Here is a 144179-nt window from a genome sequence, read left to right on the forward strand (position 1 = left end):
GGTATATATATATTTAATATTAATATTTCTGAGCCGTTTGATGCAAAGACTTATAATTAATTGCCTGGAGATATACCTAAAAAAAAAAGGCACGAGAGATGCGAGGGGTCATGTTTAGGAATCACGAGCCTAAATGAGCAGGGTGCAGCAGCCTCCACAAAGCGGCAGGTCAAAGAAATGATCGCAGATCGTGTGCAGATATGCGCCAATCCGTCCAGATAGCAAGGCGTTAATGTGTTTCTGCGCTGAGGGTTGCATGGGGGAGGGGACCCCTGCGCTTCACTGTAAGTCACTGTGGATGGCGTGGACTTCTCTCTCATAAATTGCAAAGCATCACTCGGTTCACAGCAACAGCCTCGGACGCATCATCATCACCGCCGCCGCCGCCACCGCCACCATCATCATCATCTCTGGGAAATACACGGGATCACTTCGCGGGATCAAGGTGAGACTGTGTTTGGCGTGATTCATATTAGGCTGTTAGTGGTGGTTGCCGTTTTTCATCATCTTAAAGCGGGAAATTATGCATTAGGCTAAGACATCCTAAGGAATAGACGATGGGCGTGTTCTCCAACCGTTTGCTTCATACAGCAATTAAGATCGATTTGTAAATCAAGCGGGCCTATAATCCAGTCCAAGTCGTGACCGGCTCCTGGCGGTGTTTTCTAAGAATTAGCACACATCTCAGGATACAGGCTGGGACGCATCAGGCTGTTGTTTGTGATAGCTGATGTTTTTATATTATATTTAAGGTGGTCTATTAGCGACAAGGCCTTTTTTTTTCCTCATCATCACTGAAGTAGCATATTACATCTGACCAATTAACGAAATATAGGGTTAACCTATTCGCCAGGTCAGAATTAAAGCCATCATAAATGGGATTGGCGGTTTATTAATTTGCTCATTTTTTTGGTCAAAATCTTTAGCCACATTTTTGCTGCCCGCTCATAACCAATTGCTGCGCGTGGCCCTTACAGAAAAAAGCTGTAACAAATCGTATAAGGATACTATACAAATATCACAACCTAACCCTATAGGAATATTATCGTGACATCATACAAATATCATTAAGGTTACTATAAACACACCAATGAGTAACACAGACACAATATAAGAATAGTATAGGAATATTCTTGTGATTTTTGGCTCGGAGGACGCTGTCGTTGGTCCGGTATTATCTTCAGGTGTCTCCAGATTGTCAGATTCATCATGACACTTCACGCCTGATAGAAACCTTCCCCAGCTTCAATGAGCTTGTCTGCATCTGATGGCTATCTGCCGTGCTTGACCTTGCAAAGAACTCGCAGAACATGATGCAATCTTGAATGAAAATAGCCATGGAAGACAAAAAAGGGGGTTGCTCAAACGAGAGAGTAGTAAATATCCCTCATCCTCAGGCCTTCCTCCTCTTTACAGGGCCTAAGAGGGTTGTGTGGTGCAGGCTGAGGCTATAGAGACGTTTCCAAATTGACAGCAATAACAAAATGAGAAGTAAAAGCTTTTGTTTGAGTCCACTACTCCTTTCCTTTACTTTCGTTTTTTCTGTGAAGAAAACAAAAGATTGATAGTAAGGATTGTGCTTGTAGCCTACCTGTTGCATAATGGACACAGTAGTCTATTGTCTTAATGAAAAAATAACTATAATGTTCCTATCATATTCCTAAAGGCACTTATGGTGTGTTTGTAGTATGCAATAGAGAGTTTAAAGTGACCTTATTGTACTTTATGGTGATCTGCATGATATGATGATATCTGCATTGTATTCCCCTAAATTTTATTATAGGACTACTATAGAGTCTGATGATTTTGCCTCAAATGAAACCTGGAGTCTTGCTTTTTACTCCCCATCATCTTTGTTTTAAGCAAAACATTTTTCCACAACATGGAGTTTTGTTGTTTACTCTTGGCTCAATATGCCTATCCGTTTTTACACAAGCCCAAAATTTTCTTCAGTGCATGATTTTGTCTTGTAAGGGTCAAATAGCACAGTGGGAAATGGTCTGTAGTGCCTCATCCCAAGACATTATTAGGTTAGCTTCCTGCAGCTTAGCCTGGCTGACACTGGTCCTGTGAGACACGGGGCCTGGTGGGGCTCCTTTGATCTTTGTCAGTAAATATGCTGATCATGCTGATAATGAAGGGTCTGCGGCCTCATACTGCAAGATGCTTGTTTGGATGAACACATTTCAAATTGAGCAAATCAACCTCTTGATTGCTCTGAGCAGGATACAGATGCTGGCATATATCACAGATAACTGTGAATATAAAACAATTTATACAGAATAACTTGACAAAACCTACATCACAAGTACTTCACAGTTTATTTGCCTTTTCTTTAGGGCCTACATGGTTTACTCATTCTACTCATTTGCTGCTAGTTTTCCCTGTATACATTTAACACTTGCTTTTACAAGCAGACTAATATGATAATAGCATGTATTGTGTTCAACTGAGCTCTGTTGGCCAGCCAGTCATTATCTGCTAAACCTTGTTTTTGAAACAGGGGTCAAAATGAACATAGAAATGATGTTTCTCCTTTTATGGCTGTAGTTTCAATGTGTACATTGTGCCACAAATTCAATGTGGCATGTTATTTTATCTACCATCGACCCCGGGCACACAGTAATGCTCTCTAATGCAAGCGTATGGATCAGAGTATCACCACTGAACAAAAAGAAGCCAGGACTTTATATCCATTTACTTAAAAAAAAAACCCAATCTATTTCAAAGGGAAATGTGACACTGCAGTAGACAGGTAAAATGGACTTCAACTTTCTGGCTCCTTTTTCTCAATTTCATGCACAATTTGTTATAGCAAAAGCAGAGAGCTCATCTAATACCAAATTAAGTCAGCAGTTGCTCAGTTGTTCAATTAAGGAACATTTTCAAGCTATATTTGATTCATCCATAAACCTACAGTATATTTTGTAATTTTCTTAAGTATCATTGAAGTATCATCTCCAACCTGACATTAGTGATTTAAGATATAATAGTCTATTTAGGAATTTACATTTTTCTACAGGATTTTTGTAAGCATTAGTCAACTGGAATAGTCAAGAGGTCTTAATGTGGTTTATGAGATGTGCTAGACCTGTCACATTTAAAAATGACCCACCTTTAAGTCAGTAGGAGCTTACATGATGACACCACAGTGATGTTCTTTTATTCCTAACTAGCCTGTCTTTTGGAGCGTATCACTATCACATTGCCTGTGTGTGAATCATGGCCATGTAGCTTTCCACAGTGAAGTGAGGCATTTAGGGCAGTTCCGCCCCCTCAAAAAAACACATGCACTGTTGAAGGCTTGTGGTCTCGCCCGTTAATTATTGCTCGAGTCCATCTGTGACTGTGCAGAGAATGCATGCTGTGCAGATATGCAAATGCAACAGGTGTAGTCTTGAATTATATAATTACAGTCTAGTGAGGATTTTTGGCTAAAAACCCCCCAATATATCTGTCCAAAGAAAAAGACATTGGGCACTACAAGGCTGTAACACATCCTCTGAAATGTGCATTGTGATTCCTTTTGAAACTGCCACCAAATGCCTCCCTTCATCACAGAGAGCCTCTTCGTGCATCCTTTCCACACAAAGCCTATTTGAATGATTGCGAAAGAGACCATACGATGGGCTAATTTCAATTTCCATTTTCTTCCTAGGCACAAGAGGAGCTCTTTATCGATCGAGTTCAAATCTGTGAGGTATCTGAAGCCTGACACCAACAGCGGGTCATTCAGGAGGCCTCTCTGCTAAGTCTTTGACCACTTTTGCATCTCCTGAGCCTCTTTTAAAATGGAGGACGGCTACCAAAACCGGACTGCCTTCATAAAAGGTGCCAAAGACATTGCCAAAGAGGTGAAGCGACAGGCCTCCAAGAAGGTCGGCCGCGGGATGGATCGCGTGAACGACGAGTACAGCAGGCGCTCCTACAGCCGCTTTGAGGAGGACGATGATGATGACTACCCCATGCAGGGCAGCCAGGATGGAGGCTACTACCGCGGGGACAGCCAGGCCGCCAACGACGACGAGGGCGGCCACAGCGACTCCACTGAGGGCCACGACGAGGACGACGAGATCTACGAGGGAGAGTATCAAGGAATCCCCAGGGCCGAATCGGGCAAAGGAAGCCTGGCTGGAGGTCCCGGCTCGGTCCGGGCCGGAGGGCAGCAGTTCACAGATATAGGAGTGTCGGAGGCCGAGAGACGCAAGGACCAGGAGGAGCTGGCTCAGCAGTACGAGACCATTTTACAAGAGTGCGGTCACGGAAAGTTCCAGTGGAGCCTCTACTTTGTGCTGGGCCTGGCTCTCATGGCGGACGGTGTGGAGATCTTCGTGGTCGGGTTCGTCCTCCCCAGCGCCGAGAAGGACATGTGTCTGTCCGAACCCAACAAAAGCATGCTAGGTAAATCACTCCGGAAAACTCTTTTATGTGTCGTTGTATCTCCTCCATCTGCTGTACAGGTTCTATTTTTGGTGTGTCACGTTGGATTTTTGTGTTGCTGAGGAGAGGAGAGGAGAGGAGAGGCTTAACACTCTCCATATTTAAATTGTCACCTACCTGTGAAGAGAGAGCTATTCACAACAGGGTGAGCTAGAGCTTATGGTTCTCATAATCTCACAATAGGAATACAGCAGAAATGGAGAAAGAGTGGAGGAGAGGCTCACATCTGAAACAGTGTCCATAAGATCCTGCAGTGGATAAAACAATTGACCAAATCATTTGTCTGGGGGAAACTGGGCGTTTTTTTTCTCCATTTAAAATGGTAACAATTAGATTTGTGATGTTACAGTTCAATGCTATTTCTGTCCTTGTCTCTGCAGGTCTGATTGTATATTTAGGGATGATGGTCGGGGCGTTCCTGTGGGGCGGCCTGGCTGACCGGATAGGCCGTCGGCAGTCTCTTCTCATCTCTCTCTCCATCAACAGTGTCTTCTCCTTCTTCTCCTCCTTTGTCCAGGGCTACAGCACTTTTCTCTTTTGCCGTCTCCTCTCTGGTGTCGGGTAAGCTAAAGGATAATTCTGGTTATTTTCAACCTTGGGCCTTATTTTCCTAGTTTTTGCCATCATGCCAATCGATTCTGATCCAAATCCTTTCAGTTTGCAGGGAGTGGCTGCTCTCCAATCCAATCCAATGTACAATAAATAAATGAATGAAACCCAATCACTGATTAGTCTTTAGAGCAGTTATTAGTTTATTTTAGCTTATTTGTTGTTTGCAGGTTTCAGTGTCCATTCTACTACTCTTCTATGAGCAGCCTATAACTACACAGCTTCTAATAATTATTGGTGGAAGGCTATGATATGAAATATAATTTGAGTAACTAGAAATAAATTAGCCAAACATTTCAGCCTGTATAAAAATATATATCACGCTGCTGACAATGAAGTCCAAAGACGACAGACTTACCTTCCTTATCTGATGTCATCTTCCATCTGATCTGATTGTAAATCCAGCTGCAACTTTTTGAGTATAATAGTTGGAGGACAAATTTTAGACATATTTTGCTGCTGTCCATTCAGTTGTCATTCTCTCCCATGACTGCTCCCCAGCATGTAGCTGAGATCCTGACCTCTGCTTTTCTGGCACCAGAGTCATTACATCATTAGCAGCAGTGCTCTGTTACTGTAGGCTACCTTCTGCTGTGGTTTAGCAAAGTGGCAAATGTTCATGTTCCCACAGAGCCTCTGTGCCTTAGAGTCTAACCATGGTGACACAAGAGCAGAGGAAAAACAGAGAATAGTGTTAATCCTTTATTGACCAAGATCGAGTTTTGTCAAAGTCAATAAAACAACAAGTGCAGTAAATTAAAGGTTAGTGATTTTGGATTTGAGCTAATCTGTCTTTGTGTGTCATAATCTGCCTCGTAGCTGTGGTATCAGACAATTTTATCTGGTCATGATGGAAGGTCTGATGCACAGTTCCTTGTGATTGGTGACAATTGCTCTTGCTTTATACAGTTTAAGTTAAAGTATTTTTCCCTCATGGCTCATGGTATAACATCATATCTATACCTTTATTCCAAGTAAACATGTGGCTTAGCAGGTGCATTAGCAGTTTACTAACCCATACACATACGACCAGGAAGTGTTTTCTGGGTATTTAGTCTGAAACAGCTAATACGTACCTCTTGCTAAGTATAGAATGCAGCTGTAATGGTTGTAAAGATTCTGGATGCATTTCAGGATCTTTGCTATAAAATATGGGCAGTGCAGCTCTGGACTCAGTCTGTCTGATCTTTGCAGGATTGGCGGCTCAATTCCAATTGTGTTTTCCTACTATTCTGAATTCCTGGCCCAAGAGAAGCGTGGAGAGCACCTTAGCTGGCTCTGCATGTTCTGGATGATTGGGGGAATATACGCATCTGCTATGGCCTGGGCCATTATCCCTCATTACGGTAAGTACAATAACCTAATACCTGAACTTATGAATTTATCAGTTCTACCAGCCACACTGCACTTTCTTGGCTCCCTACCCTACCTAGTTGATCTTCTTCACTGTAAGGTAGATGGAAAATAAGATATTTGCAGCAAACAAAGTGGGAGCACACAATTTGGAGCTTCAGTTTTGACCTACTGGTTACAGAGACTGTTCTTTAACCGGAGAACTCAGGTTCAAGCCCCTTTGTCAGCAAGCATCTGCCCTACTGAAGTGTCTTGGATAAAGACAGTGAATCTCTTCCAGCTCCAGGGCCGCTGCACTGTGGCTGACCTCTGACCTCCCTGGAGGGGGAGAAAATGTCTCTCCGCTTATAAAGAGAGATAGTTTGACTTGCTATTGATGATCCAATTTGACTTGATTCCAATTTGTATGGCAAAGAAGAGTTCATGCAAGAAATTGAAAGTTCTGAGTTGAAATGAAACGGTATCAAAGTGTAAGGTGTAAGCTCATTTCTTCTCGCATATGTTTCTGTCTTTTCCTTCCCAGGATGGAGCTTCCAGATGGGTTCGGCGTACCAGTTCCACAGCTGGCGCGTGTTTGTGTTGGTGTGCGCGTTTCCTTCTGTTGCAGCCATCGCTGCCCTCAGCGCCATGCCAGAGAGCCCTCGCTTCTACTTAGAGGTCAGCAGATGTTATTTCCCTTGTGCTTGCTGGGAGTAGAGTCTCTGGTTGACAGTATTTACTGAAACCAACCAAGAATGCCTTTCATTCTCCCATCATAAATATATGCAAATGTTGCCACTGTGCCTTTGGTTTTACCCATGTATAACAACATAACCCCAGCATAATACACACACCAAAATATGAAATGTCTTCGTAAAGATATGTTCTTCTACAAGTGTTTAAATCAGTAAGAATAAACATATGCATAGAGATGTAGAAAGGTTATGCACCGTGTATGTGATACTATATGTAACCTGTGCTCTCATTTCCACACAGAATGGTAAGCATGACGAAGGCTGGATGATTCTAAAGCAAGTTCACGACACGAACATGAGAGCGAAGGGATACCCAGAGAGAGTGTTTTCTGTGAGTATCTATGAGACAAACAACTAACAGACATGTTTTTTGATCAGGTCAGCGGACATTCAAATAGGCCTGCACGATCACTGCTCTTATATTCATTTAGCAATGGTGGAGCACCACAGCAAGAAATCCAAATACAGTTTTAGCACTGTAACCTGCACTGAAATCAAAACTGGGAACAAAACAGAGACAGACATTGAACCAAAACTACAACAACGCTGCTTCAAAATATTGGGGAAACACTGACAGGACATGATTTTGCTATGTTAAGGTTTCCTGTAATTCTTTATCAGACAATGTTGAAAGGTTATAGCATGTTTCTTGTATCACATATTGAACGGGGAATACAGTTATATGACTTTTCCAATATATTAGATTTTATTCTAGTGGGTCATCTACAAGCAATGGGCTGCTGTATAATCCATTTAAAACGTGTTGAATTGGATTTTGACTTAGTATTTAACTTAATAGAGCATGCGCATAGAAATGGTGCCCATTTGGCTTGACATCATTACCCTTCTTACAGTGCAAAGAGTCCAAACAACAACACTTGCCTCCACAGTTCTTATCTATGTTTCTATGTCTATGTCAGGATAAAAAGAATAAAATCAGTAGAAAAAGTGTCACATGGTTTAAGGTACAACATGTAGGATTTCCTACAAAATATATTTCTGTCAAAACTGTGGTGGAATTAAACAGTGATGATGCACTCTGATGGGGAAAAAAGTACCATTGCTATTTTAAATGGTAATGCCCAAAATTTGCCGAATACTCTACATCTCACTGTGTCATCTACCTGAAATTCCTCTCCGGTGGACTGACAGGTAACAGCCGAGGGGAAATAATGAAATCTACTGTGAGAAGCAGCTCAGAGGGATTAGAATTTGGCGGCCATCATCCAAATTCATTTGAGTTTAAAGTCATACTGGCAATAGGCTCTACCTCTAAAGGAAATCTATCTTTTTTTTTCATCCAAGGTCACCACAATCAAGACCGTGAAGCAGATGGATGAGTTGGTGGACACCGGCACAGACACACCAGTCTGGCAGCGCTATAAACTGAAGATTATGAGCCTCTCCCAACAGGTGAGAGAAGTGAAGAGAAATAAAAATGATTAGTGGCAGAAAATATCGACATATTGTTGCTGTCAGGGGAAAACCTAGTAACTCCAATTTTGGTGATTTACATGTTTTCATTTCAATTGAAAGATGCTCCTCTGTGGGTTGAAAAAAGTCTACAACCCTTGGGTTTATAAATTTATGAATTTTTTTCAAAACCAACTAGATATACTCAAATATACATGGTTGTCAAGCTAAGAACAAAGCTGATTTTCTACCCTAATTCTCCCTTGTTATTCGCATTATCTTGGACAGTTCACAGTGAACATGAATGGCTATGTGGACCCCTGTGTGTTTTGGTCGACAACTAATGAGATTTTGAGGTGGCGCTAGCAGTCCTGAACCAAAAATGTCACCAAGTCGCTGGACACTGACATATTTGACGAGTTCTAGCTGTTTGAAACAAAATGGTCCTGAGATCAAAGGATGACCCAGGCCTCATAGTACCCAAAAGAGGTATAAACAGGCACATAGGCGTATGGTGTAGCCTACCTGTGGGCATATATCTGCTTTGTGGTTGGTGCTGAGGAAGCTTCTTTAAAACTGCAGTATTATTGTGGCATTTTACAGCTGGCTCTCAGTGGCATCAGTGACAGGGTTTAACGCAACAGCGCACTCTTAGATTTCCCCTTCAGTAGCTTCAAAGATAGAAAAATCTTTTTTTTCCATTCGATATGACAATGACAAGAACATATTCTGTATCTGCTCCTTCCAGCGCTTCACTGAAGCTATATCACGCTTATATTGAGTGAAATATTCAAACCCAAGGTGCCTTTTTTTTATGGCTGTGCCATTACATCAAATGGAAGGCATTTAGATGTCTTGTGCATCATTTTATACACATTTCCCTGTAATTCAGCATGACATATTTGGTATCTTTGGAAACCTTGGGATCTTGTGTAAATTTAAAATAAAGTTCTGTGGGTTTGAACACAGCTTAGCCACATAATATGCATTTGTAATGATGGAAAAGGTTAAAATGTCAACTTTTAGCCTTATTATTTATGCTGTCTCTTCTGTGGCCAGCTGATAATTTTATGACTATGAATTAAATTACCTCTGTAAATTAAACTAATTGTTACAAGTTTTGCTCAGGCCATACCCACATATCAGCTCTCTCTTTGTCCCTCTCCCTTTGTCTTTGTCTCCCACTAAATTAGGATGTGAGGTCACTCTATACCGCATTAAAGCTGCATCCCATCTGGTGAAAACCATCTCTCTCATTTCCTGGAAAAAAAAATGTTTTTTCGCTGGTAGATTATAATCTGTAATTGTTATCCTCTGCGCCAGTAAAAGTGTCTGAATCCACAGATCGCCCTTCTCTTGTTTCACAAATTTTTCTTTCAGTTTTGAGCCTGATTTTAATTTGTTTTCAGCCTACGTTCTGCCACCGCACGCCTACACTCTCCACACCAACCTCTTCTGAATCTACTGCTGTACCGCCTTGTTATTGCTTATTGAACTATCTCTCCTCCAATTTTTGTATTGAAGTGCTGTGTTTGTGGGACTAAAATTGCAGTTTTAAACTTTTGAAATGTCCAACATCATGGGAATAACATATATGCTCACATGCGTTGTGTGTTATTAATGTGCCATTTGGTCATCTATTTTACGTCACAACATTGCAGAGTTGTGTTTCTATATTGGCACTAAAGTTAACTGAGAAATTACATAACGAGGAGTTTTACATCTTTGTCTCCCAGGCTTTCTGACACGGCCATCTTGTTTTCTTGTTGACATGTTACAGATGCGGAGTAACTTCCTCGCCTGCTTCAGCCCAGAATATAAGCGAACCACTTTCATGCTGATGGCCGTTTGGTTCACCATGTCTTTCAGGTAAACTAAAGACACACAGGATCCAGTGTTTTGTCGCTATACTGTGATTCACAATCAGAGTTATCTTAACTTATCTGCTCTTTCCCGACTCACTCAACTTTGCAGCTACTACGGCCTGACGGTTTGGTTCCCAGATATGATCAAGTACATCCAGAAGCAGGAATATGAATCACGCACAAAGGTGTTCTCTAAGGAGCGAGTGGAGCACGTCACCTTTAACTTCACCCTGGAAAACCAAGTGCATCGCCAAGGACACTACTTCAATGACAAGTAAGGGTTTAGGGGGCTGTAGAGCTTTTGTTCTCCAACATTTAAAGGTGTAAACTACAAATGGAATAGTTTTGATATTGTACAGTTACATTTGAGTGCTACTGTCATTTTGATTCTTTTTCTTTTTTAGTTGTGATGTTTTTGGAAGTCCCTGTTTTTTTTTTTTTTGTTGTTTTGCATCTCTTCATGTTTTTTTTGTCATTGTATTTTATCACTGTTTTTGTATCACGTCCCTTTTATGTTTCATTATTGTGCAAATGAACGAAACTAAAACCAAACGTGATATATTCACAAGGTTCCTCAACCTCAAGATGAAGTCCATGGTGTTTGAAGACTCTGTGTTTGAGGAGTGCTACTTCGAGGACATCACCTCCACCAACACCTTCTTCAGAAACTGCACCTTCATCGCAAGCTTGTTTTATAACACAGGTAAATACCAACGGAAACTCAAAAGATATGTCATATGTACTAAGTAAGGGATAATGTACAGTGAGTCATCGGCTTGAAGGGGAATATTTTGAAATAACTACAGATGTTGTGCCAGAATTTGTATCCCCTGTTTCCCCTTGTGGTGTGTGTTCACCTTGATTTCATGCCAGGGAAGAAAAGAATAAAATCATTTAATTTCTTGCAGATTGTTTTCCTAGCTTTCCTGGCTTTTCAAACCATAAAACATTTTAAAAACATTTTACAGAATTACAGAGAATAAAAGTATACCACCAAAAATAAGCAACCTAACTGCCTCATAATGAGTGGAGATCACGCTTGTTTGTGATCTTATTATCCCAAAACACAAGCGTCCGTTCATTCTACAAGGAGACTGTCAGACATTAGTTTACTAATTATTTATTAAGTGCATTTCCCCCACACTAATTTCCTTGTGCAGAGACAAAGCAGCACCGCACACTACCAGATGAAAGACATTTTTTAGGGGATACAAATTGTGGCACAACACTGAACTTCTTGACTGCAGAGCCATACGATTAGATGTGAAACAGCCGTCTGTTATTCAGAAATAACAGACCTCAGACTGCGTTCATTGGCCAATCAGATTTGCGTATTCGACAAAGCTGTGTAATAAATGTGACTATGGCTTCTTTCGGACACAACATGACACGAGTCTTTGAGACAAAGTTGTTTGTATCTTAAGATGCAATCATTTAAAACTCCATTTGTGGTGTTTTTTTTTGGCAGATCTTGGTAGCTTGTGGGTCTTTGGTGTGAACAGGGTTTTGCTCTGGCAGTAACTAGTCTGTGATCACTGTGCAGATCTCTCCATGTGTTTCTATACTCTATATGGTTGTAATTTGTCTTTCACGTGTATGATAAACCTGACATTTCACATTCTCCACGGGTCCATGTCTGAGAGACTAGAAGAGCGGTAATAGTTTCATATCTATCAATCCAATGTGGGATTGTATGAGGTAGTTTGATATTTAAAAACATCCACAGTAACAGCTTTTAGAGAGTGGTATGTTCTGATTTCCCTGAAGTCAGCAAAACATTCTTTTGTCTATATGTCATCTGGGCATTGAAAGTTGTGGTTGTTGAGCACTATAATCACCAACTCCCTGTAATTAAATTCTTATTGTTTTTCGGTATGAGACCAATTGCAGCGGTGGCATCAGAAAATGTAATAACAAAGCTGATGTTGTGAGAATACAATAGCGGGGCTTGTGCTCCCATCCTTGAGGAGAGCTTGTTTTGAGGAACGTCTTCTGACCTTTTCTGCTGCTTGCCCATTAGGAAACAAGTGAGTAGTTTCATGGGGACAGAAGTGAATGTGACTCTGTTTTCATGTTCAGTGTCTGTCTAAAAGGAATTTTGATTAAGAGCAGCCGCTGACGATTGGTTGCGCAGTTTCTATGCAATGCAAGTTAAGTTCAGGCTCCCTCTGCAAACAGGCCGTTTGATTCGCTCATGCCATCTTTAATATACTGGATACGTAGTAATTGGCGCTAATCAATTCCCCATGGCGTTATTCAGTTACTATAATTCCCAGATTCTTTTGATTCAGTGTAATAGAGCAATAACAACCCTTTCTGTTTCTCTTTCTTTCTCTCCCTCCTCCTCGCCTCTCATTAGACTTGTTCAAATACAGGTTTGTTAATTCCAAGCTGGTGAACAGCACCTTCCTCCACAACAAAGAAGGCTGCATGCTCGACTTCAGCGATGACAACAATGCCTACATGATATACTTTGTCAGCTTCCTGGGCACGTTGGCGGTGTTGCCAGGCAACATTGTGTCAGCTCTGCTTATGGACAAAATTGGCCGTTTAAGGATGCTGGGTAGGTAACAGATTGTGAACTCAAGCAATGCAGGTAATTCACCTACGAAGATAATTACTGAAACTACAATTCAGTTTTCTTACATTCTTTTCTCTCACTCCTCTGGTTTCCAAACAGCGGGATCCAGTGTCATATCTTGCATCAGCTGTTTCTTCCTGATGTTTGGCAACAGTGAGTCAGGAATGATCGCCCTCTTGTGTCTGTTTGGCGGCATCAGCATCGCCTCATGGAACGCCCTGGATGTGTTAACGGTGGAGCTCTACCCCTCCGATAAAAGGTAAGAGAGGAACAGCTGGTTTCGCTGTTGGCGTGACAGGGAAGATCTTATTTTGTGTTTTCTCTCCATGTTCAGACAGCAGTGACAAGAGCACATCTGGGTCTCATACAGCAGGTGCTCTCAGATGTTTTCATGTCATGGTCCCTCAAACAGACACACATGAGGCCACAGACCCTCGTTTGATTTTGTCCCATGGGGCAACCCATATCTGAAGATTTTAATTGATTTAATTTGGAATTGTGAAACTGTCTAAACTCTAAATGTGGGGAGATATTAGTGGTGAAAACAAAACCTGTTATTTCAATAGTCGTTCTTCTGCATTCTACAATTGGGATAATTTCTAGTAAATTCAATTATAGTGAAATCAAACTATTCCTCATTTTGCTGGGGACCCTCTGGAACCTCCTCAATGACCCTTGGAGGTCCCTGGACCACACTTTGAGCACCACTGTCACAGAGGGAACCTAAAGAATTTCACTGGCACCTTTGATGAAGTAATACAAAAGATTATAATGTAATTTTAAAAGGCATTTTTTTGCCTCTTTATTCTAAAAAAATGTCACAATTACCAGTTGGCATTATTGTTTGCTAAGCTAATTAAAGTGCAACCAAGCTTGGGTTGGTAAACAGTTTGGCAGTGCAGACAAAGATGCCAATAAAGCAACATCCATCTTTTTCATTTATTACATATTGAAAATAAACTTACAAATTAGCATTTAAAATAAATTTAATCACCTCACTTTTCTGTGTGTAGAATATTACTAGAATTAGAATTTTTTGCTTATTAACTTTTACCTTTCACATCCTATTTGGGCTCATTTTACCAAGGATATCAATAATACTGAAGGACACCTTGTACCAAGAAGTGTGTACAAAAAATCAAACACATCTAATACAGAACAGTATAAAGTAGATAAGTAAGGATCGGTATTATATTACATAGCTTTCACTTAACTGTAAAAAATCTACAATTATTGTAGCTGAGATGTTGTGTGTCTGTGTTTTTCTGTTCAGGACCACAGCGTTCGGCTTCCTCAACGCCCTCTGTAAGCTGGCTGCAGTCCTGGGCATCAGCATTTTCCAGTCGTTTGTGGGCATCACCAAGGCCGTACCGATCTTATTTGCCGCTGGCGCGCTCGCTGCAGGTAGTTTCCTTGCAACGAAGTTGCCTGAAACCCGGGGCCAAGTGCTGCAGTAAAACAAAATGACCACCAGCGGGCAGCAGAGTGGAGCCGGAGCGGGAAAACGACATCGAGAGCACGAACACCCCCGACAGACAGCTCCAGCCTGCCCGTCCAACACCAAGAGAACAGACTGACACCCCCATTGTAAGCCCAGAATCCTATGAAATATGGATTTCATCGTCCTAACACTACACAGACCCATGGTGTTTAATAGAAGAGCATACAGGTGTAGAATATGACAACACCACTACAGATCTGATCTTTTAAATCCAGCGCTGCGGTTGGATCCAGAATGACGACACTTTATTTCAACTGCACTCTCACATATTATGCATTGTTAAATGTCAAACATCTTACAAAAGGAGTCATTTACACTTGTTGATACTATACAGATTGTGATAGCAAATTATATTGTGGTGTGCAGTTAGGATAAAATGTTAATTTCTGTCTCTGGATATAGAGGAAACACTGGTGTGAGAGATTTCTTAGTGTTCTCATATGATTTACACTGTCGAATGCCATTGACAAGATAGAGTGGTCAAATGAAGAGATGAGATTTAAAAAAAAAAAAAAGCCATTTATGGGGAAATGTGTCAAAAGATTTAGCCGTGGATATGGTCCCCGTATTTAAATATAATTGCTTTCCTTTTGCGTCTGTCCTTGGCTTACAAAAACTTAATTCAATTTTCCTGTGAAATGCTAATGGTACGATCTGATTTGTCACATTTCTGAGCAAACCGATGCTCTTAGATGAATTAGACGAAAGTATATCGTAGCATATTCTTTGACCTCACAATAAAATTCAGGGTGAAAATATATATATTCTGTAAAAAAACTGCCCCGGACCAGTTCATTGGCTACTTCCAAAGGAAAACAAAACAATATTCCTACTGCCTATTGAAGCCAGACTGACCTTAGAGCTGCTGAGAGCTGCTACTGTCGACCAAATATTAACCATGAAAACATTCCAGTGCACTCAACTCACTTAACTGAGGCTGGATTTATTCAGAAACAGAAAATGTACAAAAATTCAGATTCCTTGTTCCTGTATAAATCCAGACCAACCCTCCACTTAGCCTCAAAACTCAGACAGGTGAAGTATCAAGATGCATTTCACAGGATTCTCTGTTGTAAATGGGTATATTTTGATCCAGTTCTTGAGTGTTCAGTGTTCTTAACGTCAAGCTATTGTTTTTTTCCCCCTTCCCTGTTGTTAAACCATACAGCTATGGCAGTGTCATGACGTTTATGTCTGTGTTAATAACACAGGAACTTTTGTGGGATGGATTTTGGTCAAGTGCTAAATGTGATAGCATACATTATGACACAATGTTTGCCTAAATGTGTGTGTGTGTGTGTGTGTGTGTGTGTGTGTGTGTGTGCATGTGTGTTAGATGAGGGAAGAGAAAGCAGCTGGTTTATTCTTTTAATCTCGACCATTTCATAACAATCATTAGATCCATTGTTAACTTTTGTATTTCTGTCCATTAGGGGTGTTGTTGAACAAACAGCAGAATGTACGGAACAGCAGTAAAACATCTTTAGATCTTTAGGCCCGTTTCAAACAATTTCTACTAATTTCTGCTACTTGCGCCTTTCAAACAGATTCACTCATGTCTCAAATATAGCTTGTGAGAACTTACAGTCGCTCTGGTGTAATGAAACGTTTAGAGTTTAGCACCATTGCACCATATTATAAACAGGATCATTCTCTATTACTCAAACATAGAGTCCCATTCCATCCCGTGTGCTTAGTTGTGTGAGCCTTAATATGAAGTCACATGATGACGTCATTTGATTGTTTCGCCGTGTTTTTTATTTCGATTGTTGCACCACTTTTCCTGTTTGTGTGGGCTTGAAACATATGCAGTATACTGTAGACTGTTTTTGTTGTGTTGTGCCCCTTAAAGTCATGACATGACGGCGTTGTAGTCTTAAGCACAAATCGAAAGGGACCAAAACAAGCAATTGACCCTAAAAGTCAACGAAGTCCTACTGATCAGGCACCGCTGCGCACAAGAGACAACAGAGAAGACGTAACACTTTTTGTCTCATTTTTCTTCATTTTAAGGGCTCCGACTCGGTCATTCCTTAACTGCCTCCGTTTGTGCCAGAAAGGATGAAAAAGTTATTACCTACTGAGCTCCTAAGACTCCAGTGCAATACCTTCCAAGAATCAAATTGCCAGTCGTGACTTTAATATCAATCGGATAGAAGCACACCAAAAGGAAAAGTGCAGAGTCACTGTATTAGTAACCATTACTTATACATATCATGACGTCAGTATCATTTCTCCAAAGGTGTACATCACATGTGTGGTGACAATCAGTTAGTGAGTGCGTGGGTGGTGCTGCCCAGGTGTTTAAATGTTGTGTGTGAGTGTGGTGTGTGACTGGAAGATGTCCTCTTGATTGTGTGTGTGTGTGTGTGTGTGTGTGTGTGTGTGCGCATGTGGAGGGTGTGTCCTCAAAAATAGACTGATCAAGCTAATTCAGAAGCGCGCTCTTCAGTTAGATGACAACTACAGGAGTTTGTCTGACCTCTGCAACCGTGTGTGTGTATGTGTGTGTGTGTGTGTGTGTGTGTGTGGTGTGGGAGAAAGAGAGAGACTTTTAATGTGTCAGATCTAGATTGCATTCGGAGGATCAAATCTCTCTTTTGCTGTTTTTGTCTTGTTTGCATGTGTGTGTGTGTGTGTGTGTATTTTCATATCTAACGAAGTTAATTTGGTCTGTTTTGTCCATGTTTGAGGGATTGTTTGGGTGTTTCGTTCATGTGTGGACGTGTGTAGACCGACTACAAACGGTACGTTGTGCTAAATATGTCTGCCACATATTTTTCTACTTTTTTCTGTTGCGGTGTTTTCATCCCTGTGATGAATACAGCTCAGTTGGGGACCACGGAAAACATTAACACTACGAAGAGAAGAAAAAAAAAACAACTAATGCAGTATATGCAGAATAGACTTCAATGTGTTCTTTATAATATCAGACTTGGGTGCTCTTTTGCTGATACAACTCAATCGATTAAGAAAAACGTCAACAGACCTCTTACAGTTGATAGTTGGAAGCGATAACATACAGCCTGTTCCGCTGTTTTGGTAAAATGGAAAAAAAGGATCTCACATCTTAAATTCACAAAGACAACTTCACCCCTAATTCCTCTATATTCAACCGATCGTTACGCATGTTTGTATCGTATTGTCTGATCTCTTGGACGTCCCGTATGCCAGGTGTTTTTGTCTAAAGCAAGAACTAGTGTTTTCATTGTTGTTGTATGATGACACATAGATTTGTTGCTTGCAGTGGTTGTTCTTGATCAAAGTGGGGTTAAATTGGTGCAACTTCAGTATGTGTTTTGAAAGTTAGTGGTGACTGTGCTCCTCGTCTACCTTGGACCCAGGTGACTTTTTTTAAATTTTTTTTATATATGCCTGATTTTCTGAGGAGGATGCTTGTAATTGTTCACCTCATCTCGTCACAGCAGTAGAAGGCGTGGCCAGAAAAAGGGGCGTTACACTTTGGCGAAAGGAGCCAAAAAACGTGCATCAATGTACTGATGTAGAAACAGTAGAATTTGACACAAACCTGTTTGTCCACGTGAGTCCGTTTTAATAGGGGAAGTGTGAGCAATAAAGTGGACCCTTGCCCCTCTGTGGAAACCCAAAATCAGTCTTTAAAATTTGGAAAGGACCGCGGCTTGTCGACTCATCAAAAGAGCGCCCTCTGTCAATTGAAGCTCCTGTCCAAAATGTAAAAGTTTACTATTTAATGTTCCTATGTGTAGGATTTTCATTCTATATATAACTATCAAATGGGTTTGAATTTTAGTTCTATCTGGAATCACGACGACAGTTGATCTGGCAGTGATATGGGATATGGTCAAAATAAAGTGAACACCGGCCTGAAGGCGTCTCTCAGTGATGGGATAACGGGGCGGAGAACTTTTTATGGCCTGGTTTTTGTCCAATCAACTCTTAGAGGGCAAGATCACTACTAATATATCTGTCCTGAGCGGTCATCTGGGTCCTCCATCTTTACAAGGAGTGGTAAAAGATTTTAGATTCTTGAAATTGGGATCATATCTGGTTATTAAGATGTGTAACTAAGAGAGGAGAAATGCATCATGGGATGAAGATGATCTCTCAGGTTCCTCATATTAACAGTGAATACAAGTTGCCCACTCTCTCAGGGATGACTGGATCGATCCGAGCCACAAAAACAAACCCCTCACCAGTAAAGAACCTGCAAGAATCCTTCACTGTGGTGGGACCGAAGGAATTTATGTTTGCGTTTCCTTTAGTTTGACTCTAACCTGTACATTAAATGAGAAAATTCTACTCTAAATGTGACTTTCAATTCGAAATCAATGTACCGTGTGTAGAAACTGTAGATGTTTGTACGTGCAAGTATGGAATTTGTGGAACAAAAGATCAAGGAAAACAATTTCAAAAAAAGTTCAATATGACACAACTCTATTGTATGTTGTCTTTGTGTTTTGTAAATGAAGACTAAAGATGTTGGTAAATTCAATATTTATTACTTCTGGATATTGAGAATATTTTAGTGATGCTGAAAAGGTGCTGTATTTATTTTATGTGAGAATTGTTGATTATGCTGGGTTTTGCACTTTTGTGCCATTTATCTATCCAGTTCTATAAAGAAAATGATAAATCATAATGGAAATAAAACCCGAAGAAAGAAAACCTGTCATGGTTTGCATTATGAAGCATTGTGGTCAATTCACTTTCAATTCAGGGTGTGGGATTTTCTTTAAAATTCTATTAATGCAGTTTTGGCATGAAAAGGTTCTTTTCAACATATTAGATAACTGTCAAGGCTCTATCATCACTACTTTTTACCTCTACACACTGAATCTCTACCAGCTCATGCTGTGCTTGGACCTCTGTGCTGGCAGGGATTCTGTGCCTTGCTCAAGGACACTAAGCAGGGTGGATGCTTTGCCCACACGGACTTGAACCCACATCTCCCAGTTGAAGGACAGACTCTACACCGTTATACAGCTGCACAAGGTTTCACTCCCTACCTTTCTTGTGAAACAAATGCAACAAGTCCTGTCCGCATAGGTTAGGTTAAGGGTAACTAGGGAAGAAGAGTAGTCAAAGCAATTTGTTCCACTCACTTTCCTTAGTATTCTAATTATCTAGTGGACCAGCATGCCCGCAGCTTAGTTTGGGAGCCCAGATTGTTCCGAGGTTGCAGGTTTATTTCTGGTACCAACAGTGCTTAAAACCGCTTTAGTGTCCTTGATCAGAGCAACTGACCTTTGTTTAACAAGCTTGAGAACTGCAACAAGGATGTAGTGAGAACCAGCTAAAGGTTAGCCCAATATAATGACAGACCATGGCTTGCATGTGTTCTTAATCATACGCACTGTATATAAATTAGTGGTTTTGAGTCAGCTTTTTTGGCCTCAATACCGTTTCTTTAAGTTACCAGTAATTGCCTTAAACAAGAGCAGCTTGAGTCATTACTGGTAAACCATATCTTAGATTACTCAGTAAGGGCACTAGTGCAGCTTCCCCCCCCCCCCCCCCCCCATCATCATGTTTCACCTACTTAAGCTGATACATGAGGGCCTCAACCATTTGTATTTAAATAGTTTGACCTTTACAGGCAAACACCAGCCACTGAAGATGTTGCCATACTACAGTATAGACATGCTGCCTATCAAGACACTTCTGGCACAAAAACCTGAATATAAGATTTGTCAACCTCAAGGTTTTCAAAGACCGCCACACAAGTTGCACAGATCAAGTGGTTTATTTCAATTTTAAAACCTGGAATAATGCATCAACTACTGTAAACAGCATCAAGCACATCCAGAACAGAGCTTCCTGAGGAGATCACATGATGGGGAAACAAGGGTAGAGAGCGATGCCACACTGGTTTCGGCGATTCCGAGCCATCTTGATGTAGCCTCCATCTCCATAGTTTGTGCCCCAACTACAGTAAAAGTCAAAGCATAGTTTAAAACTTGTTCTTGCATAAAAAAAACCCCAAAACAATCAATGACATTAATCTTCAAATCATGAATATCAATGAAGATGTGGAAAATGCCACACATGCCAATTTCAAAGCCATTTGGGGTTCAAGAAATCCAATTAAACATCCATTTTCCAAACTGGTTCATATTCCTCTGCCATTTTCACACTAAACCACAACACTTCCCAGACCAACCTGTTCTTGATCAGCCAGTAGTCGCGTCCATTTTCGGTGCCGTACCCAACAGCCAGCACTCCATGGTTGATATTGTGGGTACATGTGTGGTCTCTGTACACACCTGTTGCAGACAGTTACAGTTCTCCTTTCAGCCCATACACCAAGCCATGTATTGAAAGCAAAACTTGGCTCGAGTCTAAGCCACATGTATACATAGATTTTAGGGTAAAATAATCCACTTTCTCACACATCACCTCAAGTACAGGTTTGTTCCGCTTACATTTCAAGCTCAAACAAAACCTCTATCAAACTGCTTGGTTTGAGAAACAAAAATTGGCTTTGTGTTTGCGCTGCCTTCATGTTCAATGAAAGATTGGGCGTAGGGCAGACCCAGACCCATAACTACTCACCATGGCGGTAGAAGACAAACTTGGGCCGGGAAGCATCAATTGCAACAGAGATGGGACCGATGACAGCTAGGCCCACCTTCAACGCAGCTTCATCCCCCTCCGGTAAGAAGGCATAGGCAGAGCAGTTTGCAGCCCGATAATTAGGGTTATACCTGCACTGACCAGGCTAAAAAGACAGAAAATAATGTTAGACCATGCGTTTTGCAAGAAGAATATTTCTACAAAAGGTTCAACCACCCAGTGGACCTGAAACTGGCTGAAGGTGCATTTTTTTTACATTTTAAAGCATCCATCCTACAGACAACTTAATTTTAGTGCAGTGAGTGATGTGGTCTGCTAGTGACCATGCCTGGCCTACACTGCATCCATGATCCAAGTCACAGAAACTCACCCTGGCCATGTAGGGGTAGGCTGCATCAGATTCAATGCCTTGGTTTTTAATGACGTACTGGAAGGCATTTGACATAAAGCCACCGTTACAGCCATGGTTGCCGTATTTCGTGGAGCAGTCCACCAGGTTTTGGGGACTAAGAGACGTTAAGGTGCCTGTAGTCTTCTTCAGCTGCCCTTCCAAAGCCCCAACTGCACTGAAGGCCCAGCAAGAGCCACAAGAACCCTACAAAGAAAACTTGTTCAGGCACAAGGAAGACATGGAGTTTTGATCTTCAAATTACAGCCACAGACAAAATAACTAATCCTCCAGATGTTAAACCTATATTTTGGGTTAATGTGCACTGCCTTTCGTACTCAACTCAGCCCTCACCTGCATTTTGACCTCTGTTACCAGGCCCTTCTCTCTCCAGTCCAGAGATGGTGGCAGAGCGGTCTGATTCACCCCGACGGAGGGGGAAGGACCCCTCTCCAGGTCAGATGGCACATGGGTGCCTGTGAGCGTACCATTGATCTCCTCAGTAGTCTGCAAGTGAGAAGAAAGCAATTCTGCTAGTTTTTCCAACAGTCACTAGCAATAACTGTTGAGCCCACTGCATCACTGGAAAAAGCCATGGAGCCACCATTGCAATAACAACCCACATGGTGAAATGAATATTGTTGTCTGCTGGCCTGCCCTCATGAGACGTACACACAGTGGGTCAAGGAAGAGGAGAGATGACGTAGGCCCCTATACTCACCAAGTCTCCCAAGTGGTTCATTGCCAGTTCATAGGTGTGCATGCCCAGGGAGGTTTCCAGGTTGTGGACATTGATCATTTCCAAGTTCTCTTCCCATATCCGTCTGCGACCGAACTCCTCGATCTGGAAGGACAGCATTAACTTCATGTGATGCAACGGTTGATCTTGACGACCTTAAATGTGTCACACAAAACGCAAACACTACTCACACTAAATGTAGGTTACAGAGCAGAGGTGAATGAGTCTAGTTGTAACTATCCTGCAGAACTTGTTGAGAAGCGGCTGACAAAGGGTCAAGAATCAGCAGCATTGCCTGCACTTCATGGTGACCAGTTTTGCATGGCATGCCCAGCAATAAGTGCCACTTAAAATGAAAGGGAATATTTAGTATACCCCATCAGGATTTCACTACATAATGTACTACATACACACATGGGGAACTGGGCTTTGTGGAAAACACATGGCATTGCCACAAAATTCAGGTAGCATGATAACAGTAATGTTAAGGTTTAAGCCTAAAGGTCGACATGGATTCCAGGCTGCTGAAATAGAACAAAAGCAGGCATTCAGTTAAAAAAAAAAAAATCCTAGATTTTGACAGTTCAAATCATATCCTGATTTCAGTAGCCTGGAGTCACTCATTTAGACTATAGGCTACAACTTTCATTAATTTAGACATCTGACTTCGCATGCAGTGTTTAACCGTGCAAAAAAGTCCATTGTAAAATGAGACTTGGTTGACAAGGTTAAGGAAATTAGCACTACCTGTTGAGAATACACTTTATTATGCATCTTCTTCCAAAGCTCCCAGTGTCGATCCAGTCCTGGGTTGACCAGTGCCACTGCAAACCCACACAGGAGGGTGAAAAGCAGGCTCCCCAACATGTTTCTGGAGCTGAAAAAGAGGATTTGCCATTTGATAAACTCTGTTAAGATAAAGTTTCATAATTCTCCCAAACCATCTGACCAGCATAGACCAATTCAGCCTTTGTTTCAACATCTTTTTCTGCAGCAACCTTCCATCAGGTGACACATTTCACACATACTTCAAAATATGTTTAGATATAGGCTATACAGTATTACAAACTGACCCTATGCAGATGACAGATTGGAAATATATTTTCGATGTCTAATATATTTTGGATATACAAATGTAGGCGCATCAACATGCATGCAGTGTTAAAAGCACATAGGAAGAACAGGCATTTCCAGTTTAGGCTGCAACTCTGTCGTTCTTTTAAAGGGAAGTGGACAATTAATGATGTTATTGCCGAGGTGATTTCAAGACTAGAGACCAATGACGTCAATGTTGCAGCACCAATCTCAGACAAACTTATTTTCTTAAGCGTTTAGCCAAAAGCCTAACATAAAAGAGCCATAACTGAAATATTTGAGTCCTCTCTTTGGTAGCATAAAGACGCCAACATACCTGAACAGAAGAGCACGACGACGAGAGGAGCGGCTTCTCTCGGGTTTTATTAACGACGCTCATTAGGCTACGCACCTGCGAATAATTAAAAGCGGCCAATTTGGCCACCTGCTGCAGGTGCTGCTACAATACTACTACTACTACTGGTGCTGGTGCCACTTCTACTTCTACTACTTCTGGTAATAGTAATAATAATATAGTCCCATGTATAGATGTAGGCCCACAGCTCCACTACAACAGACCATTCTTAATGAATGGCCATTATTCCTTTAAAAAAAACAGTAGGAAAAGCAGGATATCTTTTTTACTGTAATCGAAATATAAACTAAGTGCTCATTCACTAACTACTCACTTATTCATTGACCACCAGGAGAAAAAGGCATGCAGTTTTAGCAGAAGTTTATTAACCACACAATCTCACCTATCTAATATTATTTAAATAACAGTTGTCACTTCAATAGGTTTTTGAATATCTTTGTTCCATTGCCCTCTTCAATTCAGTTCAATTCAATTCAATTCATTAAAATCACAGAGTAAGATCACCATTAATATAATAATGGTAACACTTACAGTAACTGATAAAATATATACATTTCAGTGTATAACTTATTTAAAATATTGCTAAAAGAACAAAGCAAACAAACAAAACATTGTAACAAAACTTGAGTAGTCCACTGCACTCAAGGAGAAGCCAAGCCAACTATGATATATATTATTTAAATAACAGTTCATAAATTATAGTTGGCTTGGCTTCTCCTTGAGTTCGGTGGACTACTCAAGTTTTGTTACATTGTGTTTCCTGGAGTGTTCGGCCTACAGTGTTGTGCGCAGAGCAATTTGGATTGAGACAAACAAAACATTGTCTTCAAAATGGCACTGAATGGAAAATGACAGATCTTATTAAAGAAACAGAAGAAAATTCAGACAGCATTAGTCTAGGCAGCATTAGTTCAAAAATGTGATACATCACTGAGAAAGAATGCCAAAACAGATGTTGTTCAGTAATGTTTTGAAATTTCTACCACTTTGTCATAAAATAAGACCTCAAGGATGACAAACTTTTCTTTCAGCACTTCATCTGAAAATTCAATGCTAAACATGCAAACAACAAACGTCTGGTAGTTGATATACGATGAAATAACCTAAATTCTATTGACAGATAATTCAAGGCCACATTTTCACAGTGTAGGGTAGACTGCAAAGTTGGCAATGCCACAGAGATTCCTCTTGTTCCTGGCAAGTCGGATGAATCCTCCTTCTCCCCATGCAGTTCCCCAGCTAGAAGCACAAAAACACTCGCATTTAAAACCTGCAGACATAAAAGCATTCATATGCCTTCATTATCTCTTCCACATTGCCCAAATTGACCAGGTATAAAAATGACAGCCTTCCAGCTCCATCCCATATAGTAACATGCGGGCCATCTGGGTTCAGTGCTGTAAAGTAACTTCTAACAACTTAAGGGGGAAATTTAAGGGAAAGGGTGCAAGGGGTAAAGAACCTTTTAGTATAAGGAGATTAATCCACCTGTTTTTCACAAGCCAGAAATCTTCTCCTCTGTCTGTCCCATAGCCCACAACCAGCACAGCATGATTTGTTAGCCTGGGATTGCAGCCTGGTGCATTGTATAAACCTGAAAGATGAACACAGTTAGTAATATTCTACAATGGTTGCGTAAAACAGTATAATACAACGATACAGCAGTGCCACCAAATGCTTCCAACACGTTTGGTATACAGGTTTTTGTAGTATAGTGAGGTTTTGAGCCTTTTTCAGCGTCAGTCATATTTACCCTTGATGCCTGAATCTGATACTTTAGTTAGAAATCACATTCCAATTCCCTTGTGGGGTTTTAGCCACATGGGCCCTTCTTGTGAGATGGGGGAAGTGTAGCATCACAACGTATAGAGGCTCTATCAACTATCCACAGTTACCAGGGACTTTCTACTGTAAAACTGGGTAAAAGTCCCTTCTGATCTGATTTTGTATTGATTTTGTTCTTCACTCCCAACAGCCTCCAGTCTACCTGAACATGTACTCTAAACACTTGCAAAACTCATAAAAATCACGTCACCTTTCCTTTTTATGAAAAGTTGCTTCATTATGCCTTAAAGATACAATGAAGAATTTCTTTAATGGTGTTCATTTTGCATATATTCGCATATATTCATTTGAGGCAGAAAAGTAGAAATCTCTTACTCATCACACTCAAATGAGTAACTCATCACAACTCAAACTACATCTCTGTTTTGCTCGACCTTTAACACCTTGAAAATATGTAAATATTACAGATGTAAACCTCAGAACACTTGTTAACCTTTCAGTTTAGCTTTCAGAAACTTTCAGTCCTTTTACAAAAAGCACAACAATAGGGCGCTCCATGATGGAGTGGGCCTTTAATACAGACTCAGATGCTGTATAATAGAGCAGTATTTCAGAAAAAGGAAGTGATACTATTACGTTTAGCATGGTATTTCCATAACATTTGTGGGTTTTTTTTAGTGGAGCAGATGTATTACGGTATTTGGGTATTAGGTTTTTTTCAGATACACCATAAGAGTAATGAATCAGCTAATGAACAAAGGGACAATGTCTTTAAAATATTTCAATGATTGAAAAACAACCCCCAAAAAACAAATGTGCCAAAAATGCTGATGTTTTCCAAGAAACTTTGGGAGAGACTGTACTGTTATATATATTAAGCTGCTTTCATTCTCTACAAACACAGATTTCAGTTTTCTCAGGTGTTATTCAAAGCAGTAACTGAGCCCAGAGCTTCCCTTTCATCCCCGTGCTGAGGTTTCCCTGCAGCCTCACCTCCTCTGTAGTGATGGAACGATGGCAGCATGGCGTTCACAGCAACAGCGACCGGTCCCACTGCCGCCACCACGGCCTGCAGCGTCTTCTCGTCTCCCCGGGGAAGGACCTGGAAACCGGAGCAGTATCCGGCCTTTCCCGTGACGGAATAGCGACACTTCCCATTCTTGAGGCGGTGACAAATAGAAACAAAACTGACTCACAGAATACATCACATATCACATTTCCACAATAAAAGGTGGCACGTATCATGCATATCATATTAGAAAAAAATGTTTTTGTCTTAAATCCAGGTTTTTGTCTATTATATATTTTTGTTTGTTATATATCTGTACTATAATATATACCATAATATTAAATATAATATACATATACATATAAATCATGTATCTACATTACAAAACAGATTTTTGAAAGGTAGATTGGAATGTTGGTGCTACACACCAGATACACATTTGTCAAAATACAATTCCCACTTCAAAATATAATAAAAATTCATGTTTCACTGTCACATATGCTTCATAGGATTAGTTGAAATGACATATTGCTTGATGTTTCTGTCTGTGCTTTGACAGTGTGACAATGAAGATGTCTCCAATTCTATTTTGGTTTTCGGCAGCAAGACTACACTTTTCTTATGTTTAGATTAAGGATTGGGCCTGTAATATTTTGAGATCAGCGTCAACAAAATGTTTTTATTTGCATAAATACTGAGGATAACCTTGTGTTCGTAGGGGTAAAATTTCTCAGAGTCGATGCCTCCGTTGCGGATTATGTATTTGAAGGATTTAGAGATGTATCCCCCTCTGCAGCCGAGGTTTCCGTCGGTGGTGCTGCAGTCCACCAGGTTCTGGGGGCTCAAGGAGACCAGGACCCCCGTCCGCTTCTTCATCTGGCCCTCAAGGGCTCCTGCAGAACTGAACGCCCAGCAGGACCCACACAAACCCTTTTTGTTTGTGTGTGTGTGTGTGCAAAAAAGAGACAGAGAAAAAGGAAAAAAATCAGAATCATCATGTCAAATGCCACAGTGTTTCCATTAGCGTACTCACTTTTCTTCTTATCTCACAGCATGGCTCACCTGGTTTCGGACCGGACCGACCATGCCCTTCTTCCTCCAGTCCACACTCAGAGGGATCGGCAAGCCGCTCGCTTGCTTGAAGGTCCAGTTTCTAAAGTTACTAGGGTCTTCCACCTTTAAGCCGTTCAGCTTCTCATTGACTTCCTCTGCTGTCTTAATAGAAAAAAAAGAGGATTCATAAATGTATGAAATGTGTGTGAAGGACAAAAGTATTACAGTGTCAAAGGTTGTGGATGAAACACTGAAAAGCCTCAGGCCTGTTTCATGTTAAAATATATTGAATGTGTCTCTACAGCAGGGTAAGGACACAATGAGACACGTTCGATTTTCCTTAAATTTTGAGAACAAATCACATTTACTTACATGAAACTGTCCTGAAGCTTTTTTGTGTGCCATGGAAGCACCATCTCAACTTCAACAATCTCTTTCAAAAGTTCTAGTCAGGTTTTTCTTCAGTCCACAACACTGAAACGGCTCTACTATTATACTCTATTGTTTTTAGATTAACTCACACCTCTATAAAGTCTATGTTCCTTGACAAATGTGAGTTGAAGTTGCCAGAAAGACAGAATGAGCGACAGGTTTCCTTACACCTTTTATGGCACAGCATGAAATTAATTGGGTGACACCTCAAGAATGCAGTTCCATTATAATATTCTATACCACTTTACATGTACATATGACTTCATGTAAGATAAACTATGTATGGGAAAGCTAATAATAATAGAGCTAGATTGTCCAGATTGCCCCGGCCTATTCTGGATTAAATAAATCGGATTGTATAAAGGAAGATAACAGCTATTCCAGGTCAGGGTTTAAATTAAGCCTCCATGGGGTCAGGTTTAACTTCAGATTAACAACAACACAACTCACACCAACAGAGGCCAAAGAGTGTAAATGTACATTAGTCCAGGATGTCAAGAGTGGGTCTGCGGGTTCAGCTGGTGCACAGGCCCTGGAGGGGGTATGGGAGGGGGGGTGAGTGGGTGTAGGATGGGGTGGAGAGGGACTGGTGTTCAGGATAATAATGTTAACCATACAATCTGTTTCCACTAGAGGTCTCTCAGTCCCATAACTGTCCTGATGGGTGGTGTGGTGTTGCACTGCCGGACAGTTTGGTACTACAGTTTGTTGAGTATTTGTAATCTTGGATGTTTTATATCAATAGTGATTTTTTCTTAATGTTGTGCCTGCTAGAAGAGTCATTTATGGTCAACATCCATGAGGTTACATGAGTGAGTGATGAGCCGTGGGTTAGTGTGCTGCTTGATCTAATGTCCAGAAGCCATTCAAGAATCTGGAGAGCGTATACAAAAGGTCTTAGGCGGTAATAATGATTTTGATACATTTCTATTTCATCTGTGGTATTCTATTTAATCAGTGGCTTAGCTGATGTTGAATCTGTGTATTAAACATCAAACAATTATCCAAACAATTTAGTGTTTACATGTAATTATCAAGAAGAGTTTAACAGAGCAGAATATAGGGGGGTTCTCCTCTTTGTTGCAGTGGGATAGAGTGAGCCTTACCAAATATCACCACCAAGTGGTGACAAAAAACAAAAGGATGATTATGAAAAAGCAATCTGCCAGATGACACCATTGGCTCTGTGTAGAAATGTTGACAGTGTGACTAAATGAGTAACAAGTTGCCAATGACGATGAGGTTATAAGATTTATTTTACTAACAGATTGTGATTAATTAGGGATTAATTTGTGTGGCAGCAGGGTCATTCTAGTCATCACAAAAACTGTTAATTAGGTTTCTTAATTTATTCCTGGCTGGCTTTGCCCTGGTTTAAGGTTAATTTTTGTAAGTTCACTATTGATTTGTATCTTCATGAGTGTCTGTATCATTACGTCTATGCCCACTGCAACCCACAGCCAAACCAGAGCAGGAGTTGTCTGTTATTACAGTTATTAAAATCACAATAGTTTTTGTATCATATTTGTCACGCTGGCTAATATTTTCTTAGATTTGTCAGTTTTATCTCAATCCAGATACAGTGACAGTACACAAAGTATACACATGTCTACATCTACATTCATGTTTTGAGGAAACTTTGCACACCTTGGTCAGATTAGTTTTATTATAAATCTTGAACATCATAATCCAGAAGTTAATCAATCAGTATGAGAGCAAGTTAAATGTTGCTGTTTAGTTTCTCCAGATTAAGAGCTCTAGCCCCCCCCTGGCCAGATTCACTCTAAGTCTTAATCTAACACATGTCTATGAGCCCTAAATTTCTCATTCCTGCTTTCTAGGTATAAAAATAACAATACAAACTGTTGATTGATTGATTGATTGATTGATTGATTGATTGACTTTATTGGGTATAACAGTGGAGTAGAAGCCTACCATGTCAGCCAAGTGGTTGAGTCCCATAGTGAAGCTGTGCTGTCCTGCTGAAGCCTCCTGATTGTGTCTCAGCACCAGCTTCAGGTTCTTCTCCCAAACCGTCCTCCTGTAGACCTCAGTCTGAAACAAACACATTGACTGCCTGGTTGGATGGTGCACCAGTGTGTGTGTATGTGTGTGTGTGTGTGTGTGTGTGTGTGTGTGTGTGTGAGAGAGAGAGACAGAGACAAAGGTTTTCAAAATCTTACCTGATTATCATAAACCTTCTGATACTTGATTTTCCACTCTTCCCATTGTTCATCTAAAGCAGAGGAAGACTGACCAGTGGACCTCTGGACCAGAGAGGCCAAAAGCAACGCGACACACAAGATGTGCATTCTGCAAAGGCAAAAACAAGACCGCTCACATTAATGAGCACATATCTAATTCTCATGTTATTCTGACAATTTAGAAAAATCACTCACAATTTGAACTGTCAAACTGTTAAACAGAGGTTGTGGTAAATTGTCTGAATACATCTCAACTATCTCAGTGCCTGTTGTATGTATATGACTAAAGAATCAAAAGTAATATTTCAAATGAGCTTTGTTCAAAAAATACCTTGATTAACTTGACTTTTAAGGCTCAAATCAAACAATTCCAACATAAACATTTTACAGATTCATAAAAAGCCAACTTTTAGAATTCATGTGTTTGTAGCATCAGTCCCTGTATCAGAGCTAACTAGTTCAACAGTAAAATATATCAGATGCCGATATTACTGGTTACTATTGGTTACTGGTTACTATTACTGGTGAACTTCTACCGCTGCACCATCGAGAGCATCCTCACCAACTGCATCACAGTTTGGTATGGCAACTGCTCTGTCTCAGACCGGAAAGCACTGCAGAGGGTGGTAAAAACTGCCCAACGCATCACCAGTACTCCACTCCCTGCCATCGAGACTTTTCACCTCAAGCGGTGCCTGCGGAGGGCCGCAGCATCGTCAGGGACACCTCACACCCCGGCCACAGACTGTTTGCTCTCCTCCCCTCTGGGAGGCGCTACAGGAATCTCCGTTCCAGGACCAGCAGGCTCAGGAACAGCTTCTTCCCCTCAGCTGTCACCTTACTGAACTCTGCACCATGGTGACAGCCCCCATCCCCAGATACCTCCCCATCCCCCCCACCCCACCGGTACCCCCCCCACACACAACAACACCCAGACACCTTCCTCCAGTGACTATACATACTTAATATACACATGTTCATTCTGTATATACTATACACCATACTGTTTATACTATATATATACTGTATATATCTTGCATTTCATATCCACTGTTCATACTGCTCATACTGTTCATACTGTTATTTATCTGTTATTTATCTGTTATTTATACTGTTATTTATCTTAGCACACTCATACTATACTGTTCATACTGTTATTTATCTGTTATTTATCTGTTATTTATCTGTTATTTATACTGTTATTTATCTTAGCACACTCATACTACCCCTTACAATTTATTCTATTTATATACTTAGCATATTCATACCACTCTGTTCATTCTGTTCATTCTGTTAATACTGTTCATACTGTATATACACTATACTGAATATACTATATATATTATTATATACATCTTGCATATTCATATATCTTGCATACTCATATCCACTGTTCATACTGTTGATACTGTTAATACTGTTCATACTGTATATATCTTAGCACATTCATACTACCCTTATAGCTTATTTTATTTATATGTATATATATATATATATATATATATATATATATATATATATATATATATATATATATGTACATTACATTGCACTGCACTTTTACTGCTTCTTTTGCACTTCTGGTTAGATGCTGAACTGCATTTCGTTGTCTCAGTACTTGTATTCTGCGCAATGACAATAAAGTTGAATCTAATCTAATCTAATCTATTAAGTTTTCTGTGCTGGGAAATATTGTTATACATTTAGGTTAAAGACTAATGTGTATTAAATGTATTCGTGCTAACAATGTACTCTTGAGCAATACAAAGTCTGAAAACACAATATGGTACTGATATTTTGAATGTTAAACACAGGTAACAGTTGCTACAGTCTGTCAAAAATGTGTACCTTTCTCAATTTAAGAACTGTTAGACTCTGATATCACAATAATCAATACAATTAAAATTATACTAGGCTGCCATGTCCTTCTGTTATGTTGTAGTAAACTTATAGTGTAGTAAACGCCGCAAAAAGAGGAAGTTCAACATCTTGTTTTACTGTAATCTCTGAGTCTCTATCTCAGTAAATCATGTCTGTTCCCTGCCAGTAATCAATATGACGAAACTGTATTTTCACAGAATACTATCCATCCAAACCATCCAAACACATTGCTAAAAATAAGAGAAAAGGGTCGACATTTACCTTGCTACAATCAGCTGGGTTCTGTGTGTCCTGGAAAGAAAGTGCACTTCTCAGACTTGACATGCTAGAAAACCTTCATGCTTAAAAGAGGAAGTGTAGTTTCCGGATGAACTGGTTTTTTTGGACTCTGTTTTTTTTCTCTCTCTGTGTATCTGCTGTCTGGCTTGTCATGTGAATCTAATTTCAAACTTACTGTGCAGTGACCAAATATCATTATACCCTTCCTGCTGGTGGTTTGCCCAGTACCTTCCCTGTAACTTTCCAAATACACTATTTTGGAATCTCTGGCATGGCTTTTTTTTTTTTTTAACAGAAAGCCACAAAAACTTTGTTACAATATTCTGTACAGGGTTAAAGGAAAAAGGATAACACAACAAGAACCAATCTAAAGAGACAAAAAAGTACAGATACTGTAAAACACATCAGTCACACTGAGAGGCCATAAAGTGAAAGTGTAACTGATTTTTAAACAACATTGAATGAGAATAAAACAATTGATAAGTATGTATGCAGTCACTCTGCCTTTGTAAATCAAAATCAAAAGAATCCTACTCAAACACTGGCATGTACTACAACTCACGTTCTTCTCAAATGCAACGCCACACCTCAGATTATCTAATACATGCCCAACCCAGCACCCCGGACAGGCTGCCCGCACCCGTAGGACACCAGCCTTGTGTACACTGTTATTGTTCTATTTGCCCCTTTTCCCACAAACCTTCCAACACCCCCAAAACCCCAGCACTGGCCAGACTATCAAATTACACTCTCTTACCTCCCAGGGAGTTACATATATGCCATCCATTGCCTCTGCTCCAAACTATATGTGGGTAAGACATCTCGCACCCTTCAGACACGCAGTATTGAAGTATAAGAGCAGTATAAACAGGAAGGACATCACTTCCCCACTTGCCTCCCATTTCATGGAACGTGGACACTTGGTTACAGAACTGAAATTGTGGGCCATACGGATTGAGAAGCCCTCCGCAAGGGGAGGAGACTGTAACTGTGACCATAACCCAGTGGATTTTTAATCTGGGAACTCTCTCTCTCCTGAGGGACTACTATTTGTGTACTGTGGCTATTGGTAATGTGTTTTGGGGCGGTTTCAGGTGATGTCACATGATCTCCCCTTTCCCTATTTCTAGGTTTGTCCTCCACTTCCATTCTATTCTTCCTGAGGAAGAGCTTTGAGCTTGAAACGCGTTGCATATAGCTGCATGTCCTACAGTATATAAGCCTTATGGTGTTCGTCTCATGCTCACTTGTGTGTTTTTGTTCATTTGTGCACTTATGTGTAGCATTAATAAACTTTCACTTCTTGCATTCAAGGAACTTCAAATCTGTTTATTTTTTATCTATCTTTGGGCTCCCATGGAAGACCTTTTCCCACTGTTTTTTATATGGATTTTAAAAAATAATTTTTAGGGCAAAACTTGCCTGATCAACCTCATGGCGCCCCCAAGAGACTGTTAAATTATAGTCATGCATAGTGTTTTCATACTGGGCAGCTGTGTGTCTTCTATCACTCCCAAATTGCTATAGCTCCCCCACAGTACCCAATACAGTCATTATCAGTGTGCTGGTTTTCCTATCTTTTAATATCATAAGCAGACATCAATTGCTCGGTGCATGATGTTGACAGAGTGAACAGGTCACATGAGATAGACTGAGATAGATAGATGCTCCACGCTTATGTTCAGATCATAAACCTAACCTTTGTCCAGTGACCACAGTGGTCAGTAAAGTCAGAGTTTCATCAGCCAACTTAATATCTTAGCAGCCAGCGTTTTTAGAACAGAAAAGCAGAGGGACAGGATAAGCTGGCTGCTTGGCAAAGTGGGTTGCGGAATTGGCTGACTTACCAACCGCAGTGCAAATGTACCACTAATGATGCTAATTTCTGTCAGCATCAGTCTGATTTCTTAATGAGAGTGGCAGTTTAGCTTGAACTCTCAGCAGGAATGCTTGAAAAGGCAACTTCACCGTTTTGGCTCTTAAGAAACTAGAAATCCAAGGCTCTTCACATTCAGAGAATCGTTAATGTCGTCAGCACCGACCACAGCAGCAGACAGTTTGCCCTTGTTTGGAAAATACAGTGGTGGGTGATGACTGTACTGCAGAGCCTGCTGCATTCACCTTGAGTTACAGTTATATGACTACTTCTTCACCCAGTAAAGCCTTGAATCTTTATTTGACTTCATACATAAATGGGGAATGTTAAGCTTGTCTGTTTATAGGCCTAGACTGAATTAATTAATTAATTAATTAACCCATTCATTGGATTCATTGTAGATGGACTAGTGGATGCGGTGTGATCTGACAATTGTTTTGGAGGGTATAAAAGCTCACTGTTGTGTCCTGGATCTGTGTGTGGGGTTCTGGGTGCTGGATCGGCTTTCTCATGGTTAATTTGTGTTGCTCTTGTGTGTTGATGCTTTCTCAGAATTTCCTTTTTGTGTGCGAGCTACTGGTGTGAACCTGTCAGCATAAAGAAATGTTTCCAGTAAGCCTATATAGAGTGTGAAATGTACTCTCTGATGCCTTGTACTTGCATCTGTTCTTGTGTGTGCATGTGTTCCCATAAATCCCAGAGCAAATTATAATTATGACGCATTAAATAATTGAGTGCTTCCTAAGCACAGGCAAGGAAAATCTCTGGCACCACTAATGTAGAAAAAAACGTGTTAAATAGACTATATTTTGAGTTATGATGGCAAGGATGACATGGGATCCATATGTAAAAAAGGTGTATTGTTGTATTAAGAATCTTTTAAGAAAATACTAAAAATGACCCTCAAATGGTTTTATACCATGTACATAAACTGTTATAATTTGTACCTCTTCATCTAAAGAAGTATCAAAATACTTGATGTATGATGCATGATGTATATTCCCAAAATATGCAATGTCATTAAAATATTTCTGTATCTCACGTTACATAACATGCTGAGTAGTGCCGCATACCTTATGGACACTGAAAGCAATACTGAAGAATTACCCAAAACAGCAGCCGCCACCACAGGGGAGAGCAGGGAACAAACAATATGAAAAAAAAACAAAAAAACACAGAAGGTATTATAGAATGTGCAACTTTGATTTGGCTGGGACACGTTCTTGGTTTGCGTCACTGATCTTTTCTCTTCCTGAACCCGGGGTTGGACAGAGAATTGCTGATGAACGCAGGTTCCGAGGAACCAGATGGCAAATTCCTGACTCAGCGTTGGCCTCTCTTCAGCGGTGATACCACGCATCTCTCGACACACCGTGTAATCCTGCAGCCGAGGGCAGACGGAGGCTTCTGCTTAGACACCTGACTGCTTTTCATTCTCTCACTTTCGTTGAGTCCGGATTGAGTGTTTGCTTTTTAATCAATATTTGATATATACTTAACATGGCAGTGTAAGGCAGAGTGCGGTTGGGCGGCAAGAGAAAAATAAAATGTTCCTTCAGGGATCAATAAAGTATCACATTATCATTATTATTTCCACAAAGTTAATTGTCCAAAACAGGGTTTATTTCTATGGGTCAGACATTTTGTAAAGGATTTGAACTCATTCAGGCTGAAACATCAGCTCCACTCTGATGCATTTACTTGAGGAACAAATTACCAATCATTAGACATATCTATCATTGGAAACCTTCTACAAATGTCAGCTATTGCATATGTATTTCACTTTCAACTAGGAACAATCAGCACACTGGTATTATAATTAACAGCACTTACATTTTTCAAGCACATCCATAGTCAATTATTCAGGTTCAGTGCAGTTACAGACACATCCTGTCTTTTTTTTTTTCTGTCTCATGGGACCCAGTGTGCTTTTATGTTGGTGGATGTTTTTCTGTCATGTCATTTGTTTTGTTTTGTTTTGTGTAAAATCAATAAAATGTCATTAAAAAAGTGACTCGGGAGGAGATTATAGGTTATTCAATGACCAACGGGAAAAGAAACCAAATGTGCAATGTGTTGTTTGTGTCATACGGTCAGCGAATTCTGAATACTTGAGAGTAGGTGTTACACTTCTTACTGTTGTGACTTCACACTGAAGTATCAACTTAAATCTTGCTTTTGCACATATACATTTCTCCATTAGCCTAGATAGCATTTGATAGCAAATAGACATTTGGATCATCATCAAAAAAACAAAACAAAAAAAAAAGCCAAAAGTTCTTGACTTAATGTAAATAAGAAAGTACTGAATGATGCAATAAAGTCCAAACTGGCTGTTATTACATCAGTCCATGGTCCCCAGCTTCAATTTGTTCAACAATGTTAAACAATGAGTCTTTTCATCTCAATAATACTAATACTAATACTAATACTAATACTAACATTAATACTAATACTAATACTAATATTAATACTAATACTAATACTAATATAATACAATGTTAGAGTTGCAGGGCACATGGTGAGTCTCTGATTGTAATTCTGATGGGAAAATCTGACAGGTTGTACAAGACATTTTAACCTAAAACTCCCCTCTATTTGCTGCAAACCAGTAATTTACAAAACAATTGCAAAGGTCTACAGTTATGTGTCTGTCTGTCTGTCTGTCTGTATCAAATTTCCACTAGAGTCCGACAGACCACTGACTGATCACAGAGCTGTGAAGATATCCCTTTATTTATAAGCGTGAGTCCCTAAATTCATTCCCATCTGGTGTTACACCTAAATCTCTGTACTTGGCTGACCTGTGCTTGCCTCCTGTCATCCAATGCAGAGTGCTGGACCGGTTCCATGGGCTCGTATATAATCCCCCAGCATGCCCCGACCAGAGCCAGGTTGTTGTTGCCATGAGGACAGCAAAGTAATAGCAACACGCTTCCTCCATACAATTGACAATTTCAACAAGGGAGGATGAAGCATTCCCGTTGTAGTCCGTCTGCACGTTTTTCTCACATTGCACGCTTCATTTGGACATATTTTTGAGCATCAGGAGGTTTTTAAAAGGGGGAATTACTGGAATTTGAATAAAAAAGACAAACCAAACAACGCATCCTGCTTTTACAGAGTTTCTCCATTCTCTCTAGTTCTATCAACAATGATCCAGAGACACTTTCAGAAGGAAGAAGTCAGGTATTAATGCACTGGTGTGTTTTGTTTTTTTTCATCATAAAACTGTGTAAATGGAGCTATCAGAATGGCAAGACTTCCACACCGAAGAGACGGTGAGTTATTCGATTTTTATTATTTATTTTGAGAGCAAATACATTATATGCCTCTTTTTTTTATCACCACCTTCAGTATTTTAACTTTCGAAGCTGTCAACACATAGTGAAGGACTGTGATTTCACCGTTGTACACCATTCTCACTTTTTTATTTTTTTTAGCATGTGCACTCTCATAGGAGATCAGCAGCAGTCAGCCTCCATCATTCACGTCCCTGGGGATCTGCTGTCACCACCAGCACTCAGACTATTTTCCCCAGCTCTCCATATCAGTAACTGTGAAGAGACAAAATTGCTTCTTGAAAATATATGATCCTAGATACAGTAAGAAATCATATTACCTAGCTCTATACTTTGGCATGTTCGTTTGATAAAAGTTTGATTATTAGACTAAGTTTTCAAAATAAAAGTGGTGGTGGTGACCATGAGTTCCAGAAACAGCCCATGTAAGCGTTTAACCATTTTTTAACTTATATGGAGATACATGCACTAAAAAGTGTAAAAGTTGTACCAAAATTAAATAGCACTTTAAGTCTGCTTAAGAATAAGAATGTAATAAAAAATTTTTTTGGCTAAATGTGAATATATTTGGCTTTCCTAGCTTTAGTGAGCATGACTAATTATACATTTCGCATTAATATCACAGCTTGTTGCTCTTTCTAGCAGTTTAAATCTCTCTGGACTTTTGATGGTATTCTCTGTGCAGATAATGTCACAAATGTAAGAGAAACCAACCCTACTGTTGTCTCACTCTCCCTCCCCCTGTTCATATTCCCTCTGCCAAATTATAGTGTTGCATCTTTCAGCAAGGCAAAGGGTGTGGAGAACAGCCAAAACTGAGGGTGGCTTCACACTTCAAAGTGCCATTCTTTTTTTTTTTTTACCACTCCACTGGCAATTTATGCAGTGTGTTCGGCCACTCACACATTTTTTTGATGAGTTGTTTCCTTAGTCCTTTTCACACATAGTTGGTTTGTTACCTCAAATTCTTGTTCCCATGTACAAAATGTAATGTCTCTTTACGTGTTTATGACACAGATGAAATTAGATTATGATTACATGTTACAGCAATGTTGACCAGTCACAGCCAAAATTCATACATTGATATAATACCTGTACCTGGACAGCATCACTAAATTTTTATGAAGCATTGTCCACTGTATACAGAAATATATTTTTTTTGGCTTTTGCTGCCCCCTATTGGTGGATTCAGCAACAGTTTTATAAACATGAGTGCTGGCCTCTGATGAGCATGTTTACCAAGCTTGATGATAATTGGACAAATGGTCATATAGTTAGAGTCAGTATTGGCTAGTTGGGCAGTTGTCATCCTTTAATTAACATTGTACAGAGTTGCAATATATATGCAGCATCTCATGGAAAATTGAACAAATTATGAAAAAAAATGATACATCGGGAGAAAAGCAATATGATTTCAGCCCTCCTGGGTCTGAGCACCTTATTAAACCATCAGCAATTAAAACACAAAATGCTCTACATAAAGTGGAACTGTATTGCCCCGAGGCAAATCCACCTCGGCCATGAGATATATTTAGCCTTAAGGGCCTCCAGAGTTTTCTGCCAGTATGTTGTAGCCTCATGTTTGTATATTGTTATGAGGTTGAACAGATTCTTGCATTACTACACCTACAAGTCTCACAAGATGCTGAAGACAGAGCCAACATGCCTAATAATGCTGCTTGTAAATGATCAGCATCTTCATCAGTATAGCTTTGAGCAGTTAAATCCATCACATGTGATGCCAAACGTGTTGCCACTCATGTGCCCTTGCTGTTCTACCCTGTCTCCCCCTTTCCCTGCTTTCCAACTGTGTGAATAAATATACAAAAAAAAAAAAGAAGATGGTGAATGGCCTCCCCACTCTCTTTTACAGCTGGATTTACTGTGAGTGTTCAATGAGACAAAATTATCCCCTAGTGACAAAACAACATCTGGTTGACTGTTTATTTAGCCTTTTCTCCAACAGTCCCCTTCAAATTACTGCTTAAGCTTTTGCCGGCCAAAATTAGCACTGGTTGTGTTGTAATGGTGATTGTCCATGGACTGAAAATGAAGGCATCTCCCCGCTCTGCAGATATTTACAGCCCTTCAGTCCTGATTAAGTTCAAGACGGCAGGTTGATTGATTTGCAATTAAGTACAAGATCTTTCTAGGTACAGAAATTGCAAAGACTGCCACAGTAGCCACACAGTATGCCATATTTAGCAACTGCTGAAATTGAATATAAAAATTAGATGGTGGATGTTTCCTTTAAAGGGGAAATAAGTAAGGTTTCACTGCCCCATAGCACAAAATGACCATAAAATATCTGCAAGGGCTTGGTAGAGTTCTTGATCAATACCAATGATTCAACCATTACTTTGGCAGAGATTTCTGACGCTTCTCAACTGCTCAACAGAGCTACAAAGGCTAAAAAGAGTTTGTTCAAGCCAAAAAAGCAAATGGCAATGCAAGGGGGCTGTGCCAGAGATTTGTGTAGGAGGAGATAAGCTCTGCTGATGTAACCACAATTCCTACTGGTCCTATAGAGGTCATAGATTACTTAATACTGGTTTAAAAGTGCAGTTTAGAGGATTATAGTGCCCCCATTAGAGCCAACCCACTTCTGATCTATACAGCCTTAAAAACAACAGGATCAGCAGTTCCACAAACCAGCTACAGATTGAATGTCCTAAATTAAATATAAAACTGTGAAACTGACACTAACCAACTTGCCAGGGAACTTGCTAACTAAGCTAAACTCTCTAGCTTTTCCCTATTTTGTGCCTATGCTTGCACACTACAAATGCAAATAATTGGTGTGTGAAAATTTGTTGTGTACAGAAGGATATGGGTGCTTCGGTGTTGCTGGCAGTGCTAAGTGCCAGTGTGTTGTGTCATGTTGCATCACTTTCGTATACATCATCACAGCAAAGAATATCAACTTTATTATTATTTAAAAAGTTGATATGTATTTGATATGTCTATATTATATGATTTTATCATTATCGCTATACAGTGAATAGCATAATTCTAAACTGAAAATCATTGGTATTTATAGTTTAACAATGGTGATTCAGCATCACCATCTGACAACATTTGACCACATTTTCCTTTGTTTTTGTGTTTCTGTTTCTTCAGCATTAATGGACCCAAGGAGACTGAACTCTTCATCAACAGATTTCTGGTTATGAAAAGTTACTTGCTGCTGTCCAAGTGGTGAGTAAAGTCAACAACACTTTCTTTGTAAGGGGTTTATGTACAGCAGCACATTCATAACAGGCTCATGCCATGTTTGACGACATAAATATTCAACATTTATCATAGCTTTATTATACATGAATGTGATATTCATGTAATATGATTGTGTATTGTATGTCAAAATTCAGAGCCAATGCTATTTTGAATTTAAATGCATAGATAAATGCAATAGGCTTCATTTTAACGCTGCCTGCCTTCTTGTCCCTGCTTCTGTGTTGCAGTAAGAAATGTTACGCAGGGTTTTTCCCAAGTTTTGTGACATCAGTAGATCACCAATTTTTTTCACCGCCCTCTTCTCTCTCACACGCAGGCGAGCCACCAGATGTTTGAGGGGTCTGCTGCCAAGCGATGGCTGTGCTGGGCAGCGCTCTGCCTGTGGGCGGCGGGGCTGGCATGTGCAGCAGAAACACCCCGGCCCTGTCCGCCACTCTGCCAGTGTGACGCTGTGCTGCTGCAGGTGAACTGCTCCCATCGCCAGCTGACCGCAGTGCCCAATGGTCTCCCACAAGACTCTCGACTACTGAACTTAACTCACAATAAGATCAAGACTCTAGTGCATCAGCAGTTCAAGACTTTAACGCAACTATGGGACTTGGATTTAAGCGATAACATTCTGGTAATGATCGAAGTGGAAGCCTTCCTTGGCTTGCAGAGCCTGCTGACTCTGCGTCTTGCGCGCAATCACCTGAAGATTATTCCTGTGGGAGCGTTCGTTGGCTTGACAAAACTGCAGCTACTGGACATAAGTGGCAATGAGATCCTGGTTTTGCTAGATTTTACTTTCCGTGACTTGGCAGCCCTGCAGCGTATCAAGGCAGGAGAAAATGACCTAGTTTTCATCTCTCGTCATGCTTTCGCAGGCCTAACTAGTCTACAAGAGCTGCACCTCGACCGATGCAATCTCACCGCTGTGCCAACAGAGGCACTCACGCAACTTAGTGGGCTGACGAGTCTTCGTTTTCGGCAGCTTGGCCTCACCACATTGCCAAACAACTCTTTCCGTCATCTAGGGCGCCTCAAGGAACTTGTCATTTCCCATTGCCCCTGGCTGGAGACCCTGGCAGCAAACAGCCTCTTCGGACTAAATCTTACATCTCTAACTATCAGCAACTGCAACCTTAGTGCTGTACCCTATATCCCATTGCATCACCTTGTATATCTTGTATACCTTGATCTTTCCTTTAATCCAATCACCTACATCCATGGGAACTTGCTCGGGGACTTGCTACGGCTCCAAGAGCTTCATCTGGTTGGAGGAGGATTGCTGCGCATTGAACTTGGAGCATTCCGTGGTTTGGGACATTTCAAAGTGCTGAATGTGTCTGGAAACCTCCTAACCACACTTGAGGTGGGAGCTTTCCATTCAGCGGACAACCTAGAACTTCTGAGACTTGATAACAATCCACTAGCATGCGACTGCCGTCTGCTGTGGGTGCTGCGCAGGCGCCTGTATCTGGACTTTGGTGGACATCTGCCGATTTGCACTACCTCGGTCCAGTTGCAGGGCTTGAATTTTCTAGACTTTTCTGAGGCTGAGCTCCCAGGCCTGTTCACATGTCGGCAGTCTCGAATTTTGAACCGCAAACCTCAAGAAGTGCGAGTAGATCAGGGACACACAGTTTTGTTTTATTGCAACGCAGATGGTGACCCTCTGCCCTCCATCATCTGGCTAAACCCACAGCTAACACCTTTATCAATCATTGGTAGGATTCGGGTTCTGGCCAATGGCTCACTGGAGGTTCGCTACGCACAGCCTCAAGACAGCGGCACTTATCTCTGTGTGGCATCCAATGCTGCAGGGAATGACAGCCTGCCTGTTAGCCTCCATGTCCGAGGCTTTCCATTGTCTTCTCGAAACCGCTTTCGTCTTGAAAGTTGGTTCGACTTTCCCTCTGGTTCTCCAGCTGTGAATGGAACTCAACAATTCTCATTTGATGTCAAAACGCTCCTGATAGCAGTGACCATTGGGTTTCTTTCATTCTTCAGCTCTGTAACCATATGCTTCATCTTCATGTTCTTTTGGAGTAAGGGCAAAGGGCAAATAAAGCACACAGCCACAATCGCATATGTGCCACGAAGCGCCATGACAAATAGTACTGGAGGCAAGAGTATGGAAACAGGCAGGTTCACAATGAAGCTGATATAAGTCGATATGCTGTAAAGCTTTTTCAAAGCATTTTCACTTAAAACATTTGGTATTTGCTGCCAATGTATGCATCATGTGGTACAACAAAAAAAATTCACTCGCAAAAAGGTAAAAGTACTACACCATAGAATGAGTACATTCAATTAGTTAAAAATGTGATTTCTTTAGACAAAGCAGGCAAGCTTGTGTCCAGACATTAACTGTTCATAAATTCATATGGAGGTAAGTGTGTTCAGAAAATTAATTAATTAAATTAGTTCAATTAATTAATTAATTAATTACTTAATTAAATAATTAATTAATTGCCCTAGTATCAGTCTTGTAGGGCCTAAAGAAGAGGGGAAAAAATGGAGCTCCACTATAGTAGAGGCTGAATATAACACATCCAAACTGAGCAGCAAGGGCACCACACATGAAAGATGTAAAAGATTAAAAATATTAAATTAATTCTGCACAACTTTTGGAATGTCCTTGTTAATGTTTGTACTTAAATCTCATTAGAATGTACAGGGAATTTAGTTTGTATGCTGTCTTGTAAATAAGAGTGCTGAACTGACCTTCAGCTAACCACAGAATAACTGGAATGTTCACCTAAAAATACAAATATAATATGAAACGTTTATAACTCTGGAAACATGCTCAGCACTTGCATCAATATGGCATGTTTATGTAATTATGACTTCTTCATTTGATTATTTTTACTACTACTGTTCTGATTTCTGATTCTGATCTATTCTGACCTTATTTACTGCTTTATTCATTGTCTTTAATGTATATATATATATATATTTTACTTTCCTGACTGTGAAACACTTCATAAGTTTGCTTTTTAAAAGTGCTATATAAATAAAGTTAGTGTGTTTCCCAAAATGGGATACTTTGTTGTTTTGTGGTGTGCTTACTTAATAGTTCCCAGATAAAAATGCACATGATAAACATCAGATGCAATAAGCATTTTCTTTGCTTGTGTGATTGTTTTCATTGTGCAAATATTTAAGAAGGAAAGGCACATGAAGGCACATTAAAGAAAGATGAGGCACATGATATTGAAACTTTTACCATATACAGTAGCCTAAGTAATTTTAAGGCCAAGTGTGGACAAACAGCTGTTTGACAAACAGCAAGTTTTACCTGTCCATAAAGCAGTTTTTCATCAGATTTGTCGCAAGTCGCTTTTGAGAAATAAAGTCCCAGAGGGTCTAAAGAGTTGCTAAATCTGGCAGTTTAATCTGTAGGAGTAGAGTAGTCAATTCCAGCGACTCACACAATTAGAATCAAAGTTGGAATCGACTCCAGAAATTTGAGTGCCACGCACCACACTTACTATGCCTCTCTCCCCATGGAGAGAAAGGGTTACAACTTAATTTAGCATTACCATTCTCATAGTACTAACTGTTTTAATGTATTATTGATCAAATCCATGTCTATTTGTTTTCTGTATTTAAGTTGTGTATTTTCTGAACATGTAATGAGGTCTTTTCATGAAAGTATATTTTTTCTAAATGTGTTTGAGACTTAACTTAAAGTTCATTTTAGGTGTGACAGGAGAGAGAAGTGTGTTTATTTTGTGACCATGTTACAGCTTTAACTGCAGACTAAGAGGAACTCTTGATTACACATTTTCAACAGCACTATTAGATCACATCAAATAACATGCTCGGAAACAGTTAGCCACTTGGCTGGTTAGTTAAATTTAAAGAAAGAAAAATTTAATTTGTGCCAAATCGTACCCGGGGTCCTAGAATAAACACATAGAGAACAACACATAGAATTAAACAATTTAGGCTACATTCTCCTCCCATTTCATTTTTCTACAGCCATTATACTATGCCATCAAAATTAATTTAAGAATGATATATTGAGGTAAGTAAATATTGGGTGCTTTGATCATCACTAGTAAGGGCTTTCATTTATTTATTATTTTTAGTAGGGCTTTAATCATCTCTTGAGTGTGCAGTATGCAGTGCTGATGAGTATCTTGAACAGCTCTGGCCTGTAACCCGGAAGTATATCCTCACTGCTCCGGATGTGTTGTTAACAACAAGAAGACAGCCCCAGCTAACCTCAGCGGTTAGACGTCTATTTTACTACAGTGAATAAAAGGAGTCGTGTTTATTTAATTGAAAACCGAATTGGATAAGCGTAGATCGAATACCGGTAACAACAGATAGATGAGTAAGGACAGTGAGTAACAGAGTGGCGAGCGAGACCCGAACAAACCACATAGGTATTCAACGAGTAGCATAACGCTAGCCCCGGCTACCCTAACGTTAGCATTGTTTAGCTAGCTAACGTTACAATCTCAACCATGAGTCTTGCAGTTGGTCGAGAGCCCCGCAAGACTGCGGGAAACCGCATGTCAAAATTACTCGATGCTGAAGAAGAGGATGAGTTCTACAAGACTACTTATGGCGGCTTTAATGATGTGAGTGAATCAGATCAAATAACGGTAGTTCCCGACTAGCCACTTACCTGGCTGGTCGAAATCATAGGCTAACTGCAACAATACTACTGTCAAACTGACGGTAGTTAGGTTGTGTTCATGATGCCACTAAATGGGCAAACTAGAAAAGTGTATTATGTAATCTGTTAGTAGGGAGGTCAAACGTTGTTTGACATCTTGTTTGTAATTGACATCTCGGCTCATTTTAACATATTATAGGAATTAGGAATTTGGTGATATTAGAGTAGGTAAGCTATTCAATCTTTTCATATGTGCATTTACACCTCAAAATCACACCTTTTATTTTATAAGCCAGGCAATATTATGCTAATTTGACTGTTTACGTGCCTTTTTGCCTGCAGTGAACGCCGTAATGAGATCATTATAACAAAAAGTCTATTCAGGTGCCTTGATCCTCTAGCGGCTTCGTTGTACAGTCCCAGCAAAGTTTGCCAGATGTGTGTGCTGCATGCTTCCACACCATCGCAATGAAAGCTGACTTTAACATTGAGAATGGGGGCCTTGAGAACCAGGGGGGGAATGATGATGATGATGATGATGATGATGATGAGAAAAATCCACCTGCTCCACTTCATCATGCACTGACTTGATGGGAGGAGATTCGGTGAAAATATCATTCAACGTTATTTCAGTTAAAAAGATCTGACATTCATGCTCTCATGTTGCCTTTTTCTCTCTCTTGTGCTTAAGCGGCACAAAATAAATTCATAAATTATATAAAGTTAAAACAAGTTGGGTTGTAGCTGTTGCCCAGAAGTTAATGCCTTAGCTTTCAACTCTGCTGATTATGCTTTAGAGCGAAAACATAGCCTATCACAATTCAAACAATCCCAAAACATTGTTGTTGAACTATCAAATTGGTTTGATCTCCCATTAGAAATTGAATTACACTGCATAAAGTCCACAGGAATTAAGCCTTATATCCATAGATTCAATTATTCATGCTTGGTCTATGTACAATAGGATATCAATACTTGCAGCACCTTGTACAGCTCCCCGTTTAGGTGTAGGCTTTAGTTCAGCAAACAGGGAAGTAAATAAAGCATACACAAGAGCCACAAATCATTTGTTCATTTGTGAAAACAAAGAGCACTTTATTGGGTGTTTGCCTTGGGTTCAGTGGTGGTTTTCTTTTTGCTGAGGACAGACGAAGGAGTGGACCTGCACAGCGTATGGCCGGGTTGTTCCTTCAAGGCCTGCAGCCATTCTGGTCATCAAACCCATCATGCCAGTGTGATTCATCTGAAACTGTGACTGTCACTCTGAAATATTGTGGCTCAGTCCAGCTATAACACTAACCAACTGAAGGCTGGTTGAGAGTGCCAGCCTGTCCTGTCTCATACCTGGAGAAAAAAAAAGGCGTAGGCCGTATTTGTGTCAGAACATTAGGTGCTATTTGACGTTACAGCGTCTTAATTTAAGGCTTACATTTGAGGATGCTGATTTGGCTCCTCAACTTGACTGTATGTCTCCGCTGTTCTTCAAACAGCTGCTGGTCAGAGTCAGCCTGTGTAGGCTGATTTGGCATCGGCGGATCTGGCAGGTCTGACGTCAGTCAGTTGACTGGAAGGAACTAAATTAAGTGGCACCATCAAATCCTCAGATGCTGTGGTCATTTCTGGTGGCACTTTGAAAGAATAGTGTGACCATAGCTTTGAGTAAACGTATGGCTTATTATGCCCAGACCTACAGTTTGTAGGCTAGGCTTTCTTGATTGTAGGCCATCAAATAAGTGGAAAATACAGTTGAAGAAAGATTGGCTGTACCATGCATTTTTTTCCTTTTTTTTGTCCCCCACATGACTGCAGAGTCATGATTGACCTCCCTAATATTAGCTCTGATGCATGCTGTACTCCTTACTAAATCTGGTATTTTAATTGCACCTACGCTTATCTAGTCTCTTCGGCCTCAAGATGTTGCTGCAAGTCATTTGCATTAACTTGTATCTTGAGTCTGAACGCAACCTACACAAAACCTAGGAGGAAATCTGGTTTGCTGACCTTCAGGTTGTATTCAGTAAGGAGATTGTAGGAGTAACAGATAAACTGTTGGATTGTATGTGCATGATCCACCAGTGAGAATTGTAGTCTGAATCATTTCTTTTGCTTCCCCCAGGAATCAGGAGATGACGAGTATCATGGAGAACATTCGGACACAGAGGATGAGGTGGACAGCGATTTCGACATAGATGAGGGTGACGAGCCAGACAGTGACCAGGAGGAGGACGCACCTCGGAGGAAAAGTCGAGTTGTCACTAAAGCTTATAAGGTAGCAACAGACATTTCAGTAGTATTTGAATTTAGTCTCTACCTTAATAAATGAATTATCTATGAGCTGAATTTCATTGTCTGTCAATCATGGATTCATACTGGGCCTTTTTTAACACTCAAGTATTGTTGGTGACAGACGCATGGTCTTAAAAACTATGCCATTTAAGGACACTCATGTAGTGACTTTACGTTACGGACATTCGTTTGTCCCCCAGTCCCCCATGCTCAACGGCATCTGCTGTTGAGGTAGCAGAGAGCGTTACTGATTCATTTAGCTGCCCTCTGTCCTAGCTGGTCTTGTGATCACAGCCAGTGACGTTTTGGTCACAAGTGGGCGTCTCTAACCTTGAGCCTCCGCTGCTTTCACAAAATGATTATTTCTCCTGCTCAGGGTTGATAGTTATTTCCCTGGTTTGTCGTAGAGGTATGAAAAAGATGGCTTTTTGTCTTTGTTTAATCCAAGGAACCTATTAAGGTAGCGAAGCCCAAACCCAAGAGACCCTCCGAGGAATCGAAGAAGACTGAGAAAGCCAAAGTAGAGCTCAAAAGGAGGATTCCACAAGAATTCCAGGACTTTGGCGAGAGTAAGACTGATGGAATATTTTCAAACATGCCTCCATGTTTTCAACCCCGATACCTCTCTTGAATTATCCGGCAATGCTTTACTTCAATTGTTGGTTATAACACATAAATAATCATACACGCATCATAAGAACATTATAATTACAGCAACTATATAATGATGTAATTACAGGTTACAGGTAATATATTTACCACTGATATATTTGTTTATAACACATCATAACCACATTCCAGTTATAACAAAATGGCATCAGAAAAGGTCATAATACACTGTAATACATTATGAATATGGTATAACCAGGTTATGACGCTGTTAGAAGTATGTGCCACTATGTCTTATAGGTATGAACTCACCATATTATCTAAAGTAAAGTGACACCAAATGATCTATTATAAGAAAGCCATGACCTTTTCATAAACTCATATTGCTTAAAGTGAGATAAACTACATAATTATAAGTGAGGCTTTTCACATTTTAATATGCATGTACTTTTTTAATGAGTTGTAAAATAATTGTTGCATGACATAATATATTGTAATAGACAAGATTTTGTATCAGGTTTCAGTAGCTCCATTAGTCGCTGTGTTCATCTGAGAAATGAAATGAAATGAACTCAATTTACAAATGCAAAAAAGGTCCATTGGGGAATTAACTGTGTGCAAATAATGTCTAAATATATGACAGCTAGGCTAGAAAAAGAGAGATATGTAAAAAAAGATAATGGTGGTCTTGGTGTAGGTCAATTCAGTAACGGTATAAGTGAACCAGCTGCTGTAGCCTCTACTCTAAACCACTCTGCTTTGTAGCTTGAGAAGAGAGTTGAATAATTTCTGAAGACACTGTCAGTAAGTTCAAATGAACTTGATGATGATGAAATGATAAGAAAAGCTTGCATTTTAGATCTGCAGTGATCTGAAATTTGCATAAAGTTTGTGTAAGTGTTGGCACTTATTCCTGCTGTGTTGGTCCAGCAGGATGTTTTTATTGGCACCACCAAGTTTTTTATATCATTTTGAGAAGGAAAACATCACCATTGCAGTGTTAATGGAGGGTGGGTTTTGGGATGTGTGTTTGCCTCAGATTTTTCCTCATTGTTCAGGCTCATTTAAAAGGTATGCCTTAATCCTTCTGTAGCCCGGAAGTCTGTGCGACAGTCCACCAGCGAACACACTCGGAAGACCAATCTGCGCTTACAAGAACGGCAGGACGCCCCCCGGCGACGGCGAGGCGCTCACCGTGACCGGCCCCTGACCCAAGAAGAACTGCTGGCCGAGGCCAAGATAACAGCCGAGATCAACATTCGATCTTTAGGTGAGAGAACGCCTTGAATTACTGAAGGTACCCAAGCTACCATTTCTCCCAGAGATGGTGTTGTGGTTAAGACCATTAATGGACGACACCGTCTTTTCGGGAGTTTGGCCCATTGGTCACCTTACCCAATATGTGACAAGAGGATATGAACCAATATCATCTCTGTGTCTCTGGTAGATGGTTGTGCTAACGCTTTAGCATACAGTATATTAAGTAATCGTGGGCGACAAACGTGATTGCACATCTGACCTTATCATTTTTACATTTTTTTACAATTTACAAGTGCTTGTTTAATAAAAGCAATAGAACTAGGGTTTTTTTATTATAAAGACAGCAAACATCACAAAGAAATGTTATTGCACAAATGGAAAATAAATGACAGTAGAAATGCCAATTATATTACATATTTAACAGTGAGACGGTGAGGATCCTCAGAATTAGCTTGAGGAATCTTCCCTCTCAACAGGTATCAGGCTTGAGGTAGTGGGGTGCAATGTAAAGTCCTACTGGAGTCCTAGACAATTGGACACGCATAGTGTAGTTACAATGTAAATATTATGTTGTAAGTTTCAGTCAGTTTTTTGTAGGAACAGATAGCGGTCACTGTATCCGAAATAAATAAATGTAGCCTATATTCTTGGCAGGCAATGGGAAGTAACAGGCAATGGGAAGTAATACCCAAAATGCTAACAAACAGTAAATATGAATATTACTTCACCAATATATTGTGTTTAGGAAAAGATTATGCTTTATAACAACATACTTGAAATATGAATTCCTCTATTTATTTTGTTTGTTTCTGAAGAGAACTATGAGCGGCTGGAGGCGGACAAGAAGAAACAAGTCCACAAGAAACGACGTTTTGAAGGACCGACCATCCGTTACCACTCGGTGCTCATGCCCCTCGTCTCTCATTCCATTCTAAAAGAAGAAAATGTGGATGTTGAAGGGTAAGTGTGATCTCTATCTAGTCTCTCATCCTTCATAAACAACTGGGCAGATAGAGGGCAGATCTCTCCAAACCTTTTATACACCTTTTGTGTCTGTGTGAAGTAGTCCACTCTTTCAAGGCTGTAAAGAATATTCCACTTCAAATGCATTGACCTAAAGTATTTGCTCGTGTTCTCACCGGGGGAATTGTGGGATTAGGTGACTATGTTTGGTGTTTTTGTTTAGTTTCACAATTAATTGTTAATTAATTAAACTTATTTGTCCATGATTAATAATCATGTAATTCAGCGATATTTCTCAACAACAGTTAAAACAGTGCTGCATATACGCCCTCTTGCCGACCTAACCCAAAATACAGTTCAGAATTTCATAAAATATTTTTAAAACTTGTTTTTACCAGCACACAAGTTATTCAAATTAATAAAATTGTTTTATATGTAAACTGCCTGTCATGTTTAATTGAACGAACTCTGTTATATAATTTTAGCATAAAATTACGAACTACCAATGCAACCACCAGAGGGGTGACATGATGATCAGAGAAACTCTAGCTAATTGTATTTAGCTGTGAAAAACCTTCACAGCTCTTTACCCTGTTGAAATGGTGCTAATCGACTAAGAAATGACAGTTTTCTTTCAATAATACTGTACCATGCAGTGAAGATTTTTAAGTGGTTGTGCTATTCATAATGCATCTATTTACCATGTAATTGCAGCATCCTAATAATATGGTATCTTAATAATCGGCACTCTAACGATACAGTATCCACATAATACAGTATTTCACTGATCAACATACAATTTATTTATGTAAAATGGTGTAATTTTTTGTCATGATTCACCCTTTTTCCACAGGTTGGACCAGGATGTTCCTCAGACTGCACCGCCAAATCCCACCACGCCTTCCCAGCAGCCCGCCGGAGGCCTGTGCTCCCGTACCTACATAACATTCAGTGACGAGGAGGCTTTCGACGCGGCCTTTCCCCACAACGCACAGGCGAGCTCCCAGCCGCCCGTCCAGGAGGTGTGTCCCGTCACCCACAAGGCCGCGCTGTACCGAGACCCGGTCACTGACATCCCCTACGCCAACACGCGGGCCTTCCGCATCATCCGAGAAGCCTACCGCAAATACGTGGCAGCTCACGGATTTCCAAACTCTGCGGGAGGGGTGACAGGACTTGATGCATCGGCGCCAAAGGGTGCCCGCCAGAAAATGCTTGTCAAGCAGAGTGCAGTTGGAACATAGTGTAAGCTCACAAGGAATTTAGGAAATAGGCTTGGGTTTGTTTTTGTTTGTTTTTAATTTCTCAGTTCAGGCAGAGTGACTTGACTGAGTGAACATGAGGGAAAAGCACAACAAAATGCCTGGTAGCAGTTGTTTTCCACCATATGCCAGCTGTCAAACAAGGAAACATAACAGTTGAATAAGCGTGTTGATAAGCTTCAGGTAAGTCTACAGTGTATATAAAGGAGGCCATCAACTTGTAAATGTTCTGAATGGACCAACTCTACTTTAAACTCTACTTTTCTTTTATCTTGATCTATTCAAAATATCCCTGGCACCAGGAATGTCAAGCGTTGTCACTGCTGACAGGCTTTAAATTACAGAAATTTTGAAATTGCAGTGCAAGTGTCAGTTGTAGAAATCATATAAAGGTATTTTGAGAATATTTTCAATGCTACAGACCTTGACTGTTAATAACACACAATACATCTAAGCTCCAGCTGCTAAGTTTTGCTTTGTGAGGGAAGAAGTACAAAAACTCATTGAAGAACTCATAACCAATATTAACACACTGTGCTAATAGGAAGAGTAACTCAGTGGCCGCATTCCCTTAAACTTTCAAAAGAAGAAACAAAAAAAGTCTTATGATGGCACTGTGTACGTAAGCTGATCTTGTATATGTATACCTTGAATAGCAGATCCAAGTCAAGTAGATACCAGAGATTGTGCTTTGGAATCAAAATAGGTCTTCATCAGCTTTGATGTTTTTTATTGAATGGATGATTTTTTTTATTTTTTATTTTTTTTTATACTGTTAAAATATTAGATTTCTACGGATGTATGTCTCTGAACAAAAATAAAATATTTGAAACTTGGAATTAATCAGATATTTTTTTATTAGCCAAAAACTGATATGTGTATCATTTTATATAACCATTTACATGAACTCTGGTTTATAACAGATTCATAAGGCCAAACAGTTTCACAACAGCTACATGCCATGAAGACTGATTAAATTCTCAGGACAGTGTTGATCAGAACCCTTTTTAATCTGAATCAGAATTATGCATAATTTCTAATCCCCTTTTTTGCAATTCATGATCAGCCTGATGTCACGAGATCAAGATTGCAAAATCCAGAATTGCAGTCTTTAAATAGACCTACTATATCTCTCACGGTCTGTTGGACAAATGCATGTTGGTATGACATTTTGTTGTGCCGGTATTGTTCATTTAATAAAATGTAAACAAATTTTATATATTTCTACATCTATATAGGCTGTATTATCCCATCCTCAACAGGCATCAAAAGTATCCTAATCCCTGCCTTTGAGTTGTGAAAAACTGAGAAACATTTAAATTTGATTAAAGCTAGGATTGGATTACTGAATCCAAATCCCAATCTAAATGTTCAGAATTTTATATCTATTTTGAAAAACGCAATTTTCAGATTTTGTCTAATCTGACGACCGAAATCCTCCTAGCACTTACTGTTTTTAACAGAACACCTTGTATGTAGTTTATTTACACCACTCCTTTCTTTTACCAACCTTTAAATGTCCTCATTCTCTCTGGATTTCTCCTAACAGTTCAGCAAATTTTCTGTTTAGCCTAATGAATAATGGTTATTTTTAAATGTTAGTTTAAACTGGCTAATGCTAACGCAATCATATTATGTTAGCTAACTTGTCCTTAGCCTTTCAAATATGTTAGATCTGGTATTCAGGCTATTATAAAAGAAAGTGGACAAAAAAAAGCAACAAATACCAACACTGCTTTGTTGATCCTCCTAAAGAGTTGCAGTGAACACCACTAAGTACTCATCTGAGGGTTGAACCTGTGACCTCCCGCACCTGAAACCAGAATCATTTCCCAAAACACCGAGTCCTGTGATTTCCTGCTGCCTCAGCCAGCCACCTGCGCACTAATGACTACAACAAATGCAGAGGTTTGATCACTTAAGTTTCAGTCTCCCTTCTGGTTAAAGGTAAAAGTCACACTCCTCAAATAAGTGCCTTTCACTTTCACCATTGATAGAAAAAAGCCAGGGCTTCGCTTCTGGCTGGCGTATTCCTTACAGCATGGGAATTCTGATGACTTTGATGAAGGTGAATGTGTCATGGCTGATTGGTCAAGCCAACCTCGAATTCCTTTGGGGTCTCGGGTACAAATCCCGCTGACTGCCACCAAGGCAATGTAGCCCTCACCAGATGGTGCATGCAGAAATTCTACCTTTGTAGGAATGCCCCCCTCCCCCCAAATCCCAATTTGTCTTTGCTGCCAAAAAGGATCATGTTGCGCTCAGGCAGATTTCCTCTTGCTGTTCCAGTAAAGTCCTGATGCCGGCGAGCAGAGCATCTTGCTGAGCATTCAACCACGTCTTCATTCTGTGCCAATGCCATAAGTAACCAGGCTGCTGATGCTAATCTTCCTTTGCAGTTTTCTAACCTGTCAGCTGGTCTCTCTCTTGAAGAGAGCAATGGCGGTGTAGTGGCGAGAAAACCTGCCTGCCAAGTGCTTAACTCGGGCTCGGTTCCCGGCCGATGCATGATCTCACGTAGAAGCCGTGGCCCCGATTCCTAACCTCAGCTGCTGCACTCGCCTTTGAAGTTCTGCAAACCCAGCCTGTTCTGTGCACTGGTGAAAAAAATAGCCCGATAGAAGATGGCGGAGTTAAAGCAGACAGGAACGCAGATGTCAGTGCAAGGTTGAACTGACAAAGGTTCAGAAAATTACCTTCAAGTCTTCCTACAGTCATAGGGATAAATGGGAACTTCGCAACGTTTGGAGGCAATTCACACTTGGCTTTGTGGACAGCAATGTGCCGTACCACTGCCATTCATACCAGATGCTGGACAGAAGTGTATTTCCTTGAATCAGTCACTTCTTTATGGGCCGTCACCTTATGTCATATTTACACGTACCCTCACTGTGCCTGTTATTTGCCAGCACATTTCTTCTTCCCCTGTTTAATTTCTTGACTTTCCAGCTGTCTATTTTTTTCTCTTGCTGAATGTGTTAGGTACAGTGTCACCAGCTTATTTGTTGTTAACCATTGCAGGTGGGCACCTTTGTGAACCCAACCCTTGTAGAGGGGTGGTTAGGTCCTACGCACACCACCACTAAAGCTTTTGACAGGCTAAATAGGCTAATCTACAGCTGCTAAATTTAAAATTGTGAACTATGGTGGTTCTCATATAAGAGAAAATAAAAAAGAACATAACCACCCAACGTTCATCAAGTCTCCTACTCAGAAACATCTTTCAAATTGCTTGAGCTGCACTTTGGATGTTTCATGGTTAACTGATGCTGGAGTCAAAGGGCCTTTTCAAATGCTGTAGCCTTTCAGCTCCTTGGCAAAGGTGTAGATAAACCTGGTGCTAAGTGCTAATCCACTAACAGGAATAAGTGAATAATCCACTAGGCGATTGAAAGCCCATCTAGGGACAAACATTGCAAATTAGCTTATGCTATAAATGTTATACAACATCTACTATCTATTTTTTTAAATGTTCTATGTCTATGAATCTGTGCCTATTCAAATAAACATTGAATGAATGAATGAATGAATTACACTAATAGATGCAAATATATACAGTAGCTAATTTTGAGTTACCATAATGACTGTAATCATTATCTCCCAATTTTATCTTTTAAAATGAGGACCGGGCCTGCAAAGTGGTGGGACCAAAACTCCCATATGCACCAGGCTGCATGACTGAATGCCTAGAGAAAGGATCAAGGTTCCTTTGCTGTTTGCTGGCAGTCAGATTGTCTCTATCATGATGTGAACAATGCTGGTGAAGTGAAGAGCAGAGGCGGACGGGCCATCTGGAGTATCGGAAGTTTTCCCGGTGGGCCGTCCGACAACCGACCTCGTTTTGCGCTCTATCTGTCATACGCTGAGTTGACAGTGACAGACTGATTGTGTTCTGTATTAATCACGCCAGTCTGCCAAACAAATCAATATGGAAAAGCAGAAGACAAAAAAACAAAACAAAACATAAACATGGGCTGAAAAATCCGGTGAGGTTGATGCAACCAAATGCCACAAATTTATTTAATTGGTAGGACTAGAATGAAAATCATGGCAACAAGTATTAGTTATGCTAACATCAGCAGCCTAATTTTACCACCTAGTATTATAGCTATTGTGCTGCCTTCAAGTGCTGCCAGAAATATCATAATTATGATTTGAGCGCACATGAACAACCCAACAATACAGTAGTGCCGCAGCATCTCTGTGCTGCTTGATTTATTAATTAAAACAGCCACCAAAAAACAACTTTTCTTACAGAATCCATTTTGTTATTTCCAACCAAAAGAGTCAAAACAAGTCCTATTTATACCTTCTGAACTGTGAAGTAGGAGCTTACAAGGAGCACATGAAGGCAGCATTACACCAGCTCTGTTTTATGCTATAGGCTCTTGATATGATGGGATAATATTTCACCCAATTTATCAGAAAATACCAAAAAAAGCCACATTCATTTTGAAGATTCTATTTAAAAAATTGCTTATATCTCTAGTAATACTTATTTCTCCACGAGGGGCAGGGTGTGGAGTGTCTGTGGGTCGGTGATGTGCCAGTCTGGGTCCAAATTCCTGGGCCATTTTTTACCCAAGTCCCCCCCTGGTGAAGAGCGTATGCGCCTGCCCAGCATTTGACCCCTCTTTGTTCCTGGCCACTGCATGATTATTATCAAGAATTGCATTTCATTGACATTAACAGTGTTAGGTAAGAGCAGTGCTTTTTTGCATGATCAACTGCAGCCACTTATTAACAGTTAACCAACCAGTTTTGAGAAAACAAAATGAGATTCCAGAGGAGGATGAGAGGCACATGAAAAGATGGGTAAAAGACACAATTTCACAAAACATTTCTCATGGTTAAATCCAAGGTATCATGTTGCACACTTGCACAACATACTAAATGTGCACATTGTTCCACTGTAATGTCACATTTCCAAATGTATTCATGCATCATGCGACTTATCTTTGGAGTTTACAGAGTTCTGACCCTTTTTTATTTTTTTGGAAAGAAAAGGTTGGGCAAACCCACATGCATTAGTCTTTGAATTCCTTTGGTGTCGCTCACTATGTTTACATGCGCACCAATACCAGGAGCTAGCAAAGGGATTTTATTCATTTATTATCATGCCTTTCATCCCTAACAACCCTACTTCTTGTTCTTGGAAAGCAACTGCTACCCACACAATATGGCAACTGCTTCAGTGAAAAATATATAACATTCATACCCTTTACAGAGATAATGATGAATTCTGAGTCAGGCTAAGCCAATGTCTCTAGTAGACAGATGAATGTAACATATGCAGTCAAATTCTCCGTCAGTAGGTTTCCATCATCAATCTAATCTGCAGCAACTGAAATGTAACGCTTCTAAAAGACTTTCCATATCATCTGCAACAACAAATACCAGTAGCTTTGTCTCCCACATACAGCACAGTGCATATGGTACCTACTGAACATTTTTCAGAATAGGAAGAGAGGGGACTGCATTATCACTCGTTCTAGTGTGGTAGTTGCCATGGCGACGAGTGTAGGTGGTGTACTCTGTGCTGTACTCTGTGCTGTACTCCTTCCCTTGTCCTCTCCCCTCTTCTGTTGCCCACCCTCTCTGTTCTGTTATCTGCAACACGCGTGTAACTTTCATCCCTCCACATTCACTTGAAGCTGTCTGTTCGGTGTTCAGTCTCTCCTCCTGCATTTGCATCAATGCATTTGAACAAAACTCCTATAATTTAACAAAAAAAAAATGCAGCAAACTGACAAAAAGTTGAATTTGAGCCACTGTTGGAATTTGGTGGAGAGCATTTTCTGATGCTGCTGAGAGTGTGTTGATGCATTCAGAAGGTTTGCATTTCTTTGTTATGTATTTTTGAATTTGTAGCCAGGCTGAGTATTTGGCATTTTATTGGTATTCCAAGACAGACAGCTGTTCTTGGTCTGTTTCGACCTCTGAAGTCCTCCTGGACCTTTCCCCCCCCGCATAAATTTGTTTCTTGCTGACCATCAAAGTTTGCTGGATTCCTGCTTTCAAGATTTCTTGTATATGCTTTGTCAATCTCTTCTTTTAACAATCCATCTATTCTTTTATCAGTTTCCATGGAGATGTGCATGTGTGTGTGTGTGTGTGTGAGCGTGTGTGCATGTTTATGTGAGTGAGTGAAGTAGGGAGCATGTGGGTGTTTCATTTCCGGGGTTATATTTTTGTTTCCTGTGTGTGGGTTAATGTCTATTGGGGATTTTTTTTAATGTGAAAACTGCTGTCCAGTGTCCGGAGTGAAGCTTTCATATGCAATAATATTATTGATGTTTGCTGAAAACCAGTCAGGAGTATACAGCTCTTCCCTACCTAATTTTATCAAACCGTGACTGTTTTCTGCTTCTCCTCCCCATCTCTTTACATTGCTTACATGTGCAGTGTGGCTGCATTGCATCTGGACTCCCAGTATCCTATGATCACAGTGAAAGCTCGACAGACTCCAAATTAGATAAAATATGATTTGAGTGTTTCTGAACCTGACATTTAATGCATCCCCGTGTGGTATTATAATGACACTCAAGAGCAAAGCACAGCCATGTCAAGGAGCCTGACTGTGTAAAAAAAAAGAAATGTTAATCCATTCTCTGTTTTTCTGTGGCGGGGCTATCACTTCGTCAGTGTGTTTTTCAAGGACTGGGTCTTTAAGGATTCAGTAAGAGGATTATTCCCTGCGAGGGAAAGGTTATCATTACTCATATCTCAGTCTTCTGTTTTACCGTTTTAAATTCACAAGTTAGCACCGGCGTCATGCTTCTGATACAGAGGCACATAAAATAAATTCCTAATCAAGTTGCACCTTCTTCACCAGGGATTTATATAACACATTCTATAGGCTATGTGCTTATGAAATCTATGACACATGCAAGAATAAACAATTAGCACACATTTATGTAACTGTGTGATTATAGCTATCAAGATAAAAATCCTCTGGACCAAAACCAGAACAATTGCTGTCGCCTCCACACTTTATACACTCCTGTGCACAGTTGTGTTTGAATGAAGGGCATGATTACAGTTCCATATAGATAAACAGGTTACAGGCTAATAAAATCCAAATGAGTCACCCACATAATTGCTTTGTCCTGTGTGTGAGCTAGTTTTCTTCTAAACACATGAAAACACAAACCGTCGAACACCTTACAGTGTTCCTGTGGCTGATTTGAATGAACTCTATGTAAATCAGAGCAATTTCACTCAGCAGACTTGTGGCCTGACTTGTTACCCAAGACATCTGTAATGTCAATAACCAGTTCACACAGAATAGACTGTCACAGCAATCTGTCTCTGTCCATCCATCTGTCCATTTGTTTATGTCTTTAAAAATAAAATCAGTTTTCTCCAATGCACCTTTCAGCTGCCTGGTGCACTGTTTGCAATGTTATGTTGTTGTTTACTTATGGATAATAGACGCTTCAAAGAAAAATAAAGCATCATTTCCACTACTGTTGGCTAAAAAGGTCTTTGGAAACCTTGTTGAAGTATGCAGCATCTCTACTTTAACAAGATCATGATCATGATTATCCCTTTATGAGACTGTGCTGTATAGCCTACTGAGTGCTGTGAAGTCCACTCTACTGATGCATTAAGCTAAGTAACTTGACATGAACTTTATTATTCTCTCCAACCTAATTTACATCATAATTGTGCGGCGCAGTGGGCGGCCGGCCGTCATCATTTTGTTTTATTTTGGGGTGTTACAAACTCCACAGCTCTGGTACAGCGGAGGGCGGACTCGCCTGGGTTTGGAGGCGGTGGTTTCTGTTTCTGTCTATCTTACGCGCTATCTCCGCCCTCCAGGGAGAGACTTATCCGCTTACCGAGCACCTTGCTTTGCAATGCCGCTATTAACCAATTACGACTATCAAAATTAGGTGTGACGGACCGCACGAGCGCAAAGGACAACATCAATTTGGAGCTGGATTCACCTCTCGTTATGAATTTGGATTATGGGAATTTCGCTCAGCCACGCAGGATGAACTACAGACGCTTTCCAAGATTTGTTACCCTAGCTAGAAACAAGGAGCACGTAAAATGTGCATGAATCAGAATATAATATTGTTTAGATGCTGCTACACATCTTCGGGATCTGAAGGAAACTGGCTATAAAAACCACTGGGATGTTTTATTTTGATGGCTGTTTGGTTTCAGAGCGCGCAATGTACAGTAGGCTTCTTTACTGTTCAGAGTTGGCACAGCCGATAGGCTTCACCTTTTAAATTAGCCTTGTTTAAATATCAATAATCGACATGATTAATGTGCAACGTGCAGCCATTATAACCATACATGATCAGGTGTTGTGTTTTTATCCACTGTAGAATATATTAAATGTAAATGTAATCCACAAACGATCAACTAATTGGCTCTGTGGATAAATTAAACCACGAATTGGCAGCAGTTCAGATTATCCCAAGATAATAAGCGACGCAAGGCTATTTGAAGTCACAGAACAAACAATTAAGATGACAAAAACCGTCCTCATCAGAGATTCTCTATGTTACCGAGGAAACTGCATTGGGATCACATCTCAGTTCCTGGATTACAATAGAGTTGGAGGAAAGGGAGCCGAGGAAGAAGAGAGGGAGGAGAAGCACAGGAGAGCTGCAGAGCTGCACGACAGAGCCGCTGCTGTTAGGCAAGTTTTGGCATTAGTGATGGACTGAACTGAAGTTGAAGGGATCCCAATGACAGTCATCTCGATATTTTCATTAAAAGCCTGTTCGCTCGACAAAGGCATGCATGGACACATTGCAGTGTAGGTCAGGAATGAGAGGAGGCGCCCACTTTGAACACATCACAAATTGGCCTAATGAATAGGATACAGCTACCTTGGAACCCAAGTCTCAGGTCTGTGCAAGCTGAATATACCTGCATCCCAGAAAGCAAGTAAACCGGGAACCTCAACCCCTGCCCAAGTGCCCTGGAGACCCCCCATATTCCTGCAACCACGGATGTAACAAAGTTGTCAGGCTTTCTGGAGCCATCACCAGGAAGCACTGTGTCTCTGGGTAAGTGTTGCATTCAAGTGTATAGTGTAGGCAGAGAGGAGGAGTCAGGTGCCTAAATATGACAGACTGCAAAACTTGCATCATTTAATCTTTCCGGCCCATCCCACAGTGTAATACTCACCCAGCATTTGTGGCAGGTTGGCCTAGAGTAGAGAGGCTGACGAACAGAAATAGAAAGGCTGACTAGTTGCCCAGCTCACAACCTGAATGTTGTTGGTTCAGTCTCCGGAGCAGACAGGATGTTACTACATCTTCACACCAGGTGAATCGAATTTGTCTTTTTTTTGCATAATCCATCCTAGCTGCTACACACTTTGGGGTTCAGGGTCTAGGAGCTGCTTTTTAGGGGTGTTGCACTCTGAAGATATGCATGTGGTGGGTTCAGCAAAAGTGGGACATCAGCAGAAGTAGGACATTTGAGAACTAAGAATTTTTTATTTTATTTTAAAGAGGGTGTGTTTTTCACTTTCTCTGCAATTTTATGTCATTACGTCTATGAAAAATGTCTTTAATTGTTTTTCCTGGTTGAAATTGTGTAGAAATATTTTTTACTAATTACTATTGCAGAGCTTCTCCAACCAGAAATTTATGGGGTGTTTTGGGGAGTTGGCACCCAAGTAAAATGAGCCGCTGTTAGAATTGGCCGGGTGCACTGGGGGTCCACCCACCGTTCCTAGCTTTGGCACCAAGGCTGCTTGATAAGACAATTTAATGAGACCTTACATGTGTAAACTGCAGTCAGACCCCGAATAGGAAAACATTTTTGTAGATGTACCACTTCGCAACAAAGCAAACACTAAGCTACCACTCTCTCACTCACACACACACACACTAGCTGTTATGTTTAGCTATGTTCGTGAATCAGTTGTGTAATGCTAAGGCTGATTTGCCTAGCTACCACTGCCAGCATTAGCTAGCATGCCAAACCCTGCCACATGCCAAGTGAGCTCAGCAAGCTAATGCCAGTATTACACAACTGAACTGATATACGAACATAGCTAAAATTGTACCAGCTAATAATATATATATTTTTATTGCCATCTCCTTACAGTTTGGATATTCACGGTTGGCTCCAGAATTGTTGGTATTGCTGCCTGTTGGAGCAATAGTCTTCCTGCAAATCCAGCTTCGGTCATGAAGCATTGGCATGAAGTGAGCAGAGCGACTGACTGGAACATTATTTTCATAAATTAATTCAATCCATTTACTCTGAAGTCCTGGAGAGGCCTACTACTCCCTCCAGGGGAAGTCAATGCAAGGACTTGGTGATTGGCAGGCGGTTACCAAGCGGTTGGCATGGCCGGGCTTACCTGTCATTTTGCACTGATTTCACTACCTGTAGCTAGCTAATTAGCTGTCGCTTGGTGTTGCAAGTTGGACACCTGCACTGGGATATGCAAATTGGTGATTTAGAGCTGATTGGTTGATTTCACTCAAGCCCAATGTTTACGTAGACACTGGAGCAAAATCTAAATGGCTGGTAAAAAGGAGTGATTTTCCCAGCTAGGAGCTATAGCAAAATGAAAATGTGGCTTTTATGTTAGATGTGTAGACTCAAAACTTCAAAACAATGTGTAGACTTCAAAACAAGAATTTATGATATCATCTTTGTTTTTTATTGAAAACTTTCTTTTTAGCATCGCTCCTCTTTTGTTGAACATAGTTGGAAAAGTGCGACATTGCTTTTCAGGTAAAGTGGGACACTTTTCTAAGCTCTCCTAATGCAATAAAGCTACAACATTACATTATTACTTTTTTCACATTTGATGTGTGTGTGATTAGACAAAAACATTGTAGTTGTAGTCTTAAGTTGTTTTTGAGGGTCTGAGAATTTTTCTCCCAAAGACACTATAAGTTATTATCCCACTTTAGCAGATAAGTTGTCACACTAAACCTGAAATAACTGAATATGTAAAAAAGGGTGTCATCATTGCATGATTGTGTATATCATGAACACTATAATCAATTTACTCTAAAAAGCCATATAAATATGTTGAGAGGGCTTGCACCATTTTACAAAAACAGAATTGGTTTGAGTGAATATCTATAGTATTTTAATAGCGCACTGGTGCATTTACCAAAAAGCGGCCAACTTTAGGCTCCATGTATAGGGGGCTGTGTGTGTATTTGGGAGAAATACATGAAAGGACAAATTCCATATTACCTCGTGTAAATTGGCTGATAAAGTGATTTTCGTGTTTTTGCTGTGGCAGTCTTTTTCCGTCTGAGCTGGCAAGAGCAGATGTTGATGTTTGGACATTTTTGCAATGTAGGGAGGGTTTGAGATGAGGCCGCCGTCTTCATGCACCTGTTCCAATGTTGCACAGTACTGTAGTCTTTAATGTACAGTTATTTCTTTTTAGCTCATAGTGCAGGTCTTTCTTGTTTATTGTCTGATTTGTTGAACTGTGTTTCCTTGGTCCTCTACATCAGTGGTTCTCAACGTGGGTTCCGGGGACCACCAGGGGTCCTTGAAGGGGTTCCCCATCAAATTGATGAATTGTTGAACTTCATTATTTCATTTACAAGAGGCTAACACAATTAGAGAATGTAGAAGAATGACTATTTTGATCATAGATTCACTGTTATCTCTCTACCTACAATACAGATAATCATGAAATTATGGACAAAATCATATCTAACAATAAAAATATTCTCAGATTTGGGTTTGAGAGACAAAATCTCATCAAATGGGGGTCTGTGGCCCTAATGTGGACTAAATTAGTGTCCTTGATATGAAAAAGGTTGAGAATCACTGCTCTACATGAACCAGCCTACACGACCCTTCAAATCATATATGAAGCTTATATTTTAAACATGATTGAAACAGCAGTAGTACGTTCTTACAGAAAATGGCAATTACCCATCCCTACAACTAGCAATTATAAAGCAGTTAAGATAGAAGAGCTTCAGTTAATGAAATGTCTAGCTAAGGCTGCATACCTGACAGGACAAGCCAAGTCAGACTCGCTCTGACTCACTGCCTCTCTCACATGCCGTCCTCCTGAAAGGCCTATGCAAGATATTACCCATCTCATACCTCTCTCTTCGGGGAATGTGTTAATATGTCAGAGTTTGCTAAAAAAGACAAAGGCATGAGTCACGGGCTCGGTATGAATCTGTTCGGATTCAATCGTGAACTGTTGAGAGTCTGGACTCCTTGCCACTCAATCCCACATACGGTAGCCTGACAGCCGGCGAAGAGCTGACTCTCCTCCAACACCGAGTCGCTGTTCTGCTGCTCGCCACCCATCCTCAATACAACACTCAGAGGGGTGCTTCTCGCTCGCTGCCAAGGACAAGACGATTTCGGCAAAGTATTTGAATGTTCCCTTCCAAAAAAAACGTAGAGATCCAAGTCAGCGAGCCCCTATACTGCAGTCTTCACCAATTGTTTTCTTTTGCCTCGGGCCATCAATTTCTAACCCGTTCTCATTTTTTTGTTGGGGAAACTAACTCTCCAACTGAGAAAACACCTGATATTTTTGCTCTCCTGGTAATTCTATCCCCATCTTCGGCCTCTGTCTCTCGCCCAACACAGTCTAACAGCCGACTACCACAGAATACTCTTCTTCCTTTTCTCATTTCGGCTCTGGCTGAATGTTTCCTGTTGCACTACTGTCCAACAGACCTCTTCTCCTAATCCTCTTCTCCTTTACTTAATCTTTTCCTACCATTTCCACCAGCACATGCACTTTATTACACAGCCTCTCTGCTTACTTTTCCACCACTCTCAGCTGTGCTCTCAATGACTGAGCCCAGTCCTGTCAAGGTTGACTGAAACACACTCTCTAGCCTCAGCTGTCCCATTTCCCTCTTTTGCCTCTGCCGTGGCTTTTCAGTCCTTTCCGGTACCGCGAAGCTTTACAAAACTTAAGTGTATTAAATGAGGATTTTTTAGCGCTCAATCCCCCCTCCGGAGCGTCAGTCGCACGCTCTGAGCCCCTGCTTTGTCACAATCCCAGAGTTTTTATTTTGACGTTCTCTACGTTTGATAGCGTCAATTGTTTTGCTTTCTGTCTTTGATACACTCTAAGTCTTCCTCCTATCCATGCTCTCTTTATTTCCCCAGATGAAAGCACCCATCCCTACTCCCTCCAGGGGGAAGGAAGAGAAATGATTTCCTATTAGTTAGTTCAGAGTGTAGCCAGAATGTTTTGTCGCGGTTGTATGCTTAGACCTATGCAGTAATGTTTTGAACTGCTTAGAAGCAAACCAAAAAGGAAAATCACCTTATTTTGAACTATAGTAAAATGTTGTGTACATAACTTCTTGCGGTTTGATTTAAAGTTCATGCTCAGTGGAATGAGCTTCAAATTGCTGCTTGGTCCCTGTAATTCCTTGCGCTTGAACTACTTAATTTCGTTCTCTGCGGGTCTGCACATTCATAAGCGCAGCGTTAATGCCTGTAAATACATTAGTAAAAAATGAAGGTAGATTGATGGAGAGCAGTGCACAAGCTTCGACCATGTTCCTATGGTAACTAGGCCACATTCCCTTTGGCTAGCTCACGCAGGCAGGCAGAGGGACCGGCAGGAGAGCAGCAGAGAGTGAAGAGCGGTGGAGAAAAACATGTGACAGAAAGAAACTTTTAAATGTTTAATTGGGGTTACTGTTCTTATGCCTGCTGGAGTAACGGTTACGTTGCAGAATGTTAAGAGATCCCTTTCGTTCTGGGTTGTGTTTCTGTTCCTTTTTCTGTTTTGGTTTTCATCTTCTTCCTTGCTGTGGCTCCCTCACTCCCACACTACCTGCCTCCACTCCATCCTCAACCCCTCCACCCACCTCCTCTTCCAAAACTACATGTGCTACTTCTTACATTTTACAATGAATTGATTATAATGCTGTTCCTGAACAAACTGATCCTGAATGTAGCCAGCACTGTCAGTTGTCCTCAATTGCTATTTTTTTTTAATGTAAACTTAAATATACAGCACTGTGCAAAAGTCTAAGACACATGTAAAAAATCCATAAAGCGAAGATGCTTTCAAAAATAATGAAATTGAAAGTTTCTAAATATCGAAAAAATTACTATAAAGAGCAGTCTACTGACACACTTATGCAGTAAACAATTTAACATCTAAGACAAAATGTATATAAAAAATCTAAGGTGCCTAAGACTTTTGCACAGTACTGTATTCTGTATAAGTATTTGTATTATAAGTGTCCCCTTTATTTGAACAGTTTGCCATTAAAGTGCTTTGAATGCTATTTTTTATAGTGTAGATTTTTTTTTTTTATTTTCAGGACCCATATCTATAGGAGCTAGTTGAATATGAGAACTCCTCCAAAACCTAAGCTTGCCTCTTAGGTCATGGGGGAGTTTAACTGTAAAACTCTCAGTAATAGCCTGAATGTTTATTTGCCTTGCATTGGAAAGCACCTGGCATTCATTAGCTGTTTATTTCCCAAAACAGCTGATCTCTGTCTGATCTCTAGCAATCTATACCTGTGTGCTTGGTAGCTCTAAATTTGTTCTGCAGTTTTTAAATCAATGATCACACTTAAATTGTGTGTCAAACGTCCCGGGGCCATGCTGCTGGCTCGCCAACCATGCACAAGGTTTTACTCCCTGTCAGTCATGTAGGCTGCTCACTATGGAGGAATGGCCTATATTCCCCAGACACCTTTTCATTGTTTATGGAGGTTTTTAAATTCAGGTTCAGGTGGCTGTACCTATGACAACCAGATAAACCATCTTTGACCCGGCATGTTTTGGAGATCGGCATTTATTCGCTGAAATGTGACACATTCCCCATTAGAGACTGTTGTTGGCTGAAAGTTTTACAGTGCGGTCGTGTGACTTGACCAGGGAGTCCTGGATCAGTGCTGTTCCGAGGCGATTTAATGATGAATATGGAGCAATAAAAGGATAAAAAATGTAATTAACTACGCTATTCTTCATCTGCTCCATGGACTACTGTAGAGTGAACTCTAGCTGTTCAGGTCTCTGCCCCAGCATGCCTCGCTCTGACTCACTATGCTCCATTTTTGTCCTCCAGACCACCAGACATAATGAGATCTCTTCTCTGTCCACCTAAGATCTGCTATTGGACACATTGCTACGGCAAGAAAAACTGGACTGCATCATCACCAGTATAGACAGAGTCACAATAAAACGAGTCTCATTCTATCTTATCAGGATCACAACCCCCCTCTCCAAATGTAGTGTCCTAATTAGCAAACCACACTGTATCAATCATGTGCTTTGTATCCCTAAAGGGGGCTCAAAAATGCGACTAAATGACTTAAAAAAAAATTAATATATGACATGTTAATATGACAGCTGTCAAATAAAAAGGTTGGTGAACCCACTGTTTCATCCAGTAGCAGAAACAATACAGATTCTCTCCACTGTAAGCTCATGCTGGCATGCTATGAGTGAAAATGCAAATGATATCAATTGTGTTGCATACTCTTCCCTGTATAGATTTAGTTTTATTTAGGGATGCAAAATGGTGTAAGTGAAAGCATCCGTAGTGGCATGTAGCTAAACTAACTCACAGCTGTTCTGTATTGACTGTGCAGTTAAACTATGCTGTTCATACAGTCATACAGGAAAAAAAATCCAATAATACTATTTTGCCTTAGTCTAGTGTAATGGATTTCCCCCATCGTTTTTATTTTAGATGATTTGAAATGAGCCGCAATGAAAATCTATTCACTGTACTAGGTTATGTAAACCAACTTACTACACTGAATCCTATATTTTCCCAGCAGTATTCTCTGTGAGGATTTGGGCCAGGCTATTTTTTAAAAATAATTCTACTGAGTTGTATTCAATAACGCTACATGGAGTTAGTGTAGCTCCAGATTACATCACTTGGGAGGACAAATTCAAGCTCTAACTCTAAATAACCAAATTTCCAACCAAATGAAATAGTGTGGTGTTAACAGTTTTGTAATATGTGTGAGATTTTTGTGCACAACAAATCTGATGCCTTGTTTTTTGATGGAGGACATCTTTAAGCCAATTTGCCAACCAGCAGACGCTACTTGGAGGAAGGTTTTCTTCTGGGATTGTATTAGAGCTTTGGCACTGATTGTCCCACTTTGTGTCCCGAGTTAAATGGATGCTACTACTCATGACGATTAGGTTGGTTTTCATCAAGCACGTTTTGACCATGTAATTGCTTCTGTGGCATTTAATAGACATATAAACATACTGTGTTTTATTAAAGCTGGTGATGTGATGATCACTCAATTTCCATTTTCACTCAATTCTGTATAATATACCTATTTTAAGAAACATCCATCCTGTGAAAAGGTTAAGATTTTATACATTTTCTCCAAAAAAATAAAAAATATTAAGTTTCCAAATGTGTATTAATAGAGAGATATATGCTAAAGGTTGAGTATATTTCTCCAACACCCACTCACAGTCTTCCTCTTTCTCTTTCTCTCCCTCTGTATCACAGTTAGCTAGAGGCTGTTGCCACCCACACACTCCATCCTGACAGCAATTTACATTCAGAATAGCCCATGTGTGCACATATCCATGTGTTCTTCCATGTCACGCTCGCTATACTGTACGCGCCACATGTTACAGGTGACTGTTTCGGTGGCAGCGGTGTTACAGATGTTTCAGACAGCCCCTCTTTTGAAATGACGAAAAATATGCCTTTCAGGGTCATTCAGTTGCTTCGCTGTAGCGTCGAGATGAGACAAAAGAAACTGAAATATTTCCCTCAGTCGGGGAAGATTCCCCCTGCGGCCAGCCGGCAGACCTGATCAGTTAAACGCACATGAAAACTGCCATGTGTGTTTCGAGAAAAAGCGTGTTGTGCACTACGCTGTCAGACCTCTTAGTGTTTTTCATCATCTTTATTGTGCAGTTGTGTGCCAATATCTTCTACAGTTCAAGTAGAAGCCCTTGGAGTTGTTTCCATGGATACCAAACAATTAGCCGGGATTCAGAATAGAACCTGGAGTGTAGCCTATTTACAGGCTTTGGGAGCGAGGAAATCATAGGATGACAGAGTGTCTTGATTTTCTGTGTTGGAAGGGGAACAGCCAGCTCCTGTGGGTAATGGGTAATTTAAAGAATTTCCCCAACAAATCAATCAAAAACAACAACATAAAAAAAAAAGAAAAAGAGCAGAGTGACATAAAAAAAAAAAGAGAGGCTGGAATATAAGCACTGAGACCAACCTATGGGTGGATCAAGGAAATTTTATGTCACACAGAACAAGATATGTATGATGAGTGATTCTGATACAACCCGCCTAAAGGAGGTGAAAACATACAGCAGGTGGACAAAGTAGCCTAAACACCTTAGCAATATATGAATATACTGTACAACCCAGGCTAGAAAAAAGTACTAAATAATGGGGAAGCGCCACACTTTGCCTTCAGAACAACTTCAGTCCTCCTTTAATGCTGCAACAGAAGTCCTGAACTGTGTGTGTGGAGGGATAATGGGCCGTTCTTCAAGAAGGAAAGCCTCCAGGTTTCCAGGAGGTGGAAATCTATTTCAAGGTTCACTGATGTTTAGATCTTAGGCTAATGTTGATAAAAAGCCTTCTTGAATTTCTTTAGCAGTGTGAATGGGAGGCATTATCTTCTTGGAATATGGGAACGTCATGAGGGAACAGCGTTTGCACCTTATGGTGCTCCTGGTTCTGTACAATGGCTTCATATTCCTTGGCCATTATACGACGCAGTTTGCTTGTATTTTGGCATGTGTGTCATGATTTTCGAGACCATTCCCCTTGCCACATGAAATAATTTAATGGTTTTTGTCCAAAGCACCTGCAGTCTGGACAAGTTATTACATTATAATGTAATAACTTGTCAAAATGTAATAAAATGTCCCTCTAAATGGGTTAAAACTTAACTGGCTATTATTAATTTATAAGGGGTGTAACATATTTTAACTGATGACGTAATAATAATCAGAATAATCATCTAATGACTTGTAAGAAGTTGTATGTTTGAGTATTATTATTACATAATCAGTTAAAACTATGTTACACCCCCTTTGAAATAATAATCACCGGTTAATGTAATAATGTGAAGTAATTTATTACATTTTTGACCCATTTAAAGGGCCATTTTTATTCTTTTTACACAAGTTATTAGATTATCCAGCAGTTATTATATTATTAGTTGTTACAGGCCTCTTTGGGACTGTTAGCTGCCTCATGTTGTTTTGAAATCTCACAAGTGATTCTAAGACCACTTTCAATGCTGACACATGCTGTTAATTATCATTCAGCTTAATTCAACTTGCCTGTGCAACTGTGGTTCAATTAGTTCAAAATGAAAGTCTTGTTTCATGTAGTGTTTCTATTGTCTTGTTCACCCCCTGTACTGTCTGAGTCCCATGCACGTTGGCACTCGGATTCAATCAGGTTTACAGCTTTCAATGGGATAAGTAAAGGTGAGAAATTACTGATGGCTCGGAAAGAATCCTTTTTTCAAGATTCAGTATACAGTGAAGAATGACTGGGAAGAAAGAGAGAGGGGATGACATGCGACACAGGTCATGAGTGAGACTACATTGTACATAGTATGCCAGAGAGACTACAGGTCCGAATGGTTCCAAGGATCCCTGCAATACTGGATTGTTGTGAGAGGGCTATTCCAACTTTTTGTCGGCCCATTGGTCACATTACCCAATGTGACGGGACCAAAATCATCTGTGTGTCTCTGGTAGATTACTCTGTCCGGTGTGCATGCTAACATTTCTACCTACTACCTAATTCTACCTATTTATATATTTTAGGTGGTTTTGTATAGAATTTTCATAAATTTGTATAGAATTTGCTTAAATATGATAACAAAACAGAGGGAATTTGAACATCAGAAACATAACATTGAATGATGCATTAACAACTTAAAGCAAGGCCCCAGTGTCCTTAACACACACATTTTACTGGCTGGTGATCCATTGAACCCATGCATTTGTTGGCTAATTCTAATGGTGTAAAATTCATCCTTTTCATATGTATTTCCTATGTATTAATCCCTTTTGTTCCTTTTCTTTTTTGCTCTCCTTTCTCATAGAGCACGCTCGCAGGGCAAGTTTTGCCTCTGCAAGACAGTCAAGCATGGAAACCCCTCCCAACGCCACACCACAACCCTTCAGACAGCCAGTGAGTACAGTAAATCTTCAGTGTTAATCTTCACTGTTAATTAAACGGCACAATCCTGGTTGAGGCATTTAAAAACAATAAATGAGTAAATGTGCTAGCCCCCCTCTCAACAACTGATTTCACAAATGCACCTCTGCACTTATCTGTACTTCCCATAGTAAAGAAATCATATCAGTGATGCTTCACAACTGAGGAAAAACAATTTGACTTTGTTAACAGTGAAGAAAATCTCTTGTTTGTAAATTTTGAAATCTATAGAAGAAAATCTACAATGTAAAACCATGCTTAGAGTTTCTTAAGCCTTTTAGTAAATGATGGATATTCTTGTTGCATTATATATTCCTCTGATGGCTGAGCAACATAAATGCATCTACTTTGTTCTTATGGTCTTTTTTTTATTCCTTTTCCCTTGTTGAATTTCAAGAGCTTTCTCAATCGAAGGTTGAAGGGTTCCATCAAGAGGGCCAAAAGTCAGCCGAAGCTGGACCGGACCAGCAGCTTCCGACAAATGATTTTACCTCGTTTTCGTAGTGCGGACCAAGAGAGGTGAGTAACCTGTAGTAATCGTCTATGCATCGCCTATGTGAAAAACAGTCAGAACAAACATCTGAAATTTACTTGAAACTTATAAAAAAAAAAAGCCTATTTTTACTCGGATAGTGAGACGCTTTAAACTTGGGACACACACACACACACACACGCACACACACACACACACACATCTGTTCTTGCTTGGATGGCTGACATGCATTGAGTGCTATTATAGTGAGTTAACTGTGACTAGCTTATTGCTACCATGAGTAGAAGGACTGTTACTTTGCTGATATTTTACTTAAGTAGAAGTAAAAGTACTGGTGTAAAAATCTACTTCAGTAAAAGTAAAAAGTAGAGTGTTCAGAGTTACAGAGTTCAAACTCAGTTCTCTTGAAAATTCTTGAAAATTTGAAAATTAAATAAAGCGTACAAAGTAAAGCCATATTACTCTTCTCTTCTTTTCTGACTGACCGTTCCCCCTGAATGGCTCCACAGTTGTAATGTGATTTAAAATGTAGTGAAGTACAATACACACACTTAAGTAAAAGTAAAATTGCTGACTTAGGAGTAAATGTACTTAGTTACTTCCACCCTTGTGTCTCACCTATAGCTAGAACACTGCTAGCCTCTCTATCTGGCTTCAAGGTGCCTCTGGGCTCTGCTATTGAGTGCCACTCCTGCTTGTTTTTATGTGGCAGAAATAGATCGTTCCTGGGAATTTGAGCTGCCTTTGTAGGTAAATCTTAAGCTGCCGGTGCGGCTCTGAGGAGCTACCTGACACTCTTCACTGGGGCTGTGGCTTCTCAACCACTTTGACAAAGGCGGTGCTTTGCTGGGCGGAGGGGATTGCCTTTGGTGATGCCTTTGCAGAAGGTGTCTGCTGCCTGCCGGCTCTTCCAGGGCTTTCAGGCAGCAGCTGAACATGCTGAGTTGAGAGAGAGAGAGAGAGAGAGAGAGAGAGAGAGAGAGAGAGAGACTTGTTACAACTGCACAACTTCTTCAACGATCAAAATATAATTGAACAGATGTGGTTCTTAAAAGAGTTTTATAGATATTGGTATTTGCAATTTAGTAAAAAATAAAGTAAAAATGGATTTGCAATGTGAAGACAAATATTTAGTAGCACATTAGAGATAAACTTAAGTTAGTCAAGTTCTTTAGACACAACAGGAACTAACATTAAAATCCATCATATCATGATGGAATCCATCATATTATGTTGGAATTCATCTTAAGACTTTCAAAGTTCTGTTGGACAGTCTAGTAGCTCTGCTAGAATCTTAGACTATGGTTATACTTATCATTTAAATAGGATTTTTATCATCTGATCGTGCCAGGATGCAATAACTTGCAGGTTTAGATGCTCCCACGAGAGATTTTGCTCGCACTGTATCCTGATGAACGAGATCACATCCCAAAGGAGTCTGGTTCATGTTGTGATCAAAATTCTTTCTAGTCTGAGCACAATCCAGTCACAACGCACATATGAGGAATGTACAGAGGTAGAGAGGGAGAGGCGGAGTGGGAAAACGTAACGCTGACATTACATTTTCCTGCTGCCACAGGAGATGCATAATGGACATTTCCAGGCCAGGTGTTGGATGCCCAGAGATCTGCAACGTCTCATTTAGCAAAACACAGGATGAAGTGTAAAAATCCTCTGTGTCATCAGTACAGAAGCTGAATTTAGATGTTAAACACAATGATGCACTAACCCAAGGGTGACTGTAGAGGCGGCAGGTTAGACGGAGGGTGGGGTGAAGGGTTGCCAGGTCTGCGGTTTTCCCGCAGAATTGGGCTACTTTTGAAGTGTTGCCGTGGGTTGAATTTTTTGTCCGCTGGTTGGGTAGACCTGTTTTGCATGCAAATTACATGAATAATATCTATAAATAAAAATCCATATTTTAAATGAAATAATTTATTTATACCCAAATCCTACCAAACTGACTCCAGATCAGCACGTACACACACGCCAACATGCCACCCACGTACACACACACACACACACACACACACACACACACACACACACACACACACACACACACACAGTCTATGACACACACAGCACACACATGTTGCTGGCACACTAAACATTTATGGTGTTACTTTGTAGATATTACAATACATTTGGCAATGATAGCAATGATGTTGGACTTTAAAAGCAGTGTATATGGTTTGGCAGAGGCATATTTTGAGTTCTGGTTTTTGGGCTGGTTTTATTGGCCGTTGGGCTGGTTTTGGGCTGGTTTTGATTGGCCATTGTGCTGGTTTTGTCACACAGACCTGGCAACCCTGGTTGGGTGAGATATGAACCTTGTTTAGAGTATGGGGTACAGATCCAGATTAGGATAAGGGAGCTGTGGGATAGGGATAAGGACCAAGCCGCTATACCAACATAACCAAAATACCAGCAAACTGCTACTAACAAACAGGGAAACACAAAACCAACTAGCAAACAGAAATAGCTCATCTTTCAGCATACTAGCAAACCACTGAATCAGCAATCATAGTACTAACAAAATATATCTGCAAGCATACTACTAACAAAATATATCTGCAAGCATACTACTAACAAACCACATTTCAGCAAACATACCACTAGCAAACAATATAGCAGCTACCATACTGCTAACAAGCAATATATGAGCAAACATGCTACAAGCAAATGCTAACAAACCAATATCATGTCATAGATCTGCAGGACCATCAGACTTACCGACAAACCAAACAATACACCAGCAAAGCAAACCCCAGTACACCAGGAAACATTCCCTACCCTCCAGGATACTTACTTTAGTGACTTTATACTCCGGTCAGTATGTTTTCTCCTCACTGGCTCCCACCACTGCCTCAGACTTCGCCTTCACAGCCTGCTTTGAGTTCTGCCCACACATGCCTAACTCACCTAGTGGTGTTAAAGTTGACTGTGCTATAAACACACGCTCTCCCTCCGCTGCCAACTCAGGATACATAAGCATTTTCCCTTTCATGTGCCTCATGTTCTGCTTCCTCCTATGGCACCGCGAACTCCACAAACCAGACGATCCGCCGCACCTCTGACCGCGATCATTAAGTCTGGCTTTAAATGAGCGCTCGCCGTTTCCTGCAGGATCATCAGCTGTTTCTTTGAATCTACTTTTGCCATTTGTCAGTCTCTGCCCACTCTTAGCTTCCCCGGCGATACACCTGCCCAAAAAATGCCTCACCACTCATTTGCTATCCCTCACGGACACAACCAAGTTTAATAGAGCTGAAATGCACTCGCCTCACCTTTTCAGTGGTCTGGTTCCAGAAGTAAATTTCCCATTCGTTTTCTCCATAGACCCTTCAGAAAATCCCACTATAACGAATTTTAAGCTTTGAACCAAACCAACCAGCAAAAGAATGGGAAATTTACCTGATGTTTCAGCTCTATATCTCCCCTCCTACTAGCTAACAAATTAATTTCTAACATTTGCTCTCAATTGCTGCTGCTAGATACTTCAGCACTTGATTAAGTCGCCAGGTGTATCGTCCTGGGGACACACTCATTTTACATCCTGACGAAATATTTCTAAGAGTAGCTATGCCTGCACCTAAGGGTCCTTACTTACCCCATTGACTGAGATGTTGGGGAGATGGTAGCACATCATAAGTTGCACCTATAATGAGTGTAATTCAGTTTGCCTCCATACTCCACAACTCCCTCCAGGGACCCTGCTTTGACGGCCTTTACACACCTTGCTGCTTCCTCCTGCCGATTCATTTGTTCCACAACCATCTGTCTTTTCCCTGAGTTGCTCTGCTCTATAAAGGTTGTCCTATGATCAGCCCTAATCCTTCCCGCCCTTTTTGCACCTGCACTACAATATCCCTATGAGTGTTGACTGTGCCTGCTGAACTGCTCTCTAACTTCTCTACCTTTTGATATATGCGTCTTATATACAGTCAAGAGGCACATGTGATGAGGCAGCAGACCAAATTACAAACACCACAACTTAAAACCTGGTAGTCTTGACTTCTCTATAAAACTCATAACGATTGGCTCGGATCTCAAAAATCACATTGAAATGACAGGTGTAACTGTAATCTCACAAAGCAGTCCGGAAGGATTTTTGAGTCTCTAGATAGAAGTTGTAATGGCTCCTTTTGCATTTCATGAGAATCGTTCTGGATTGTTTAACTAAAAGGCAGATAAAACCATAGCTGAATACTGAATGTAATAAATAAACAAACGTCTTCTTCTCTCTCACCAGGACACGCCTGATGCAGAGCTTCAAGGAATCCCACTCCCATGAGTCCCTACTTTCTCCAAGCAGTGCTGCAGAGGCTTTGGACCTAGTTTTGGATGAAGATGCCATAATCAAACCTGTCCACTCCAGCATTTTAGGGCAGGAATACTGCTTTGAGGTGTGTCCTTATATCTGTATTCTAACATTTTCATTTTCCCCTTATGTTGCTTCCTTACCCCCAAATTTGTCCTTTTTATCTTCTTATCTCACTGTACATTTCTATAACCATGAATATTAGTAAATGCATGGGCAGCAAATCCAACAGATTAGGGAAAGCTGAGCTACGCCCCAAAATGTATTAATTTAATTTGTTCAAAATGTTCTTAATATGCACAGATGAATTGATATATGTATCCCAGAGCAACCACATTATGTCATGCTCAACATAGTAATGCCATTTCTCTTCTTTTACTTTTTTTTTACGGTGGAACTAAATTCAGTAATCTCACCAGCAAATATTAAGTCAAGGTCATGTCAGTGATGACAGTTTGAACCAAATTTCACTTTTAACAGATTGGGACTTTTATTACATTGTTTTGTTCAGTGGTCTTCATGTTATATCTTGTTATAAATTTACCCGTGATGAAAGAACACAAAGCATATCGAAGCACATAGAGATTCAGGGAAATTTAGATGAATCTGAAATTGCCCCTGAAGTGACCTAATGGTTTAAGGAATATTTCACTTATATTCTATGTACAGGGATTGAATATATGAACTTACAAATACACGTTTGAGTTTATATTTTTCCTCTGCAGGTCACCACCAGTTCAGGGACAAAATGTTTCGCCTGCCGTTCAGCTTCAGAGAGGGACAAATGGATTGAAAATTTGCAGCGAGCGGTCAAACCTAACAAGGTAAAAAAACATTTTTTTTTGCACTTCAAGCTTCAGTAATTGAAAGTTATGCACAATGACTAATGTTGTTTATCTGAACTACAAAGACCTGATGACCTGTTATTGTATCTCAAAATCCTAACCCAAGTAAATAAGGACTATGTAAAAAAATGAAAGAATTCCTACTTTCTTTTCCAGGATAACAGCAGAAGGGTGGACAATGTGCTTAAGTTGTGGATCATTGAAGCCCGGGACCTTCCGGCAAAGAAGCGTTACTATTGTGAGCTGTGTCTGGACGACATGCTGTACGCACGCACCACCAGCAAGCCCCGCACAGACACAGTGTTCTGGGGCGAGCATTTTGAATTCAACAACCTGCCTACCATTCGTAGCCTTCGTTTGCACCTCTACAAGGAAACTGACAAAAAAAGACGCAAGGTAAATGAAGCGTTTAAGTGTCATTCAGATGAATTTAGTGTTCATTCATCTAAAAAAAAAACCCCACTTTAGTTCCACTGGGATAAAGGACAAGCAAAAAACAGTTAATTTGTTATTGTGTGGTTGATTGAGATTTGTTGCAACAGTCCTTAGGTGAAAAAATGAAATCATTTGTAAACACAATCATTTGGGATTTTTTTGTATGAGATCTAGAAAAAGTCTATTCAACCAACCAAATTCCCAGTAAAAAAATATTGTCCAAGACCCATAAATACAACTATACAAAACAAAGGGCTGTTTACACATTAGATTTTTACCTTTATATGAACTGTAAACCTTCAGATCTGAATATTTCTTTCACTGTGATACAATAAAAATACTTAATGTAGATCTCAGACCGAAAATCCATTGTAATTGCTTTTTAAATAAAATTTGGAGCACAACAAAAATGAGCAAAAAGTCCAGGGCTGCACAAACTGTGTGCATGCAATACCAATCACTTAAACATTGTTCCACTGTACTAATTTCCCTATTGAACATGAAGGAGAGATTAGGAAGGAAAAATAACCATTTGCAGTTATTTTCCTACTGCAGGTGCATATTGATTGTAGTCTAGTATGTTAACTCCAGTGCTTGTTTACTTATACTCAATTGGCCAACTAGCCAATCATGTACTCTGTTCTGCCTCAGAGTAATTTAGTGCCAAGCATAGTCACAACTGAATCCTCACAGCGACGTTTAATTAAAATCAACGGATTGTACCTGAAGCAGTCATGTTGCAAATAAGTGGAATCTGTCTTAATTACAAACTTCACAGAACTTTAAATGGCTTTGCAGTGAAGATGTCAATAACTGTACAAGCCATTGCTTTGGATTAAAATGTATTAAACAAATACATTCAACACACCAAAAATCAGTGAACAAAAATAAAAAATACTCAATTTTACAAAGGGAGAATATAGCTTATTACTTACATTGTGTTGAACTCCTCTTTGTGCACGGCACCACACTGCACTGCACCCTAAAAGATTATTAATGAATCTGTTATGTTGTGATTTCTAATGTAGGAAAAGAGCACATACCTCGGCCTGGTCAGCATCCCCATCTCGAGCATCACGGGCAGGCAGTTCGTGGAGCAGTGGTACCCGGTCATACAGTCCAGTGTTCTGGCCAAAAGCGGCGGCGTCGGAAGCGGCAAAGTCATCAACGCCTCGCTCCGCGTCAAGTCCCGCTACCAGACCATGAGCATCCTCCCGATGGAGCTGTACAAGGAGTTTGCGGAGTACATTACCAACAACTACCGAACACTGTGTGCAGTTCTGGAGCCGCTGCTGAGCGTCAAAAGCAAAGAGGAGGTGGCTTTTGCCCTGGTGCACATCCTTCAGAGCACAGGGAAAACCAAGGTAGGAGGTTCATGTGTCTCAGTTCTTTATAATACCTGCTGATCAGTAGGTTTTTGTTGAGAATGGCAGTCAAATCTTGAGAATGGTTTTTATGTAAATTTTCATCAACATCTATATACTGAAAATGACAGGAGGTTATACTGTTATTAGAGATGGGACAATATGCTTATCTCACGATATGATTTGATACACGATACGGGGTTCATGATTCGATACAATCACAATACGATGTAATAAGTAAAAGTTCAGTGACGATAAAGTCTGACTGTGTAGAATTCTGTTTATTTTTGAGTCACAAATCTTTCTAGCGATGGCATTGGCTCGCTACAATGTACAATTTAAACAACAACAATTTAAAAATGTCATTAAAAAGTGCAAATAATTTCGATGAGAGCTTGTGATGGGCAAGCCGTCTCATTTATGATTACTATAGCCGAATAAAATGCATTATATATTATATAATATATAATATTGTGATAAATGTTTTTACCACAATACATATTGTCACATTTTTGTAATGCGATATATTGAATTTCGATATATTTTCCCATTCGTAACTGTTATTTATATTTAACTGAAGTATCAGAAAAAATAACCAGAAAGTGGTGGAGTAAAAAACTTCCCATAGTCCTGCACAACATGATGGGATAATTCTCATAGGAGACAACAACAATGTGACACAAGACAAGAAGTTTGTACAATCTGAATGGACTTCACATAGCGTTTTGATATTTATCCCATGCATCATGTCACAGTGGACAGAGAGGTTTGTTACGCTCTGAACAGTTTCTGGACTGAAAGTATAATTTCTTCCCAGGAGTTCCTGTCCGACATGGCGATGTGCGAGGTGGATCGATTCATGGACCGCGAGCATTTGATCTTTCGGGAGAACACCCTCGCTACCAAGGCTGTGGAAGAGTACCTCAAACTGATAGGTCACAGATACCTCAAGGATGCTATAGGTAAAGCTGGTGCATGTGAACCCAGCTGCTCCTGTTCCCTGAAGGAGGGGAGTATCTGAAACTGAAGGCACATCCCCTACTGCTATGAGTTGTGTCCAACTAGGCAAAAGCATCCTAGTATAAATGAATGTGTTGTTGTTTTATGTTGAGATTATTTGACCTTGAAACATGGCTTTCTCCTTCCTTCACTCTCATTCATTGTGGTGGTTAAATGTTTTTTAATACTTGGTAGTTATCAGACAACCAGACAATGGATTCCAGTTTCATGTGGATTTTAGAGTAATCTTGGGCTAAAGAACAATCTGAATGGCATGAGAACCAATAAGAAATATGCTTTAATAAAAATCTAACTGTGTCACTATTAATTGTGATACAAATTCTTTTTGAGAGCAGCTGAGAAAATTAATGATGCAATGAAAACTAATTTTCTGAACAAATGGAGGACGTGTAAGGACGTGTAAGTTCAGGCAGGACATGTGAGTCATGCTCAGTTTAGAATGATTTCAGTTGATTTCAGCAGTTTCCTGACGCACACCAGTCCCAATCTAACACACTCATATAGCGATCCATTTAAGTCGACTCTCTCATGCTGCTGAACGCTCATGCTGTTGCTGCTGCTTGGTGCTGGAGAAAGCTCTCCCGCCCCTCAGGCCCAGCTGTTCTCTACTGTGCTCTACTGTTGGTTCAGTTCATATGAGCCGCTGCCTGCTAATCTTGAGCAGCAGGGAGCACGTTAAAGAGAAGTGTCAATGGTAAATAGAAATGCGTTGCCATCATATTTCAATAAATATTCAGGGCAAGACTGTTTACTGAGTGAATTTCAAATAACAGATTAGAATTTTTACTGTTTTCTGAGCATAAAATATGGCTAAATGTGGCTGTTGCTTGTATTTCTATTTCTTTAGTTGTTTATCTTATTGTTTATTCAGCTTTTAGCTCATCCACACATTTCATCTCACTGCCATAATCATCTTTTATTCTAGCCATGGAGCTTCATTTCTTTTTGAGTGGATGAAAATTCACAGTTGGGTTTTGCATCTAAGTAAATTTGAAAGGGCTGAAACACCGGTGCAGTTGTTTATTGGATTCCACTTCTAGAAGCAGTTTTTAAAGCTGAACTGTTGTGAAACATAACGACAGTGCGACGTCCATCTTGGCAGGTGACTTCATTCGAGCCTTATACGAGTCTGAGGAGAACTGTGAGGTGGACCCCATGCGCGTCCCGCCGTCGGTCCTCGCTGACCATCAAGCCAACCTGCGCATGTGTTGTGAGCTGGCACTCTGCAAGATCATCAACTCTCTGTGGTCAGTGTGGCCTCATTAGGACTGTCCACAAAACTGTATATCTGTGTTACAGTAAAAGAATGTCTATTTAAAGGATTAGGCTGGTGTTTTTTAATGCATTTCTTACTGTCAACAAATCCTATGAAAATAACAAAATCAGCAATGATTTTGTTTTGCCAACAAGTCTCGTCCATGTAGCCGATGCCCAATAAAGCCATGTCATTGTAGCCATTGTATTAAAAAAATGGTTAAAAACACATCAAAGAGCCATGCTGTTGCTGTGGGCAACATATTTCATCATCACGATGCACCGGGCCAACCTAGTTTTTCCTCAAACAACTTAATAAGCCGGCTGTAAACACGTTTGCAATCTCAGGAAAGTAGTTCCGTATCACTGAAAATAGTCCCCAGCGTAATGAAGAATTTGTTCCCATTTGAATTTGATTTGGTAATAACTACAACAGCCTGACTTTTCGTGGTAACAGTTAGTGATTTTTAAAATTGAAACTATGTCTTTGTGAGCTGTATTTAAAGGTTTTTAGCTTACAATTGGAGCCAATGACTTCCGGGTTGACGGCTAAAAAGGGAACGTGGGAAGTCAGAAAGTAACGGGAGTAGAGCAAACTCGTTGATTTTGTTATTTTCATAGGATTTGTTGACGGTAAGAAATGCATTAAAAAACACCAGCCTTATCCTTTAACATGTGACTTCAGAAAATTGACTTTTTGTTTTTATTTTGTTAATATTGATCTTTAAAGATTCTTCACATAAAGCAAAATTTTGGGCCATGACAAAAACTATGCAAGCTTTCCTCTTCAAAAATGATTTTGAATACCAAATTTGTGCCCAATGCTTCAAATTTCTTTGATACATGCAATAAAATCATCAACAGCATGTCAGACTGTTTGAAAAAGCCTGCATATGCATATTTCATATTTAGAATAAAATGTGTAAAATGTGCCCAGTATTTCAATGTTCCATATATTTTAGTCTCCTAAACTTGCTGAAATTCCTTCTCCGGATAAACCAGCGGCTTTTATTTTACGCCTCACCTTGACAACGGGTAATGAAATCCAATTCTTGCTTCAGCATATTTCCCCGGGAGCTGAAGGAAGTCTTCGCCTCGTGGAGAGCCAGGTGTGCCGAGCGCGGAAGGGAAGATCTGGCCGACAGCCTCATCAGCTCCTCCCTCTTCCTTCGCTTCATGTGCCCCGCCATCATGTCCCCGTCCCTGTTCAACCTGACGCAGGAGTACCCCGCCGAACGCACCTCCCGCACACTGACGCTTATTGCCAAGGTGATGCAGAACCTGGCCAGCTTCAGCAAGTGAGTCACCAGCTTCCTCCGTCCCGCTACGCCAGCTAGAACATTAAATCTATTTGATGCAGTTCATTTTTAGATTGGCATAACTTGACACTCTTGGTAGGTGGGATGCATGTCACAGACTGTCATCGTGGAAATAGGGGCTGGTGATTTTGACTGCTATGGTATAAACCTTAATTTATTGGACAAATATTGCAACGAAACTGTTACTCATCTAGAAAAAGCTCCAAAAATCTTTCAACGGTGATGCACACTCTTCTCTGTTTGGAAGAGTTTGTTGGTGTTTAAGAGTTGCAAACAAGTAGAAGATTTTACATTTTAGGAATGTTTGATAATATACTCAAAATGAGCATATATTTAATACAGTTTAGTACAGTCTCTATCTGACCAAGTACCTTTGGCACCCTGAAACGTTAAAATGTGCCAGAAGCAGTCATATTCATTTGATATGAATTAAGATTGACTGCATGAACTTGAAGCTCGAAGTCATTACATCATCATTACACACAAAATTAATAAGGTGCAGACACAAAATAAAAAGTGAATCGCTGTCCACTTACTTTTGGAGTTCACAGTATGTAACAGTTTTCATTTGACCTCAAAGATTTCAAAACTCTTAATCCTATAAATGTAAACTGTAAACATTAGACACTTCCCCTTATATATATATATACAGTATATGTCCCCTTCTTATTCTCTATCTTAACTTGTCATTACCTTACCTGTCATTATTGTCTGTCTTCTAAACTGTGCAGATTTGGACCCAAGGAGGAATGCATGTATTTCATGAACGAGTTCTTGGAGATGGAGTGGGGCTCCATGCAGCAGTTCCTCTACGAGATTTCCAACATGGAGACTGGAGGAAACGTCGGGGGGTTTGAGGGCTACATTGACCTTGGCAGAGAATTGTCCATGCTCCACAGCTTACTATGGGAAGTCATGGGCCAGCTCAGCAAGGTAGGTGAAAGAAGAAAAATGTGTTACTGAAATATCAAATTTAACCAAACATTAAATGCAATATCTTTGTTTCTCTCTCTCTCTCTCTCTGAAGAATATAGAGAGGTTGCCTCTAGAAAAGGCTCTGGTTGTCCTCTAAAATGCATAATTATGAAAGAACATGAAGTCCTGCTGTTTGCTATCACACTCAGGATGATCATTAATCATTTGAACTACACTGAAGCAGAGGTGGAACAAGCACTTAAATCAGTGACATTTTACTCAAGTCAAAGTAAGAGTACTTGACAAGAAAACTACATGAAAATTGATGATATTTTGTGCCTTTCCCCAAATTGTCTCCCATAAGTTAACACAATGGTCGTTATGATCAACCGCAGGTTTAAGGATTGCTATTGTTTAATAGAAATGACAGACTGATGGGTAATGGTTAGTAATATGTTAGTAATAATAATGTAGCTTTTTGTGCCTGATAAGTGACTTTCTATAGCACTACATTGAGCTATTGACTCCCTGCCTGGTATTTTTAACTGATATATGTATATATGATACAATATTTGTTGTGGTGATTTGTTACGTGTTTGAATGTACTTTTATGTCATGTGGTTTTATTTATTTTGTGTTTATTGCTTTATTATGCATTTTATTGTGTGTTTTTGCTGTAAACCCGGTCTGCAAACCATGTTTCCCTTACAGGACAATAAAGTTGAATGAATGAATGAATGTTGTAAGCACATGTGCATAGGAAGCTTGGATTCCTCGACTCATCTTTTTGTATCACAGGATGCAATTCTTAAACTCGGACCCCTCCCCCGGCTGCTGAATGACATCAGCGTCGCCCTGAGGAACCCTCAGCTCCACATGCCAGCAAATCACCAGCCGGACAGACCCAAGGACAGACTCTTCTCCCGGCCCTCTTTCAACCGTCTGATGTCCTCAGACTTCCAAAGCCTTATGATGCGAGACTTAAACAGGTGACTTCTTGTGATCGGATGTGTGCTTTGTTACGTATTTTTGTTGGTGATCTCTTTATGGTATTAAGTTTCCTCGACACGTGACATTTGATTGGCATGTCCCCAAATTCAATGATTACATTGTACAGATGGGTGGAATCACAAATGGAGCACAAAAAGGCCAAAAATATACTATAATAAACAACAATGTGAATAAATAAATATTCAATAGTTCAAAACACGATACTGGTACATTTCTCAGAGTGCATAATGATACTGATGATACCGTTCTTTAGGCCTTTGAAGTATTTTATCAATGAATAATTGCCGGCACCATCTGTTTGTCCCCAGACTCACTTGCCCAAACCTCTTTCCACAATGTGTTTCAATTCATTTCCGTGCTCTGATATTGCCAAGAGACACTTTCTCTCATTACAGCCTAATTGTTTGAGTAAGCATTCTTTAAGTAAGGGTAGTGAGAGCAGCTATATCACAGGTCCCCACTGCAGCTATTTTGTATTCGCCATTATGAGTCCCTCCCACCAAGCATTTGTCTTTTGGGAACACAAATGGCGGGAGTGAAAGCAGCCATGGATGTGCTTGATGTGGCACCCATTGTTTACCAAGTGGAATTACTTAAGTCATTTAAAGCTATAGTTTCCTAGACTACATTTTCTGACCATATAATACTTTCACTAGTAACATAAAACAGTAGGTAGGATAGGAGTCAAATCTGGCTTGGGGCCACCTGTCCTGTAGAAAGAGAATACATCTAAAAAAAAAAACACATTTGTGGATTTGAAGACCTAATTTGAGAAATCTGAAGACAAATGCAACCAAATCCACATCAGATGATATGGAAATGGAGATTCAACTGTAAATAAATGCAAATAAATGCAAAGAAACTCAATTGTTTTTGACGTAAACATGCACATTAAGCACTTCAAATGCAACTTTTATTGTATATTATTCTTGGAAATATGTTTGTATACTTGAAGATAAAAGGTAAGATATTTGTATACTTGTTTATATATGATCCCATTGATTAACCCCCAGTCTGACTGTGTTTGCTCCGGCTCTGCAGCTCGATAGACATCTCCCGCCTGCCCTCCCCGACGACTGGAGTATCAGCGGTGGAAGCCCTCTCATCTCATCTCAACATGAGGCGTCACGCAGAACGAGACCTCCGCTCGTCCAGGGAAGTCTTCTACGTGACCCGCCCCCCGCTGGCTCGGTCCAGCCCCGCATACTGCACCAGCAGTTCAGACATCACCGAACCCGATCCAAAGGTACGCCGTCTAAATGATGTCAGACTTGACCATAAGTGGCGAGTTTGTTCACGTATTTGTTTATTTTGAGTCTGGTTATTTTGTCATGATGTGAAAAATAGGCATCGCAATTCTCTAGGAGTCCCCATTGTTTTGCGGGATTCTAGATTGTGGTAGTAGTTTAATAAAAGTCCTTACATATTTGTAGATTTTCAGTGACTTAAAAAAATTATATATAGTTATATCCGTCGATTCTGAACTTGATACTGCAGCCTTTGAAGCCTTGTCCGCAATGTTCTGAACATGTCTGAGGCCTGAGGAGCAATGAATTTAATGTAGAATATGAGTAATACATTATATGATAAACAGATTGTTGGCACATTCACATCAGAAAATGATATATTACGTGATGTGAATCTGATATGACTGTGGTATTAGACTGTTATGGGCTTGACAATCAACTCAGAAGTACGCGCTCCACTTCAGTTTGATTGCACTGTTGTGCAACTCAATGAATTCAAATTATGTCTGAGGGACATTTTTTTGTCTCTGATCTACTTGGAGTCCTCAATTTGATCAGTGATGAGGAAATTACAGAAATGTGTCGTAAATTTAAATAACAGGAAGATATCTTCTGAGAGAGGATTTTTGATTGATCTTTAGGCCATAATAATAGGTTTTCATTTGATTCATTCAATCATCAAAACCTTTTTCAATTCTTTCCTTGTAATAAAAATTTCAATATATTTCCTCAGTGATGGGAAGTTTTTTGTTCATGTAATGATTTTTAGGATGGAAGACATATTTCATTCTCAATTGATTTATTGAGGTATTAATACAAAGAATGCCTGTATGTGACAGCTAATCATGTGTTTAAATCTAATTTTAAACAGTAAATAGTTTACTTACAGTTCATTTGTATCTCTTATAAACATTAGAGCAAAATGGACATGCATTTTGAGGTACAGTGGGTTCTGAAAGTTGGAAAGAGATTATTTTCCAAAATAGCTGAAATAAATGTTACCTTTTTGTGCTTTCTCTAAGGTCCACAGTGTGAATAAAAGTGTGTCTATGATGGACCTTCAGGACTCCCGTATGAACAGCATTTCCAACCTAAACTCAGTGGGAGACATGCTCACCTCCTCTCAAGCCTCCATTGCCGGCCTGGGCCACAGCTTCGGAAACCTCGGCGGTCCGCTTCGTATGGGAGGGCATATGCCCGCAGGCTCAGCGGGCTCCGGCTTGAGGCTGAGCCAGATGGGCCACATAGGGGGGCCCACCGAATCCCTCTCCCAACAGCAGCAGCAGGCAGCAGCGGCCATGCACTTCCCCCTGTCTTTCCAGAACCCTCTATTCCATCTGGCCGCCCAGAACTCCCCGGCTCAGTCTCAGCAGCCTCCCCCTCCTCTCCTGCTCGCCCCGGAGCCTGAGAACGGCCACCACGACTATCAACCAGCCTTTGGCAACAGCGCTTTCTCCCGCAGCGAGGACTTGTCCGCCCTGCGGGCACAGAGCAGCCTGGTGCAGCCCAGCATCGTCCACTCACACAGCTACAGTGATGATTTCACCCGGCAGAATCAGAGCAACGACTACGCTTGGCACCAGCTGTCACTGCAGGTGCAGGTAGGTATCTGTTAGTTATCTGTGCAGTCAGACTATTCTGGAAAGTGCATCTGCAATTTTGTCAAATGTGCCACATTTGTGTTTGTAATAAGATGCAACAATATTTTTCATTCACAAAACCTTCCTTTGCTTAACAGGTTTACCTTCTCATTGATCGCAGCGAAATATTAAGTGTAAAACGAATCAATATGTTCTTAAATAAGAACCACCAATCTCTGCAATCCAGTTTAGCATTATATTCAGGTCCCAAATGAAGGAAATACTCGCTCCAGGATCTTCCATAAGTCCTCAAATGGTAGACAGAGATCTGGTGACTGAAATGGCCGTGGCAGATTGTTAACATCATTTTTATAACCATTAAACCATTTAGTGACTGCTCACAACCTATGAATGGGGGAATCTAACTTGTAAGGGACTGCTGGATAGGATAGAAACGGTTCTTCATATGAAGGTGATCACTCAGAATGGTATTATGCTCTATATTTCAGCTCCCTACAAGGTGGAGAGCTTCAATATGTTGGTTTGTCCTTTGACATTTTTGGGGGACAGCATTCATAGACTTCCATTCATTTTGGCTGTTGATTCAGTTTCATTCACTTCATATCTGTGGCTGTTACCTCTGGTGCTATCTTCGTAGCATTTAGCATACTTCAGGTCGCTTTCCAACTCTTCATGGACTGACAGTTGTGCATTTAGTGCTTGAGACCAGCTGTTGTCAGTGTTGTTGGTTGCTTGGCTATCATGGCTGTCATATGTTGTGCAACTGTGTCGAGTTATTTCCCCACTTATAAAGAGAGACAAGACCGTTGGCTAGAGGCCATTAGGAGAGATCAACTTCTCGCCTTTGCAGCAAGCGTTCAGTCTCAGATAAAGGTGCCTCGGATATTGTACTCAGATAGTAGGTTAGTAGGTTTTGACTGGTAGCTAAACACAGGTCTGCATCACAACACAATGTTATACCATGTGAATCAACAAGAAGTAAAAATGTATAATTTGTGGCAGGCATGATGATTTATAATTAACAATAATTACTAGGCCTAATTAATCATTATGGCGTGACAGTCATATTGTGGTCTGTGATGTTATTATAATGTTCATAGCTGCCAGTTAATTTGCATCATAAGCTATATAAAGCACACTAACACAGGGAAGAGTGACAACCCACTGAGCCCAGACTAAGTTGGTTAACTTACCCGCCTGGTAAGCAGGAACAACGTTTTATATGGGCGATTTATTTACATTTTATTGTAGAGTCTGTTGCTTGTGTTGTAGGCATGCTGCTGATTGATCTGTCCTTGTTCATCAGGAGTTTCTTATGTGAAAAATACGTCACAAGCTTTTCTGATTGCAGGGATAGTTTTTAATTGTAGGCTTAGCTTAACAGGAATCTTGAATGTCATGTAACTTTTCCAGTTTATTAAAATAGAGTGCAAATGATACGTATTGCATGACAGTTTGGGGCATGCAGTGTGGATGCCATGCACTTCACAATTCATCCCCTCTGAGACTAGGATCATGGATAGGCCTAAGCAGGTTCATTGGGTCTTTTTGGTTTTTGCCGTGTGTGTGATGTCATCAGCTTAGCCTAGATGTTGGAAATTACTGGAAACTGTGAATGTGTAATTGATGTACTTGGGTTTGATATTTTGAGCTATTATTGGTCAGCTTCATTGACAAAACAGGTGACGAGCCTGAAACTAGCACTAAGCTAGATTTCTACTTTCAGTATTTTTATTTGAAAAACAAAGCAATTATCACATTACAAAAATTGTTAGCCAAGCCCAAAAAAAGTTTGAATGGACCTAATAATGCAGCTGCATGTTTTCAGTAAATTTCCTCTCCATTATGCAGTTGTTTTTGTTTTAGCACTTACCCAGATACAATACAGCACAGTATTATCACTGCTGGATTTAGCAAGTGTTTGATAGGGAGAGTCGCTGCCAAGAATTCATGTTCTGGTTGCTCACATGTGCCCAGATTTTTAACAACAGTTGGACTGTTCTGGGACAAAATCTTCCTGAGCCACATTGCTCAGAACATTTATAGCTTTGGTGTTAGTTCTGAGTTTGATTCCATAATTTGCCCACCAAGCAGGGCGACAAAAATGTTTGAATGAATGGCTGAATTCAGATCACTTCTTAGCCCATGCGGTACTTTAGATGTTGGTCAAATTTCATGCTATAATGGTATAGCCTACTTTCTTTAGTTGCAGTTACAAAGCTTGCATCCAAACAATATAGAAAATGTTTACAAGATGGCCCTTTCCCCAGCAACAGAGTACGCTAAGCTAACACTAATGTAAGGGCAACAAGCAGATTCCACTGCACATCAGCTTCTTTGGAAGAAAACAGGAAGAAAACAGTGAATCTTTCTTCATTCTTACTAATGTAAGGGCATGTCTGAGTAGGGTGGCCACCGGCATGACCCCTGAAAGGAGGACAGCTCTGCAGGGCAGGCAGAGTGGGTAATCAACACAGCTACAGCTACAGCTACAGCTGCAGCTACGGTGTGTGTTTATACCACAGATTGTAAAAAATTCCCATACGTATCAATTTGGCTGCTGCACATGCACACACACAAAGCCCAAAACAGGTCAGAGGTGATGTTGAAAAGAAGTATGAAATCAATTTTTCTATGGTAGTGAAGTCTAGGTTTCCTTATTAAAGTTACTTATTGAAACAGGGGATGAAACCCCAATAGAACAGCTGCATCTGGATTACTGTGGTGTGCCAACAGAAGCTGCTCTAACCTGACATCCAGGGCAGAGCTAAGCCTGCAGGTTCTGGACTCACCTGGTTCATCCTACTTATCTATCCTATATATCTAATAAATTGAATGGAACAGCTGAATTGATTGGAACTGATTTAAATTGAATTATTATTGCATTTATATATATAGTTTTATATATATATATATGTATATATATGTATATATATATATATATATATATATATATATATAGTTTATCTACTGTATTATCACTAATAATGTGTCCGGCAGGAGGTTGTGATGGAGGAGAGGGGGTTCAAGAACCAGACTGTCTGGTCTAATGCTGGACGACTAGCCACCTGACTTCTGAGGACACTGGTCATATATCAGGCTTACACACACAATAGCAACTTCTAGCAGATCACAAGGGCTAGTCAGCACCCTTTCAGTCCAACTTATTTTAAAGTGCTTTGATCCCAACCTTGTTAAAGTCAAGTGAACATAATTGTATTAATTAGATACTTTGCTAACTTGCTAGCAACTGGAAGACATACTGTGCTATGTAGGCTGCAGACGCTCTCCCTGCTGACACAAACAGCCTAAATCAAACAAGCTGGTTATGCTGGTGGTCAGCAAATTTTGGGCGCTGTTATGCTGGTGTTAGCTGATCTACCAGCATCAGCATTCTCATTTACCACATTATCCAGCATCAGACCATCTCTGCCCAGCCAAGAGCCGCAAAAGACCAGCAGTGCCCATCTAAAACCAGCTCAGACCATCAACCAGCTTTGGGCTGTTTTTGTTTGGCTGAAAAAACAGCTGTTGGTCAATAGAGCACAACAGTGTGTCAGAGTTTTGGATTTAAATGGGTGATTTGGTTCTGTGGTGAAGTGAACTGTGTGTTAAATTTTAGCTTGGCTTCAAGTTGATTTTATAATCAATTATATTACTGATATATTACTGATACTGCTGATGTTATAGATACTTTGACACCCCAATGAGCTTAGGCTTAGAGCTCCTAGAGACAGATCTAGATTAAAGACAAAAGATTGAGCATTTCCAGGCATGACCTGTAAATTTTGAGCAAATTGCTTGATGAAATACATGTGTGATTAGCAAATTTCGTAACTTCTTGTAATACACAGCTGAACACACATTATGTTATGGCAGCATTGCTGATTTGTTTGATGGAGTTTGGTATGATTTCTGTATTTTGGAGAGCATCTTTAATGAGCCCGGAATATCAGTTGACCTTTTGCCTTCAGTGTGATGGTGCGCTCAGTGGCTGCTGAACTATCACGCCGGTAGCTTTACTACAATAAGTCTGTGTAAAATTACAGTACATTATGATACTGTCACTTAGTCTTGAGCTATTTCTATCCTGCTGCGTGGGTGCTAATGGAACAAGCAAAACAAGCCTTTCTTTTATTATAGCTGATAGGTTTGTCAGGACTGTGCTTGATGAATTTATTTTACAGCATTTTAATTAGAATGCTAGAATCTGTCTGTCTATCTATCTATCTATCTATCTATCTATCTATCTATCTATCTATCTATCTGTCTGTCTGTCTGTCTGTCTGTCTATCTATCTATCCTATCTAAATTATAATTGTTATTTTTAGTATTGCTATTATTATTGCTACTATTATTTCTGATTCAGTCCATTTTGAGATTTAAATACTTTCAAAATTATGACTTTTTCCATGTCCTGTAGAAAATGTATTTAGTCACCCTCATCACCAGAATAAAAATGAGTTTTATTGATTATATCTAGTCCAGTCACGTCTAGCTTCATCATCATCTTCCTAATTTCTTTGTCCCTTGTCTGTCACCTTGTCTTTTCCTGCCAGGAGTCTCTCCAGCAGCAACTCATGATGGGAATGACATCTCAGACAGGCACCGGGACCGGCACGCCCGCCTCTCTGGCCACGCCTCCTACTACTGTCCATCCAGTCCGCCAGTCCTCCATGGCCCCCCCGCAGCACCTGAAGTCGCAGCGGTCCATGAACGCTGCAGCGACAGCCACGCCTCCCAGAGCGCGTCCCCAGAGCCGGAACGTCCTCCTCGAATCTTCAGAATCAGGTTTTGGTGGCGGTCAGCAAATTTCACGGCAATCTCAACAGCAGCAGCAACATCAACATCATCAACAACAACTACATCAACAACAACTACATCAACAACAACTACAACAACAACAACAACAGCAACAACAACAGCAACAACAACAACAACAACAACAACAACAACAACAACAACAACAGCAGCAGCAGCAGCAGCAGCAGCAGCAGGAGTCACAAGTCACAGACAGTCCGGCTCCTGGGCTGCCGTACCAGACGAGCTCCGTCAGAGAGAACCAGGGCCCGCCAGCCGCCGCAGACGAGTCCACAGACACGCCGACGAAAAGCACCAAGAAGCCTCAACAGGCACAGCTGCAGCCTCCACAGCAGCATCTGCTCAAGCCAGTTGTCAACAAACAGGTCACTCTGACTTAAAGCTTTTTATTTACAGTAAAGTGAATATAGAAACAATTCAAGACAGTATACACATGAAACGAGCTGGCTACATTCTGCTGTGCCTCAGTCTGTATATGCTATTATATGAAATGTTTTCCATTTTAAAGACCCCATGAAATGAACTCACATTACTTTTACTTCCTGGAAAACACAGTATCTTTAATGGTGACCTCATGCTGCACCAGTAGGGGTAAATATCCATTTCTAACCAATGAAACCATCAGATTTTTGACCAATCCCGCCCCTCCGCACCCCTCCCATCATATAAAATTGCCTTTCTCTCCCTGACTCGTTTTCCATTGGTTTACCATGCCATTTCATGGGGTCTTTAAATGTTGACATGGGAGAAAGCAAAAGCAGGGTAAAAGCCCAAGTCAATGAAGACTTATCTTCAGTGGACTTAATATTTGGCTCATGTGTTTGTTTGACACATAGAGATTTTAAAGGATTATCCTGACATTTTGAATTTTATTCTGTTGTAGTCCGTTTCGAAGTTGCCACATTGTGGTGAAAAGGTTTCAGCATTTGTCCTTCAGTTATTCTACAAGGGCTTGATCTCATAGTTGGCGTTCCTTATTATTTGTTAGGAGTGCCTGTTGAAGAAATTCACTTCATTAAAATTCAGTTGTCGGGGTATTTGAAGAATGAAATGAAAGCATGAATGGTGTGTGTTGTTGTTGTTGTTGCAGGGTTCTCAGTCTACCTTGAACACCCCCACCCTCAACGAGCGGACAGTAGCGTGGGTGTCCAACATGCCGCACCTCTCTGCTGACATCGAGAGCCTGCGGCCGGACCGTGAGGGCCAGCTGAAGGAGTACTCCAAGAGCATGGATGAGTCACGACTAGAAAGGGTCAGCCCATGTATAAGTATCCCCACTTGCAGCCTATGAATAGTTTAGTTAAAAAATAGCCAGAAATTGTTAATAAAGGCATTCTTCAACAGTATTTTTGCCAGACCAACCCAGACCCAAGCATGTAAGTGAAAATGAGTTCAGGCAAAAATATAAAACTGTTTGGATTATTTGACTTACGTAAATAGCCAGAAATCATGGAACATGACACACAGCATGCTCATGTTTGCCAAATATATGATATATGATCAACTTATACCAAAGGATATACCAAAGGGATGAGAGAGACAAGAGATCTGTCCAGCTTTCTCTGGACAGAGCTGTTTAGGAGACAGTTTGTATTTCGCTCTGAAGTTTTGAGTCCTCACATCCTATGCGTGAAGATTTCCCATCAGTGACCAAAACCCAACAGCAGAATTTCATTTGGGCACTGAAGGTGAATCTACAGTGTCTCAGTTAGGGAGGATGGGACGCTCTGCTCTGTTAAGACGGGTGTATTTTTACATAAACGTCTTGCCTAGTGTTGCTTTAATTGGTACATGTAGGAGTGGCCTATCACATAGCAGCGTATAACTCAAGTTTGGTGGTAATGGGATCACACTGCTTCATTACATGTGGTGTTCCTTAATTCTTGGACACATACTGTTTTTTATATTTACCCCCTTGGCCATAGCATTTCTCCTTGCTATTCCTTACTGCTATACTGATGATATGCAGCTACACAGTATCTCTCTGTTAAACCAAATGATCCTAGTGAGTTGCCAGTATTACATGTATGTAATCAAGCTGATGTCAAACTGATGTCAACTGCCAAAACCACTTTAAATTTAGACAACATGAGTCCTGCTTGTCCATCTGTACACAAATTCTTCAGCTGCAAGCAGCAGTTTATCAGACCTTTTTCCAGAGTCATCATACATGTAAAACCCATGCTAAGCTGCCACACACTTTCAGCCCTTGTATGTGACACTTTAGAGGCAAAAATATCTTCTCTTCAATAAATTGCTACAAATACCAGGCCAGTAGTGGGGTGACACTGTTTCCATAGGGTGCGCCATATTGCAATTACAGATTGGAGCTTTGAATGAAACATGAATGAGTTGGATCATGGTTGTTGTTATGCATTTATGATTTGATAAATCATTCCTACACTCGTGCCTAGACAATTAGATGGAAGGGAGAAACAGATTGCCTGTGCATTAGTTATTGCACAGCGTTGTGATTACACACATTTACGCCTAGAGCCGTCCCACTGCAGTTCTGTCTGCCCATTCGCTCCCACATGCTGCTCAGCATGAAGCAACCTGCATCACACAAGTTCTTTCAAGCGCCCATGTTGATCAAATGGCTCATCAAAATTGTGCCTCGGATTCAGGAATATTGCTGAATGCCAGTTTACTCCTCTTTCAGGTGCGGGAATATGAAGAGGAGATACATTCCTTGAAGGAGCGGCTGAAGATGTCTCACCGCAAACTTGAAGAATATGAGCAGAGACTTGTCTCACAGGAGCAGCAGACTAGCAAGATCTTGCAGCAGTATCAGTGCCGCCTGGATGACAGTGAGCGACGTCTAAAGCAGCAGCAAATTGAGAAGGACTCGCAAATCAAAGGCATCATAAACAGGTGATATATCAGTTAGTTCTCAAGCTGAACTTTGCTTTGACTATCACATCAAACTTGTCACACAAAGTTCTACAGTTTGAAACTTTTTGCAATTGAGTTGCAAACAAATTGCTGCTACGTTGCAGGGGGAGTTACACACCACCACCAAAACAACAACAATAATAATAATGCAATTTTTAAAAGCACACTTTTCATTAAAAGCAAAACTCAAAGTTCTACAGGAAAAAGATCATTAAAAGCAGGTGAAATACAACAGGAAAGAAAATGAAATAAACAATGGGGTAAAAAGAAGTGGGCAGCTATTTACTAGTTCACAGAAAATGCTTTTTTTTTTTCTTTTGCTGTGTAAAAGGCCCAGTGAGTGCGAGGTGTCATCAGGTGGTCAGGGGTGGAGCTTAGTCCTGGGGGCTTGGAGGTGCAGGCCATTCAATTAACCAATTGAATTTGTGTGCAAGTTAGACTTGACTGTAAATCAGTCATTTATTTATTTGATGAAATGTGAACGGATCTCAGCTCAAGGCAGTTCAGATGGAGCTTTGCAGGAAAGCTGTCAGGACAGCTGTATCTCAAAAGTGAACGTAGCCAGAAATAAGCAAAGACCTTAATTTCACCAAATGGCCACATTTTCCTATACAGTAAATTTGAAGAGAACCGGCTTCATCATTCTATTTTTGTGAACCGGTGTGTTTGTCTCTGTTGTCAGACTCATGGCTGTGGAAGATGAGCTGAGAGGGGGTGCCATTCCTGAAATTAAGCCTCGAATCCTCACAGACCAGGTTCGTGCTTGTGTCTACATCTTTTATTATCCCCATTTCAAACACCAGTAGCCAAAAACAGCCAAAAAACAGTTTGCATCCTCCTCATTATGTCCAGAGATTACAGTATTTGCCAAAATCGGTGCTACTCAGCTGCAGGGCAAAAGCTCGTGATTGTCATAAACTGCAATAATTCCTGACTTTTATCTCTCAAAAATGGGTTTGTTCCACATCCGAAATGATATCTCACTTTTTAATACACATACTTCCAAAGCAGCGGTATAAAATAAACTAATCTAAGACTGGGGAGAAAAAGAGGCATGAAAACCACAAACCTTACCTTAAAAATGATATAGCGAGCCTGTGCTTGACTGATGGAAGGAATCACTTTATGGAGCTCAGCTACTCTAAATAATGACATTTATATACAGAGGTTAATCCAGTTTGGTCAAGCAATAGCCTGTTAAGTCCTCCAACGCTGAAATGGAGTATTATATGCCTATCACAAAACGTATTCATCAATACAAAACCTTGACTGACATCAGCGTTGTGTAACTCATCTGTCTCAAGTCGGTATTGGAGCTGAGTCATCATCAGCAGCGTCACAGTAATGCTCAAAATCAATAGAAGGCCCGGCTTCATGAATACCTCTAGTGGGCCGGGTCGTGACGCAGATGTATGTCATGACGCAGGCGAATACGCTGCGCATGTTATATTTACACAGACAGTATTCAGGAGCAGCACCATTTGCTGTCCTTGAAATCCACCGTCACCTCCTACATTCAGGCTATTTTCCTCAGCTCACAATGCCAAATGCAAAATCGCCTCCTGAAAATAATTTCTGCTGGGTCTACTTTTTGTGTTTGTGTGTGAGATTGCAATTTTCTTTACACCAGATTTTCAAAGCAAATATGAGTGATGAGAAGAGACTCAAACTCCAGACAGATTATGAACTCCGATCTCAATTAACTTTGCAACATAATTATCTTTGTGCAACACAATTTAGAGTCTACTAAAGGAGTTTTATGTCAGCAGAATTAGTTTAGTAAGCCAGCCTTGTTGGCTCAAAGCGCTGCCACAGCTTCGAGATAGATTTTAGTTTCCTGTATAATTATTATTTCCCTAACTCCCTCTTGATACAGAATCTCACAGTACATGATGTCCCATTAAAGAAGAATACTAGTCCAATTAAAAGTTCATAAATGCTATTCCTGCAGAGTGGGACAGCCCAATTAATATTTGCGAGCATGAACAGCTCTCTCCCAAAGCCAGAAACCTGACTTTAACCCGTGAGGTCATCAAGATGCAAATGGAAATATCTAATTAGCATCTTTTTTCCCCTTCAGTCTATCAGCCACGGCTATGGTGGCCACCCAGGATCCTGACTGCCAGATGACAAACGAGCACAGTTCATGATGGTCTAAGATAAAGAAGACTGATTCTGACCCTCCTTCAAAACCCAATTAAGAGAAGCTCTGCAGTGAATCCTGTCTAGGTCTTCCTCAGAAACCAGCAGGAGGATTGGAGAGTTTTTCTTCACAACATTCTTACAAACTTTGCACATATTCAAACTTTGCCTGTACCAGAACTTGACAATCAGTTTAGTGTGAGGAGCAATGTGTGCAGTGCGTTGTCTGCATATATTGACTGAAATATAAGCCAATGGCAATATTCAACCTAATGAGTTTCTTTATTTAAGCAGAAGTAAGAAGAAATATGTAAAACGTTGGGGATGAAGATGGATTAATGATTTTCCTGCCACAGGCAGTGCACCTGGTTCTCACTTTAAGTGGCTGGAGGCAAAATGTCAAATAGGCTTTTACAAGCACATTTACCCCACGGCGATGCCTATGACAAGCAACAAGCACGCTGTTAAATCATTTGCTGTCTACGATGCTCAAGGCCCAAGTAAACAGCTGTGTTCAGAAAAATTAGAAAATATTATTTTATTCTGATGAAACTATTTAGAAACATATTTTCATTGAGCAGATATTTTCTCTTATAAAATGGGTATTATTATGATTTGCAGCCTTTATTGTACAGCAATCCCATTTTAGTACAAATCCCATTCAGTTACGGTATAGCTGCTTTAAATATAGCTAAAATATAAAATATCTCAATCATTATATTTTCTGTTTGTGAAGCCTGAACTGCAGTCTCTTGAATTTCAATGTATCTCAAAATCATATTTAGCTAGGACAATAATTTTATTATTAAAAAAAAGTATTATTATCTAGCTAATAAACCTTTTCTAAACAACAACAGTAAGTGAGTAATAATGGAAATACTTCTAAATTAATTTAAGCTTAGAATGTAGCTCATGGACTTTCTAAAAAGTTGTGCTACCGTTTTAGCTTAATATCGTGGATCCTAAACAGTAACTTCCCTCTGCTCCGCCTCTGCTATATCTCCTCAGACAAGAAACTACTCATTTTAAATTTGCCTCATTATTACCAGTGGAATTAATTGTGATTCTAAGTATTAATTCAGTAATAATAATAATAGACTTTATTTATGTAACACTTCAAAACGGTGATATAAAGTGCTTTACAAATAGTATAGAAATACATAAAAGCCCTGACATGACTGAAAAGCAGGGTTACAGTAGAATAAAACAGGCAAATGCAGTGAGAATATAATAAGTAAAGTAAAGTAAAACACGCCAGCTCATAGAAAGTTATAAGATCTGAGATGTAGTACGGGCCTAACCTAGCCAAGCCTTAAAAGTTATGAATGAAACATTTTCATTATTTATCTTATTAGCTTTTTCTTGTTAGTTTTATTGTACAGCACTTTGTAACATTGTTTTGAAAAGCGCTATATAAATACAGGTCCTGATGATTATTATTATTATTATTATAATTATAAACATTATGTGCAACTGGAAACAAATCATATATTAGCAAGTAGTGAATTACTCATCTATTGTGTTTAGCGTTTATTCTGAAGCATAGATGTGCAACAGTTCTGCATGTGCTTTTTAAATGCGAGGAAGAGTAAAACAGTTTGCTGTTTTTTCAGAATGTCAAAGTATAATAAGTATTCAGATATCATACAATTGTACCAGTTATAACTTTGACATGGCTTTCTTATTGGAAGGCGTCCTTTTGTATCCAACCTGCTGACTCTTCCGTTTTTTCAGAAGAGGGTGGGCATTCAGCCTTTTGCATTATACGACATGAAAGTGTGGAGAGAAATGGACACAGAGAGACTGACAGAGAGAGGGCAGAAAGACAGAGAAAACATTACAACAATAAGGGATTTTCAAGCAGGGATATGTAGTATATGTGCATAGGAGTTGACTGCCTTACAGTCTGTGCCACACGGCCCAAAATAACATGCCAATACAAAACACTTGTAAGCTACTTTGTATATTATATGTCTTTTTTGTAGTCAGGTGATGAATTAATAAGCAGTGTGTTGGTTGACTCTGTATGTTGGTCAAAATAATTTATATCGCAAATTTCATGGTTGATATTATTTATCTTAACCTCTTGCCTTTAAAAAGACATTTTCTTTCAAGCTGAATATCAATGATACAAAGTTATATGTTTATGTTACCGGAAATGTATAAAATAGCTTAATGTATATCTTTTCTTATATGTAAACTGTATTTCATTCAAAGGTAGGCCTTTAGGCATGTTGAATTTGTAGTAAACTTATTCTTTGAGATGAACTCTTAATGCTGCAATCCAGAAACAACAGTGCCATGGCCTGTGACTGCGTCCATGGGATGGAAACTGAATAAGTTAAAGTCGTTCTTATGGCAAATCTAACAGCAGTTCTCTGTTCAAGGTGGAATAATACAGCAGCAATGTTGTTCAAATATACAGTATAGCCTGTGTTGTATAACCAAAATGGCGGTGGTGCTTTCAACAATACTGGATTGCAGTTTTAAGTAATCTTATTTTGAAATATGCTTTTTTTTTTTTTTTTATTGCCGTGCATTGCAATACAGTATTTTGAAATGTAATACTGTGCTTCTCTTTCCATTTCACAGAACTGCAATCCATAATCTGAAAAAGCTTTTTAGATACATCAAGTATATGATATGATGCCCATATATTCTTAAAGAGTTAAACAACTTTCTCTGTATTAGGTGCAGTGGTACAGTATGCTACCTCTCAAATCGTGCTGTCATCTCCCTTTTCTGTTATCGGTTATTTTTATTTTTTTTTAATTAAGAATTGGGCCTTTATTATACTTTATACCCTGGCTTGGGAGAATACGTTATTCTATTTGGCTGGTCTCCATTCATTTTGTTTCATTGATAGGAAAAAAGATATCGCTAGCAAAAAGCTCTAATTTTGTTACTAACCGACCTTCAAAGATGCAAAGTCAGGCATCGTTTTTGGTTGCTTGCTCAACGCTGTTTTAGGATTATAAAACCTTTGCTGTCGCGAGGCCATTTCTAAGGTTTGTCCTGTTTGCTAGAGTAGTGAAGTGCCGTTACCATTACATAAGAATCTCCTTTATTATGGGATGTGAGTGATTGTGTTCCAGGTTTTCGTCAGACTCTCAGGTGTTACCAGGGACACAGAGATAATGCTAGCAAGAAGTTCTAATTTTGGATGCCAAATGCCCAAAAATGTTGACAGCTCCTTATTTTTAATCTTTGGCAAATGGCCATGGTTAAAGTGGAATAATACCATTCAAACTGCACATTAATGATTTGAATGGATGCAACTACTCTCTGCTTTTTGTTGGGTGGCTCCCGGCCCGCACATCATCCATTTAAATTGTTAAATTCACACCTCGTCTGGTATTATTCCGTACATAAAATGGCACAAGAAATGGGACAAGAGTTTCATTCCAAATGAGATATCCCTCTTTTGAAAAATGTGACAAATACTCACTAGCATGAGACTAGCCAAGTTATTGGCTTTCTGAAGAAGTCCTATGCTTACAAAATAGTGACATTTTAGAGGATATAATAACCTTTGTATTTGGAATAATGTGTAATGCACATCAGTGAACAATTTTATGTTTGTAAAATAGATGAAGTTTGGAATGAAACACTTTAAGTATTTTTCTTGGCAGCTCTTATTCTGCACAATTGATCTACTGTGTCACAATTTAGCTAGTGGGATTACTGACTTGAATTAGGCCTAGTGGATGTAATACCTTAATTTACTTGACATTTCTTTTGAAATAAGCCATGCCCCTCGGAAAAGCCATACCCTCAACTCCCCCGATGTTGTATGGTGGATGTTATATAAATGTTGGTAGTTTAATTCATAATGATAATTATTGTAGGTATGATTACTCTTGTAATTATTATTATTAGTGTAAGTATATTTGATTGATATGATTTGTTATGTTTGAACAAAGGGAATGTATTCATTTTTCAGGTGATTTTTCCCAGTGATTTAAATAAATTAATGAATCCCTAAACGAAGACCTTTTCTTTCAAGTTCTCCAGCCAACTACTTTATTCAGATCTGACCAACAGTGAATTCACGAGTTTGACATTAACATTTTGATAAGTTGCAATAATTACAAAGTAACAAAATATGCAAAACATTCTTAGGAATTTAGATTTATGTATGTTATTCCTGTATTGTTTTTGGACAGTCCAGTCATTACTCACACAAAGCAAGAAAACAGAACTAAAACTAGCAGAACCTATGAGATTGAATTAGGAAAGATGGAGATGTGACGGTGAGAGGACTGAGGGGAATTTTTTGGGCATATGGGTACATTTTCTGACATTACTATGTAGAAAAGCTCATTTGTGGATGAAAATTCAAACATACATTATGCAGGTTCGCAAAATCAGTTTCCCATTCATTGTTTATGAGGAAGGTCCAGGTCATACATCTTCATGACCTCACAGGTTTAAATCTTGAGCTGCATTTAGATTGGGGTTTGCAGATGGCAGACATAAAGGAATTTTAGATTATTTATAATTAATTTTCAACAAGAAATGACAGCAAAATCTGACAATGCTGCTGTTGACTGCAATGGAAAAAGGACCTCCTGTAAATTGTTGCTGTCCTCTGCATTGGATTTCCAACTTAATGTTGAGCCTGTGAAAATTCAGCTCACCTTTAAACTAGGACAGCAAAATTATACCCTCTTATGACAAGCAGCTCTTTGAAATAGATTTAGTGTGATCATCTTGACCCCCTGCAGTCTGCCTATAGGGCCAACTGCTGTGTGGATGATGCGGTCAACATGGCCCTCCATCATGTCCTGGAACACCTTGACAGGATACTATTTGTTGACTTCAGCTTGTTATTCAACACAATCGTCCCAGAGCTGTTGCAAGGTCAGCTTGCCCAGCTCAAGATAGCCCCGCCCCCTACCCTCCATCTGTCGAGTGATCACGGACTTTCTGACAGACAGGAGATGGGCCCCGTGCTTTCCGGGTCTCTCTCAGTGAGCACAGGTGCTCCCCTCTCCTCTAGTTGCTATACATCATGATTACATCTCCAGTGCCCCTCGGTCAAGCTGATCACGTTTGCGACAAAGACAACAAAGACAACAAAGAGTCGATATACCACAGACAGGTGGCCAGATTGGCGTCTTACTGGGCTCAGCAACCTTGATCTTAACACTCTCAACACAATAGAGATGATGATTGACTTCTGCAAGCGCCCACAGGCCCATCTGCCCCAGGTAATCAATGGCGCTGCTGCAACACCCTCAAATGGGATGAGAACATCTTCAGATTGCCCACCAGAGGATGCTGTTCCTGCGTCAACTCACAACTCAGTGTGTCACAACCAATCCTGGTCCATCCTCACATCATTCATCACAGTCTGGCTCTGCTTTCTCCCGCTCCAAGACCAGACTGCTGCGTGTCATACGAATGGATGGGCGGGTAGTGGGATGCCAGCTGCCCTCCATCAGAAACCTGCAAGAAGCCAGCAGATCGCTGCCAACCCCGCCTATACCCGGGCAACCACCTGCTTGACATACTACCACCCCTCCACTTTCTTCCCAATGGCAATCTGACAAACTGACTGAACCCTGATAATCTGCACATGAACTCTAACATAAGCTATTCATTCTAACAACCTAGTTGTCCTTAGCACATCAGCTGTTGCCAATGCTGCTACATGGAGCAATTGTTCGGCTCTGAATGTATGTATACTTGTACTGTATTTATGCTTAGTCTACTATTATACAGTACATCTTGTCTGCACTACATGTTCGGTCCTGTTACATTTTGTCCTACAGATACTATGTCAATTCTATATCTGTCACGGATCTTGTACACCTCAAGCGGTGCCTGCGGAGGGCGCGCAGCATCGTCAGGGACACCTCACACCCCGGCCACAGACTGTTTGCTCTCCTCCCCTCTGGGAGGCGCTACAGGAATCTCCGTTCCAGGACCAGCAGGCTCAGGAACAGCTTCTTCCCCTCAGCTGTCACCTTACTGAACTCTGCACCACGGTCACAGCCCCCATCCCCAGATACCTCCCCATCCCCCCCACCCCCCCCCCCACACACAGACACACACACACACACACACACACACACACACACACACAACAACACCCAGACCCCTTCCTCCAGTGACTATACATACTTACTATACACATGTTCATTCTGTATATAATATACACCATACTGTTTATACTATATATATGCTGTATATATCTTGCATTTCAAATCCACTGTTCATACTGTTCATACTGTTCATACTGTTATTTATCTGTTATTTATCTGTTATTTATACTGTTATTTATCTTAGCACACTCATACTACCCCTTACAATTTATTCTATTTATATACTTAACGTATTCATACCACTCTGTTCATACTGTTCATTCTGTTAATACTGTTCATACTGTACATACACCATACTGAATATACTATATATATTATTATATACATCTTGCATATTCATATATCTTGCATACTCATATCCACTGTTGATACTGTTAATACTGTTCATACTGTATATATCTTAACACATTCATACTACCCTTATAGTTTATTTTATATTATATACATACATATATATATATATATATATATATATATATATATATATATATATATATATATATATATGTACATTACATTGCACTGCACTTGTACTGCTTCTTTTGCACTTCTGGTTAGATGCTAAACTGCATTTCGTTGTATTAGTACTTGTACTCTGTGCAATGACAATAAAGTTGAATCTAATCTAATCTAATCTAATCTGTGAGGACTCAAATGCAGACACAGGAGGAGGCAGGAATACAGTATAAAGTGGTTTAATCGGCAGGCAGTCTCGTAATCCAAACAGGCAGGAGGTCAAAACCAGAAAAGGCAAAAACTTAGGCAAAGGTACCGAAACGACTGGCAGGGAAACAAAGTCAAGAACTGGCAGGATCAAACCGGGATAGCAAATTAACAGGCAGGTAGAAAAAGCGCTGGAACAGACTAGAGGTACATCACTAGACGATCTGGCAGAGAACAAAGGGAAATGGACTGGTATAAAAACACTACAGGACTAATGAGGGAATGAGGTGCAGCTGGGAAGGGCGGAGACAGGTGATGCAGGAGGCGGGAAGGTGAGTAGGCCGACATGAACAACCGGAGCCTGAACTAGAACTGGACTGAGATCTGAAAGACAAACATAAAACACAGAACAGACAAGAGGGAACTGGGAGTGGAAGACAAGACCAAGACAGACAACACAGAGAGAGAAAAAGAGCTCAAGGAGATGAGCTGGCTGGACTCCTGACAATATCTGTCTTGAAAATGTCAGCACCAAATAACCAAGTGAAATTCCTTCCTTCCCAATGCGTTCAGCTATTGCAAATACTATATCTTTGAATTTCTAAAATACAGTGTTAACTGACTCACCCTGCACAACTGGACTTGCCATAATGTTTTTAAACACGACAATATGGATGGTTGTCTTAGATGACAGAAATTCATAACATAGATGGATTCTTAAATTGAGTGGTTATTCCCATTCAACGTTTGCAAGACCAGTACAGAGTCTGTGATGGAGGAGTAATTCGCCTATGTTGCTAGTTCAAAAGTCATTTGAAGGATTGGAATACAATAAAAAGGATTGGAATACAATAGAATCCAAATAGAATTGTTGGAACCGATCTGTTCTTGTACAGTCCAGAAGGAACTGAACATCCTAAGGTTCAGATAGACGTCTTACATGGTTTTAGATTGTGCTAAAACTATATAGAAATATGAGACTATTATAGGACATTACTGAATAAACTGCATAATGTCAATTCTGGAATATGATTTGTGCATCCATGCATCGTGCATCCATGTTAGTGTGTGGGCTTAGTTTGGGCCTCAGTTAGTCCTAAAAGTTGAACAACAGCACCACCTTGTGGCACACAGGGATCCTAGAGCACAGAATGAGAAGGAGATGAAGATTTCTCACAATATTGGTCATAATCTCACAATCTTGATTCGACTCTGGGTTACCAAGAATGTGTAAGACATAACTTTCAAATTTGATGTTGAAATTATGAATTTCACACCCAGGCCACTATTATTCTCTATTTATATGCTTCCACTTGGTGATATCATCCATAAACATAATATTAATTTTCACTGCAGATGACATGTATGTACCCATTAAAACAGGGTTCTCCAGTATCCTCAAGGATTGCTATTCAGATATAAAGTGCTAGATGTCCCAAAATTCCCTCCAATTTAACAGAAATACATTTGAGATTGTTCTGTTTGGGCCCCTAAACTCCATCAATCAGATTCAAGAGAAGATAGGAAACCTATGCAACAATGTTAAGCCTGGGTGTGGTATTTAATTCAGAACTCTGTTTTATCGATCAGGTTAAAAGGGTTGTTCAGTCTTGCTTCCTTCAGTCAAACAATATTTCCAAGATAAGGTCTTCTTTCTCTTTTACGGACCTTGAAAAGTTATCCATAGCTTTATCGTGTCACATTTGGATGAGAAAAACTTTAGAAAATAGATATGAGATATATGAGATATACAGGATTATGAATGATTCCATTAATGGCAAAAGGAAATGATTATCATCAGTGTTTTAAATCTAAAGAAACAGAAAATGAGGACTGATGTGTGAATTTAATTAATATGTAAAAAAAACAAACAAAAAAAAACAACCCAGTGCTGTTTTGTGTGGTTAATTCTATAGGAAAGAAAGTCAAGGCAGTTCTCAGGAATGGAGTTAAAAGCCTTTAATCCCTGGGCTGGTTCCTTTGAACAGTAGAAATGCTTTAGCCTTCCAAGCAGTACAACATGAAAAGCATGCAACAGTCCCATGTTCTGCAGATATGGCACACTGCCAGCAAGAGCTGCCTTATAGGAAGATCTGCTCATATTGTAAGTTGAACACTCATGCACAGCAGAATGTGAGGAAATGTACACAATTGATCAGACAAAAGCAACTTGTCAACATTTAATTCAAGCATGAAAATACAGTGGAGACCCTGCTCTATGTGAATCAAACTCAGTGAGTCAGGTAAAAGGACACTAGATGGCGACAGCAGCACTGCCATTACAAGAACACTGATACTGTAAATCTGGAATACAATCTCCACCTTTGTCAATTAAACCACTGAACAGTCTTCATTGACACAAAATGATATATTTGTGCTCAACCAAAATGTCACCAAGTTATTGTAGCAAGCCCACTTTAGCTACCAGCCATGGGAAACTCAGTTTGCATCTTAAGCAAGAAAACGCACCTCACACACAGAATGAAAACATGTAACACTGAAGCAAAACTTCTTTGTCACACTTATGTGTGTGTATGTGTGTGTGTGTGTGAGTTGGGTGGTCCCTCCAATGTGCACCTTCTGCCCACTTCTTTTTTTTTCTTTTTTTTCTTTCTTCTTCTTTTTTTTTTTTTTTTTTTTTTTAACTCAGGCAGCGCTCCACCTTCTTGTCAATCTGCTAAATGCCATTAACAGTTGAGATCAATATTGTTCTCCAATTAACAACAACATATATATTTGACATCATCCTATTTATATTAGTGCTGTGTTAATCTGGGTAACCACAATATCATTTTTTTTTCTTTTGGGAAGGGACACAACATCAGTGTAATGTGTCTGTACGGCTTCATTACTGTAATTAATTTTCACTGTAATAAGACTAAACATAAAGGGCAACTGTAGTTTGGAGTTAGAAATTGCCTAAAATTCCTTTTCTCTGCACTATTACTTCCATAGTTGTATGCCTTATAAGATTGATGATACAAACGCCATAATGAAAGATCAAGACAATTACTGCATTAAATAAGAACTCTTATTTTATCAAATGTTTTTATTTACATCTTTATGAAATTACCTATTTTTCTTTGTCTTGCTGCAAACGTGTTATAGGAGTGAGTGAGGTGCAGAACACAAGGCCAACAACCAGGGAGTGCAGGTTAAAAATTATTTATTAACATATTTTCAAATGGATGACAATCTTTTTGTGCACACCCATGCACAACCACCATCCAAAGCAATAGCAGCACTAGCACTGTTAATTGTTCCAAAAAGGACAATAGTAAACTTGTAATAGACTACTGTATTTAATAATAATGATAATAATAAGTATTTCAGCTCTACCCTACCTAAATAAAGAGGGAGAGAAAAGTGGGGACACTCAAATGGTGTGGGAAAAAGGCTTCAGGCAGAGTAGAAGGATGTCTTCCAGTGGAGTTTCTAGGGAATTAGTGAATGCATTTTCTCAAATTGAAACTCACAGCATGCCTCCTTAAACAAGGCTCAAATCTTCATGAAGCCTATTCTTCTCACTACAATACAGCTAAAACTGAAGAATGTAGACAGACAATAGCTTAGGAAGTGTAAAATATAATTGAATATACAAGAATGTTAAAGATGCAGCTTCTTCACTTCACACTAGATCAGAAGTATGCCTATATCATTTGGGATATTGAAATCATGAGATATCATTGAAGCACAAGTCTTTGTGAAGCACATGCTCAAAAATCCTAAAATAAACAAAATGCAATCCTTGTTACTGTACATAAAACTAAAGTAAAGGCTTATAGAAGTTTGATCTCTCTAAAATACAAGGATTGTGGCTTCATGGGGTGGAAACTGCGGACAGTGGTGCTAATCTCCTTGTGTCTGTTTGGACTGTCTGGCTGTCCATGTTATTGAGTGGAATGGCCAGTTGCCTGGCTTGTCCCTGCCCCTCATCAGAATTAATTTTATAGAGGCAGATCTTGGACATAATAGCCAGACTTAATTTCAGGACCAGATTGCGGAGGGCCACGCGATATTCTTTGCGAACTAGGCAGTAGATGATGGGGTTGAAGCAGCTGCTGGTGAAAGCCAGGCAGTTGGCCAGAGGGAAAAAGTATGTTTGAGCCAAGTAGAAAGAGGGACTGATGTCTGCAATGTCAAGCTGGATCATGATACTCCAAAGGGTGAGGATATTGTAGGGGAACCAGCAGGCACAGAATGAAAGTACTACCACTGCCACAGACTTTGAGATGTGGGCCTTCCGGCGAGCGTTGCCGCCTTTCAGTTTATGCCGGCAGAGGAAGCGCAGCAGAAGCAAATAGGAGAGAATGATAATGGCATAGGGCAGCAGAAACCCCAGCACCACTCTCAGGAGCTGGTTTATCCCAAGCCACGCTGTGCCATCTGGGAACCGGAGCAGGCATGCCGTGTCGTTGCCTATGCCCACGCGGGTGAGGTCTGCAAATATGGCTCGAGGTGCCGCAGCTACCAGCGCTCCGGCCCAGATGAACGCTGTGGCCACCTGAGAACTGCAAAATCGACTGCATAGGGAAGCGTTAGGTTGGAGCGCAGTTGCCACAGAGCAGTACCTGGTCAAACTCATAGCTGTCAGGAAGAAGCAGCTAGCATACACATTCAGACCTGTGAGTAAAGATACAGCTTTACATGTGGCCAAACCAAAGGGCCAGCTGTAGTCCAGCGCAATGTCCACGGCCCAGAATGGCAAGGCCAAGGAGAAAAGTAGGTGAGCCAAAGTTAAGTTGAATACAAAGAAATTGATGGTGCCTGTGGCGATGGTGCGAGTGAAATACAGCAGGAACATCACCAGCAGGTTCCCCAATATTCCTGCAGTAGCCACAACAAAGTAGACCACAGAGATGACTGTCCGCAGCCAGGGGGAGCCGTCACCGGGGAAATCCAGGTCATAGATCAAGCTGGTATTGTGGTAAATCAGCTGGGAGTGATTGCAGAATGGGTCTTTACTGCACCTGTTCAGCATGTTGTTGAAGACCTCAAGTCTCTTGAAGTCAGTTTTAGACATTTCAGCTCCCCTGAAGACAATCCTCTTGAAGGTTACAGTTGCCAAATTACTGTTTGACTTTCCGCTTGTACACCTTGTATCAATAATGAATTGAAAATTAAAGTTCTGGTTGTCTGTTTAATTGCTGGCAGTCATCAATCCCTGCAAGGAAAGAGGAAATTATTATAATATAATAGGCGCTGCAGGTTTATGGGTAAATAAGTAGATTAGACCTTTGGCTCTTGTCAGATAAACAAATTACACTAAAGTGTTACCCATTGAGTAAGATAATCTAATTTAAATCCCAAAGAATCAAACCTTGTTTGAAATGTAACTGGTAGGCAAAAAGAATATACATGTAAAATGATTAGAAAGCAAATTGCACTCTTTAAAGTTGAAAATGATATTTGCCCTAGTCAACAGTCCTCCAAAGCCCTTTATTTTAGAGGAATATTTTCACTTTTTAGCGTGCACTCATATATATATGACTTCACAGCCAACCACAGCAGGCCACAATGTATAACCACAGTGTATAACCAAGTCAATTTGATATGTGAGAAATTAAAGATCTCTTTGATTTCTTCACTCAGACCAAAAACATGCAAGTCAGGTGAATTGAAGGTGTGAGTGTGTTTGTGTGTAGCATGGTGATGTATATGATGTAGTACATGATGTAGAATATGTGTAGTATGTACTGTATATGGTGTAGTAAATAATGTATATGAAGTATGTACATGACCTAGTATAGGATGTATATGATGTGTATACAGTATGTATGGTATATGATGGTATGTAAAGCCCTTTGAGACTTGACTGTGATAAAGAACTACATATATAAACTAGACTAGACTAGACTAGACATGTTATGCCTGATTTGCATCTGAAGTAATTTTAATAAAGCATAGCAGATAGACTGATGACCTAAACTTCATAAAGTCAGTTTTATTCTCCTTTGAACTTCAGTAGTACTAGATGCAATGTGAAAAAAAAAAAAAAACTACAGTATGTGCTTTGGACCTTGCAGTCAATTGAGGAATCATAAGTAGGGCATGACTGGGAGCCATCTGCATATGTGATGAATATGGCAACATCAGTTTTGCAGTTTTACATAATCACTAGCACCTTAGAGGACTTAGTGTGACCTCCAGGATAATCACAGCTTTATGGAACCGGGGTCATTCAGAGGACGCAAGGATCTTGGGGGACTTGAGGTAGTTTTCTGTCATCAATTTGTAAGTGTCCAGAAAAAAATTGTGCAACTGCATCAACTCAACACTTGGTGCAGTAACTGATGAGTCATAATTTAGCTTTATAATAGCTTTCCTATGGTCCCCACATAATGTTATAAACCCTCTCATACTCTACACATTAATTATCTGAAAAGGTAAGATTCATTAAACAATGTTTACTAGGTGCCTATGCATAAAGAAGATTGTCACACATTATCCAGCTTCTTGTTGCAGTTCTATTTCTGTCTGATGATGTATAATATTTGTACGTAGTGTCCATTGTTAAACTTGTGAATCATTGACCGCCCCATCAGGACAGAGTGGAGTGGATCAAATTAAATTAAAGATTAAATTACATTTTCCTTAATCACTCTTTTTAATAACTCTCTCTCCCAAGGTTAATCAAACTGAAAGCTATTGATGCCCTCTGTCAAACAACTGTACAGGTCTAGCGTTCATTTTACTTTGCTTTTCAAGTAATTTACACCTAAACCTTTCATGACCAAAGAGACATACAGTCTTATTTCATGTTTGATTTGACCTGCCAAGCCAGTTTGGGGAAGACAAAAACATATATCGTATCTATGTAGCTAAAGTGGGACAAGATTTTAGAATTATTTTAAGGGTTAGGGTTCGATCAAAAGGTAGTTATCTAAATCAAGACTTTTGAGTCTTCTGGCTAAAGGTTAGGCAGGCAAAGGGGCTGTTTAAGGCTAGGAACAGGTACAGGCTAGGTAATGGGTTGAAATGAGTTTATGGAACAGCTATACCTGAATTAGAATTCTTATAGACCTTTTCCGGCACATTACATCATCAAAAATTTGTTAAAATCATCTGGAAGACCATCCAGTCGGGTGCTGTTAACTCTAATGACAAAACTGTCAACTGTCTTTGAGCATGGAAAACGTGGTAAATACAATAGTTTCTGGGTATTTTCCTCTCTCAGAGCCTTAATAATTTAAACAAAATTATCATTATCATTATCATTATGGACTACTAAACTTGTAGTCCATAATGTAGGAAACAGTAAAAAATAAAATCTGAATTCTTCAAAGACTATTGACATTCATTTAAAGTTACTATAAGAGAAATCCACAAAACAAGCTTAGGGGGGGACTGTGGTTTGCCCTGCAACAAGGGATGTCAATGATTGTGAGAACCATATTTTTTTTTAGAATAAAGAAAATTATCACACATAGGAAAGTAAAACAAAATCTGCCTGTTTTGGCTCATTGATTAGACAGTTCATTTAATTTAACTCTTTCTGTACTACATTTCTATACACACAAGGTGAGCTATATATAGATAAAACTCTTACCTTATTATCATAAACTCGGTCTTGGTCTTGCACTTATGTTCCAGGATGTTCCAGTTATGTTCCACAACATACAAGGAAATATGTTGAAGGCGGTCACCTACATTAGCCTGGATGTCACCCACCCTGAGTTCACGCTCCACCCCATCATATCCCCTATATGCATATTCTCTGCATATTCTGTGTGGAAATCACCTTTAACTGGTACCGCTGAGAGGCTGAAAACAAAAATGGATTGACCAGCAAAATATAGTAATTTAAAATCTATTCTGAACTGAAACCCAACAAAGGGAGAAACACCCTGAAGACAAATTATAACGACTGAAAACCTGCTGATTGTGTGGGAAAGCAGCATATGTACATATTTACCTTTGTGTGAATACTGATAGGCAAGAGTAAGACAAGAGGAGGTTTTTAAGTTTACAAACTTGGATCCATTACTAAGCCTTCCACAAGGCTTAGTAATGGATCCTTGTATAAACATGGTGAATCAGGACCATTCATACCTGTTTAGCAGTAAATCGAGCATTTGTGTATGTACTTGAAATATTGATGGTTAAAACTACATGGGTCTTACATACAGATTGAAAAATGTCCAGGCTTTGACAGAAGATAAACTGCAGCACAGGTAATTTGTTTTCTTCTATTTATGTCTGGGGCGTTGCTCCAAGATTAGATTGAGCAACATGGATGACTCTGATTGTAAACTGTTGATAGCGGAAATATCATCAGCAATGAATGAGTAAATTAGGTTAGGGTGGAATAGGCGGAAGAGTGGGGCAGTTGATTAATGCTGGTCTGTCTAAACTGAGCCATCTCCGTGAAGTAACTGAACAAAACATGCATTTCCCTCGAATGTTTACTTTTTCTTTTCCAGGAACATGCTGCACAAATCACATAAGACGATTCCAACCTGTATCTTTACCTCTCTGGACAGCTTGATTTCTACCATTGCAGAGGATTTAAATAATTTCATAACATATTATCAACATGTAACAGAGTTGATCTGTTAAATTCACTCTTTCCATCTTATCCAAGAATGTGCCTTTAAACAGTAATAACACTATGGCTTTCTGCCATAGCGTTCACCCTGTTTGGAATTTTCCAGAATGCAAAATAGCCAAAATGGGATGGAGGTAAGGAGCTCACAGTGTGTGTTGTGTGTTAGAGCCTGTACTGACTAGAAGGGATCCACATTTCCACCTGTTGCTTTCTCTCTAGTTTGTGCATCACAGTCAAGTATCCAAATCTTTACTGTTTACTTCTATACCTCCACAGAACAACAATGTTATTTTATCTCAAGATTTCTTGAATCTTTGAACATCACTCTTAAACCAACTCCATCACAACAACCATTTTGGAAATTGATGTAGGCCTAATCCAGAGGAAATCGCTGTTACATTGTCTTGCCAGATGACAAACATTATGCAGAACAAATGACATGACTGTGACTCTGTGTTATAAAATCTAGCTAAGTGTTTGTAAGATAAGCTAACTAATTGCCTTTGCTACTAAACACTGGTCTGGTCAGTCTCAAAGATCTGGGGCAAGAGCTCACTATGTTTTCAATGGAGGAATCCACCAAGCATGCAGTGAATTGCACATGGGACAGTTACTAAGAAACTTGTTGTTGGACTCACCTGTCTTTGCTCTCTAAGTCTAGCATGGCCAGATACCTAGTGTTCAGTACTGCTGACCTGTCAGGTTCAAAAACTCATTAGTCAGACAGAGAAGAGAAGGAGTGCTCAGCTGCTGTAATGCTGTGTGAGAAGTTCTCCAAGTTGTATGTGTTGGACAGCACCACAGCTGAGATGAGCCATAAGTGTCCGGTTCCTGTTTTGAACAGCAGGTACATAGATGTTGCTGCACCACTCAGATGTCAATGCCAACTGACATTGCACATGATAAGGTAAAAACACTAAAGCAGATTATGTTCCTGGACAGCTACTTGTGGCTGATACACACTGATACAAGACATACCTCACCAGTCCTGCAACTTGAGACAGTTAAGCTGAGTCATGACACTGAGCAGCATGGCCAGTGTCGCACTCAAGTCTAAACACAGGATGGCCAAGATATGCTTTACAATGGCTTGTTACTCAGAGACAGGATAGTAAGACTAATTTCCAAAAGCCTGGGTTCAAAGGTCATTAAGAGACTTCATGATAGCCACCAGGGAAGTGTCATGAGTGCACCAGCTCATGCAGCCGAGAGTAACTGACACTGCAAAAAAGACACACAAATGTATATGTAAATATTGAATATAAATAAATATATTTTATTACTTGTTAGATCAAATCAAAACACTTTTCTATCAAGCTGGAAAGGATAGCCTACTCAATTTCTATGATAAGATGTAAAATAAAAAAAAACAAAAATATTGTTTAGAAAAGTTTTCACCCACTTGTTTTATTTGGGCTACATTGCCGTGATAAAAAAAAAGTTAATTTCATTTCACGTTATATAGACTTCACATTTAGGTTATAGGAGTTTTCTGTTCCCTTTCATTTTTTTTTTAGTTCTGCATTTCTTGCTGATAAATCTGGTCTACTCAATTAATTTCTAAACATCCATGAACAAAACAAACTCATTGTTGTATGTCAAGTTAGAAAGACACTTGACAAGAGATAAGGTTTGAGATGAGGAAGTTAAATTCTAGGCAATTTCTAGGCAATCAGTCCCTATTTCTATAGGATATGTTTTTTGGGGTTTTTTTTTTTATCTTTACCTGCTTATTCCTATTCAGATTCAGGGTCACGGAGGGCTGGAACCTATCCCAGCATGCATTGGATGGAAGGCAGGGAAACACCCAGGACAGGTCACCAGTCCATCACAGGGCTAACACAGATCACTTATTTAAAAAAAAAAAAAAAAAAGAAAGAAAGTGGGCACTCAACTCACCATATTTTGGGAGGGAGACACAGAAAAGGTTTGACAATATACATATAAGGGAATGTAGGTCCTGAGATTGGATGTACAATATAAAGTAGATGATATAAGGAGGACATCTTCCTTCATCTGCTCTTTGAGGCTGACTGGTGCATAACAAAATGTTTTCCACTGGTCTGAACAGAGGCCTCACGCTGCTGCTGATGCAGTCCTACCAGACAGATCAGTTGTCCATTTTTAATCATTAGAGTCTCTTCAGTATAGCACAGCATCACACTGCTGAAGTAGCTCAAAGGGAAATATTCCCTTTGAGCTACTTCAGCTTGCTTTGTAAACATTGCTTTTTCATATTAAAAAAACTCTCTTTTCTCCCTTTGAGAGGAATTATTATCTCTGAAGAATTATTTTTGTATTTTTTAAGTTCAAAAACATTGCCCTCAATAATATCTTGCATAATGATTTTTGATGCTGTGTACAAATTACACAAAAGTAACAAAATGTGTTCTTCAAATAGAAGTATTGGAAACACTGGATATTTATACCCACAGTTGGGGAAATGGCATCACAAATTTAAGATTTACTTTGGAAAACTCAAATCAGCTGATCAAGCAAAGCTTTTTGGGTCACACTTTGATAAATTTGATGAATTGGATTGCATACTTTGATTCACGCTGGCTACACCGCCATGGTGTGTGCATTTCTGAGCGTGCCCACTGAGCTGAAGCCCGTTTTCAAGGAGTGTCTTGAGCGCCGGGGGGAAAGTAGAGATCTGTGAGGAGAGTGAATGTACTGTAGCAATGTGGCTTTGTCGCCACCCGTAGTAAATGTGAAACCACAACACTTTAATGTATGATGAAGAAGGGCAGGCCCGGACTGGATTCCATTTCACTTTATTCTTTTCCTTTAAAGTGAGCCCTCTGGTGACAATTTTATGCTCTAGCAACAAGTAAGTCCATTTGCTGTATTGTGCAAGGGCAAGTGATCTAGGCAGGAACAGCCTGCTCAGCTGGGACGGCCCTGTAACCTTTTCTTTAAGAGCATACTGCATGCAACATAGATGATCTACTGATCATTAGGCTTCTTTGTAATATTATATCTATTTTTAGATCAAAAACACCATGCAATCAGCCCACCTTCCTGTTGTGAAACAAATCAACATTTGATGTGAACACATCTATCTAAAAAAATAAATAACGTTTTTGATAAATAAGCTCTTTGATCAGTTGTCTGTTGTACAACAAGTAGATTAGCAACAGAGTGTGTTTAAGTATTACATGCAAGGTAGGAAATAAATACTGGATACAAAGGAGAAACAGACATCAACCCAGTTGATACACAATGGTAAGTTGCTCAAAGATATTTGCCAAAAAGGTGGTGTATTCCTCTAACTATAAAATTGAGAATTAGCCTACTAATTCTTATTGACATTATTTCTTACATTATTATTGTTGTTGTTGTTATATGTTGATCTTGTACAGTCAAGAACAGACAAAAGGATAGAGATAGATAGATAGATAGATAGATAGATAGATAGATAGATAGATAGAGCTTTATTATCCTCTGATAGGATTTCTTTTTAACAGTCTACTGAAAACCTACATCACAAGAAAAACAACACCATACTAATAATAGGCTACCCTAACAACAATACAGTGTTTCCTCCTACATTATTGCCTAGCTGCAATTGCACTTCCTTAACTATCACTATCAGTGGGTGAGAGAGGCCAGCACACTGTAGCTACCTACAGTGGGTGTTAAGTGAATTAAAGTCGCCTACTGAACAAGGACATGTTTAGTTACTGGAAATGCACCTAATGTTGCAGTGGATAGTAAATCTACAACTAATAGCCTTATAACACAAAGGCCTAATTGGCTAATTGGCTTACACAATAGCTATTTATCTTTCTTTGAGTGGAAAATTATTTCCCATTTTACCATTTAAGGTCATAAGTTCAACCTATCCCATATCCACATATCCAAACGGTGCACCAGTACAGTTTGTGTTTAACTGGTGTAAATAATACGAGAATGAGACCTGTAAGGGAAAAAAACGTAAATTAATGCTTTGTTGAAGATATAATTGATTTTTGTTTATATTGGTGGTTGTTTGCCCTATGATGACCACCGACTGGAGGTCATAGTTTATGCACCTTTTTATTTACTACGCATCTACCCCTAGGTAATCAATGCATCTAAGCTAAATTGTCTGCGCGCGCCTACCGACCACATCTCGGTGAGTTCCCCCAGTTGCAGCCTGGCCGCGCGCAGAGATCACTTGTTCTCGCTTGTTATTAACGTTATTAACGTTATCTCTCGCGTCACTTATGTCCCTAACGACGGCCGCGGAGGACGGCGGTTCAGGTGCACTGCGAGGAGGAACAGTGATTGAAAGACGGCGAACTTTTAACGTTAGAAGAAGGGAATAATTCACGCTGAATTCACCGCTGAAGGACAAACGCCCTCATTTGTCGACAACTTTTAACGTAGCTCTCCATCGTTTTTATCGGTGATGGGATTCCTTTAAATAGCGACCCGCCGTCTAACCCAAGGTAAGGAGTAACGTTAAATGACCGTTACAGGGGATATGTGTATAGCGAGAGTAACGTTAGGCTGGTGTAGTGACTTGGTTCAGTTAGTTTACAAGTGAGGGTGCTCTGTTTTGAGTTTATGGGGGCGAAAGTTACCACATCCAACCAGCAGTGAGTATCTCAGCAATAACAAAATACTCGACCAAATCTGTCCAAAACCCAGGCTACACCGATATTCACTGACGATGGCTATTATTGACACAAGTCGCCTGACACTAGCAGCCCGCGTCTCCTCTTTCTCCACACCTTATTATTGCGATTTGGGACAATGAACAGGCTATCAGTGAGCATTGTCAACGCACGTAAGCAAACTTGTGGTAAGTGAGCGGCGCAAACAGGACAGACAAGGCTGCCATTGTACAGGATCAGCAGCGGATTACCAGAATTCCTTTTCTCTCTGTCTGAATCTGGCTTCCCAGTCTCTCTGCCCGCCTGGCTCAGTGGGAAACATCTTGATTTTGGGCTCCTTCCCGTTTGCCACTTGTTAGAAACCATAAAACGGCTCACTGGCCTGTGTAACACCTCACCAGAGATGCCCAACTGAGTTGTTATGAAACATGTGAATGGGACAACGGGCCTGTAAGGTTGTAAACTGTTGTTGCTGTCAGGGCCTATATGGCTAAAATGGTGATGAGTAAACAGTTAGCTAATGTCAGTCAGGCTGCTGTTGTTGGGCATTATGTAAACCAGGGGTAGACAAAGTGAATCAGCATGAGAGGACAAATATGTATCAAATAGGGCTTGGTGTTGTTTGTCTGCCTTGCTGAAAAAAAACAATTGTTTGATGACTAACCATCAGTGTGTTAGCATTTAAGGAGATCAGGGTTGGTGGCTGTAGATGGACTGTCAGATATGCCAGAGGTAGACCTTGTTCTATTCTGCCCCATGGTCCACACAGACAATAAACAAACAGAGGCCCAGATTTTCAATATCTTACCCCCCACCCCTCCACCCACCCCACACACACTTGCACATCATGTACAACACACACCATCCCCAACTCTCCCCCCTCCCCCCTGTGTGGCCAACATGTGGGGAGGTAATCCCAGCTATTAGGGTAATCTCCTCAGCATGGCGATCAATAGGGAGGGTGTGCGACAACTACCAGCCGAGAACGGTGGGGGACAAAATTTGTGCTAAAGAAAAATGATTTAATCATCGAGATTGGGTCAGGAGACTGGGGTCTGGGTGGGGAGGGGTGGCAAGGTGGGGGTGATTAGGGGGAGGGGGGTCTATACGGAGCAGATGCACAAAGACATGAAGGGTAGGTTATCTCAATTTTGGACAGCTTCCCAGTAACTAATGTATAAGCTAAACTGTTGAAAAATGCAAAGGTTCAATGCAAAACCCATTACTGAACTAAGTATTTCAAAGTAACTGTAACATATAAGTAAGAATGACTGCAAACACAATCCATAAGAAGTCAGGACTTGCAAGTGGTCAGACCTGGTGCCGCAAAAATGCACAGTTTCTTGTGCAAGCTAAGATTGAGGTTAAATATACGTAACAAAATCAGTAATAAAACAAAGATACCAGTAAGCTACAGCAAGTATGGCAACAAAATGTTTGACTACACTCCCATTTTATAACCGCTTATTTGTTATTTGTTGTCATTTCTTCAAATACTGCGCAATAACTTGCTGCCAATATCTCAAATAGGCAATATTCCTTTCAAATTAACCTTTGAATACCTTAGTAGTACACTAATATCTTTGGTCAAAGATGTGTGAATTAAGTGATTACAGGTCACTTTATGGAGCTTTTACCATCAGAATGGAACTAAAAAAGCACCATAACAGGTTAATAAATACTTTGTAAAAAATTCTCAGAATCATATATCAATTTCTAAGTATAGAGAATTATGCTTAAAAACTATAACTCATTGAAGAAAAAGGTACATCTGTCAGTTAAATAACAAAATTTTAAAACATTTGAATCAAAACTTTGATGCTTTAATGTGATGCTAAATATTGAATAAATAATTACTTAAATGTTACTGCAGTGTTTGCAGTGCCACAGATGAGCAAAACATGGGAAGCTGCTTCTCAGATAGTGTGTGTGTGTGTGTGTGTGTGTGTGTGTGCATGTGCACGTGTGTGTCCATGCATGCTGAGTGTGTATCCTCTCTGATGTTATTACCAAACAGCGGACCATGCAGATGGACCACATACTGCATTCAGTCTCATGGCAGCATATGCTAGCTGTCCCTAGAAGACTACCTGGAACTTAGGGCAAACTGCTCCAAATATTAAACAACTTAAAGTGATTCCATATAAAAATCATGGGAATGGCACCACTCTAAAAAACGATACTCAATTATGCCACATTTTTCTTAATGTCAACATCATGCTAATGTGTTTTGGCAAAAAGCCTTCATCAGAGAATGCCTCAAATATGATTTCAAAAAGGGGATAGAAGCATTTACTGTTCAATGTCCCTTGCATCTTATATTCAAATACTGCCAAACTTGATTTTGTGAAGAGTAGTCCCAATCATTTTGATGTAGTCTGAATTATTTTACTTGTAGTGTAGCATCCCTCTCTGGCCTGGAGACAACCTCTACTTTTAATATCTCAACAACCAAAATATTGGTGCAAGTGAGTTTTGAATGGGCTGAAATGACTCCCAGTTTGTGATGAATCAGATAGGCTTCTGAAAAAAAAAAAACCCAAAACCCTGAACTGTTCCTTTAAGTCTCCAGAGCAGGAACAGGAGTGCAAACACTGGCGAAATGTCCAGATGGAAGATGGGAGGGATGAGTAAGGCGTTCACAGATCCCGTCTGTTTGGCCCCTTTGAGACAGAGGAAGACGAGATTGGATGGGTCTGAGAGAATCAGGTTACTATCAGCCCATTCTACTCCAAAGAGGCGGTGGCGTAAAAGATGCAGTACCCTATGGGAAACCTAATCCAAACCCTACTGCCAGCTGTCATTCTTTTGCTCCAGGGTGAAATCGCTAAGCACGTATCACCTTACCCTTCAATCCTTACCTTAATCATAGCAGGAAATGGGAAATTACACACTTCTTGTTCTGTACTATAAGTGAACATGCAACTATGTAATTTGATCATATGCATTGATAATCATCTACACATCATGAGCAGTACAGTATTGTAATTTTAACACATAGTCAAAGTCAATCTCAACACCTCTTTGGACTGTTGGATGTGGTAGTGAAATGAGAAAAGAACAAGGTAAGATGTTACTGTAAATTGTTTTATCTGTAGACACAGGTAGACGTTGAAAAGGGCAGACTGTAATCTCAAAGCGTGGAGTATCAATCTGGGAATTGGTTAAAAATCAACACTAGATTGTTGTCCAAATCGCAGTGGAGAAATGTCAACATACAGCATTATTGCACAAGGGGATATTATGTTATGCGTGTGTGTAAACAAATTATTTTTGACCCACAAGCGTAAGCTAGTATTGGATTGTAAAGAGGTTTAGTGACATTGATACATTTCTATTAAATGGTTTCAGACCACAGTCAGTCAAAGCCCACTACTCATTTGTTATTTGTTTGTTAAGCACTCTTATCACAATAGATTATGATGATCAACCTCAAAGGGGAATAACACTGAATTTAATCATTTAATAATGTGTTATTCCTATAGTCTAGGACAGTGCAATTAATATTTGCGCATATGAACAACTAGGGCCACGCAATTAGTCTAAAAAAAAATAAAAAAATTGCAAATACGAACTACTTCAATTTCCAAATTGCAAGAGGCTGAAATCGATTCCTAAACACGGTATTCTGGTGCTGAGCGCAGTTTCTGGCCTATAAATTAAGTTGCACAAACACAACAAATATTGAGCAACAACTTCTCAGTTTTTTATTAAAAATGTTTGTTTGCTGAAAAATCGTTGTGTCCGTATATCGCAATTGCAATATTCAGCAAAATAATCACAATATGATAATTGTCAATATCGTACAGCCCTAGGAACAACTCTCTTCCAAAGCCAGAAACTAGATAACTGCGACTCAAACTGAAGGTGTCATCAGGTTTAAGGTGTGAAGCTGCTCCATAGAGAATGAAAAGGGTAAGATGATGAAGGTGACTGGGAGAGCACTCAAGGTTTCATTTTCCCGGTCAGAGCTGCAAACACCATATAATTAAGATCATTCAGGCATAAAAAAAAATTCTCTGGCTGCACAAAATCAGTTCCTGATTCATAATTGATTGACTCTTATTTCTCTGGCTTCTAGCTTTGGGAGAGAGTTGTGCCATAAATATTGGTTAGATTGTACGAGACCATAGGTATGTTATATGTGAGTTAGTTTCCTTTGTGCTTCATGTGATTGCTTGGGCAGCTTGATCTATATTTATGTGAGACTGGAATCAACGATTGTGTCGAAATCTGCACCTGGCAGCGATTGGGAAGGACGAAAGATAACAGAAAGACTGTGATAAAGCGAAAGACAGAAAGCAGGGTGATAGAGAGACATAAAGGGAGACAGTCAGAGAGAGTCTGAGCTGACCTTGCCATGATAATCTAATCCCTGTCGAGAGTGCTTTTTTTAGAGAGCAAGTTAATGCCAGCAGATTATACTCCAGTGTCTCCCACACTAGCCAATCCACACTGAAACAAGAGTGGGTCCATACTGCATCCTCAGACCTACCACAGCAGTGAAGACAACATCAATAATGCTACACTATATTCCAGAAATGATTTGAAAGTGTCTCTAGACATCACATCTTATGTCCTTCATCTTTGCCTTTGTGCTTTCAGTGTCATTGTTTGATTTCTAATGTCTCTGTGTTTGGGCCTGAATGAAAACGTGTGTGTGTATTTGACTTAGAGTAGTCGTTAACATCTGTACTAGTAAAAGATCTCCAAAGGATCTCTATTCCTCCCTCGTCGTCTCTCTTTGTTAATCTCGCTCCCCTGTACGTGCTTCCATTGCGCCAGTGTATAAGGGACATCTATGATAAAAGGCCACTCATTGAGCAGCTCATCTCATGCTATGAAGAATAATCCCTGTATATGTTGTGTAACCGGGTGGAGAGTTGAACGAGGAGGGGGATGGGCATGAATGCGCGCAAGTTTGTGCGTGCATGTGACTGTTGAGCTCATGGCTGTCTAATCTCTTAGGTACATTAGGCCGTTTGCCCCCAATACTGTGCTGTTTTACTGTTTTTCACAACATTAAGTCATCAGGAACCCTTCTGAGATTGAACACTATTATCAGTTATGTCATTGATGTATTGAGAGTAATAGTTCCTTTTCTTAGCACTTTTCTCTTACAGTACATGATTGCTCTATGATCACAGGAGTATTTTAAAGGCACTAAAGTCTTGACCTTACACTCCTCATTATTTGAGTGTTTGTAATTGCGGTGAACTAGGGATGTACAGTAAGCTTATTCTACTGCACTAATTGTAAGTCGCACTGGATACGAGTGCCAGCTGCCTACAGTGTAAAATGTGGATGTAAGATATTGAGCATGTCATGTTTTTTTGGATGATCATCAAACAGGTACAAGCACCTGGGAGTCTGGGTTGACTCCACTAATCCTGGAGCAGTCATGTTAGACTGCATCAGCAGTGAATCAGCAGAGAATCTACTTTCTGCATAGGCTAGGGTCTTTTGGGGCAAGTAAGGAGATAACAAGCCTTTTTTTCTCCTTTGACAGAGCATCATGCTGTACAGGTGTACAATATGGTTTGCTATATTGTCCTTTACCCCTCTCTTGTCCTTCATGGGGAGTATGAACTATGAATTTTCCAGATTGTCCAGATTTCAGAAACTATTTCAATTTCAGGGATTGTATGCACTGGTGTTTCATGTATAGGGTTAATGCTGGCATAGCAAGCTAACTCTGAGCAAGCGTGTAGATACTGTTGTTCTGGACACTAGATACAAGACAAATTTCCATGAAAACAGACTCTAAAGAGCAATCTAAGTTGCAGCAATTTATTTACAAATGCATTGGGCTATGGCATACTTTGTTTGCTTGTGCTTAATCTTGTTCTTCAAAACTAAACATTGACATCCAGTATGAAATATTTTTACGCGGATTATTGAGTTTTGCGTTTGCTTGTTGAATGATCAGCAGAGCTCAACTTTTGTTTATAACGGTTTTTAAGCTGTCAACTCATTGTAACAGACAGCTGTCGTCAATCTGGCGGTAAATGAAACTCTGTGTGGACCAACCAAACAGGAATGCACACATTGTGCACAGGATTGGGACAGTTACTTTCAAAATGTAATCCATTACTCATTACTAACTGTCCGCTTTAAATTGTAATAGGTAATGTTTTTCACTTGAATATTGAGACTCAGTGACATAATCTGGTTTCTTTTAATTACTTTGGGGTTACTTTGCCTCCAAAATGTAGTATAGAATATGCAGCTAAGCAAATAGGCTAATTAGTTCCTCTGGCAGACACAGCCTCCAAGAATATGCCTTTGCCATTTTTATTATACAGTTCCACTAATTATTGAATAACTGACAAAATGTTTTAAATAGCCTACCAAAAAAAGCTTTGATTTTATTTATGTGGGCCATGACAGTACCACAGCACCCATGTTTTCTAGACTTGGGAAAGCTGTGGGGATGACTTGAAGTCCTGTCATATTTATATTCCAAGGAAAAAAAAAAGAACAAAGCTTAGAAAATACCCTCCCTTTGGGTTTAGACTACCTTTATGATAAAGAAAACTAAGATACCGTTTTATACGTTTGTTTTTATTTTGTTTTATGTCTCTATCCTGTTTGCATGAAACAGACAGGATTATTGAGCACAAAACAGTAGGTACTAGGTGAAGCTTAGTGACTGACTATGGCTTTGAACACTGGCATAAGGACAGTCACATGCTATCTCCAGTCAGGGGTATGTTGGCACCGGCTTGTTGCTGGTCGTTAGAGAATATTTGGATGACTTCAGCACACACGCACACATGCACTCACACAGGCGCGCATGCATGCACGCACACAATCATTGGGCTACATGCATACTTGCTCAAAAAAGCCAGACAACATATTCTATTAGGCAGACGGTACTCAAAGCAACTGGCAGTGTGGTAATTACAGACCCTAGATCTTAGTGCAGAGATTAGCTATTAGCAGACAGGCTGTGGAGGCTCTTATTAAAGGAGCAATACATAATGGAGGTAATGACAAACTCATGATACAAACTAGATGATACCATGCAAAGTGAATTCAGGGCAAATGCTATTTCCAGTTCCCAGCAGGAAATTACACCCACAGTTTTGGTGTATCAACCACATACACAGGCTGTTGACACACATAGAACACACCGACAATGGACATTTTCATGCAAACGTGCACACGCACACCACACACACACACACACACACACACACACACACACACACACACACACAGGCTCTCAGCATCAGTGCCCTGACCATAGGGAGTTTGTGCTGAGCTGGTTGGGACGTCAGGCTGAATCAATGTGAGGACAGCTGACTGGACATGCCTATTCATCTGCCAAAGAAAAGAGATAGAAAAAGAGAGTGAGGGATTCTAAAAGAAATGAGTAAGCCCCTGGAGCAACATGTTTGGGTATCTGCATTACTTTACAGATCCTCCAAAGGGCTTTCAGTGTTTATGGGATGAAAGCTGAAGAGGTGGGAAAGATGGGATCTAGTGAAGCAGAGAGAATAAAAAGGAGAAAACTGGATTGTTCACATTGGTTTTTAAGATTGATTTTTGCTGTTAAAAATACAAAAAAGCTAGGTAAGCACAAAAATTCTAGATAAGCACTACACAAATGCAAGTTCAAGTTCATTTACTCATATAGCCCTTAATCACAAGCATGTCTCAAAGGACTTTACAGAGAAACAATTTGTGGTATGACTGATGAAAATTAAGATATTGCAAAAAAAAAAAAAAAATGTAGGCTGCTTGGACAAAGGCATAAGCACATACTGTAGAGGCGGCTAACTCCATACTGATGGCCCCTTTATTCCCATCTGTTGCCCTCAGCTCTCTGACTTTATCCCCATTGTGTTAACTCATTATGTTCGCCTTAACCTTAACCCCTTAATTGCCACCCTCCAGTTTCTCTTGCACATCCTCCCCCCTTCGAGACAGTGTGCCACATAGCCCATGCACTAATCTGATGGCGTCTGCCCACCAAACACCTGCCATCTCCGGAAAAACTCCTCAACTCCTCCCATTACAGAGACAACTCCCATTCCAGTGTGAGTGGATGAGCACGCATGACCGCAAGTGGGCATGCATGCAGGCGGATGCAAACACATAGATACAGATAATATCTAAATTTAGACAGACACCCCCACCCCCTGAAAATCACGCCACAATCAATTTATTTTTCTATCCTTTCTGTCTATGTGCACCTAGTTTTTCCTCACATTCAAAGACAGGTCATCACACAGACTGACACGGCAAACAAGAGTTGTCTTTTGTCCTGCCTCCTTGCCCAGACATATATTTCCAAGACAGTGACGTGCAGGCCGAGGCCCCTTTGCTTCAACAATAACTATCTCGACCCCCCAGTGAGGGGTGGAGGGCCAGACATGAGGCGATGTGACAGTTCTGGTGCGGCTGACACAATAGCAGGTTTTTCTTTTGACTGCCTGGCTGGCTATACGCCGTGGTATACTTTCTTTCACTATTACAGTTTCACAAATGGTCATGTTTGCCTGAGGAACAAACCAGACTATGCCACTTTTCTATTTTTCATGGACAACAAATCTATGTTCTGTCGCCCATAAAATCCGGTATGATTTTGTCTATTTTTATCTGTTGTCTGAGAAGTTTTAGGGCCACATATATCAAAATACTTGTCTAGTCTGGGAAAGTTTTACCTATACTAATGGCAAGTTTGATGCTGCTTATATGTGGAATAATTGTACATACTGTGGTTGCGTCAAAAAAATGACATGGAGGAAAGGAAGGATCAAAAGGATAATGCTCTAAAGACAACAATGTGATATCTCCCATTATTTAAACAGAATAGAAAAGTATCCTTTGTTACCTTTACTCACAAACTGACGTTAGCACTTACCCCAGAATCAGGGGTATGTGTATGTGTCTGTGTGTGCGCGTGTGTAAAATGAAGTTTGTTGATAATGGATTATTGATCGTGAATTAGAGTAGACTGCCCCTAAGGGCTCATCCTGGTTGGCCAGGAATGAATACATCTCTTCATGCGTCACCTCACACACTCAATTTAGGCATAGGGAACCAAGGACACACACGTGCACATGCACACACACACACACACACTTGTGGAGACACACTGACCCGCGCTCTAATACATACAGACAGGCGTCGCTCATCCAGTAAGGGACAAAGGCTATTCCAGAGTCTGTGTAATGCAAATTGCTTCAATGGTCTCTCTTTCTCTCTCTCTCTCTCTCTGGCACAGTCACAGGTTTTTATTTCTTACAATCTCATTGAAATCACCTTATGCATGCAAGGCACTTCTGCTGTCAATATTGGACAAGTGGTGTATTTGTTGTGAAAGCATAGGCATTACTGAAGATGTAAATGTGTGCAAATGAGCAAAAAAAAAATTTGCAAAATTGTTAGACAATAGCCGTCTTTTAAATAGAGCAGTATATGTATTACTGAATCATCCAGGTGGTCATTGGTCAGGGAGAACATAACAGCATGTCTGAATGAGAATTGTCATCATTGAATGCCTTAAATATCCACAGTCGTCAATGCTAACACTTAGTCATAAGTGGTTGTTGGAAAGCCTGTAAATAGAATAGGCTACCCACCGTACATGGAAGCATTTATTGTCAAATGGCAACAGTAAGCCACAAATTTAAGGGCTTAATTCATTGTCATAAACTTCTTTTTTTCATTTTGGCCAGTGAAAGCTTTTCATTATGAAACTCTTTGGACATACACACATTAGTGTGTAGTGTCCTATACAGCTATAGCTCTTAGAGGTGTTGGAACTGGAATATTATATGTCCACCATAAAGATTGTAGGTTTGCTGCACTCTTAATTTCTCATAGACTGACTTAATTTTTTTTTCAGATGCATTTTGCATTGCTACTTTACTTACTTTAAATTATGCCAATTATGTGACGACCTACAGTGTAGTGAAAAAGGTGCATTATAGGCCTACTGCTAATATTTTTTGCACTAGCCTACATTACCATTAACATTTTCCTCTTCACTTGGGAATGATTCCTATTATACTGGTTGGATAATAACATTAGATAGAATAGTGACTGTGCAAACTTCCTCTTTTTCAGCTCTCATCTCTGAAAAATATTGTCATTTTGTGAATTTAGAAATGTTGTTGTCACTAACAATTTTACTTTCTTGTTCCATTTTCAGGTTTTCTTGTCAAAGGAGTATACAAAATGATACAAGAACATCTCATCAAAAATCAGGATGGACACTAAAGCAGTGACTGTTTACACATTCTTGATGTCCATTCTGAGAACTTAATTGGAACATATACTGTACTTTGCATAGTTAAGGATTTATTACACAGCTGTGCTTTTTGAACTACCAGCACTCTGGAGGCAACAATGGAGACAGAACAGAGGGAGGGTGCGTCACAAAAAAGCACAGCCATTATAAAGACTGAAACAGAGGAAGATGTGACCTCTGGCCACACATGTGGAGTGTGTGGCCGTACCTTTCCTCTTCTCAGCTCTCTGTCCCAGCACATGAGAAGACACACCCGGGAGAAGCCGTACAAGTGCCCGTACTGTGAGCACAGGACAGCTCAGAAGGGCAGTTTGAAGGCCCACATCCGAAGCCATAAACTAGGCCTACTCAGCCATAACTTGGGTGACAAGGAGGGGGATGGAGAACAAGGGCAGAAAGATAATACTAAGGTACCTGATGGCTCTCCTGAATTAATTAGCACCTCTGACAAGGGCCATAATGTCAATGGGAAGATGAAGAAGAAAGGGCCCAAGAAAAAGGTCAAATGCAAAGATGCAGTAGCTGGTGTGGAGGAAACAACTTGCAGCAAAGAACAGGTGGATGACGGGGCTGAAGCTGGGCCCTTTTCCTGCAGCTTATGTAGCCAGGTTTTCCCTCAGGTATTACTCCTGAAAGCCCATATGAAAAGACACAGGGGCTCCCAGGATCACGGTTGCCGGATCTGTGGACGGCGCTTCCGCCAGGCATGGTTCCTCCAAAGCCATATGCGCATTCATCGGGTTAAAGCCCAGCTGCGAGGTGGCAAAAACAATGACACACCTGCCACCATCAATGGTGTTCCTCAGGACCCGGCATCCTTGACAAATGATGAGTGCCTCTATGAGCTCTGTGCCGGCTGTGGTAACTTCTTCTCTGACCGCAAGACCTTGCGAATACACGAAAAGCTGCATAAACAGAACCACAGCCGCACCCAGACGCAGGGCCAGCCACAACAAGACCTTGAGGACTCAGAGTTAAACATCGCTAAGAGGCATTTTTTGGAAACCCTAAACCTCACATGTGTTGGACCCGGGGAAACCCCTGACGAACGGAGCCTGGGCAGACGAATTCCAGAGCTGGATCCTGTTTGTAGTTACCAAGCCTGGCAGTTGGCCACAAGGGGACGACTAGTGGAGGCCACAGAGAAATGCCTGGGATGGGAGGAGAGACTAGCGGATGCTGAGGTGGCATACGACAGGGAGAAAGGCGAGTACGTGCCCCTGAAGCAGGAGAAGAAGAGAAAACAAATCGACACTTCTAGTTCCAACATTAAGAAGAAGAAGGGCGATGTAAGCCAAGACCACACATCAAACAACTTGGCTCACGCTAAAGGTGGTAACAGTGGGATTCTCAGCCGCCAGAGTGACCGTATCCTGTTGAACGGACTTGGTCATGCGTTTTATGGGGCGCTGCAGAAGAAGAAGGTTAAAGAAGTTTACTCCACGAAACAAACCAACAGTATCAGGAACCAAGACCAGGAAGGTAAGGCATACACAATACACCACACTATTTAATCCACACTACAGTTTGGGCAAGATGGTAACAATACCTTGAAATGAGGGATCAAACGGAGTTACCAGACCCTATATTATGAGTCAATGATGGGGACATTTGTTTTGTATTGAATAAAGCACCATTCTTGTTTGGATCAAGTAATCAGAGGTAATGTTTGCTGACATTGTGCAGCTGTTACTTTTCCTGATGAGGACTGCCATATTTTACATTCAATATTTAACAATCAACTACACATAAAGCTCAAGATTTGAGTGGAGTATGACTGGATGACATGGTCATATCCCTCTTGCTGTAAAGTAAGTTAAACTTGCCAGGCTAGCAATGTGGAGATGTATACTTACAGATTCAGACAGCTGGACTAGAAACAGTTTTTAAGTACTTAGAATTAACATTATATTGTGGAGAAGGGAGACCTCTTGTGAATTCATGATTGAATTACACCCAATCTTACATACATGTTTTTCCTTATACAAACAGCTCTGGTAAATGCACTTCAATAAAGGTTTGGACATCTGTAAAGACAAATCAAGTTTCATTCCAAATGCCGTATCTGCTATAGGAATATTTTGCTGGCTGAAATCATGAGTGAATCTTTTAAACACACCCACACAAAAATATCAAATAACTGTTTTGTTAGCAAAGGTCTTACCGGTTTTAAGTGCCTATAACTTTTGAAGAATACCATAATGTGTTTTATTTTCACATTTACAATAATATTGTAAAATCAGGTGCCACTTTTTTCAGTTGGTGAATTATCATTTTGGAATAAAACTCTTCAAATAGAAAGTAAAAAAATAGAAAATAGCTCTTACAAACTATCAAGGAAGCCAGCGACTTTGATGTTGCTGACAGCTCACAGTTCATTAGATTGTTATGAGAGGTTGCACTGTTCAAATCCTGCTGTTGTGTTGTGTAACTCATGCTGCACCCAGCCTAATGCTCACACAGCCCAAAATCTTGCCTTACTTAACTGGAGTTAGAGTCGGCAGCTTGGAAGCAAGATTTAGCTACCTAAGCTCCTTTCCTACCCCCATGTGTGAAAAACCTCAGAAATTTGTGTTAAATCAACAGAAGAGGATAGTTGACTGTTATTTGTTATTTGTTGTGTAAGTAGGTAGCCAAGCAAGATTTCCTTGTCATGTGTGTTTTTGTAAAATAGATAAGAACTTATTTGAGACTTATATATCCACATCAACACAGTTAGTTAAGTAGCGAAATTAAGTAGTAGTGTTACTTTTGTCAAATAGTGGATATTGCAAGCTTTGATGCTCGAAAACTGGAAGATTATGGCCAGGAAAATACAGTTAGATTTTTTTACTCAGAAGTATGTCTGCGTATAGTAAGTAATGTAATGTGATATTTGATTAACGATGTAAATAATTTTAAAAATATTGTTACAAAAGTATAATCCTGTTAAGTTGAAATAGAAACTGAGCTGTTAATATTTTGTCTCAAACTCTACCAGTAAGGTGTTTGAAACAGTTGCGGACAGAAAATTAAAATATTCAGCCACACACAAAAAATAATTAGAGAGACACTGAAATTCCTTATTTTGGCCAGTGAAGGCTCTTTTTAGGTGTTCACATAGGAGCTAAACCCCTTTTGTCTACCTGCTGGTTTATTATTCTCCCATGTTTTTGCAGTTTCTTGTGAGATGGTACATGATAGAGACATTATCACTTCACTTCTAAGTCTGATTTACCATTCCACCAGTCCACCATTTTTTTCATAAACACATTTTCCACATACTTCCTACATCATTGGCCAGATCGTCACCAGCATGTCCAAACATGAAAAAACTTTGTAGATCTATTCAACAAGCTATGCTAAGATTAAGGATCAAGCCATTTTAAAATAAACCAGTAGGGGGCACCGTAAATTGATATCTTGAAATGGGTTGACCAAATGTTACAAAATTTGGTATACAGTATAATATGGTGTATGTTCTAGGGCCAAGTTGTAGCCATAATAGAGGTATGGTTGTGATTGGTCAATGCGTACATTGGCTATCACATACAGTAATGGCCTCTAAATCAAGAAGGGTTCGAAGTATCACAGTGTAACTTGATGAACTCTTTAGGATCTCTATCTGGAACATGCATGTCAAATTCATTCAAGTCTGTCAAAACTTGGCAGCACTTTGGATGTTGAGCCAATGGCAGCAGTCTTGACCCAGTGATGGATGCATATACTGTATATTATAACTGTGTCCATGCCACTATGAAACTTGATATGGTTGTCATAGTCTGTCCTTTGACAATTTCCCTTGCCTTCTGCTCTAATCTACAGATAAAAAACCATACTTCTGCGAGCACTGTGATTTCCACACTGTTGACGCCTCGCTTCTCAGGTCTCACCTGCACAGGCAGCACCAGGACTTCATGGGTCCCTACAGCAAACAGAGCACCATTTTGGACAACCTGAGCCAAAGTGGTTCCAAAGCCTCAAGATACATGGACTACCTCAGAAATAGGAGCGCGTTGCTTAGTCAGCCACACTGGAATCCTTACACGTGTCCACCTGTCCAGGGGTGGGCGGAGTCAAGCGTTAAAACAGAAAAATCAAAGGGTGCTGAGGTCAAAGGGAAGGGAGATACCACTATTGATGCTGCCAGTCTCCTCAATTTATCATCGTTACCTGTAGGTGAAGGAGATGGCACCATTAACTATCTGGTAAAAACAGAGGGCCTGGCGAGACACCAGTGCCCATATTGTTCCCACACTACCAACTACCCAGAGGTGCTGTGGATCCATCAGCGGGTTTCACACAGGGTGGATGGCAGTAGCTCCCTGGCACCCAAGTGGGCACCCTGCATTAGTAGCTTCAAGAGTTCAAAGACAGGCGCTGCCCAGTGGAGACGCACAGGGCCTCCACCATTCCTCGAGGGCAAGGACTGCCCAGCTCTACCCACTCCAAGAACTCAGCGCACGCACCCACCAGGCTTCACAACCCGCAGCAGCAGCAGCAGCAGCAGCAGCAGCAAGCGCTCAGCACCTAAGACTCACTCAGGTGTCTCTACAAATAAGTCCAAGCCTAGCACTCAATCAAAGGACTCGCAGTCTGCGGACAGGACACCATCTAGTGGGAGGATGGGACTCCTACCTCAAAAGAAGTCTGGTGAACAGAACCGCGCGGTGGAGGGGGGAAGCAAGGGCAACAATGTTCAAGTTACTTCATCAAGCAGTAGTGCGCATAGCAAAAGCGTCCCTGGTTTCCAGTCTACAAGCAGCCCCAAACCCAGAGGCCACAGGGTTGCAGTGGAAGGGAACCTACTCCCGCAAGAAGGCTTGGGTTTTATGTTGGCCCGCAATCATGGCAGGACTTCATCCAATACAACTGCAGATAGACTCCATCCCCACAGGCAGACATGTGACTCCTCTGCAGGTCCTAAGGGTCCTGATGTTTGGTCTGCCATGAACATGTGGGGGATACACGGGAGCAAAGCATACTTAGAACCACTCCTTTTTGCTCAGGGAAAGAGTGGATCAACAGGAGAAATGCCAATGGACATTGATATTTTGAGCCTCTTGAAAAACTACAATCCCCACGATCTGGCTGCTCTGTACCAGCACTGGGGGTTTGTCGATCCCAGGCTTGATCCACAAGGTAAGCAGGAACTTGGTTTTGGTGTTTTATTTACTGTATGTAAATAACAGATAACTAAGTGAATACTGCTTTGTACTATAGATAGAAAGAGTGGATGGAGGCTAATCGAAGGCTGAAATTCAATTTGAATGCATTCAAAAAGACTAGGTGCATAAAGATGGTGGTGATTGTGGACTATTAATAAAAACATGCAAACCTCCAACATGACCGGGATATTCATGTATAAATGCACTTTAATTAGTTATACTGTTTCCTTTCTCCTATTTTTACAGCAATGTTGCAGTTAAATGGAAATTTTGGAAATGAAGTCCATTCCTCCTCTGAAGCTTCCAAACAGGTGTGTTTACTTTACAGCAGCCTCTCATATTGTATGCAGGTTCGAGTTTAATTCAAAAAGTGGATGGATAAAAATTGTCTCCTATTCTTATGTTCAACCCACTGAAAAAATTTGATTGAACAATAACATTCATTTATTTTAATCAATTAATTACGGTTTCAACTGAATTTTCTGAATGGAATGGTCCTATCAATTCACTTTCCAAAATTAAGAACACCACAAGAATCCCTCTATCCCTCACAAGTATGTAAATCGATACCAACTGTGTGCATCTGTGTGTGTGTGTGTGTGTGTGTACATTGTCTGTGTGTGACTACAGTATATATGAGTGTGTCTGCGTGTTTTCATGTGTTTGCATGCGTGGCTGTCAACTTCCACAACCTGGCTGTCTTCTTGCTTCTCTTTTTCTTAAGAGAGGCTGACAGGGATGAGGCAAACAAATAATAATGAAAAAACATTGTTGTCCCCCTCAGGGTAGAAACCGCCTAGCGTCTCCATATGGTGTGTCATCAGCCTGTCAATCAGGCCTACCCTGATACTACCTACAACTGTTCTTTGCGTTTTCCTCTTTCCCCTAGAGTAATAATATGTGGGCAACTTTTTAAGACACTAGAGATGGGCAATATCTCTTTCTGCAGGGGTGAAGATTGACAAATCAAGACAAAATTAGTATGGATAATGTTGTGGGCCATATTGAACAGTATTATGGAAAAATATTTTGTCCATCCATTTTTATTCCCTTTGTACTAGAATGTACATCCCGGCCTTTAAACTTTGCTTTTTAAACTACCAGCTTCACCTGCCACACTCTCTATCCATAGCACTCATTTTCAAGGACAAAAAGTAACTTCTCTATGTACAACTTAAATTCAGCAGGACTTATTAGGTAAAATAATAGAGATTCTCTAACTATTTCATGAGGTACATTAACACAAAATGCACAAATTTTTTATAAATTTAAAAGACTGCAGTTGTACTCAATGCATGTGTCCACAGGCAACAGCACACAGCTCACCATATGTAAGTGACACCAAGATCGTAAACTGAAATTAAAATAAAAAGGAGAAAAAATAAAAAAAAATAAAATTGAACTTAAACTACAGCATCTTGTCTACTTGTAACACTAACTAAAATAAAAAAAATATATATGTGAAATGTGTTCAGTTTTTGTCTTGTGCAGGGTAAAAAAACACTACGCACTCACTACGCCACGAGATGGCACTATCCTGTAGGCCGACCTGATTGCTGTTGAGTCTGCTAGTTCATTTAATTTGTACAGCATGAAACCAGGTGGTACCAATTTTAAGTTATCTGAGGATATATTGAAAAATTTAAATTAGTAAAATTTACATTTACAATTTTTAGAGTTATTCTTATATAATAAATATAAACTAATGAAAAATCCCAAACTATAATAACCTTGATTCACGCATATTTCTCACAACTTGACACATCCTGTAGCAAATACATGTACTGCATCTCTCATCATCCATATTTTTAACATCAAAATTGACCAGATAACTGAGTGGTTACTACGAATAAAACAAAACAATAACATAGGCCTAAGTGTTCCTGAATCCTTGAAAAAAACTCTTAATGTCTAAGATATCAAGAAATTCCAATACAACCGCATGTTTCATATGGTTGCAGCAAGGTGTTTCAAGGCATTATAATATCTGGAAATTCCCCCTGTCTAAATGATTCATCCATTTCCCGTGGCTTCAGATTAGCACAGTTCCCCTCTGAGTTAGCATCTGTGATAGTGTTTTGATCATTCAAATATTTCAGGGTGGTTATGCACTGCTGGCTCATTTATTGCTAGCGTGACAGTGTGAAAGTATGGTGCTCCTTTCAGTCTGCACACACACACACACACACACACACACAATCCCTCTCAGTGTTGCTAGACCTAACCGGTGTGCCTCTTCTGCAGGTGAACAGCCGCTCCGCTTCATCCTCAGGGTCTCTTCAAAAAGGAACGTGAAGATATGTTCCTGTATGCTTCCAGCTTGAGCGATACTGCAGCACTAAGAGGCCTGCTGTTCTTTAAAGGAACCAGCCATAACTCCTTGGGGACAGAGGCACTTGATAATGCACAATATATGCAAAGCAATGAGGTGGACTTGTTTATAATTCTGATTATTTTGTAATATGGTTGTTTCACTGGAAGGTGAGTGTTATGCTCACATTCTCACAAAACAATGCTTTTTTGTTGTTAAGATTGTAGATGCGTTAGATACTGCAACACATATGGAGATATGTTTTTTAAGGACACGAGGCAGAACTGTTTATGCTCATTCAGACAGTGGGAAAGATGATAAGAAGACAGTGTGGAGGGACACTGGCTCTGGTGGAAATTTAATGTGAAGCCAGCAAGGATTTAGAGATGGTGGTTGGATGGTTTTGTTGGCTAAAGGCTCACAGAAATATGCTGGTTTTGGGGCTAATAATGAGCTCTAGCTGTAGAGATCCCCTGCACATTTATTTTTTTACACAACAATATGAAATACCAAATCTCACAAACGAGGATGCCACTGAGAACATTCAAAAGCGGTTCAGAGATGTAGACTGAGCCTGAAATTTACTACATTTTTACGTGTATATATCAAAACAGCTGCGGTTTGTTTTTCTCTGTATTTGGAGCCTGTATGCCTGTGAAATGTCTGTTTGGCTTAGGATAAGTATGGGATTGTCACAACACATGCAGAAATTGAAATGGAAGAGTAGAATATGCAATGCAGCTAGTACGCTGTCACATTTTAGTTATATACTGATACATATTTACATAAGTATCAGAGTACTGATCTTAGACCAGTTCTTTCTTCTAGACCATGTTGATTGAGATGACAGAGTGAACTTATCAGCGGTCATCTGGTTAATTGTCATCCATCACTATGCTTTGTGAGGCTTTGACAAGTATAGTGCAAGTATAGAGTATAGAAGTAAAGTACTGTGCTTAAATCACACTTGTAGTTACTTGCATTTCAGTCACAGTGGAAAAAAAAAACACTGGAGGATTTCTTCTAGATTTTTGAGCAAATTAAGCACAAAGTCACCATCCCACTGCCAGCATTATGGGATCGCTTAATTAGGGCTAAATCTGACCAAAATCCTGGCTTTACCACTGTCATGTTAAGTCGTCCCACACACATTCAGAAGAACGGGATGCACTGGTTATATCATCGTCATCCTCATGTGTTGCACTCCAAGCGCTCTACAGCATACACATCTTCAAGTAGGTTGGGATTGGCTGCTTAATGCATATTTCATTCCAATAGTCAGCAAAAATCTTGTTTCCCAACATTAATCAGAAGCTTATTCAACTTGCTGTATATACTAAATTGCAGTAGTAGTGTACATTTCTGCATTTGCTACACAATTGACTTAACAGCAACAGACTATTAATATACTACTGATGCAAATGAAGTCACTACAAAGGCATGACATATTTTTGACATTGAATTTTAGCATTCCCAAGGTAACTGGAATTTATTTTTGCATATGCCTCGTAGATCAATACAACCCAGAAATACCCACACATACAAATGCATTTCATTGAAGAGGTCACAGCACAGGGCCAGTTGCAGTGCAGCAAGGGACTCAACCGTTTTTGGCACCGTCGATGTAATACCAGCCATGTTCTAGTTGCTGGTCATACAATCTCCTTTCAGCTCCAGGGACCAAACCAACAAACGTCCCGGACTGATAGGCCTCTCTTATGTCAAGGTGGTTAGTTTGAAGGGATTATTGAAGGTAAAAAAGAACAACAACTAGGTTTTGGTTTACTGGGGTACATCCTTGATAATTTGTTTTGAGTATGACCAGTTTGACATTCTTCCATTCAAGAAATCAGACAGTAAGATCTGCAGCAACGGCATTTTGGCCTCTCAGTTGACATTTGTCAATGGCAAATCCATAACCACCGCCAAACTTAAAAGTCCATAATGGCCAATCAAATAATGTGAGAAAACCACAAAAATATGTGAATTGGTGGCCATCATTACTTACAAACTGTAGCCAGTCTGTCATACACGTTTTGTGTCAAAATAACCAATGAACAATGAATGTGGTATTACTACTTTTTCATTTTGAGTTTCGAATTTTAATGTAGTAGTTTTGCCCTTTTTCTCTTATCAGAAACAAAAGGAATGCTAGTGAAATGGTGTTCACCTTAACATTTGCACTCATTTCACACTGTGCTAGCCTTGTAGCAGTTTCATCCTATCATCCTTAGATGTAGAAAATGTAGAAAAGTCCCCAAATAATTAACAATTTCCGCTGATGTGGCCCTTTCTGTTACGTCTGCCAGGAAAACTGCAAATTCGAATTTTTAAAGAATGCAAAACATTAGTTTTTGACTGTTTGAAATTCTTCTCTTCATTGTCAGAATTACTTTTTTCCTGTGTTTTATGTTTGCAGATATGTTGAGTATGTTTATGTTTTAGTCTTACTGATTCAGTGTATTCATCTCCCATTGAGAAATGGTCTATGCAGTTGTACCAGTCATACTAGCTGTGTACAAAAAAAAAAAGCCATCAACTTATTGACACTTGGGAGTTGTTAAAAATGCATTATTTATTATTGGAGTACTGACTTTGATCTGTGTGAAAAAAAAAAATGTTTTTGATAAATATTGTAAAAGATAGTTTTATTTAATGGTCTTTTTTTTCGCTAAGAGTGGAATCTCAACACTCCTCAGTACTTGACATTTCTAGAAACAATGTAGAAAATGTAAATAAAAATGAGATTTTTTCAGAGACTTACACTTGTGCGCATTTCACGCGGGGGTCAGAGTGCAGGGTCAGGCAGGAGTGATGCCTCTGGAGCAGGGAGGGCTTCAGCGTCTTCTTCAAGGACTTTTTAACAGCAGCTGTCTGTCGAGGTCCAGTTGGTGACAGCAAATGGTGACATGGTCATTTTTATGCAAGCCTGCACTCTGTTTTCATTTTTGTGATTATGTGAACATATTTCATAGTAATAAACATGTTGGCATCTAAATTTTCACCAGTTCTGCATTTTCTCTGACTGTAGAATTCTACTAATAAAATTGGGTAATGTTAATTTACATTGTAGTGTTGTTATCATCATCTCCCCTTACAGATTCATCATCTCGTTTTCAAACCCTCAAATCCCAAATGAATGTATAAATAGATCAAATATTGGTAAATACACATGGGTTTTCTCTGATGGACAGTAATCTCTGGAGCTTTCAGATGTTGTATTTAAAAATAACACAGGCATATAAACCATTAACAGCATTTGTGTAGCTGATATTTAGCAGGCACACTTCACTGTCAGACAATATTTTTAGTAGTATCCATCTTGTAGGCTTTATGTATGCAGTCCGTTAAGCATATTTGGCTTAAAACTAAACTATTTTTACTACATAAAAACATCACCGGGCACATGATCGATTTTGATCAATGCCCTGTCCTTTAAGAGGGAAAAACAAGACAAATGTCACTTATGCAATTGACTGATTTCACCTTACTCACGCTGATGCAGTTTACCCCTGCTACCAGCAGATGGTAGACAATGTCAAGCAATTGGGAAGCTGAGAGCTGCTTTGTTACAAATCCCAACCCTCTTGGTTTGTTTAACTCTCTGGCAAGACAACTACTGCATCATATTTCTTCTGTAACCTATAAATGTGAAGATTCAAATGTGCGTCCTGAAACTTTCCTCTGTAAGCCTGTAAATCTCTGCGTCCACTGCTTGAATTAGCACAGAGACTAAACTTAAAATTAGAGAGGTGTGGTTTATTTTTACTCCGGCAGCCTGCTACCTGCCTACAGGCTGGATTGAGACATTGCCACACTGTATTCACCGGTACTTTTTATAGTTAGTGTTAGCTTAATTAGGTGTCAAAGTGGGTAGGGTTTACCATATGGAGCAACAAAACATGTGTCAGAAAATCACAGGAAAGCATTTGAAAATCAATTTAGCATGCTTTTATTTTTGTGATTGACAACATTTATGTGCAACTGACCTTATCTAGGTGGTAAACTCCAGCCGTCTCATATTCCCTGGAGGTTAACATAAATACTAAATAAAGGGAGTATTTGCAACAACCGATGTCTGGCACATTTACAAGGCGTGTGTATTTGTGTGATTGTGTGTGTACATGTGTCTCTGAGTGTGTGTGTGTGTGTGTGTGTGTGTGTGTGTGTGTGTGTACACGCTCGTGCGCCTGTATGTCCTTGTCACAATCTGTTTGTCAGAGCGGCTGTGTTATATCTTGGTGCAGTGACAGCATCAGTTAGCTGCCGGAGAGACATCAGAGATCATGTTTAGAGTGCCATCAGCGAGAGGGGCTGAGAGTTGTGCCGGCCACAGGGTCCGAGAGTAGATAATGTCACCGGGCTCGCAGCAGGAGAGACGCACTGGCATATGTTCTTTGACAGGGAAACGCCTGGCTGTTGTTGAGCCCTCTTGCAGGCGGAGGGGAGAGACAGACTGGTGGCCGATTGGAGTGACAGCTGCCAGAGAAGGACTGTGTGTGTGTGTGTGTGTGTGTGTGTGTGTGTTGTACTTCTATCCTTGTGAGAACCAGTATGAGTTTTAGACCTTTGGAGCGAGGACATTTTTGCAAAGTGAGGTTTTTTTTTTGGCAGGTCACTTTTTTTAAGGGGCTAGTTTAGAGTTAGGACTTTAGGGTTTAGGGTTAAGGCTGCAATGAGGATTTCAGTAGGTTTAGTTTAGGGTAAGAGTTAAGATTAGTTTAGGCCAGTGATGACCAACTGTGCCATGGAGGGCCAAGAGCCTGCAGGGCTTTCTTCCAACTATTGATTATACTATCTGATTTCACTGTGTAGTACACCTTTAAGCAGAGAGGGAGGGAGCAAATAATCAGTGAAAACACCTGGTGTTGTCTTTGGCTGGAAGAAAAACCTGCATACTCAGGTCCCTCCATGGCACATGATTGGACACCGCTGGTTTAGGGTTAGTTCTTGGGTTAAGGGTTAAAATTAGAATTAGGATTAGGTTAGGGTAAAGGTTAAGGATAAAGGAGGTAAGGTTAGTTTAAGCTTAGGACTTAAGGTTAGAATTGCAATTAGGTTACTGTAAGGGTTTAGGTTAGGCATGCAGTGGTGAGAATTAAGGTTAGGGTTAGGAGTTAAATTTAGTCAATGGAAGGTTCTCATAAGGATAGAAGTATACAAGTGTATGTGTGTGTGCCTGTGTGTGTTTAATTCACAACTCCAACATACTTCTGATATTGAGGAGGGTGGTTTTCAGTTACACACACACACACACACACACACACACACACACACTCCTGGATGTCGCATAATCTAGACCCGTCTGCATTAAACAACAGCAGACCTGCAGTATCTCTGATCTCCTTACACATTACATTTCCTTGATCAAGACATAAATTAAGTTGCCATTGACAAGTAGACATTTTTGAAAATTATAGGTATATTTAAAAATCCCAATATCAAAGATTTAGTTATGTGTGAGTAACAAACCACATAACTTTCATATTACAGTAAAAAGAGGAAATTTAAATTGTCTAATGGCCTTACAGTGTAGAAGCTAGTGTGTCAGTCCTACCTGTTGAGACCCCGCTGTGACAGTAATGACTAGACAGCGGGCTAAAATACCGACCGCCGCCACAGACAGGTGGACGCTGGTGATAAGGAGATTTCCAAGCAGCCACAGTAGGTGCTTGGAAATGTTGTCCTGTAATGCTCAATGGGTAGAGCATGGCACTAAAATTGCCAGGGTCAGGGATTTGATTCCCACTTGCGCAATATGTATGGTACTGTAAGGTGCTATGGATAAAAGCATCCACCAAATGGCATATGTGATATGTTGGAAATATGAGTTAGCGTACCAGAACACTGTGGAGGATATCCAGCTGAGGGTAATTATTAGCTGATGGAGGGAAAGAAGAGGTATTTGTAATTCGGAATATTTTCCTTTCCAGTTACCTTTGTTTGATCTCTCTCATTTTTTTTATTCCAGGATAATATTGTTCAAACAATGGAATTAATATTAAAAACCTTAAAAAAATACTTCTTAAATTTACCATTTTAATCAGCAAGTGATTCCTCAACTGGCAATTGAGAGAGAGAGAGAGAGAGAGAGAGAGAGAGAGAGAGAGATAAGAGAGAGACAGAAAGAAAGTAAGAGAACACGCTAGGGGAAGAGTTACAGTAAGTATGTGATACAATGTGTGCTGAAGTCATCATTATGAACCTGTGCCTGACACACAAGATGGAGTGAGAGTACCAGGGTGGAGACACACGAGAAAAATAAGACGTATCCATCAGATTAACACATGGCCCACATTGTAATGTCATCCTGGTCTCGCCCACGGCTTCAGTGATTTATCAATGCAAAGCTAATAGCATCAATATGAATCTAACTAAAAATCAATACTTCATTACCAAATTGTTAGTGGGAATGAAGAGAGATGATGGTCGGTGACGCCATTTGCTCAGTAAGAGCATCTGGAGTTCACAGAGACGGGGGGTGGTGGGAGACTTTTGGGACATCTGGAGGGACATCAGGAGGACAAGCTTAAAATGTAACTGCACACTAACTACACACATTTTACAACCAGATAAAAATCTATGTATTTGGCTATAATGCTGTAAAACACATTTTTCATGTTCAAAATCCCAAGATTACTGTGCATATTGTTGCTGTTAGGTGAATACCATGGAACTCTACCATGGAACTCTACCATGTAACGCTAACAGAAAGGCATAAAACCTTACAATTTCCTAATAAATTAAGACATTGCACACGTTACAGATTTCATTTTGTGTCAAAAAATGAACTGAGCCAAATAGACCCCCACCTCTACTCCCCAAAGTCGCAGTCCATAGAATCCATTAAAAATACTCCATACCATTTTCCCAGTCCATCACCCCCACCTGAAAGCACATAGTCCAACAGAAATCAAAACCCACACCCATAGACAAAGATAACACTTCATTGATCGCCTTGGGTAAATTCAGGAATCAGTTCACTGCTCCAGGTGAGGCTCGAACTCACAACCTCGGCATCACTCTGCAGGATACTGTCTTATAAGTACCGCGCGCTGACCGATTGCGCCACTGGAGCCCAGAGGACAACACCGGTCCTCTTTATTTCCTGCAGCATTTCAGCACTCGCATGTTGTTAAATCAGGTCTCTTGGCAATAGTCAATATGATGCACTTCAGTCACAACAGATGCATGAAATTCAGTCAGTTTTAATCTCCTAACCCCCCAGCTGTTCTCAAGGTGAGCCATTAAATCCTAAACTATGATTCTCTCTTCATTCTTCACTTCATGAAACATTACTGTACGAGTCTTTTCATTTGTAGTGTTTTGATACTGAGTCTTGTAAAAACTAAAACTTTATAATATAGTTATGGATTATGTTATGGACTATAGTTCAGTGGTTTTCAATCCTGGTCTTCAGGACTTCTAGCCATCTAATCAGGGATTTACGCCAGGGACGCCAGATGAATGCAATGAACTGCAATTAAGTACCTGGTATAATAGAAAGCCAGCAGCACTCTGGGCACTCAGCACTCTGAAAACAATACTACCATTAAGTCTAGTGGAAAACTATTTTCACACCTTAAACCGTTTCGCCACTTCTGTGTCTCCCTCACAGGATCTACTTGCTGGACTTTATTCTACCCCTAGGTCCTAGGTAGTACAGATCTTTTAGTGGGAGAAAGTTTGAATTTAAAAAAAAAAATGAAGTTAAATAACTTTTTAAAACTTTGCTCCACAGAATAGAGTCATACGCAATGGCCAGCAACATAGATAGACGTAGTATTAGTATATGTGAGAGTCATAAATGCTTTTCTATTCTATTCTATTCTCCAGTGCATTTCTCATTGAAATCACAATATTTTTACTATATTTTCTAGCCATTTTCAGCTGATTTATTCCAATGAAAGATATCCCTTCTCTACATTTTATCTCTCAGGGTTGAGGAGGAAAACCTGATTGTGTAAGGTAATATTTTAAGGTTTACATATCACAGCTGTTTATTTATTCATCTGTCACCCTTTCAGTTGCAAAGAATACTGCTTTACCATAAAAGAAGAGCAAACTCAGCAAACAGCTCAGTGAAACAAAAGACAATATATTTATCAATAACCCTAGTAACTGCCTCCAAATTCCAACTGTCCTCCACTTTTTAAGATCTGTTCATGTTGAACTAACGCTACACAATCCATATGATGCATGTCCTCCCCTCTCTTCTGTCTTTCCTGTCTCTTGATTGTATACTATCCCATATAACAAAAATATCTTAAAAACAATGTTAAAAATGTATCCAATAGTCGCCTAAGTGAAAGATTTTAAAACTGGTCAGATGAATGAATACTCAGAATGTATGATTAGTTAGACTATGCATCAATATCGCCATATCTTCCTTTATGAAAACAATTTTGTAGGGTCTTATTAACCTGAGGGACAAACTGAGTGTAAAGACACAGTATTATTAATGTGCATGGTTATACTGACACAGTCCATGTTGCACTGAGGAAACGTCTGGGTCTCGGCAACCCGTATTGGAGACGGACTGGTCCACATATTGTTCTGCTGAGGGCCATCATGTACTTGAACTCTGATGTTGTGTAATTCAGCATCTTGCTGCACATTACAAATGTGCTTCATTCAGCAGTTTCAGCACAGGTAAGAAAAGGAGATTGGTTAGCAATAAGTTCTTAAAGTCAGGGACAAAAGGAAATGGAGGGAGTGTTCAGTTCTAAATGGGATTTTGAAGATACAAGAAAAACATTTTTGCATTATAGTTTCAACCACAGATGCCAGTGCCTGAATAGGATTCGAGATTTTCCAACAATTTATATTTTTTCAATGTGCTTTGTAGAGTTGATTGACAGAAGACGTATTGACATTGACTGCGTTTACATGCACACCAATATTCCCTTAATATTCGGGTTATTTTTTGTGTTGGTGCATGTAAACATCATATCCTGATAAACCCTCATGTTGGTTTTGAAAAACCCAAATAAGAGAGATGGGATACGCTGATATTAGCTGGGATACTGTAAACACTGTATCCTGGCTACTGCTGTTTATCACACAGCCGCGCTTTCACATGATGTGAAGTCTCAAATGAGAAGTCGAAAATGAGATCTTCACAAGGAAGCTGAAAGACAGAAGCAGGAGGTAACACCTTGGTGAATTCTGATTATTGGCAGATGTTTATGGTACAGGGATATGAGAAAGAGAGACACTAAATGTGCATGTAAGCAGCGTATCCCGAATAACACCTTAAACAGGGTATGTGTTCGTATCCGGGACCCTGTGTGCGTGTACACAGTCATTTGTTCTGCTAACTTGGTATCATGCAGGAATTCCAGAAAAAAACTGGTCATCACAAATTGGACCATTCATGTGAGGCAGGAAGAAAATTAATTTGAATAGATGGCATCAAGCAGCACAGGAGTGTGTACATACAACCAGGATTCTCCTGAGCTGAATTCACCTCAATTCATTTCTGTGTGGTTTGCATGTTCTCAATGTGTTTACGTGTTTTTCCTCCAGGTGCTCTGGTTTCCTCTGACTGTCCAAAAACATGCAAGCCAATGAATTGAAGACTCTAGCTTGCCCACAGGTATGAATGTGAGTGTGAGTGATTCTGTCTTAGCCCTGCGATGGACTTTTCAGAACCATATATAGTTGTTAAAAAGACAGAGGGAAGACATGGGGTAAAAATGACAAAATAAATCCCTTAAATACACTGTAGGTATTGTTATTTGTTATGTCAAATATCTCAACACACACCAACGCTTGTTAATGCGTTTGTAATTTACAAAATGGTTATTTACAGGCTTTGACTCTCCAGCACAATGTGGAAAGAGCGGTTTTGGTTTAATTGCTGCGGCGCAAAGTACATAACAAGGCCCAGGAACTGGAGAGAGGCCAGATCCCTCTGCTATCGGCCGCTAATAACACATCACAGTGACAGAGACGCACCTCCTCTCTACCTCGCTGTATCGATCTCCCATCTCGCTGTTAATAGTCCTGTTAA

At 40.1% G+C, this 144179-nt stretch overlaps 8 protein-coding genes and 1 non-coding gene across 13 annotated transcripts; 5 read left to right on the forward strand and 4 right to left on the reverse strand.

Annotated features, from left to right (window-relative positions):
* Window positions 1–3791: 3791 nt before the first annotated feature.
* LOC139923822 (synaptic vesicle glycoprotein 2A-like) lies at window positions 3792–14452 on the forward strand. 3 transcript variants are annotated; one of them, XM_078290351.1, is made up of 13 exons: window positions 3792–4401; window positions 4821–5001; window positions 6244–6395; window positions 6926–7059; window positions 7378–7467; window positions 8442–8549; window positions 9057–9076; window positions 10338–10418; window positions 10524–10688; window positions 10984–11117; window positions 12774–12977; window positions 13095–13254; window positions 14269–14452. In XM_078290351.1, exons 1-13 carry the CDS (start codon window positions 3792–3794, stop codon window positions 14450–14452), a joined length of 2223 nt encoding a protein of 740 aa, XP_078146477.1. The 3 variants fall into 3 exon arrangements, with proteins under 3 accessions (XP_078146477.1, XP_071770795.1, XP_071770796.1); XM_071914694.2 differs by lacking the exon at window positions 9057–9076 and having other exon boundaries at window positions 8442–8558; window positions 10330–10418; XM_071914695.2 differs by lacking the exon at window positions 9057–9076 and having other exon boundaries at window positions 10330–10418.
* Window positions 14453–20290: 5838 nt separating this feature from the next.
* Window positions 20291–23045, reverse strand: LOC139923831 (cathepsin S-like). Of its 2 annotated transcripts, XM_071914709.2 has the most exons (7): window positions 22926–23045; window positions 22161–22283; window positions 21794–21946; window positions 21422–21646; window positions 21031–21196; window positions 20639–20741; window positions 20291–20404 (listed from the first exon to the last, which is right to left on the reverse strand). In XM_071914709.2, the coding sequence occupies exons 1-7, from the start codon at window positions 23043–23045 to the stop codon at window positions 20305–20307; spliced, it is 990 nt and encodes a 329-aa protein (XP_071770810.2). In that variant the 3' UTR covers window positions 20291–20304. The 2 variants fall into 2 exon arrangements, with proteins under 2 accessions (XP_071770810.2, XP_071770811.2); XM_071914710.2 differs by lacking the exon at window positions 21794–21946.
* Window positions 23046–23977: 932 nt separating this feature from the next.
* ctss1 (cathepsin S, ortholog 1) lies at window positions 23978–33043 on the reverse strand. Of its 2 annotated transcripts, XM_071914707.2 has the most exons (9): window positions 33029–33043; window positions 32254–32283; window positions 30091–30220; window positions 29843–29962; window positions 27485–27637; window positions 27128–27352; window positions 26407–26572; window positions 25117–25222; window positions 23978–24867 (listed from the first exon to the last, which is right to left on the reverse strand). In XM_071914707.2, exons 3-9 carry the CDS (start codon window positions 30217–30219, stop codon window positions 24768–24770), a joined length of 999 nt encoding a protein of 332 aa, XP_071770808.2. In that variant the 5' UTR covers window position 30220; window positions 32254–32283; window positions 33029–33043; the 3' UTR covers window positions 23978–24767. The 2 variants fall into 2 exon arrangements, with proteins under 2 accessions (XP_071770808.2, XP_071770807.2); XM_071914706.2 differs by lacking the exon at window positions 33029–33043 and having other exon boundaries at window positions 32254–32347.
* Window positions 33044–41011: 7968 nt separating this feature from the next.
* Window positions 41012–42835, forward strand: lingo4a (leucine rich repeat and Ig domain containing 4a). Its single transcript, XM_071914724.2, has one exon. It carries the CDS (start codon window positions 41012–41014, stop codon window positions 42833–42835), a length of 1824 nt encoding a protein of 607 aa, XP_071770825.2.
* Window positions 42836–44869: 2034 nt separating this feature from the next.
* Window positions 44870–52563, forward strand: vps72a (vacuolar protein sorting 72 homolog a). Its single transcript, XM_071914714.2, has 6 exons — window positions 44870–45260; window positions 47415–47567; window positions 48033–48153; window positions 49287–49463; window positions 50269–50413; window positions 51270–52563. Exons 1-6 carry the CDS (start codon window positions 45144–45146, stop codon window positions 51658–51660), a joined length of 1104 nt encoding a protein of 367 aa, XP_071770815.1. The 5' UTR covers window positions 44870–45143; the 3' UTR covers window positions 51661–52563.
* An 18199-nt stretch (window positions 52564–70762) lies between these two features.
* LOC139923820 (ras/Rap GTPase-activating protein SynGAP-like) lies at window positions 70763–96494 on the forward strand. Its single transcript, XM_071914689.2, is given in 18 exon segments — window positions 70763–70807; window positions 71232–71353; window positions 75580–75733; window positions 76374–76472; window positions 76629–76889; window positions 77957–78292; window positions 79110–79254; window positions 80415–80559; window positions 81628–81864; window positions 82617–82818; window positions 83599–83789; window positions 84853–85126; window positions 86045–86659; window positions 91219–91845; window positions 92571–92732; window positions 94143–94354; window positions 95058–95130; window positions 96456–96494. Coding segments are annotated over 18 exon segments (3939 nt in total).
* Window positions 96495–107110: 10616 nt separating this feature from the next.
* LOC139923848 (relaxin-3 receptor 1-like) lies at window positions 107111–108313 on the reverse strand. Its single transcript, XM_071914730.2, has one exon. The coding sequence runs from the start codon at window positions 108311–108313 to the stop codon at window positions 107111–107113; it is 1203 nt and encodes a 400-aa protein (XP_071770831.2).
* An 18491-nt stretch (window positions 108314–126804) lies between these two features.
* Window positions 126805–134148, forward strand: LOC139923816 (zinc finger protein 516-like). Its single transcript, XM_071914683.2, has 5 exons — window positions 126805–127224; window positions 127264–128188; window positions 130511–131827; window positions 132100–132164; window positions 134098–134148. Exons 1-5 carry the CDS (start codon window positions 126805–126807, stop codon window positions 134146–134148), a joined length of 2778 nt encoding a protein of 925 aa, XP_071770784.2.
* Window positions 134149–141148: 7000 nt separating this feature from the next.
* trnai-uau (transfer RNA isoleucine (anticodon UAU)) lies at window positions 141149–141242 on the reverse strand. The gene is made up of 2 exons: window positions 141205–141242; window positions 141149–141184 (listed from the first exon to the last, which is right to left on the reverse strand). It is a non-coding gene; the product is annotated as a tRNA-Ile (tRNA).
* Between the last annotated feature and the right edge of the window lie 2937 nt (window positions 141243–144179).

The sequence above is a fragment of the Centroberyx gerrardi genome, chromosome 19 (assembly GCF_048128805.1).
Source record: "Centroberyx gerrardi isolate f3 chromosome 19, fCenGer3.hap1.cur.20231027, whole genome shotgun sequence".
Taxonomy (NCBI): Eukaryota; Metazoa; Chordata; class Actinopteri; order Beryciformes; family Berycidae; genus Centroberyx; species Centroberyx gerrardi.

What these genes read in the sequence shown, in the direction of transcription:
- LOC139923822 (XM_078290351.1), top strand. Translation starts at nt 3,792, where the DNA reads ATGGAGGACGGCTACCAAAACCGGACTGCCTTCATAAAAGGTGCCAAA. An exon ending in TTATGAGCCTCTCCCAACAG is followed by an intron (nt 8,550 to 9,056) that starts GTGAGAGAAGTG and finishes ACAGGCACATAG; the next exon opens with GCGTATGGTGTAGCCTACCT. An exon ending in GGACACTACTTCAATGACAA is followed by an intron (nt 10,689 to 10,983) that starts GTAAGGGTTTAG and finishes TATATTCACAAG; the next exon opens with GTTCCTCAACCTCAAGATGA.
- LOC139923831 (XM_071914709.2), bottom strand. Translation starts at nt 23,045, where the DNA reads ATGTTGGGGAGCCTGCTTTTCACCCTCCTGTGTGGGTTTGCAGTGGCA. An exon ending in ATAAAGTGTATTCTCAACAG is followed by an intron (nt 22,284 to 22,925) that starts GTAGTGCTAATT and finishes CTGTCCTTCCAG; the next exon opens with ATCGAGGAGTTCGGTCGCAG. An exon ending in GTTTGTCTTCTACCGCCATG is followed by an intron (nt 20,742 to 21,030) that starts GTGAGTAGTTAT and finishes TGTCTGCAACAG; the next exon opens with GTGTGTACAGAGACCACACA.
- ctss1 (XM_071914707.2), bottom strand. Translation starts at nt 30,219, where the DNA reads ATGCACATCTTGTGTGTCGCGTTGCTTTTGGCCTCTCTGGTCCAGAGG. An exon ending in TCAACCACTTGGCTGACATG is followed by an intron (nt 27,638 to 29,842) that starts GTAGGCTTCTAC and finishes TTTTCTATTAAG; the next exon opens with ACAGCAGAGGAAGTCAATGA. An exon ending in TTCTGGCTTGTGAAAAACAG is followed by an intron (nt 24,868 to 25,116) that starts GTGGATTAATCT and finishes TTGTGCTTCTAG; the next exon opens with CTGGGGAACTGCATGGGGAG.
- lingo4a (XM_071914724.2), top strand. Translation starts at nt 41,012, where the DNA reads ATGTTTGAGGGGTCTGCTGCCAAGCGATGGCTGTGCTGGGCAGCGCTC.
- vps72a (XM_071914714.2), top strand. Translation starts at nt 45,144, where the DNA reads ATGAGTCTTGCAGTTGGTCGAGAGCCCCGCAAGACTGCGGGAAACCGC. An exon ending in CTTATGGCGGCTTTAATGAT is followed by an intron (nt 45,261 to 47,414) that starts GTGAGTGAATCA and finishes TGCTTCCCCCAG; the next exon opens with GAATCAGGAGATGACGAGTA. An exon ending in GATCAACATTCGATCTTTAG is followed by an intron (nt 49,464 to 50,268) that starts GTGAGAGAACGC and finishes TTGTTTCTGAAG; the next exon opens with AGAACTATGAGCGGCTGGAG.
- LOC139923848 (XM_071914730.2), bottom strand. Translation starts at nt 108,313, where the DNA reads ATGTCTAAAACTGACTTCAAGAGACTTGAGGTCTTCAACAACATGCTG.
- LOC139923816 (XM_071914683.2), top strand. Translation starts at nt 126,805, where the DNA reads ATGGAGACAGAACAGAGGGAGGGTGCGTCACAAAAAAGCACAGCCATT. An exon ending in AGGTCAAATGCAAAGATGCA is followed by an intron (nt 127,225 to 127,263) that starts GTAGCTGGTGTG and finishes AGCAAAGAACAG; the next exon opens with GTGGATGACGGGGCTGAAGC. An exon ending in CAGGAACCAAGACCAGGAAG is followed by an intron (nt 128,189 to 130,510) that starts GTAAGGCATACA and finishes TCTAATCTACAG; the next exon opens with ATAAAAAACCATACTTCTGC.